Genomic DNA, 129,431 nt, shown 5'->3' with positions numbered 1-129,431 from the left:
TAAGCTCTGCTATACAGAGCTGCCCTTACTCTGCTTCTGAGTTCTGAGCCACTTCACTACTGCTTGCTTCTGAACTTTTTCCTTTCTCAATAAATATACTGCTGGAGCCCCAGACTGCTCCTCACTTTAGACTGCCACCCTTAGGTGCAGGTCCCTACCTCTATCCACCCTTGATCTGTAATCTGGGTAACAAGACTGCCAGGTGGCACATCTGTTCATCTCAGTGCCCCCCCCCCCCCCCCATAGTTCTGAAACTTCCTTTTGTCCACTGTGAATGTTAAAAATTCTCAGACCCTACTTCAGAACACTGGGTTAAGACCATTCCCCATTTTAAAACAATGAAGGGACTTAGTCAGGAACCTACTCCACCCATACTTAAGCATACTTTAGGGGAAGTTAAAGTTGTAAACTCTTTACTGACAATGAAAAAGTACTTAACTCATACTTATAGTGAAGTAAAAGCCTTAAGCTAAGTCTATTTTTAGATCTAATACAAAAAGGTGCTAAGTACCTATGAAGGTCAAATTAATCACTGAAAGGTCAAGCAACTTGCAAACTTGCAAGGGGCAAAGAGGTGTGAACTTACTCAGAAGTTTTAGTCTACTCAGGTGGGAATTAAGAATGGTCTGTCCTTTGGAAAACATCTACTGTGATTGGTAGATGTGAGAACTTAGGGGAGGTGACATAGGAGAAAATTCTCTTTAAAAGGAACTCTCTCTCTGAGAGAACTGGGGGGTGGCTGGCTGAAAATTCAGTTTGCCAAAGCTGAATTGGAGCTCGGATTAGTTGGAGCAGCTGGGTCTCTCTGAACACTAGAATCTTGCTTGGGACAAAGCTTGTGGTGAGTGGATTAAAGACTGACTGATCTCTCTCTCTTAGGGGTTGGGCCTAGGTTGGCCTAGGCTGGCCTGGGCTGGCCTAGCCCTTTTCTCATTGTTTCCTCTTTCTCTCTCTCTCTCATTAATTCCTTATTTGTATTAATTAAAATCTCCATAAAAACCCAGCTGACTTGGGTATATTTCATATTTGGGAATTTTTCCCTGGCGACCACCTTATATTTGACTTAACTCAAGACACTGTCTTGAAACCATATTTCTGGGGTGACAGTTTAAGGCAACCATTCTTTTATCTGTAACAGTAACAGCCAAACACTCTTTTAAAATGTTATACCACTTATTTTAGATTTTAAATCAAGACACTAAAAATTATCTTTACAATTTGGCCAAAACCTTTACAGCTTTGGCAATTCACAATCTTGGCAAACCACATTTTAACAGTTACAATGCTGGGCTAGAAAAAAATTACTAACTTTTACTTGGATTTCTCCATGATTTGGTCTGCTGCGTTTTCTAGATCTCTGGAGAGAATGTTTTGGGGGGTACCGAGCTTGGCTGTTCTACTTCCTACTACTCCATCAACTATGGGTATGATTGTTAAACACGGAGGCATCCTGTCCTTTTCTCTCTTTACTCCCCAGTTTGCCTGACACTTGTGATTTATAAATAGCCTGTTTCCTCTCTATTGTGGCTCTTCTCTTGCCCTTGCCTTGCCTCTGATCTCGTGTTTTTACTCTTTCAGTTTCTTTTAAATCCTTCTTTCATGTTCCTTTTTCCAACATTTGAATTTGTTTTGCTTATGACAATTCTCTTACCAATACTGCCCTACCCTTTAGACAGCTCTTCTAAGATCATGAAAAAGAATATACTAACCATAGATCCTCTGCCATTTTTGCCTTTTTCTATGCTCCCTAAATGTATTAGAGGGTTGTTGTTTTTTTTTTAAACCCTTACTTTCGGCCTTAGAATCAATACTGGGTATTGGTTCCAAGGCAGAAGAGTGGTAAGGGCTAGGCAATGGGGATCAAGTGACTTGCCCAGGATCACACAGTTGGGAAGTGTCTGAGGTCATATTTGAACTGAGGACCTCCCATCTCTGGGCCTGGCTCTTAATCCACTGAGCTACCCAGCTGCCCCAAAAGTTTTAGAGTTCTAATAAGACATTTGTTTTTTATTTCCCTATTAACACAGAAACAATTCATCCTTACCTATTCTCTTCCAATAAAAGAAATGTTTGTAACTTTCTCTTAGTTACTGTATTTTAATTTCAAAGCATCTATTCAGTTCTGGCCTTTTCATCAGGAATGCTTATTTCTTTTCTTGTGTTGTTTTTTTTAACCCTTACCTTCCTTCTTGGAATCAATATTGTGTTTTGGTTCCAAGGCAAAAGAGTAGTAAGGGCTAGGCAATGGGGGTTAAGTGACTTGCCCAGGGTCACACAGCTGGGCAGTGACTAAGGCCAGATTTGAACCTAGGACCTCCTGTCTCTAGGCCTGGCTCTCAATCCACTGAGCTACCCAGCTGCCCCCAGGAATGCTTATTTCATTAAAAAAATTTTTTCCTAAGATGGAGGAGTGAACTAGAGCTGCTCCATGTCATCATGAGAATCTTCTCTGACCAAGATTAAAATATCCCCATAAACCAAATACAGGAGTGAAAGAACCACTAAGGAGACAGAGTAAAACAACTTTCAAGAAAAGAAAAACACAAAAGGTAGGCAGAGATCATCTGGGTATCTGGGGTGAGAGGAAAGCAGAGCCAGCAAAAGGCTATAACAAGGAGGGAAGAGCAAACTAAGAGCAAGCCATGCTTCCAACTCCCCAATCTACTGTCCCAGTTTCAGAACCTGAGCCCAAAATACTATTCAGACTCTGAGGTCATGCCTGGGCAAATAGTGGTCCAAGACAACCCACACCCCTTGAAATTTCAAACCTATGGAGAAGTCTGGAGTCCCAGCCCAGTACAGTCTGGGCTGAAGTGGGCTGATCTGTGTGGGTCCAGAGCAAAGCCAGGATTTCTAGTCTGGGCTTGGGATAAGCACACAGTTTGGGTTGGCTCATAGTACTAAGTACTGACCTTTCTGCCTAAAGAGCTCCAAGATAGGGCAATTGAGGGTGTGCCTAATTGGATCAAGTACACCAAAACCTTGAGAAAGAACAAAAACTTGAGCCTAAGCCTGTGGCTAGAATTAGATCAGTCCCTGACCTGATCAAGGTCAGAATGAAATCAAAAGCTTATGCCCAAGGCCGAGGCAAGTCCTTAAGCCATCAACATCTCAAGGGTCAATTAAATCAGCACAGGGATGGGGCTCCCAGAGCTCTCAGCCCTCAGACCCATAAAATAAGCTGAGAATAACATCAAGCAAGGACTGAAGTTTTAGAGGATACCCCAACTTCCCAGAAAACAGAGCCTACCTATAATTAGATAGGAAAAATTAGCAAACAACAACAAAAAAGCATCTAAATAATTTTTATTGAGACAAAGAGCAAGGTACAGACACAGAAGGGGACAGTGAAAGCAAAGGAAACATATGCAAAGTCCAAAAGGAAAATATAGATTTGACACAAATTCTTGAAGAGTTAAAAAAAAAAGACTACAAAAACCAATTAAGAGAGGCAAAGGAAAAATGGGGATGAGAAAAGAAAGTGATGCAAGAAGAAAGGAAAATGATTCAAGTAGAAATGAAAGTGATGCAAGAACAAATGGACCAATTGAAAAAGAACCAAAAACTGACAGAGGAAAATCAGGCCTTAAAAATCAGAATTGACCATCTAGAACCTAATGATTTCATGAAAAATCAAGAAACAATAAAGCAGAATCAAAGGTAAAGCAGAATCAAAGGAATGAAAAAATAGAGGAAAACATGAAATATCTTTTTAAAAAATGGTAACAGTTAATTTAGTCTCTTGTAATAAAAGTATTATAATTTTATGAGGTTTATTATGAGGATTATTAGAAATCAAGGATAAAGAAATACAAAATAAGAAAAGCACGTGCCTAGGGCTGATTAGCCCATTCACATTCACTTACTACATCTTGAATGCCCAGAAGAGAGGCTCGTGTGTTTAGAAGCAGAAGAAGAGCACTTGGGAGGCAGAGAGTTCTTTAAATACTAAATTGTGTTCTTGCACCCCGGTGAGGACTCAGGTGAGAGTATAGGGAATTCTGGGAAGTACCAAGGACTTTTGGGGATTGAAGTCCAGGGTTCAAATCTCCATTTTACAAAACTGACCTAGAAAATAGATCTAGGAGAGACAATTTGAGAATTATTGAACTACCTGAAAATCATAATTAAAAAAAAAAAACCAAAAATCTTTGGACATCATATCACAAGAAATGATCAAAGATAGTTCATAGATCACCTCCAGAAAGAAACCCTCAAATGACAACTTTGAGGAATATAACAGCTACATTCAAGAGCCTTCAAGCTAAGGAGAAAATTCTTCAAACAGCCAGAAAGAAACCATTTAAATACCATGGAGCTACAATGAGGATCACACAGAATCTAGCAGCTTCTATATTAAAGGTTCAAAAGACAGGGAATATGATATTTAGGAAGGCAAAAGATTTTACAACCCAGAGTTGCATATCCAGCAAAACTGAGTATATTCTTTTAGGGGAAAAAATGGGCATTCAATAAGATAGAAGATTTCCAAGCTTTCCTGAGGAATAAGCCATACCGAAACAAAATTTGAAGTCCAAGTATGAGACACAAGAGAAGTCCAAAAAGGTAAATAAAGAGAAAAGTTAAGGGACTCATTAAGGTCAAAATGTTTATATGTCTACATGGAAAGAGGATTTTTGTAATTCTCAAAAATTACTATTAATAGTAGGGAAGTAGAAAGAATCTATTCAGAAAGAGGTAGAGAAGTAAGCTGATTATGATGATATGATATATGATGATATGTGTATGTAAATGTGATAATATGTAATGTTATGTACATATGATATATGTGTGCATGTGAATGACATGTAAAAATGTCATTGCTAATGGAGTTGCAAATCAATCCAATCATTCTGGAGGGCAATTTGGAATTATGGCCAAAGGGCTTTAAAAGACTGTCTGCCCTTTGATCCAGCCACACCACTGCTGGGTTTGTACCTCAAAGAGATAATAAGGAAAAAGATTTGAACAAAATTATAACTGTGCTCTTTGTGGTGGCAAAAAACTGGAAAATGAGAGTGTGTCTATTGATTGGGGAATTACTGAACAAATTGTGGTATTTATTATCCTTTCATCCAGAGATCTCACGATGAGGAATATACTCCATAAAGGTAAAAAATCAAAGGGTTCTAAAATATTTGTAGCTGCATATAGGTAGTAATAAAGAACTGGAAACAGTAGACATTAATTGGAGCATGGCTATAAATAGGTTAGCCATGAATGTGACTGAATATTATTGCAAGATATGATAAATGTAAAGAATACAGTAAAGCATTGGAAGATGTATGTGAACTAATATTAGCTAAAGCAAACAAAACCAAGAAAACAGTATTCATAATGATCACACTGTAAGTGGAAATAAGGACAATAAAAACTAAATACCATGTAATTTTAATGACCATGAGTGGATCCAAATAATCTCTCCTTTCTTTTGTAGAAATAAATGGTTATGGCTGTGGAATACTGCTTATACTATTGAACCTAAATGATGTATTACTGATTTTGCTAAGCTGTTTTTTTCCAGCTTTATTTTTTACTCTTTGTTATAAAGGATGGTTTTCTGTTGGGGGAATAGTGGAAAATGGTGCTGTAAAACCAAAAGAAATATATATAATTTAAAAATCACTTGCAACTTAAAGGAGAATATTAAGTTTGTTAATTCTTTGAAAAATGCTGCCATTTATCTGGTCCCCACCACACTTCCGGAAGGGGCACCTCTTTCATTAGTGGTCAGTGAGAGGAGCTCCTGGAGTACTGTACGTGGTGGCACCAAAAAGTGCAGCGTGGCTCACACACAGCACTACTTCCGGTGACATAATGCTTTGTGTGGCGCCTTGTTCTGAAAGTAACTGAATGAGAATGAGGGGCTGCACAAAGGATTATGTGGCTGCATAATGGAAGACATCAGCATGGTGAGCAGCGATCTGGGGGAGGGGATTCTGCACTGTGTATACTGCTTCCTGGTATAGTGGTGGTGGTGATGGGCCTGTGCAAGGTGTGACAGGCCCATCGCAGCCAGAGCTGCAGCCTCCCCTATCCCAGACAGCAGTATACAGATTTGTTCATAGTTTTTTTTGTTTTTGTTTTTTTTTATAGTCAGCCCTCCAACAGTCTGAGGGACAGTGAACTGGCCCCCTGTGTAAAAAGTTTGGGGATGCCTGGGCTAGGTTATGCTACTTCCTGCAATTGCTTTTAGCAGCAGTTAAGATAGTGGAAGTAATCCAGGACTAGGTTTTGGTTCGACAGGTGTTGTGCTTGGGAAAAGGGGACAGACTCAAGAGTGGGTTGGGTGAGTGAAAAGGCTGACTCCCTTCCTAGTTTCCTAAGAGACTAGCTTCCATCTTGGAGGTGATTACTGTAATAATTAAAATAGTGGAGGCCATAAACTATGGCAACTCATCTCTCCCCCCATCCCTCCTGCCCCTGCCCCAGCCCCTTTCAAACCCTAACCCTATTCCCCCCTGCTCCTCCTGCCCCAGCCCTGCCCCTACCTCTTACCTTTCTTTTTCTCCTGCCCCTGCCCAGGCCCCTTTCCCCCCTGCAAAATCTATTCCTACCCTACCCTTCCTGCCCCATCCATTCCCCACCCTGCCCCTACCTCTTATCCCTCTGTCCTTCCCTCCCTAGAAACTCTCCTTCTCAGTTAACCTACTCCTCCCCCTCCCCTTACATATCCCATTTAAAACCAAACATCAAACCTACAGACAGGAATACAAAATAATCCAGCTAAAACCCTATGTCCCCTGAAGTTCGTACCCACCTTTAATAAGAATGGGGACATAGTTTTCCTTAGGCACTATTCACAATTCACTCCCCACCTTCCCCTCCCCCCCCAGGATATTGAAAGATTCAAAGAAGACAGTCCGTCTTTTGAAGATGAACCAATGGTGGTAATCAAAAAACTAGAGGGTATCTTTTGCACATATGATCTTGGATGGGTGGATATTGAAAACCTACTACAAGCCTTTTTTACAGAGAGGGAAAAAAATAAGATTATCTCTCTCATTAATCAGGTCCAAGGAAGGAAAGCAATTAATTGGCCATGTGATGACCCAAAATGGAACCCCAATAATGGACAGGATTATATAAGATTATGCCAGTCTAGAAAGGCATTATTAACAGCAATGAGGGCTTGTTCTGATAGATCAGGCACATGGATGAAATTTGAAAATTTAAAACAAAAAAACAATGAAACTTCCTCCCAATTTATGGACAGACTTATTGAGCTGGGAGGTAGATATGTAGAACTGAACCTTTCCAGAGAAACGGATGTCAGACAGATTAGACAGCAGTTTGTGCAAAACTGCTGTAAAGTTCTAAGAGATTATTTTATATTCAACTGCCCAAATTGGTTCAGTATGGATCTTGAAAGAATTGAGTAGCTGTATATGTAGTTGAAGGCCACCAGAGAAAAAAATGAAGAAGACAGGGAGTAAGTGGAGGAATTAAAGAGAGAAAATAAAAATTTAAAATAAAAATTGGAAAGAAAAGATCATGGAGTAACCCTAGCACCTTTGCAAGAATCCACAGCATCAGAAGATCCAGCACAAACTTTGGAGTATAATCGATTGAACTTTGGGAGGTTGAACACAAGTATTTTCAATGTAAAACTGTATGCCACAGGGGATTGCCCCCCTAATTAGCTTATTGTCAATGCACCTAGCAAACATTGATTTGCTCTCTCTCTCTTATTTCCAACTATTAAATATTGTATGCACCTTTAGCTAGAAGATCTTTAGAGATACAAGATAGTTATGTAAAATGATTCACTGGAAAGATTAGTCCCCCAAAGAATCACAGGAGATTGTGAAAGGAAATTCTTGGTTCTTGGTTTATTCTGAGTTTTCACTTGTGAAAAGAGAATCCTTTGTTCTCTTTGCCTAGTTGGAGATAATACTGGAATAACAATAACTTCCATCTTGGAGGAGGCCAGTCCTGGCTGAGGACTAGTATAGGTATTTTCTCTAACTTCTGACATTTCTCTACTTTATTGTTTCCCCTATATTTTGGTAAATAATTTGTGTCCAACCATTACATTTAACCTTTACAATAGAATAGCTGAACCGGTTGACTAGAATTGAAGTTTGGAAGAAGGAAAGTCAAGCTAGAGCAAGGAATATTGAGAATATTGAGGATGAAAAGAGTGGAGTTGTGGTGAGGACAATAGATTAGGAAGAACAAGGCATACATAGATAAAGGTTAAATGAGTTAAATGTTCTAATTTCAGGGTTCTTGATCATGGCAGTGGAACATCTTCAAGTGAATAGTAAGATCAGGAGTATGTCCATTCCTTGTGTGGCTGAGATGAAATGTCGAGTGGAGAATTGAGAAGGGAAGAATTCTAGGGGATTGAGAAGGCTGAAGAAATGAGATTAGGGTATGGGAGGGACATGTCAGTACGTATTTCAAAGTCACCTTTAGTATGTCAAACACCTGCACTGTGTCTAAGCATATATCTAAAATGCTCTAAAAGTTTAATCAAATGAGTCAAATACAAATTGGAAATAAATATTTGCTTTTATTAAACACTCAAAGTGCCATTTATATTCATTCCATAGTCCAGAAGGTTACTTTTAGTAAGCCTTTGTACCATAACCTTTCAAGAAATGAATTACCTTGGAAGAAAAAGCAATGTTCATTGTGCTAATTCTTTCAGGTCCTCATGCATGATAAACCTAAACAAAGATGTGTACCATCAATATACAAATTTTCATATAAACAAAGTCATTGGTCACTAACAAAATAAACATGGTTTCTTTTACAATAGATACAAAAAAAAATAAAAAATAATAAAAGCCATTTACCAGAAAGAAAATAAAACAAATACATAGAAATAAAAAATCAGAAGCATTTTTATACATTTTTTACAAGCACCATTTTGAATGTGTTAAAATCAAAATGTGCATGAAATGTGGAACAAACCACACTGTACCAAACCTTTGGTAGGTACTTCACCTAATAAGAGTATACCGGCTCCTTTTAAAACTACAGATTTAGTGACATTCAACAGTGCACTTTATACCTAGGCATGAGCAATTTTACTTGGTACCGCATATTAAAAACATACAGGTTTTCTTTAATCACATAAATGTTATCAGGTTGGAAATTAAATTTCCTATTCTTATTCTGCCAGTTTCTTAAAACACATAGTACAGAATAAAGCCACATCAAAGCATGATAGGACATTTCTAAACCAATTTTTAGTAATTCAAATACAAAGGACCACGATATATCAATATATCACTTCATAGACCCATTCTGACCTTGCCCAATGTGAAGAAAAACTTGAAATGGGGATGTCCATTTTTGGCAGAAAAAAGGAAACATTCAAAAGCAACAATGGACAGGCTAGCAGATACAAACATCTTTTCAAGATGGATTTCATTTTCTAAATTTTTCATAGCTTTTGAGACTTCAAAGGCTGCTTTTAGTGGAGACAGTGTATTTTCTTTACTGAAGCATTTTGTTCATTTGAACTTCACAAAAACTTCAGAAGAGAATTCACTGTTTTTCCTTGCAAGAGTGTTTTAACAGAGTTCTAAGTATAATTTGTGTCTAATTTTGGAAATACAAATACATTTTGAATGGTTAAAAACAAAATTAAAAAAATATTTTCTGAACATCAGCCAGCTGAAAATATATTTATCTAGTAAATTATCTCTCAGAAAGCTTTTATATATTTATTCTAACTAAACATAGTACCCTTAAAAAACAATTTCATAAAAATGTATAAATGAAACTGAAATAAGAAATTACTGGGATATATATATACATTCACACACACGGATATTCATACATACACATTTACACACATCTCTGATGCACACAGTTACACATAAACCCTTAGAAATGGTTTTTAGAATATATCATGTAATTAGAAAGTAATGCTGAACTCCTGAGTTCTTCAACCAAGATAGGACCATACACAAATTATACTTTTTTTAAAAGCAAGAAATCCCACTGAAATCAGCAAGAGCAGAGCAGTCACTGATAGCTACACCTCAAAAAAATTTTAAACATACATACAGACAGTAGTACAATGCACTCATACATGATTCTCATACACTCTTATACAATTATTGGTCAGAGTAGTAAATCAGTGTACAAATTAAACATTTCCAAAATGTGCAAAAAAGTCAACATTGATAGAAAAAAACATCTTTGTACATACATTACAAACTGTGCCCAGCATTCAACTGAGAGTAGAAACATTTACAGAGAGAAATGGATAGATTAAATACATAGAAGTTAATGGCTACATTAAAAAATGTACATTAGATCAAAGGGTAAATTTACAAGTGTGTATTCATATTTTTGTGACAATTATAAGTCTTTCAAACGTATCTGAGTTTATTTTATTTACAATGACATCTGAACAAGAACCACATGAAAAATAAGAGATGTCAGACATTAGAAGTGTTTTTTGGTATTAACTGTTTTATAGATAAGAATACAGGATATCAGATTTTAAAACCAAGATGAATGGAAATGTAAACCTCTCACATACTTTTAAAACATTTTTATTAAAGATAACTATATGAAAATGAATAATCCCTATGTTTTTAGAAGCTGTACTTGTATTTGAACAAGATATTGCAAGGCTTTGGACCACTCTGTCTCATCCTTATACCGGATACCTTTCCCCTCAAAAGTTGATCCGCCCCCCCTTTTGCTTTCTTCTAATGGTGGGGAAGAGGGAGGGGAAGGGATGGGAATCTTTGGAAAAATAACATACCAAGATATAGGCAAAATAATCTTATAGAGCCCAATTTTCTAAGAGAGTTCTGTATATAATTTTGCTAACATACTTTTCTCCTACTTTCATATTATGAATGGCAGTACCATCAGTTGTTGTTTGCATTTTTAAAAAGAGAATATCCTATTATTATAAATAAAAGTGCTTTTGGTTACTACACTTATTGGCTAGAATTATATCTCTAAAATTATAGTATGGGGATGGATTCTGCACATGGACTCAAGGGCAGAATCATTTTTTCAGTTAATGTAAAAAAAAAAAGGAATTACTTCTCAATCAATTCCAAAATATATTTATTTATGGCACAAGATCAGTCCATGAACCATTTTTTTCTTCACAGCTTTGCCTGAAATGCTCCTTAAATGAAACACATGTTCACAATTTTAAGACAATAGAAAGAGTATTTCATGAAGTTGAGGCATAATATATTCAAATCATGCCAATGCAATTTTACCTTCTATAAGCTAATATTCATCCATATATATAAAGTTCTTTAAATGCTGGAGTGAATCTGCAGTCTAATGTGTAAAAACTGAATGTGAAACATCCTCTAAAAGGATGTGCTGGGAGAGGTTCTACTAGTACCTACCTGTTTTGTCCCACATACAAAAAACTTATTGGTTGGCCTTACAGGTGTGCTAATCATTTATGAAACAACTTGTATGGCTCTGTCTACAGAGGTTATAAAAGCTTTGGTTTAAAGTGATTTTGACAACGCATATCATGAATAAAAACCAAGTTACTAGCCATTAGGGACATTACTGGTTTTAATTAATACCTTTGTCTTTCCTAACAAAAATACCATATGGACTTAAATTTTAATGTGCAAACATGGAAAATGTGAACAGATTTGTAAGAAATTCTTACAAGGTTAGTAAATGAGATATATCCTTGAGCTCTAATGCAGATAGAACAGTTCCTTTAAATCTATTCAGTTAAAGCATGCCAATTTTGACTATCATTTGTAAGAATTTCTCATAGCTATCTTTACATGTCCTCAAAGATGAATTTAAAAAGGATTAGTTATTTCTCACCCCTATGTCTAGTACACCCTTGACAGAATGTGGGTAACCAAGCTAAAGAACATAAACTACCTGGGAAAAACTGTGAAACTATGCTATTTCCTTAACCTGCTAAAAACAGATAATGGAAATTTCCTTATGAATTGCTATGGATAAGCAATAAACTTTTTTTGGTTATTTGTTGGTGTTCTATTCCGAAGAGTCTGCTACAAATGTGTAACCTAATTTTCTAATTAAAAGCAGAAACTATTAAAGCTACAGGGGAGCTTAATCAAACACTGGTCCAAACCCATCATTTTTATTGATGGGAAAATTGAAGCCTAGACAAATGAACTGACTTACCAAGAAAACAGTGAGTTAGTGTCAGAGTTGAGGCAAGAACACAGTTCTTGAATTCCCTACTTGTGAGAATTCCACTATACCATAATGTTAGACATGCGATTTCACTGGTGGAAGGTATTTCCAGTGAAGAGATTTCCTCTACCAATGCTGATCAGCACCTGCTCAGTAACTTAGTCAGTTTTGGGACACTGAGAGGTTTAGTGACTTGCCCAGGATCACTCAAAAGTATATATGTATAAGTAGCTCTGGGTTGATGATGAAAATAGAGCCTCCCAGAATTAATCATCCACTTTCAACAACCTAGAGTTTGGCAATTTTCAATACCTTTATGGAGGTTGTTTTTTTTAAAACTAGAGCCTTTACAGTAATTTGTAGTAATCAGTTGACTTTCCTATATGAAGCCAATTTTACTCATAGTATATTCTTTTATCTATTTTTCTAATAGTGGCAATGTAGTGAGTAATTTAGTCTAAAAAGGCTTTTAACACGGAGTCTGACATTCAGTTCTCTGCCTCTTGACCCCAATTCCCTTTGCTTTACACACATGTGAGCTGTGTAATTAGTGGCACATGCACAGTTATCAAAGATTATGGAACATAAGCATCTTGAGAGTAGTAATTTTGTTATTCTTTGTACTTGTGTCTCTAGCACATAGAATAGTAAGTGCTTGGCCCATAATAGATGTTTAATACATGGTGACTAATTGCTAAGGATCCACTATTATCAATTTCTAGTCCTCTTCTTAATTCCCTAAGTCATACTGTTTAAACCATTAGCAGCAAATACTTTACTTCTTAGGTAAATGTATGGCTTAAGCACCACTATGGAAATAACAGTGACTCGTGATCTGAAGACCTGAAAGGTTCAAACATAATTTAAAATTAAGCAATAGGCCCGGAAAATTTTATTTTTCATCTCTCATTTCTTGATCTTTTGGGTTCCTTTTTTTAAGTTGACCTAGGAATTCAGATTGTGTCTGTTACAAAGACTCGTGTTTCTGGCCTAGCAATATAGTAAAAAAGGGAGGATAGAGAAATGTGGGAAGGGAAGCCTTAGGATGCACGAACAGAGGCCAATTCACATTTTGTGGCCAAATAATCTGCTATGGCCTTATAATTTTGGAAATTGCACATCTGATTTATGATTTGAATGGTAACTGCTAGAACATAAAAAAGTACTAACAAAAAGTTTCCAATAAAATTACTTTTCTTTAATGTTTGCCTGAAATCAAAGTTTCAGACTAAAATAAATATGAATCCAGAACTAAGGCATCTAAATTTTTAAGTTTTGTGATTCTATGTTGAAAAAAAGAGCCTCCCCCCGAATTCTACTGAGTTTTTAGTTCTTTCCAAATATTTCAGATTTTACTTAAAGCAAGTTAGATGAAATGAATTTTCAAAAGAATCTTTTTGAGAAAGTAATCTTATTTTCCCCAAAAGTAAATGTCCTTCATTACTGTTTATATTTAAGCAAGGGCTAGGTGAACAATTGTCTATCAGGTATTCTGTAGTCTAAGAGACTCTTCCATTCCATCAACATTTATTGTGATGGAAGGCCCTGTCCTAGGAGCTGAAGCGCATTACACAGATCACAAAGATATGGTTCCTGCCCTAAAGGAACTTATACTAAAAAGAAATATGGACTCTAGAATCTGACTGAGCTCTGCAATGCTATCACTTTAGTCATGACTAGTAATCTTGGTTTCCAGCAATTGTGCCCAGATTAATCATTAAGATTGGATAATTGCCCACAACTTAAAATGTGTTTCTTTGGGGAAAAAACCTAATTCTAATTCTAATATTAATAAATAATCACAACACAGATTAATTTTATGCTTTTAAAAGGTATGGTTAAAAGAATAACAATGATCTTTCCTACATCTAATAAAAATGGACAATTAAATATCCTTAATGCCAAATAATTTAATGAATTTATAGCAATAAGCTTCAAGGCCAAAATGAAGTCAATGAATTCTATTAGAACTCTAAGGAGTAATGTTTACCAATTGTCTAATGAATCCTGATTTTATCTACTTATAATTAGGATTTGGCTATTTAATTTGCATTGGCATTTATTATAAAAATTCCTTCAATGCCATCACTATGGTTCTATGAAAAACATTTGATAACATCAGCATAAGTGAATAGAATGAGAATTGCAAAGTTTAAGAATCAAGACTATGATGAGACATAACATGCAAGATTTTGAAGGTATTTTCAAAGTATTGGGAGAGGATTTGGCTACACATTAGATTGTTAAGAAAATTCCCCTGATTGCTTCAAAATTTGGTAGTAGAGAACCAGTACAGAGAAAAAAAATGAAAAAATGATCTTCCTTTATCTAGGATTTGTCATGAAGATGTATCTAAGTTGCCCAATTCAAGTTACTATGAAATGTCTAAGTTTTTGCTTTTCCCTCCAATTCTGCACTTGTATTAGCATTTAATAATTTAAGTTATCTATGAAAAGGTTTTTAAAATGCCTTATGTAGCAGTCTGTTTAAAATAAAAAAAAAATCAGTAATTGAAAGCTTTACTAAAATTTTTGTGAGAGGTCATAGTGAAATTATGAGATCTGCCTTTTAAATATGTTAAAAACATCATGGTATTTATAAGGTAATTGAGAGTAACTAATATAGCCCACATAGTTTTCCCTTATTTTGCAACATTCTTATTCAGCACATTATACCTGCAGTATAAAAGTCCTGAATTTAGCCCAGGGCAAAGTCATAAACATAAAAGTTCTCACAGCCCAATTTTATTTATATCATATGTGTGGGTGCATACACATGTATACACACACATACACACATATATACACAAACATATATGAAATATAAATAGGAAGAGCTAGATATTCTGGAAAGCATATATAAGACTGCAAGTGAACCTTCTCCAGCACCAAACATGTCTGCCATTGCCAAGACAGAATGAATTTTTAAAGGCACAAAAGCAGCAGTCTAAATAATTTTTGTTTTCCAGCTGCAGCAAAGAAATATTATAGTATAGAAAAAAGTTGTGCATTTAAAAACAGGCGAAAATCAGGGACAACTAGTTTCTGAAAAAAATCCAACCTTCAGATAGTGCAATTTAATTTGCCGCACCACATCATAATCTAACAAGAAGAAATAATATTAAATTTTGGAGTGCTGTAGATACACCTGATATAGGCTCTTCCTTCCAAATTCTTTTTTTGGTTCTCTCTCTCTTTTTTAATGTTCCAGCTATCACTAGGTAATTTTTTTTTAAACCAATGGCTCCATATTTGCTCATTTTCAGAATGGTTTTTGGTACCTTCAAACCTGTTTAAAATCAATAAATTCAGATACATGTTTTATAGGACACCTATGTAAATAAACTATGTCTATTTTTAAAACAATTTTTACATAAAGTATATTCCCTTCCCTCCCCCACCTATATCTAACTCTATTAAAAAAATTTTGCTTATAAAGCAAAGGTCCTCTGCAGCAGTAAGAAAGAAGGGCTTTCTCCATTCCCCACCCCCCTTTTTTTAGATGCTTAATTTTTTTAATAGCTTTTTAAGCCCAGGTCAAGGACACAGAGAACACAGGGAAAACTATTTTGCTTTTTTGTTATTATTGTTATACAGTCTCCCAGTATGACTATGTAAAAGCCATTTGTCCCATACTTTGCACTGCTGGTTACCCTGACAGACCAAAAATGAAACAAAGGGAAATCACAATAAAAGGAGACAAAAGAAAAGTTCACTGGTCCAGATGCTATGATAGTGCTTGAGTAGAATAGACTGTACTACCCACCAAAGATAAATAGATTATAATAGATCCACACACTTGGGGTTTATATTTCTGGCACATAATGTACTAAGCAAATACTCTCTCTTCCCTCTCCCCCTGATTATGAATTCTTAGAATAATTACCTACATGATCTGAATATTTTGCATTTTCTTTTAGCTTCTGCAGGCTGCTTCTCTGAACATGAAAGAAGCTTTGGCAATTTACCTGTGCTTTTTTTCTTCTTCTGAGAATTTCAACTTCAAATAGTCCTGCCTAGTATGCTATATAGGAGTCATTCATTCTACTTACATCTATTAAACTGGGTTCAGAAACAAATTGTTTTCAAAGGATTCTTAAAAACACATACCTCATTAGCAGAAATACTACTCAAATTAAAAACCTTCAGGTGGGAAATACTTTTTCCTTCCCATGCAGAGTAACAAAACATGAATAGCCATGTTATTGAAATCTTCCTTATTTTTCATTTGCAGTGCTGTATACCATGGGGTCTAAAAAGTTCATATTCCATTTAGTGTTTTTAGAGAGAAACTTCACATCTTTCATCATTATAAAGACATAAATAGCCTGGAATTTCTTGATTCTTCATGATAAATGGAAAACATCAAATTTTATTTTCTTCATATCTGAGGTTTGAAGACAGAATACAAGTTTCTACCAATTTCCACTTCATTTCTGTAACTGAATGATTGGTGATTCTGATGAAATGACAGTTGGGAAAAAAGAATTTCTTTTTTCTGGGATGTTTATCCCTTGTTCTGAAATTGTGGTAATTGCTATTAGACAATCCTGGTGCTGAATTTGTGAATAGTTTTTGAAGTTCAGGCATTATTTTTTTGAAGGTGATCTTTCTCAGTTGTTGTTTTGAGGTACATAATTGTATACATCTTAATATTTTACATATATATTTTTTTTTCCCGTCAAGAGCCTTTTTGCTCTTCTATGACCTTGAAGGCATGCTTTCATGTTCTGTCAAGATATATCCAACAACTTCAAAGCATGTACCCCCTAGATTGGATTGTATTTAATGCTATATACAAGGAAGTGGTAAATAAGAAAGGAAGAAGGTATGCGTGTTTTTGATTGTTTTCAGTTTGTCTTCTTTTTTCAATTAATTGAGGACCTTTTCCCCCCTCAGAATAAAATAGAAAATACTGAAGAGTTTTTTCTCTTTGCTATTCCTGTTGACTATTCAATGGATGTTTCTTACAAATTGGTCTGTTCACATCGAAACAATTTACTTTTACTTTTCACTTTTAACAGAATTTTTTGCTTGCTTCCATATCTGTTTAAAAATATAGTAGAGACTTCATTTTTCACTAGAGGACTATTCCTTAAACTTTTGTCTTTTCCAGAAATATGGATCTATTATATAGTGTATTTACCTTTAATTCTGGCTCTCTGAAAATTGTTAAGTATGATAAGTAAACACATCTCTTAGAAATTCATATTTTTCTTCAAGATGTCTTTTCAGCAAAAAGAGTGGCAGGCAGAAGCTTGGATATGGCAGGGCATAAACACTCATGATGAAGTCTATATTATTTAAGTCTATCAGTAATCTAATCTATTCTGGGGTTCAACCCCAGGCGTGCGGATCTATTTTAACTACTATCATTAAATAATGGAAATTAGAAGAATTCTATCCATCATTTTCCATCCCTCCCTCACCAAAAATGTGTCAGGAGTATGAGAAAAGGCTAATTCTTAAGAATTTTACAGTCTCTTTTCGTTGTTTGTTTTTTTTAAATAATGTGAATATGTACTAAAGTGCTTTATCTCTGAGAATCACATCAGTACATTATTAAAAAAAAAATTTCAAGTCCTGATAGGGGAAAAGTATTCTAAATATAAAAAATGTGAGATTACTTTTAGACAAATTCAATGAAACCAAGAATCAAGAGAAATACTTTCCCTTTTTTTCTTTCTCTCTCTTTATAAAAAGAAAAAGTGCAGTCAGAGAGAAGGTAAATGCAGTAGATCTCAGCTGGGTAGAGGCACTGACTAGCACTGACTGCTAGTGGTAATGTGCAAACATGTGCCTTAACAGTTCATCGGCTGATGGTCTCAATTTGGCCTCTACAAAAATCCGCTTGAGGAAATCTCGACTATGGTCCGAAGCATGAGGTGGCAGTTTTGGATTGGTTGGTTGAGTAGCAATTTTAAATATGGCAGCCATTGCTTCAAACTCAGCCCAAGGTGGTTTCTCAGTTAGCATTTCTACCACAGTACAGCCCACACTCCTAAAAAAAAAAAAAAGCAAAAATCGATGATTTAGTCAGACTGCATAGCCTGACAGAATTATAACATGTTAAAGTTAAAAACAACAATAAACCTGAATGTAACCAATTACAACTTGACTTGAATTCAAAATATTTTGCCTAACATAGTACTGTGTGAATGCTATTACACAAGGCTATAAAAATATGCTTTTATATAATAATTAACTGACAACTTAATCTAAATGATGTATCTATTTAATTCTTTAAAAACAATTAAAAAAAACCCCAAAACCTTTACCTTTCATTTCTGAATCAATACAGTGTATTGGTTCCAAGGTAGAAGAGCAGTAAGGGCTAGGCAATGGGGGTTAAGGGATATACCCAGGGTCACACAGCTAAGAAGTGTCCAAGGACAAATTTGAAAGCCAGAACCTCCTGTATCTGGGTTTGGTTCTTAATGAACTGAGCCACCCAGCTGTCCCTTAATAATGACCACTTCCCAATTGATACTAAATATCAGTTCTACAGCAGAAGGGCAGTAAGGGCTAAGCAATGGTGGGTTAATTAACTTGCCTAGGGTCACACAGCTAGATGTGTCTGAGGCCAGATTTAAACCGAGGTCCTCTTGACTACAGTTCTGGCTCTCTATCCACTGAACCATTTAGGTGCTCCTTAATTCATTGAAAATACACACACACACAAAACCCAGAACAAACAAAAAACACAACCCCAAACCCTTACCTTCTGTCTCAGTATCAATTCTAAGATAGAAGAATGGCAAGGGCTGGGCAATCCAGGTTAAGTGCCTTGCCCAGTTTCACATAACTAGGAAGTGTCTGAAGCTACATACGAACGTGGGTCTTTCTGACTTGAGGTCTGATGCTCTATCCACAGTCCTACTTAACTACTTCATACCTATTTAATTCAATAAATGTAAACCCTGTATACTGCTAAGGTTTCTGTTACCTTTCCTATTCAACAACTGACTCTCAGATCTACTAGCACAGCTCCAATCTCTTTCCTGATTTCCACTCTTAAATCTCCAACTAACTTTTAGACATCTTGAACTGAAAATCCCATATAGAAATCTTAAATGCAACAAGTCCAAAACTAAACTCGTTAGCTTTTCCTCAAACCCGGCTTTCTTCTTAATTTCCCTATTATTGTTTAGGACACTACCATCGGCTCACATCCTATTTATCCCACTTGACTCTTCACTCTATTACCAATCCCCTCAAGCCAATCAGTGGTCAAATCCTGTCATTTGCATCTTATTAATATCTCTTGTACATTGCCCCTTCATTCCGCTGTCAGCACTACCACCCTGGTACAGGCTCTCATTACTTCATGCCTGGACTATTGAAATGTTCTAATGATTTGTCTTCCTGCCTGAGGTCTTTCTCCATTCCAGTCTTCATTCAGTCAGCTATCAAAATTGGATCTGTTTGATTAAAATGATCTTCTTAAACTACAGGCTTCTCTCCTCAAGCACATCCCCACCAATTCAATAAATCCCACTGACTCCCTATGACTGCCAGGATCATTTATAAAACCCTCTGTATGGCTTTCAAAGCCCTTTAAAATGGAATTGTTTGCTACCTTTTCAATCTTTACTTTACTTCCATTAAATTCTATTTAACCCAGTGAGGCCAGTCTCCTTATTGTTCCTAACACAAGCAGCTTCATCTCTCAATTCTGAACATTGACTGGCTTTTTCCCATGCCTGGACTTCTCCCTCCTCACCTCTGCCTCCTAGGTTCTCTGGTTTCCTTTACATCTGAACTGTAGTCCCACATTTGACATGAAGCTTCTTCTAGTCCTCTTTAATCTTAATGTCTTCACTCTGACATTCTCAATTTATTATCTCTTTCTGACTGAGCTTCTTCTTCTTCTTCTTCTTTTTTTTAAACCCTTACCTTCCATTTTGGAGTCAAGACTGTGTATTGGTTCCAAGGCAGAAGAGTGGTCAGGGTTAGGCAATGGGGGTCAAGTGACTTGCCCAGGGTCACACAGCTGGGAAGTCTCTGAGGCCAGATCTGAACCCAGGACCTCCTGTCTCTAGGCCTGGCTCTCAATCCACTGAGCCACCCAGCTGCCCCCTTCTGACTGAGCTTCTTGAGAGTAAGGCCTGTTTTTTTGCTTGAACCCTAGTTCTTACCACAGTGCCTGGTACACAGCAGGTGCTTAATGCTAGCTTACTAAGAACTATATGCCCTTTCTTTGACTAGAAGCCCTTAAAAAATGAAAATCTTCTATAATCTTTTCTAAATATGAAGTAGAGGAAGGCAATTTTATGTCATAGCATAGCACTATGTGTTGGTCATGGAATTATTTTTTTTTTACCAGAAATTACAAAGGTAAATATTCCTTAAAAGCTAAGCTCCAGGAAAATAGGTCTATTTTTAAGAATAATTTAAAGGATATAAATATCATGTCTTTTAACTTTATGCGGTATATGATGGTGATGGAATACTATTGTGCAATAAGGAAAGATAAACTGCTTGATTTCCACACGAGCTAGAAAGGCCTCCACATACTGATGTGGAGTGAAATGAACAAAACCAGGAGAACATTGTACATAGAGACTGAAACATTGTGGGACAATCACATGTAATCAGCTTGGCTACTGATAACAATGCAATGATCCAGGACAATCCCAAGGGACTTATAAGAAGGAATACTATCCACATTAAGAGAAAGACTGTGGGAATAGAAATGCAGAAGGAAAACATCTGATTTTTCACTTGTTTATGAGTACTGGATATGGAGTTTTGATTTTTAAAAGATTATTTTAAATGAATAATATGGAAATAAGTAATGAGTGATAATACATGTGTAAAATGTAAAATTGATTGTTGGTTTTGGGAGTGGGGGAGAGGAAAAGGGGAGAGAAAACATGAATCATGTAACCTTGGAAAAATACGTAAATAAAGAAAAATAAATAAGTAAAATAAAATGGAGTGTTGGAATAGATGATCTCTTAAGTCCCTTCCAACTCTAGATCTCTCATCCTATGATAAGGAATGGAAGAACAATTAGAAATGGCATTTTAAGAGATTTAGGGGTGTGAAAAATGCCATACTCAGTAAGTCAAGAGGTAACTCCTACCACTAAAATGTAAAGAATTTGTTTTGTCTAATTATGCATGTTACAGGAGTATGCTTTTCCCTTTTTCTTTCTTTATAAGGATAGGGGAGGTGGAAGAGAGAGAAAATAAATGCTTAATTGAAAAAAATTCATTAAAAATAAGGTTGGTTTCCATCGGACTGCTGCTTTCCTTTAATAACTTTAAGCAAGCTAATTTCCTTATGTCAAGAGCAATTTTTATACATGAATTATAAGCAGGAGATTTTTCAAGTGTAGTAAAATAAGTACCTGTTCTCCCTTTATCTTCTAGGAATCTTATACCATGACACCTTAAATAAAAATATTTCCTTGATATATGAAATGAAAGGATGAGAAGGAAGAGGGAAAGAAATGTATGAGTAGATATATCACACTTCTAAAGCAAAAAACTTCAATTCCATAAGTGTATTCTTTGGACATATGATCATGTAACAGATTTATAAAACCATGACAGAGTTAAAAAGTAAATATTTCTAATAGTTACAGTACCCAGGAATAGCCTACTAAGGACAATAAAGTTTAAACCTGTTTTCATTAACTTTGGTTTTTAAGTTGAAAACTGGAAATAACGGGTAATGGATCATTAAAATATAGCTTATAAAAACCTACCAGATATCTGCTTTCCGGCCATAACCTTCCCCACTGATGACTTCTGGACTCATCCAGTATGGTGTGCCTGTGACAGACTTCATTCCTGTACCAGAAAGACAGATTGTCTGAAGTCGTTTACTGGCACCAAAATCTCCCAGCTTCACATTTCCTGCTGAATCTCGAAGAATATTTGCTCCTGTAAAGAACAAATTCTTTCAATTAATGTAAGCCTCTAGTTAAATTACAAGGAATAATCTCAATGAATCTTTTGATTCTCTTAAGTTTTATTGTTGCCTCTTATTTTTATACTTCAATCATCTCCTCTTAATTACTAAATCCTTCTTGGTTAGCTATAAAATGGTATCTATTTCTTTTTTCTTACTTCCTTAGAACAATCCACAACCTCTACAACTAAATTTATCTGTTGGTGTATCCCTAATTCTACATTGGTGGTCTCCACCTCTCTTCAGAGAAAAGGAAGGAAGGTGTGTTTCCTTATGATTTTTCTAGATCGTACATTTATAATGATGCTGCATTACTGAGACTGGGTCATGATGGACATACACTGGCCACTCATGGACACAATCCACTTCTGATGAGAGCTTTGCCTTGTTCTGTTTAGGATCAAGACTGGTATGTTTCCTCCTTGGGAAGCTTGGTGGTCCCTGGCTCCTGGTGGCTGGCTGGCCCAATTCTTCCTTCCTCTTTAACAGAAAGAGAATCCTACACCCCTGACAAATTTAGCTTACTACATCAGATATCATAGTCATATGCCACCAAGCCTGGCCCAAGACTGTTCATTATAATAAAAGTTCAATCACTCAAGTTTCTGGAGAAGGGTTAGATCTATGCTTTAGGAAAATCAATTTGGTATTAGAAGACTGAGAGGTTGTATGGTACAGAGCATAGAAAGACAGTGTTGGATTAAAGAAGTCCTAGGTTTATGTTCCACTTCTGACTCTTACTGGCAATGTGACCCAAGACAAGTCACTTTATCTCCCAGTGCCATAGAAAATTAGCTGCAGAAGACTTGACAATCCATATTGGTAGAGGGCATTTATTTGCCAAGAGTTCCCCATTGTATTGAGACTAAAAAAATAAACAACTCCCATCCCCCCAAAAGAAAAACCAAGAGGGTTAATCAAGAAAAGATGATGGTTCCCTGAACCAGGGATAAAGAAGGAACTTTGTAAATCTTCACAATCTGCTCCTCCCCCATCCCTCTAATATTGCCCACTACCCTCTTTAATACCAGTCAGACTGATTTTATAGGAGTCTGTTCCCACTGTTTTAAATGTCTGGATGTTTTTGTTGCCTTCTCATTACCAAGTTTTACTACAAGTCCAGTTCAAACCCCACCTCCTCTGGGAGTCCTACCTTCATTCATGATGTTATTTGTTCTGTGCTATTCTAATTTATGATCTTACCCTTCATGTCTAAATCATGTACCCAGGTGGAATTGTTGTGCTCTACCTAGTTTCACAGCCAGTCTATTTTCTGTTTTTTTCAAACAGTTTTTATTGAACACTGAACCCATACTCCAATATCTGGGAACATTGGGTTTATCAAACACTAGAATATTGGGCTCATTTACTTCTGTATTTGTGTACCTCATCTATTTCCCTATTTATTTCTTATACCAAATTGTTATGACAGTTTTGTAGTACAGTTTAAAATCCTCTCAATCTCATCCTAATTCTCTAGTCTGGCTTTTGATCTCATCATTCAATGGAAATTGCTCTATCCAATCACCACTGAACATTTTCTCAATCCTCAATCTTCCTGACGTTTATACAGCCTTTGAAATTGTTGGATCACCCTATCCTCTTTGATGCTTCTTCTTGCTAGATTTTTAGAACATTAGTCACAGTTAGTCAATAAAAATTTATTGTGCTTACTTTGTGCCAGGCACTGTTAAGTGCTAGGAATACAAAGAAAGGCATACAACAGTCCCTGCCCTCAAGAAAGTCACAATTTAATGGGGGGAGAAGACAAATAAAAAAGTTGGAAAGGAGGTGGAAGAGGTTCAGCACTCAGGACATGATGAAATCCTGCAGCCAGGGTGGGAAATCATCTTGGGAGATATGAGTTTCAGAATGATTTCATCTTGCAAACTGATGAGATTCTGGAGATGAAGAAGTTCAGGGAAGAAGGTAAGTGGGAAATGATAAGGAAAATGCTCCGAGTACTCTTTTCAAATGGTGGCAGATTTGGGAGGAGCTCTACAATATCGACCATCCATCTTCTCTGATCAGAGGGCAGAAGGGATCCCAAGGACAGGGCTGCTGAGGAGGTGTTGAGTTCTCTATCCTGGTTCTCCTCCTACCTGCCTGATCACTCCTTTTCACTCTTTTGTTGGATCTTCATCTAGGCTATAGCTACTAATCACAGGTGTCCCAGAGGGCTCTGCTCTGGATCTTTTTCTCTTCTCTCTATTATTTCACTTGATGTTGTCAGATGGCATGGATTCAATTATTATTCCTTTGCTGATGATTCTCAAATCTTCTTATCTAGCCTTACCTTTTCTACTGACCTCTGACATCTTGCATCCCTAACTGCCCAACAGACATTTAAATAGATAGATACATTGTTTTGTGCCCATCATCAGCTTCTGCCTCAGTCTTTGTCCAGAGTTTCTATAATAGCAAGCCATGCCTGCATCAGAGAAGTGCTTCTCTTTGCTTCCTTGATACTATTTAATCATTAATAATGGCCCTGAAGTATAAGAATAGTGATGCTGGTAGCTCTGTGAAGTGACTAGGTATGTTTGTATAAGAAATACTTACTAAACAATGGAGTTTGCTATTATGTGTGATTTTCAACTTATGCAAAGGATCTTGGAAAGTACTGTTTGCAAAAAATGAAGTCTTACTGTATTTCCAGCACATGGCAAATTGCCTAGTAAATGCTTAATAAATGGTTTTTGATGTATTTAACTGTTGGTTTTCTAATTATGTTTCATATTATATTAAAAAGCATTGGGGCACGGTGTCAGAAGACCTAACAAGTTATAATTATATCTCTGATACTTCATACTTTGTGACTTTAGGTGAGTTATTTTACAATGATTTAAGTCTAATCTGTCTTGTCTGAAATTTAAGTATGCTTGTATTATTTATTTGCCTGGGCTCTGGTGAGGAAAGCACATTATAAACCATAAAATGGCATGTATATTAGGAAGCTATTATTATTTCCTGAAATATGGAATCACTAGTATTATCTTTATACAGGTAGGTCAATATTTTAGGTTAGTAATTTCTTTCAATTATAACTGGCTTTTAATTCTACTTCTGAAATTCACTAGTAAAGCTATTTTTAATCTTTTAAAAAACCTTTTTACAAATTTATTTAAAAATAGGGTGTAATTATTTAAAAATGAAAATGCTTTAATACTAACCTTTAATATCTCTATGTACAATCATATTACTGTGCAAATAGTGAACTCCTTCCAGAATCTGTCGGGTGTATTTTCTGGTCACATTCTCAGTAAGAGCTCCATATGCTTTTAACTGGTCCTTAATTGAACCCTATGTTGAAAGGGGGGGGGGGGGGGGGAAAGAGAAGAAAAATAACATGACATCATTAAGAAGAATAGTACTGTTCTAAAATTGGAAATAAAAATCTTTTAAGATATCCTTTTAAAAAATATTCTCATTTGTAACTAAGAATCTCAACCTGGGAGGACAAGAATGAATTTAAAGGGTAAGAGTCAGATAATGGGACTATTCAACGTACACTACAATTTAGCTTAATAAATCCATTTCAAAACTTCCTGAATGTTCTATACCAAATAGTAAGAGTTGGTATAAACAACAGAAAAATAAATTTTTTCACTAGTGCCTTTATTTCCCCCCCCCCCCCACATTCCCCTCTGTCACCTCCTTTTCCTTATATTCCCATGTCTTTCTTATTCCTTTCATTGCATAGTTTCTCTCTTGCCTCTAAATCATATTCTGATTATGGCTCTACTTTCCTTCTCAAGACAGTTCATTCCATAATCCCATTGGTAATTTCACTTAATCTAAGGCTGTTTCCAAGTCTACAAAATCAACATGATAATATTTGTATCGCTATACTAGAAATACTATATAAAAGTAGTACTATATGTACTATATAAATGTAAACTGCTATTATAAGCTTATATAGATGAAATAAAATGACATTACTTAATTACTATAAATCAATGTCCATTTATGATATCAGTTTTAACTAAAGATTTGTCTTTTAACTGTGAATTATTTCTATCTAAGGTGTTAGATTAATTAACCAACTAAGAAAATATTAATAATGTCAATTCTTCTGCTCTAAAGGTCAAACTGTGAACCTATACCAGTATCAAGAAACTTGAATCAAAAACTTAACCTGTAAAGATATATAAATCAAGCCCTTTCATAAGATAGAAGCTATTTATTAAATGACAATATATTAAACAGAATCCTGAAAAGCATTACTATTACAATAGTATAAACTATGAAAAATATGCAGATAGATCAAAGTCTGAAAAATAAAATTTCTATCATCTGTCCTCTCATCCTGCATATTCTTTTATATTTTTTTCCAATTACATGTAAAAACATTTTTTAATATTCATTTAAAAAATTTGAGTTTCAAATTCTCTCTCTCCCTCCTCTCATTCTTTCCTGAGAAGGCAAGTAATTTGATATAGACAATACATGTGGAATCATGGACAACATTTCTTCATGTTGTGAAAGAGAACACAGACCAAACCAAACCAAACAAAAATAAAATATTCCAAACCAAGAAAAATAAAGATAAAAAACTATCCTTTGATCTGCAACCAAACTCTATTAGTTCTTTTTCTGGAGGCAGATAGCTTTTTCTATCATAAGTCATTTGGAATTGTCTTGGATCATTATATTGCTGTGAATATTGCTGTTACTGTATATAGTGTTCTGATTCTGCTCACTTCACTTTGTATCAGTTTACAGAAGTCTTTTCAGGTTTTCCTGAAAACCTCTTGCTCGTCATTTTTTTATAGCACAGTAGCATTCCATCACAATCATATGCCATAACTTATTCAGCCTTTCTCAAATTTACATGTATCCCTTCACTTTCCAATTCTTTGCTACTACAAAAAGAACCACTATAAATATTTTTGTACACATAAGTCCTTTCCCTTTTTCTTCCTCTTTGGGATACAGACATAGTACTGGTATTTCTGGGTCAAGGAGTATAGTTCCCATTTATTCTCCAGAATGGCTAGAGAAGTTGATAACTACAACAACAGTTGCCTCAATTTTTCTGCATTCCCTTCAATATTTCTCATTTCCCTCCTTTTATGTCATGTTAGCTAATAAGATAGCTGTGAAGTGGTACCTCAAAATTGTTTTAGTTTACATTTCTTTAAAAGTGATTTGGCATTTTTTTCATATTAATGTAGATAGGTTTGATTTTTTTCTTCTGAGAATTGCCTGTTCATATCCTTTGTTCATTTATCAAGTGGAGGATGACTTGTGTTCTTATAAATTTGATTCAGTTCTCTTTATATTTGAGAAATGAGACCTTTATCAGAGAGATTTGCTGCAAAATCCACCCCCCACTCCCAGTTTCCTGCTTTCCTTCCAGTCCTGGTTGCACTGAATTTGTTTGTTCAAAACCTTTTTTAACCTAATGGACTTGTATTGTTCTCTATTTCTTTTTTTGTATAAATTCTTCCCTTATCCATACATCTGACATGTAAGATATCTCATGCTTGCCTAATTTCCTCTTCATTAGTTCTTTTCATTTTTGAAAATGGTAATTTGGTTTCCCTCTTTCTTTTTTAAAAATCAAATTAATCAATGGTTTATTTATTTTATGTTTTCATAAAACCAGTTATGAGTTATTCTCTTTTTGTTAGTTAATGATTTTTTTACTTTCAATTTTATTCATCTCTCCTTTGATTTTTGGGATTTCTAATTTGGTATTTAATTTTAATTGGGGACTTCTCTTTGCCCCCTAATTTTTTTGTTAAATGTCCAATTCATTGATTTATTCTTTTCTTTATTTTATTGATTTAAGTGTTAAGAGATATAAATTTTCTTCTGAAGTACTGCTCTGGACGCATCCTATAAATTCTGATATGTTGTCTCATTGTTGTTATTTTCTTTAATGAAATTGCTGTTTCAGATTTGTTCTTTTACTCATTAATTCTTTAGGATTAGATTTAGTTTCCTTTAGTTACCTTAAAATCTATGTTTTCATGCTCCTTTAGTAATTTTTATTGCATTATGGTCCCAAAAGGGCATATTTAATATTTCTGTTTCCCTGTATTTGGTTGTGAGGTTTTTAATGTTCTAATACATGGTCAATTTTTATGCCATGTACTACAGAGAAAAAGGTGTATTTCTATTTTCATTCAGTTTTCTACAAAGATCTATCAAATATAAATTTTCTAAAATTCTATTCCTTTTCTTAACTTCTTTTTTTGGTTAGAGATATCTAATTCTGAGAGAGGAAAGTTGAAGTCTCTCACTAGTATAGTGTTTTGGTTTTTTTTAAACCCTTACCTTCCATCTTAGAATAAACACTTTCAAGGTTTCAAGGCAGAAGAGCAGTAAAGGCTAGGCAATGGGGGTCAAGTGATTTGCCCAGGGTCATACAGCTGGGAAATGTCTGAGGTCATATTTGAACCTGGGACCTCTGATCTCTAGACCTGGCTCCTCTAACTCATATAACTTTTCCTTTTAGCTTGTATACTTTCCTAAGTTTTCTTTAATTGTCACTATAGTATCCATTTATTTGCAAAAGCATTAGTTAGGTTCTAAAACATTTGTATGCTCTTTCTTTGAGAACATACCTTGAATAACAAATATTTTCTTAAAAAATTGATTAACTCACCCCTGGCATATATTCCATAAATATGGAAAGTGTTCTTTCCTGGGGATCCCGTAAGCAGCCATAATACTGAACAATTCTCTCATGCAGCAGGTTTTTCAACAACTGAATTTCACACTCAAGTGCATTTACTTCCTGAAGCACAGAATTTATAGTAAAGTTTACAAAATGCCTAGAACAATTATAGTTAAAAGATGTGGCATGACTCACCTTGATAAACCAAATAAAATAGTATGCTCTAAAATTATTTCACAAAATCCATTGGAAAATAGTATACTATAAAATACCAATAAACAATATGGATTTGAGAGCAGAAACTATATTAATAGTTAAAACTATGTTGGTTTAGATTTTTTACCTGTTTTACTAATATTTTGAAAAAGAAAATTTCCATCATAAAATTCTTAGAATGATCACTGAATACTATTTATTTATACCAAAACTATTCAACAAAGAATTAAAATAATTTATGTTAAGGAAAGTAGAAAATATGACTGCATATAATGTTTAATTCACTAAAAATGTGTCAATGTAATTATAGTTTATATGATGGTTCTTACCTTGCTAGTCTCTGGACTATCAGGGTCAAATTGAACTTGCTTAACTGCCAGCTCTCTTCCTGTATCAACATCATAGCATAAATATACTCTACCAAAAGCTCCCTGTCCAAGCAATTTGCCCAGTCTCCAGTTGGTTGGTGCTCTTGGTGCTAAAAAATAGATCATTTACTTAGTATGATAGGTAAAATCATAAACAATAAAAAAATCAAATGAGTGGGGACATTAAAATTAAATTAATATGTTAAACTATTTAAGAAAGACTTGAGAGGGCATATTTTGGTTACCAGCATTCAGAGAATTTGTGAAGACTTCTAAAAACAAGACACGTACTCTTTTATTTCTCCTTTAGGAAATGTTGATGTTAGGTTAGCTATCTGTTGGTATGTCCAGAAAATGGAGCTAAAAATTTTAGAGTTGACTTTAAGAAATTCTGCAAGACTATTAAACAAATTGAATTTTCTCATTAAAATAAAAGAGAGGGGGTAGCTGGGTAGCTAAGTAGAGTGAGAGCCATGCCCAAAGTAACTGAGAATGACACCATGCTGATGCTCCAGTCTTCCACTATAAGTGAGACTAAATTCTTTGCCTCAGGTCAGGAACATAGAGCTTTGAGGGCAGCAGTTTCATCAAAGTTATTGGTAAATTTTTTGGTGTATCAATTACTACTACTTACAGCGGCTAGGTGGGCTTATGTCCATTACAGTCAGAGTGGGATTCTCTATGTCACTTCCTCTTCTCATTCGGCTATCCTCATACTCTGGAGTAAAGATGCTGCTTCCACTACTGGTACTTAATGAACAATCAGTAGGACTGAAACTGACTGGAGAACGGAAGCTGTTTCCTTGAGTCCTTCTAGCCCTTGGAAAAGTCTTGCGACCTATAAAATAAATTGCAAAATTACATTAACATTTATTAAATGGTGCTAGATTCAAATCACTGAAAATTTGTTATCCAGGGAATAATACAAGTTTATTTTGTATCCAAATTAAATAATATTCATATTAACAGTCATATAATTGCATTCCATTAGGTTTATTATACTATTTTTAGTCAATGAATTAATTCAAAGTTATATATATATTTGTGGCTTAGAATACTATAAAACAAAAATAAGGAAACCAGGGAAGAGAATAGGTGGAAGTAGAAATAGATGAGATGAATGGACATGCAATAGAAACCAAAGACTACTGTGAGATAAGAATGGCTTTTGTTAAGAAGAGATTGCTTTGTAGATTTCATTTTCTTTTAAGCTGTTAGTTATTTTTTTTGTTTTGGGAGTATGTCATAAAACCAAATGCCCAGGAACTAATATTATTTGTAAAAAATAAATTTTTATGAAAAACAAGAAACTAGCAAGAGAGAACATCTGGGAGAATGTTATTCTATTTGAATAATTATAAGTAATGAATCTAGAAAAAATTTCAATATTAAAATGAAAGAAACATTTACTTAAATATTTTTAAGATTAGCTTTAATTTTGGGAAGAAGGAATTTCCAGTAGCATTAAAAATGAAATTTTATTATAGATTCTGAATCAAAAATACAAGAAACTTACCATCATTATAGTCTGAGTGGTGATATGATACATGATACCTTCTTGGATAAGTACCCCCTTTTCCAAATTTCTCAAAGATAGGGTTATCATAGTCTGAGAGAAAAAGAAAAATATTGGTATAATGCACCATAATCTTTAAAACAACAACCTAAAAACTCATATCTAACAGAGTATGTTCCTTTTACCTTACAAAACAATACAAAAATCTCTACAATTAAATCAATTTACCTTGGACATTTTCTAGTCATACACATAACACACACATACACAATCTAGATATTAAAAATTAGTACAATATATAACTCAAGAATTCTTTCTCTATAGATAAGGGTAGAAAAGTATCCTAATTTGTCAACGGTCCTTTTCCCCATAAATCTCATAGGTAGGCATTTATAAACTGTCTTCCATTGACAAAAAGCATGACTCTTTTCCATTTACATAAAAAGCCAGTCTAAATATAAAGTAAAATCAGTTTTAATATCTGGAATCTGTATAGTCTCACCTGTGAATTCCTGATGATTATCTGGATAGCTCTGAGCTCTTGGCATTCGAGTTTTGGGATAGCTGTCACTATAAATATAAAATGTTATGGTGAATATAAAAACAATGAAAAATTAGTAATGGTAAGCATAGATTTTAATAAGCAATATTATAATCTAAAATATTAAAATTATTGAAATTTCCCCTGAAATTCTACTCATAAACTTTCTGTGTATAGAAGCGAACGCACTGGGATGGGGAGCAGAGATGGAGTACCCTAATAGCCAAGGCTATGTCTATAAAATAACATAAGGTGAGAAAAAAATCAATTAATAAAGCTAGCTAGCATTACACAGAAAAACAAACGACTTGACTGTTTTGCTATGTACTTAACAAACCAGTTATATGTTAACAACTACAGATTTCATGTACTTAGATACCTGAAAATTAAGTATGTATCAGAATTTGACACCCATGGCCATGACATATCTATCTTAACGTGTTACTTTTATAAATTAACTTCAGAAGGTTCAAGGGGCTGTAGATCCCCCCCAATATTATTACTCTCCACTCTTATGAAGTATGTATGCAGTAGTATGTAGTAGAATGTATGCCATAAAAATTACTTCTATGAAACCAAGAGAGGGAGTACTTGTACTAAAAATCTCAGCAGCAACTGGTCTATCTGAGGTCAAAAAGAGATCAGCCATTTCATAAAGATAAATTCTATAGAAGGTAAATGTATTTAATGAAACTTTAAAACTTCAAAGTCCACACATCAAGCATCCTTTAAGCAGGGCTACAAATGATTTCTAAAATGGTACCAAAAGCAGATTCTGGATAATTAAACTCAAATAAAACATTTAGTAATGTAGTAATTTAGCTGTGTATAAGGCACTGTGCTAGGTGCTGAGATTAGAATAGAAAAAAAAATAGTCATTGCTCTCAAGGTACTTGTGTACATTATTTTGGGAAGATATATCTTATCCACAAATAAGTATAGTATGAAAAAAACTGAACAGGCAGAGAGTCAGTTGGTGATACCCAAGCAGAGCCTTGAAGATAAGAATTCAAAAAAGCAGTTATGAGAAGTACATCCAGGGGAGAGAAGTGGCCTGTGTCTGAGAAAAGGCTAATGGTCTAATTTGGCTGGAATATAGAGTTCCTGTAGGGGAATAGAATAAAATCAGGCTGCAAATGCAGATTAGAACCAAATGCTAGAAGGCCTTAAATGGTAGGCTAAAGAGTTTGTGTTTTGTCCCTTAGGCATAGATGAACTATTTAAGGTTTTTGAGGTTGGGAAAGAATATGGGCAAACATGCCTCAGAAAGATTATTCTAGAAGCTGTGGGAGGAGGATGGATGATAAAATCAAAAAGCTGAAAAGAAAATCAATTAGAAAGTTAATATAAATAGTACAGGAGAGAAGTAATTAAAGCTCAAGCTAGGGTAATAGCAAAACGTAGGGAGAGCAGGGGATAGATATATTAAATATCTACTGACTGACTGACTGTTGCAAGAAACTATATGAGAAACAGAATCCACAAGATTTGACAACTGGCGTGGAAACTGGGGCTAGGGAAAAGAGAAGGAAAAGGAAAGAGTCAAGAATGAAGACAAATCTAGGTGACTAGAAGGATTTAGACAAGTAAGTTTAGATGAGTTTGAGATGTCAGCAGAATATCCAGGTGGAGATGTATGTCCAATAGACAGCTAGTGATGTGGGATTAGAAGACAGGAAATTTATGCCTGGATATTGTTAAAAAAAAAAAAAAGGAGGCTTCCTTCTTTTAATAATGAAAGGAGATTGGTTGGTTTGTCTCACTGGTTAGGATGTTAAAATATATGCAACGTACATTCAAACATTCATACATGAATAATTAATAAATACAAGGTAATTTGAGGAAGAAGCCAATACTAACAATTGGGGAAGAGGAAAAGGATTGGGATAGGATAGGCTGAATGGAGAAGGTGGTACTTGAGTTGAGTCTTAGAAGACGAAAAAGATTCAGAAAGGTGGCAATGAGAAAGGAGTGCATTTCAAGCAAGTGGGATGGTTTCTGTAAATGCAGAGGTGGATGATGGAATGCTGAATTCCAACATTAACTGATATCAAATTTGGTTGGAATGTAAAGCATGTGAAAGAGTAATATGAAATAAGGATGAAAAGAAATGTCAAATTGTGGAGGGTTTACATGCTGGGTTGAGGAGATTGTAATTTATACTGCCAGTAAACACTGAGCTACTGGAGATTTTTAAGCTGGGGAGTAAGATGGGCAGGCTGGAATATTAGAAAGAATATTTTGGAAGCATGTAGAATATTAATTAGAAAGAGAAGATACTGGAACAAGGAAGATCAATTAGGATATTACCACAATAGTCTAAGACAGCTGTTCTCAACCTCTCAATTTGTAGCAATGAGAATACATAATGCATATCAGGTATTTACATTCCGAATCATAACTGTAGCAAAATTACAGTTTTGAAGTAGCCACCAAAATAATTTTTTGGTTTGGGGTCACCACAACATGAAGAACTGTACTGCGGGGTCACGGCATTAGAAAGGTTGAGATGCACTGCTCTAAGAGGTGATTAGAGCCTAAAGTCAGTGGTGGTAATGAGACATTTAAGAAATACTATGAACTGATAGAATTGAACAACTGGCTGGATGCTATAAGTGAAGGAGAAGGAAGCTAAGTGGACAACTCCAAGGCTACAAACTTGGGTGCCTGGGGGAGACGGTGGTGCCAACAAAATAAAGTAATATGGAAGAAGGGGGCATTTAGTTTTGGAATTTAGTTTGAGATACTTATGGAACATCGAAGTGTAGATATACAGAAGGCAACTGGTGACACATGGGACTAGACTGTTGACAAGAGATTATAGTTGTACAAACTGGTTTAAGAGTTATCTACCTGAGGATGACATCATAAAATTACTGTTCCCACCCTTTCCTCCTCTTTACTGCTAAGTAACTTAAAATCATTTCCTATATTTGATGCTTCTGTTTCACGTCCTCCTTGTATTTACTCCTTACAATCTGGCTTTTGCTCTCAATGCTCTGCTAATACTACTCTGACCTAATTACCAATCTAATGGCTTGCTTTGTTAAGTTCACAAAATGTGTGACACCATTCACCATTTCCCCTCCCTACTATATTATTTGTTCTCTCCCATCCTTTTTGTTTCCAGATAGTAGGTTTCCCCCAAGATTCTGTCCTTGGTTCTATTTACTTTATTTCCCTTAGAAATTAAATTCATTTCCATGGTTTTGATTACCATCTCTACGCATATAGTTACTAAATAGATATCTTTACTTTAGATATCTTATCAAGGTCCAAATATGCCCTTCAAAATCTCTATAAGATATGTCCTCTTGGACATATTTCCAGTTTCCATTTCTAAGAAGTGAGCATTAATAAAAATAAGTTCATCTTTTACTTGAACCTGATCTTCCCTTTGAACTCATCGTTTCTGACAGATTTAACCTCCCTATATTCTTCACCTTGATAGGATTTCTTAACTTTCCTCTCTCAAATACCAGCTACTGAATTGTGCCAATTGAACTGTGATGTCTGTTAACATCTCTCAAATCCACTTCTTTATACTACCACTCTAACTCTATTAAAGGCATATCATTATCACCTATGTAGACTACTATACCTTCCCATCAGGTGCTTATGGTCTTATTCACTCCCACTACCAAGTCATCCTTCATACTATTGCCACAATAACCTTTCTTATGATGCATAGTAGGACTGTTTATATTCAGTTCATATCACCAGTTGGAGCTTATATTGGTATATGGTATGAAGTATTGATCTAAACCTAAATTCTGCTTTTCAATCTCCCCAGAAGCAAAGAGGCTAAGAACAGTACTTACTCCACTAGTTAAAGGTCTATGGGTTTACTAAATACTAGACTAAGTCTTCTAAGACTAATTTTGTGTATTTCATTTATTTTATTGGTCAACCTCTCTATTTTTGAAACAGTACCAAATTGTTTTGATGATATTAAATAGTGCAATTTAAGATCTGGTATGGATAGGTCCCATTCCTTCCAACTTTTTTCATTCTTTCCCCTTTGAGATCCTTAATATCTTTTGTTCTTCCAGACGAACTGTTGTTATTTCCTGGTTCTATAAAGTAATACTTTTTTAGCTTAAGTGGTATGGCACTAAGAAAATTAATTAGGTAATATTGTAATTTCTATCATATTGGCTTGACATACCCATGAAAATAAATTATCTCTCCAATTAGTTTGGTCTTCTTTCTTATGCTTATGATTTGGTGTAACTACACTGAACTTACAGTCAAAAGACCTGAATTTGAATTCTACCACAAAAACTTCCAGTTATGTGACAAGTGGCAAGTCACTGTTAACCTCTTAGAATCAGTTACCTCAGCTGTAAAATATTTCATCTCTCCCTGACTTATTCTGAACACAGAAGATGCTTACTGTTTGTGGATTTGCATTTATTGATGAATTAAGATTTAAAATTATTCCTTTAATTTTTGTAGAAATAATTTAAGAGGGGGCAGCTGGGTAGCTCACTGAGTGAGAGCCAGGCCTAGAGATAGGAGGTCCTAGGTTCAAATTTGGCCTCAGACACTTCTCAGCTGTGTGACCGTGGGCAAGTCACTTAACACCCATTGCCTAGCCCTTACAACTCTTCTGCCTTAGAACCAATACACAATATTGATTCTAAGATGGAAGGTAAGGGTTTAAAAAAATAATTTAAGAAACACTCCTTTGTAAAACTATTGTGTCTTACAAAATAAATAATAACTGAGGATGTTATAAATTGTGCTTCTACCCAAAGCCCCTTACCTTTTAAAAATGCACTGTATAAATTTTTTCTTGAATTCAGTGCCAGTAAAAGGTCTGTCTCTTTAGATGAACTTTTGTGTTTTCCTCTTTGCCTAAACTTCCAGGAACCCAGCTAAATGGATATTAACTACTCACCTGTGTTGATCAGCAACACTGATTCTCTGCTCCTTTTAACTAATTTCTGTTCCATTTATTGGTAATTGTTCCATCTTAAAATGTTAATTTTATATGCAAAAGCTACAAAACTATATAATTTTAAAAGAGTATATAAAAAACTGAAACAAGAAAATAAATCTGCTTCAGTTCTCAGTTTAAGTTGCTTTAAACACGTTATCTGGGTACACAAGAAATAACAAGGTATTTGTTTAGGGTTGAAAGGAATATATGATGATATAGAGGTCAATAAAACCATAAAACAATAAAAACAAAACAAAACAAACCCCTTTACCTTCCATCTTAGAATCAATATTGTATATTGGTTCTGAGGCAGAAGAATGGTACAGGTTAGGCAAAGAGGGTTAAGAGTCCAGCCCAGGGTCACACAGCTAGGGCTGAGGCCATATTTGAACCCAGGACTTCCAGTCTCTATGCCTGGCTCTCAAAACATGAAGTCACCTAGCTGCCCCTTGTCCAACAATTTTTACAGAGGAAGACCCAAAGAACACAAGTGACTTGCTAAAGTTTAGCATAAGAATATATTATTCTCCTTTACTGTCACTGCCACCCATATCTCTCTGAATATCCATCACAAATAAACACTTAGGTGCCTTACCCATCCAGAGGGCTATCAAGGGATGGACAGCTTCCTGAGCCAGAATTTTCAGGACTGCTCAATGAGAGTGGATCCAACATCTAGAAATGGAATATCATGATAATGTTGAAGAAAAATTTCTAGAGGTTATATGTTTAAAACAAGTTTTTTGAGGTAAGTAAGCCACCACTTTTAAGCTTTCATAAAGGGAAGCATTCTACATTTATATTCCAAAATGGCAATATTTTAAAAATACTAATAAAAACATTTAAAGCAGCTGAAAACTAGAATTATCTTCTTTTTTTCTCTCTAATCACAAATAAAACTATTGATAAGCTTAGAATTAATAAAGAGATAGGTTTTTCAGGTGAAAAACAATGATAAACTACATTTTTCTATACAAAAACAAACACCTGTACATAATGCAAGTTTAAACAAGACACTAGTCCAACTTAATGAACAATAGGGGTTTCTCTGTATTTTTGTTATTCCATCTTCCAGAGCAGAAATGTACTATAGATTATATTGTACTGGTCAAAATAAGATATACTCCAAGTACCTGGCAAGCCTTTATTAATAAAGACTCAATGATTTTGACAGTCCCTCCCCCTCCAAATTACGTCATTAATTTACTTACTTGGTCCATGCTTTCTGGAATAAACTCTCCTTCACTGTTGATACTAGTAAATGACCCATTTCTGGCAACCTGATGTAGTTCATCTGGAATGTATCCAGGGGGAGGTGAACTTCTATCTCTGGTAATAGGACCTTTAAAAAAAATCATTAAAATACTGAAAATATATATGTATATAAAATATATATTATATATCAGTAAGTTTATATATTTTTTTCAAAATCTGAACATAGATTTTTGAAGCACAACTTGAACAGTTTAATTATCTTATACTACATAGATTCTTTATTCCTTAAATCCTTACATTTTAGAATCAAAACTAAATATTGGGGTTCCAAGGCAGAAGAGTGGTAAGAGTTAGGCAACTGGGATTAAGTGACTTGCCCAAGTGTCACACAGCTGGGAAATATTTGAGCCCAAATTTGAACCCAGGTCCTTCTGTCTCCAGACCACACTATCCAATGAGCTACCTACTTGCTTCCCCTGACCCTATACACACATATATGTATATAGTCATTTGATCCTTGTGACAATTCCTTGATGACTGAGAAAACTAAGGTATACACACATATTAAAAGATCTTTTCATGACCCATTTAAAGGTAAAGCTAGAAATCTGGTCACATTTCCTGAATTAAATTTCATTTGTTTGATTGAGGTCTGTTATTTCATCAGTGTATGGAACTCTCAGTGAGCAAATTCCCTCTACCAACACAGAGCAACAACTTTGTCCTTAAAAAGCTGCCTTGGACACTGGCAGTTAAGTGACTCTTTTGGAGTCACAAAGCCAATATATGTTTGAAGAAGAACTTGAAACTGGATCTTTTCCCTTGTGATTGCAATGCCTCAATATGAGATCAAGACATATTTGCACACAAACTATCATTAATGATTATAATTTTTTTCTGTTCCTTTTTCATTTAATACTCCTAACCCTTTCTAAACAAACAAAAATAACTGACATGTGCCCACAAATGCTACTCAGAATGGAGTTCTAATTGTTAATAAGCAGTAATGACAAGTGCTGTGTACTCACTACAATGGTATGCAATTGTTTTCTACTGTTACTAAAATTTTACTCCATAATTTTCCTTATCACTCTTTGGTGATTAATCTTCACCAGAACTGCCATTTTAACCCATCCCTAATGCTTCTTCCCTTTGTGCACACATTTTTTCTCTTATATGTCTTCTTTGTTCCTTTTCTCAAGTCCCATCATATCAGTTCTTTTATGTTATCTTTAGTAGCTATGGAATCTATAACTATTCATAATTTTACTTTTCTTTCTCTATTAAACCTCTTCTCGAAATTTACTAATTTAAGTCATGAGTTGAGACAATTTTTTAAATATAAGAGTTCACATGTTGATGTCCCATAAATAGTATTACTACTAATTAAAATATTTCTGGGATGTATTCCTTATCTCAACTCCATGTCAATCACCACCCAAAACTGAGATAAAAATAAGCACAATAAATTGAAAGAGCTTTGCAAATCTTTAAGTGATATATGAATGTGAACTATTAATATTGTATTCATCACCATCACTAACATTAATTAATCAATAAATTAGCACTAGACCCTTGAAATTATCTTTTCTTCTTATGATAATTATGCATGCATAAATTGTTTACTATCCATTTATAGGATTTAGTTACTTTAATAGTGGGTAGGAATCATGTTTCTGCTTACTGATATTTAGTTGGCATATATCAGAGCAAACAGGATGCAAATGTACCACATTCAAATAAACTAGAAAGAAACAATTACCTGTAAGTAGCAATTTTTATTTCGTTCTTAACACAAAATGAAAAAAATTAGGTAATTTGCAAATACAAAATTAAGTTCATTGATTAATTTCAATATCTTGAAGTTACTGCTATTTATTTCTTGTTTTAGAAGTAAAACCTCTTCATGCTCTTATACAATTAGAAGTTTTGTCAAATATGAAGATATTAAATTAGCAAAAAACTCCAACAACATTGATTTTTATTAATCTTGTAATACTTGAAATATATATGTATTATTTTTAATTACTTTTTTAAACTTTCCCTTAAGCAGCTAGGTGACAGAGTGGATAGAGTGTCAAGCTTGGAGTCAGAAAGACTTATCTTTTTGAGTTCAAATATGGCCTCAAATACATACTAGCTGGGAGACCCCCCCCTTCTCCCCCCCCCCCCCCCCCCCCCCCCCGGCAAATCACTTAATCCTATTTGCCTCAGTTTCCTTATCTACAAAATGAGCTGGGGAAGAAAATGGCAGACTATTCAAGTATCTTTGCCAAGAACACCCCAAATGGGGTCATGAAGAATCAGACATGGTTGAAAATGACTGAACCACAACAAAAACTTTTTTTTTCCTGTACATGTTCCTTATTCCCCCTACCTCTGGCAATTAAGTCTTGTAACAAAGAAAGAAAGAAGAAAAAAAATCATTCAGAAAACCTAATCAAAACAGTAAGTCTGACAAGTTATGCAATATATTATACACTTATAGTTGCAAAGAAGGGAGGGAGATACATTTTCTCATCACTTCTTTGCACCCAAGCTGGTTGGTTGTTATAATTACACAGAATTCAGGGTTGTTGTTGTTTTTGTTGTTGTTATGAAATATATTCCTAAAAAACTATTGCACACAGAAAGAGGGTTACTATGAAAGGCAATAGAAACAATTAGTAGATTCCTGTTTAGCAAAGCTGGTTTTAGATGATACCTATCTGAAAGTCTGGGGAAAATCCCCAGGAACTATTTTTATTTCTGTACTCGGTAAATCAAAGTTCTTACCTATTACAGGAAGTCGTTTTTTAATCTCTGTTACTTTAAATGGTGTATTGTCCAAATCTTCTAGTGATGGCAGAGGCTCCAAATTGGCAGCCTAATAGTTGAAAAAAAGAAAAATAAATGAAATTTCCCCATATTATTTCTTCAAAGGGAACCCTATTCCCCTCTAAGTATAATTCACTTTTTTGTTATTCTGGGAACTTTTTCATTTTTTGCTCTAATAATGGCAATCTATTCATGGTAAATTATTTGCCTTCTTATCCATGAAGGCTCAAAGAGTACAGTAACTTTCCCCCACATTGTCACTGAAATTATATCACACATGACTACTAAATTAATCTTACAAAAGTAAGTTTTATTAAAGTTATCCTTTGAGGATTACAAAAAAAGGGGTTTTGAAGCATCATCTCTATTTACAGAAATTCTATATGAAGTAGTTTTGTTTTTAATCTAATCCTATTACCTCCAGGATCTCAAATATAAAATCCTCTGTTTTGCTTTTAAAGCCCTTCATATCAATTGTTTCCTCCCCTCTTCCATAAAATCTTTATACACATTGCAGCCTTCTTCTTGTTCTGCAATCTAGTAACAGTGGTCTCCTTGTTGCTGTTTCGTTGCACAAGAAACTCCATTTCTTTACTTTGGGCATTTTTACTGGCTATCTCCCATGCCTGTAACGCTCTCCCAGTATCTCTGTCTCCCGGCTTCTTTGGTTTTCTTCAAATCCAACTAAAATCTCACCTTTTACAGGAAACCCTTCTAGAGCTCCCTTAATTCTAGCACCTTCCCTCTTTTGATTTTCTCCAATTTCTCTTGTCAAATTGCTTGTTTGTACATAGTTTTTTACATACTTTCTCCCTCTCAGACTGAGAGCTCCTTGAGAGCAGAGATTATTTTAAAATTTTGTATCTATTTAACACAGTGCCTGATACTGGTAGTTAATAAATTTTTACTGTCTAAAGTAGATTTTCCATTTACTCCTAGATAATGGTCCTCCTACATTTAATAGGATAATAATCATCACCAGGACTTCATTGACCAGGTAATATAAATTTTTGGCCATAGAAATCCACAATAACTATTAAGTAGATGTGGAAGTACCACTGACTGATCCTTCAATTATTTAAGTAAAAATGTTAACATGTGGATAGCTTACATTAATATAGCATTTGGTTTACAAAATGCTTTACATACCCTATCTTATTTCATGACACAGTACATCAGTGAAGTAATGAATACAACTGGTATTACCTCCATTTCATAGGTAAGGGAAGTGACTCCCTGAGAAATTATTTCAGTAAGTTCACAGAGCGAACAAGTAGCAGAGTTAGAACTTAAACTATACTCTTTTGACTCCAAATCTAGAAATCATATTTCTTCTCCAATATATTCACATAACAGCAATTTGGAACACCCTTCAACATCTATATATGCCTCATCAAATTTTTCAATCTTATTTCATTTTGTCTGTTTCTTAATTACTCTTAAGAAAAAAAAAAGACTCATGTTTAAAATATTTTACTCTTTAATTTTGGCTACATACATGCATTAGAAATTGGATATATATATAATTATAAAAGTTGAACTTACTACAACAAATTTATATTTTGTAAAGGATATTTTTACATAATTTTATATAATTCATATTATAAAGTTCACGTTATATTATAGATGTAATCATTAATTGTGTAGTACCTGTCTTAACTATATATCATGGGCAGCACTTCATTGAAACTGACTGTGAGGGGGCAGCTAGGTGACTCAGTGGATTGAGGGTCAGGTCTGGAGATGGGAGGTCCTGGGTTCAAACTGATCTCATACATTTCCTAGCTATATGACCCTGGGCAAGTTATTTAACCCCCATTGCCTAGTCCTTACGATTCTTCTGCCTTGGAAGCAATACACATTATTGACTCTAAGACAAAAGGTAATGATTAAAAAAAAATAAAATTGACTATGAAGTCATAAAATGAAATATGCAAATACACACCTGTATATGACCATGTGTTACAAGTAATATCTTGAGACTTTTCATGTGGATGCTGCGATCTAATAGTTCTACAGCTTTGTCCAAATCATCCTGTGTAGTTAATGGAATCACCAGCTAGACAAAGTTTAAATAAAAAATGTTTTGATTAGGAATAGAGAGGTTACCATGATGCTTCTACAGAGTGGCATGTGTGGCAGGTCAATCCATCTGACTGGTAGGTTGCCATACTGAGCCATAGTTCTAATTTTTTTATGCTTTCAATCCATTAACAAGAATTTATTAAACATCTAGTTGGTACTAGGCACTGAGGATACAAGGACAAAGAGTGAAATAATTCTTTTAAATTGAATTTTGCCAATACAGTGTATTTAGTATAAAAATAAAGTAGAAAATCTAGATACTTCTGATATTTTTAAACAACTTCCCAAATTTAATTATATGAGTCTGGAAAAATAGTTACCATGATAATCTGACTTACTACTCACTTTCAATTTTGGCAGAAAACATAGTCAAACTTAATTACCTGGAGATATATCTTTATGTGACCTTATTACATTTTTATTATTGATTATGCTTATAATTTTTCTCTACCTATAAGTTTTTATTTAAGAATGATAAACTGTTTAAACAGAACGAATATGACTTTTCTAAATGGAATATTTTCATGATTTCCCTCCCAAATTGTAGTATTTTAAGCAGACATTTTATTAGTTCTGTTGTTTCTTTTGATTTTTTTAAAAAAAATTAATACTTTGATGACATTTAAACAGAAAAAATGTCCAAAAAAAAAAGGCAAAGACTTTGTGCAGTCTTTTCTTCAATGTTTTCATTCAAGACTCACAGAACCATAGATTTAGAGGTGAAAGAGAACTCAGAGGCCATTTAGTCTAATTCTCATATTTTTCCAATGAAGAAACTGAAGCCCAGAGAGGTTAAATGATTTATTCAAGATCACAGAGTAGTAAGCCAGATGAGATTTGAAGCCAGGTCTTTTAAGTTAGTATTCTTTCTAAGATATCATACAGCCTTCAAGAAAGAAGAAATATGAATTATTGACTTCTTCCAAAAACTTATTTGCAATATGTTTATTTCTCTAAGATACTGTTGCTCTTAGAAAAAAAAAACCAAAAACACTAAAGTATAGAAATCAAATACTAATTTAAATGACTCTACTTTAGTTTGCTGACTTGAGTATCTGACAATTCTGGAGAGGTTCCTAGAGTAGTGGTTTGGATAAATGCCCATAATTCTGATGTGGTAGAGTTGGAGGTTTTTTGTTTTTTTTTAATACCTCCTGTATTCTAAGGTCTCCCAGACCTCAGACTATAAATAGAGAATAATCCCTAGCTTAGGAAAATTAATCTAAATAAATCAGAATATTTTTCTTTCTTGCTTGTTGAGAAAATTTCAGTTTCATTCATGAAAACAGGCTTTTCTCTATTATATTGGTATACAACCTGATTAAAAAATACAAGTTCTTTTTGGATAGGAGGCAAAGTGTATCAGCAAATGGAAGTAAGTCTTAAAATACAGAACCGTTTCCTGTTACTCCATAGATAAAAATGAGAGCAATTCACAAAAGAGGTTTTCTAGCCTATTGTCCATGAAAAACTTTCAATAAGGCTACTTACAAGGTCATTAAAAAAAACAATTTAAAAATGTTGAAATTTTCTCAATGTTTGCATGAATTTCTAATTTTAAAATAATATAATGAAATAAAATTAAAAGTAAAACTACTGAATTTAAGAAATAATTTCATGATTAATAATTTATTGATTCAGAAGATATCTCTGGATGTTGCCTTGCCTTATGGTTATCATTATGAATATCAATTAGTCTATACTAGTTCACAATACTAATAAAATGGCAATTTGAGATTAATGGCTGTTTGAATTTAGGATATATGGAAGTATATTTTAGCTTTGGCAGCTCCTAATAGGGAGCTAAGTTTTATTAATGAAAGAATCACATCCACAAACATTCACTCCACTCATTAGTATACTACTAACCTATGACATCAGGGCATGTGATTAATTTATTTTTCTAGTAGGAATGATGATTTTTCCACAATTATACATACATTTACCCAATTTCCCCTCTGGACAAATTACCGACTTTTGTAAAAATCATTAAATGAGCACTTATCAAGTGTTTATTATGGCCAGGCATTTTCTTTTATAATAGGGATACAAAGAAAACCAATGGATCAACTCTTTTCTCTCTTTACAATCTATTATGAGAAAAAAAAATATGTACAGAGTTAACACAAAATAGGTATTTAGTGAAGACATTAGAAGTTGGGGGAAATTAGGCTTAGGTGGTCCTGGTTACATTGGATTTCACCAGATGACACTGTTTTGAATTCTAGCTTTGACACTACCTACTTCTAAGCTATGGGGCCTTGGGCAGGTTACTTTACTCTTCAGTCTTATGTTTAATATTTATAAAATAAGGTTGTAATACTTCCCATTTCCCAAACTGAGGCATAAGGAAAGTGCTCTATAAACTTTAAAGTGTTACATCAATGTAAGGATACTATGGAAAGTCTCTTATACAATTATCCATTTATCCGATAGGAATAGGAGTCATCTGAATGTGACAGAAGGAAATGATCTTAACTCATTTTTTATATCAGATACAGAAATTTGTATATTATATCTCTAATACTTAAGATATACACAAAATATATTTGAATCGCATATTTATATCATAATGTCCCTGGTTAATAATACTGTCAATATTACTGCTTTTTGCTAAATGTAGTTAAATATGTGTTTCCTAGAAGGTTTTATTTATGGTGACATATAAACATTTTAGATTCTCAGGTCATCTTTGAATATGTAATCACTGTGTCTGAATCTAATAAAATAGAGTGGATATCTATGCTATACAATAATTTAAGGAAAGATTAAGTTTTAATATATCTCAAAAGACAATTCTCAAAGAATGGTGAAAAAAAGTCATATGACAAACTTGAGAGTTGTGAAAAATACCAGGTCCTATAGTATTTATTATTTATTGATTGCCAAAAAATGAATCTGAGTGATGGTAGAGCACAACTCAATCCCCGCCCCCCCAATTAACCAATAGGCATTTATTATGTACCTATTATGTGCCAGGCACTATGCTAAGTGTCAGGAATGCAAAGTCAAAAGAAAGTCCTTACTCTTGAGGAAGAGGGGAGACAACATGAAAATAATTATGTATAAACAATGTAGGAATGTATTTTGTTGGATTATTCATTGTTCTTTCTAATACATCCTTTTACTCAATGAAGTAGTTGGTTTCCAGGTCAGGGGTATAATTGCTTGTCCAACAGGGCCTCTTCACTCAAGGCCACAAAAAGATATTAAATATTTTTAGGGAGTTCCCAGTGAGGGAAATTCCTAATGCTTACACTCAAAGGAGATAGGCAATTGCTCTGTCAAAAGCCTTTTTTTCTTTTTTTCCCTCTAGCATCAAGTGACTTGCCTCATACCATCAGCATGTGTCAAAGGCAGGATTAAGCATAATTTAAAATTAAAACTACAACACCAGAGTATTTTCCATGCACATATTAAGATCCTATGCATATATTAAAATCATGAAAGATTCTATGGTAGATATGATAATAGGAATAACTCTGATCAGTTATGTTCTGTGTGCCAACATCAAAAAAGTCATATAAACAAGAAAGTGCAGGTTTGATGAAGATATTCTGCATCATGGAGAAATGTCTCATGCAAAGTCCAAATAGGATTTCTCTATAGATAGTGAGGTTCTTCAGATGGTCATTTATTTGAATGGCATTATGACTGTACCAAACCCCAAAATATTTCAAAGTTTCTTCAGATAGATCCATGACAACTCAAAAGATATTGGGACTTACTTTAGTAACCCACCGGAAAAAGCAACTGGATGAAAAGACAAATTGATGAGGGCATGAAATTGGATGGGAAAGCATTTCCTTACTTCAAGAATTTTCACTAGTTATTTCCTATGCCTGGAATTCTCTCCTTTCTCATGTCTGTTTCTTGGCTTTCTCCACTTAAAATCCCACCTTCAATAAGAAGTCTTTTATAATCCCCCTTAATTCTGATGGCTTCTCTTTGTTGATCATGTCCTATTCATCCTGTATACATATTTTATGTACAGAGTTGTTAGCATGTTTTCTTCTCTATTTGTGTGGGAGATACTTAAGAAGAGGGATTGTCTTTTGCTGTCCTTTGCATCACCAGTGCTTATCATAATGCTTTAGCAATATTAGGTACTTAAACATTTATTGATTGATTTCCTCTGATTATCTAAAGCCCAAATTGAGAAACTGGGCACAATAATAAACTAACATTCTGATCAATGCTATGAATAGAATCTGAAAGTTCCAGTTGTGAGATATATAGACAAATACATCTAGCTATATAAATTCCACTGAATATTGTATTATTATTACTGAAGCTGAATGAGAACTATATATGGAAGATTGTGGAGGTTTATGTAACATGAGAAAGGAAGGAAATAGATTCATAAAATAAATATATAAAATTAATTATCTTCTTGTAATGTTTGTTATTACATGATTTTCACTGCAGGCTTTGCCAAGCTTTTGACAAATCAGAAACATAAAATAAATAAAATATTAAGCAGAGAAAATGTACAAAATTTAACATTGGCTACTTATTCTTCTAACATATATTTTCTTTGAAAACTAACCAAAAAAAAGCAGTCTTGCCTGAAACATTCTGTCATCCAGATTAATAGAGTACAAAATTATTCAATTATTTATTCAACATTTATAAGCTGCCTATCATGGGTATTCAATATAGAAAATAGAAATTTATCGTTACCTCATTATTGGTATAATGTAGATCCATGGACTGTCCAAAAGCAATTTTGGCTTTAGAACTCAGCTCTTCTAATCTAAGTGGTCTAGGAAATTGAAGGATTCTGTAAAAATACAAATTGATAAGGTTTTTATTGGTTTCATAAGACCGATATCTAGTCTTGCAGAAATAGCTGTGTAGTTAAAAGAAAGGAAGTATTGCATAGAGCTGGTCTTGAAATCAGGAAGACCTGAGGTCAAGTTCTTCCTTTGATATATGTTAGTTGCATAGCCATAAGGGAATCACTAACTTTAACTTTAATACTTTCTTTACCTTTGAAATGTCAGATTTATGACCCAAAGGAAAACACTAGTAAAATTTAATTTACCTGCCTTGTTTTCTTAAAAAAAAAAAAAGTTAATTTCATCCAAATTGGTTTAATAATGCAATTTAAAGAATCTTTAAAACTAAGGAGATTTTTAATTTGGTTCTGATCTGATGGAAAACAATTAGCAGTTTATTAGCTATTTGGATATGTACTTCCATGTACCAATTTAGTCTTTAACTATCTCAAATTATTGAATGACTAATGGTCTTCAAATGCTACACTGGAAAGGTTCATTTTAGGATAGGACACCAAGTGTTTTTTATTGTTACCTAGGACAACAAAAAAGGAAACAGATGTACAAAAACCAGCTGGTTTTAGCTTTTCATCTCATTCAGTGAAGTCTACCTAACATTTTCTGACTATTCAAAAACACACAATATATTAATTAATTTAGAGGATGATTAATAAATGAACATTCACCTGTATACAGACATATCATTTGGAACTTAAATTTTAAGAGACTGGGTTTTAAATGTCTATTTTCTGTTTTATTCCACTTTCAGTTTATGCCATTAGACTAAATTAAAATCTGAATTGTACCATTAATGGCTTCAACGAAGTACTTAAATGATAAGTGTTTAAACCATTAATTAAAAAAAGAACTACATTAAAATGGTTTATCCTTTTCTACTTTACCTTTTTTCACCTCGATGTTCAAATTTGACTCGAACATCATTCTAGAATGAAAAGACAAATTATAGACATAAATGAAAACCACTAAGAGATAAATAGAAATCAGCTGTGATTTCTGATTAGAATTCTAATTTTTCTTGAATTGAATTATAAACTACTAAAATTATAATTATTAACAATAAACTCAAAATTTTGCTATAGCCTCATTCTTAGGGTCTGTGCATGAAACTTGTATTATTCAATAAAAATGAATGTCCATAAGTATAATACACCATTAGTTTTAGAACACTAAAATATTTTGTTATCTTTTTTCTTTTTGTATTATATACTGTACAATTAAATCACTCAGATTTATAAGGCTTCTCAGATGTTTGCGGAAGCAGTCATTTTTTTATGATAAAAAAAGAAAAAATACTGCTCACAGAGTGAATTTTAGGTTTAATAGAAATTTTCATATTAAATAAAACTCAAGATATTGGATGAAAAATAAAACACCAATTTTCTATTCTACTCTTCACTTAGGAAGTATTATGGGAAAAATTCCTAAACATTACTAACATTTTGACTAAAAACAGTGGATACTTAAGTCTAATTTACATGAACTAGAGTTAAATATTTGGTCACTATTTGAAATATGTCCTTTAAAACCAATGAAAGTACTATGTGTGGTGGTGTACACCTTGGGTGGTAAAGCTAAAGCTAATCAAGTATCCATACAGTCTGGAATCAACCATGATAAACCAGCCCAGGTAAGAAAAATGAAGCAGATTAAAAGATCAGTACTGGGATCAGGGCTGTGAGTGGCTGCTATATTTTCGGCCTGGGCAAGATAGGAGATTCAATCAGACAAACAAAAACTGAAACCATACACATGCTAATCAAAATAATGAACAAAATACCTCTCTCTCTCTCAAAAAAAAACAAAAAACAAACAAAAAACAAACCACAAACTACTTAAAGGGCAGTTAAGTGATTTATATAGCAGTCTTATTTGTGTTATAGTGTTATAAAAACAAATACCTGTTTTTTAGGTGATGAAGATTTTGGTTTCCTGGTTTCCTGTAAGGATAATGCTGGTCGACTGGCTTTATGGAGCACAACCAGATCTTGCATTATTGAATTCAAGGCTTGCTGATCATCTGTTTTTTAAAATATCACACAAAGAAAATATTATTTAAACATACATCAAGATTGAACAAAAAATAGAATAAGGATTAGAAAAAAATGTAGAACATGTGAATGAATTCGCCATTAATGAATTATAAACTACTAAAATTATAATTATTAACAATAAACTCAAAATTTTGCTATAGCCTCATTCTTAGGGTCTGTGCATGAAACTTGTATTATAGGTAAGACAAGATTAAAACAAAGTTATATGGAGGGCCTCAGGATAGGACCAGGGAAGAATAACAGCAGCTAATGTACTTAATAATTCAAAAGAGAAAACAATTAGGAAGAGATTAGGAATAACACATAGCCTCAGGTATGTCTTCAAGTAAAAAAAAATGAGCTTGATAGTAAAGACAAGTTATAGTAAATATAATCTAATTGATATCATCAAGACTGAGACAAGATCCAGACTGAAATACAGCAATAAGAAGGCATATTATGTTCAAAAGAATAAATGTAATAAGGTCAAACAAGTAGTACTGTCTATCAAGAAATCAATTAATAAGTATCTATTAAATGCCTACTATGTGTCAGGCACTGGCTAAGTCAGTTCTTATCAAGAATATATATATATATATATATATATATATACACATATATATATGCGCATAGAAATTCATGAGCCTAAAAGGAAAAAGTACAAAATGCTTTATATCTGGGTAAAGATAAAAGCAGCAATATATTGTGAATATGCTGCCTGCTTCCTGGTCAAATGCAATAGGAAACAGAAAATTCTTAACTAATATACACTACAATAATATGACTCAGTTGAAATAATTCTAGAATTCTGCGATATTCTGAAACGCAGTGCTTATATGTTTGTCAGGTTAATGGATAATGGTACTATAAAATTTTCCCTAATGAATAATTTTGGGTCTCCATGCAAAATTCTCATGAAGAACCACAAGAGGAGGCACCCTATATCTTGATTTCTCTTCCCTTCTAGTTCCCCTCTTTCCCTACTGCAATACAAAGACTTCTTGGTTAATATTTGGATCTGTAGTTTACATAAAATATTCTGAGCCCTTCAACATGAAGGTCTGACCACATGTAAAGAAGTAGTAATAGCTAAAACCATGGGTATTTGGACTTCTACTAGATGCAATGTTATTTGATGTGATCCTGTCACTGAAGCTAGATTTTATGGCTGATATCTACAGACCAAAAGGATGCATGTAGAACAACAGTGCCAGCTCAGTTTTTATAGGTCTTTCAAAAGTTTACAAAGCTGTGTTATCTCATCTGACTTTCACTACAACCCTGTGAAATAAATGCTATAGATATGGTTATTCACATTTTATAGATATTCAAACTGTTTGACATTAAACAGTTTGCCACATAACTTCACAAAAATGTTGCACATAACTTTTAAGTGCCTGTAGCAGAATTCAAAATTAGTTCTTTTTTAGGTTTATCACGTAATCTATTATACTAGTTTTATTTGTAGAAAAATAGCAAAGTGGGTGGCATACATTATTGTTCCTTCCACATCTTTCACCATACTCCAAGTGGCTAATAATTATTAAATAAAAACTATAGAGATATGAAGATACTGGGATTGGCTTAAAGGCCAGAGTTGGAACTTTTCTGTAAAAAGCATTGTAGCAGTACCCGGTGGCAATATTACATAGTATGCTACTTGCTGGCATCAAAGAGGGACATCAAATCCTAGGTTTGTAGTCGGAGAATTTGGATTCAAATCCTAGCTCTGCTGCTATGCTTGTGGAACTTGGGAAAGTCACTTGTCCTCAGTGGGCTTCAGTCTCTTCATTTGTAAAATGAAGGTGTTGGACAAGATATAGATGACTTTTGAGATTTCTTCTAGTTTTAAATCTATGGTCCTATCAACCAATAGGCAGCTACTAGAAATGCTTTTATACTAACAGAGCCTTTGATAACTTTTCAATGTTCCTGATGGCTGCGTGCATCTTCTCAATTTCTGAGAGATTAGACAACAAGAATTGCTACTCTAGACCTTCTAAACAAGTACAAGTGGGGCCTGGTTGGAGATCTATTAGTCATGGGAATCTTGAGCAAAACTCTAAAAATCTAAAGAGATGATATCAAGAATGGTCACAGGTTTGTTGCACATTTATTTTTTCAAAATCTTTACCTTCTGTCTTAGTATCAATTCAAAAACAGCAGAATGGCAAGAGCTGGGCAATTGGGAGTAAGTTACTAGCTCTGGATTACACAACTGGGAAGTGTCTCGGGTCAGATTTGAACCTAGGTCCTCCTGACTCCAGCATGGGCTTTCTATTCACTGTGCTACCTCGCTGCCCCTCATAGATTTTTAAGAAACAGAATTCAAGGCTATGATCCCATAACCAGGGCTTCTAAAATGAAATGTAGCTGAACAAGAATGGGAGACTCTTCAAAATGAACTAAAAAGGGGGCAGCTGGGTAGTTCAGTGAATTGAGAGCCAGGCCTAGAGATGGGAGGTCCTAGGTTCAAATGTGGCCTCAGACACTTCCCAGCTGTGTGACCCTGGGCAAGTCACTTAACCTCCATTGCCTAACCCATACCACTCTTCTGCCCCAATACACAGGACTCCAAGACAGAAGGTAAGGGTTTAAAAAAAATTTTTTTTTTAAATGAACTAACAAAACTGCAAATGATTTAAATGAGCAAGAAGAGATTAATGATAATTTCAAAAGGACTCCGGTAAACTCAGATTTTATGTGTTCTAAAATAGATGTTTTTATTGTTAATATATTTTTAAAAATTTATGTCCTTTGTTTTGACATAGAATCATAGGATTTCATTTCTGAATGCAACTCTCCCTATTCACCTACTCAAGCTAGTAGCCTCCCTTTACTACAAATTAAAAAAAAAAAAAGAAATACAGCAAACTTTTTAAAGGATATGTACAAAATGTGAAAGGTGAATACAAAAGAGTGGCACAGATCTAGAAGAATAACAATGAGCAAAGTTAACATCCAGAATAAGCTACGGTTTGAATGAAAAATAATTAGGAACATTTTTTTTAAAGTTATGTCAGAGAAAGGAAAAAGGAAGTAACAATAGTCCTGCTAATTGGTGAATTAATGTTCAGAGAAACTAGAAGAAGCAGAACTAGTTGATTTTTTTGTTTGTTTCTATCTTTTTCGATCAAGGAAGTTCTCTTCAGACTGGAAAGGGTACAAGTCTGACTAAAAGTAAACTGAAACTCAAGATAAGTGAAATGGTAATAATAAAGCACAATGTTCTCAACAAATTGCAATCACCTGGTCAAGATAAATTACATTTGACCTAAGTGAAAAAATTTCCAAGTATATTGCCGGATATCAGCAATCTTTGAAAAATCATAACCAACAACATATCTCTGGCAAGGCAAAGGCATTTTTCTGGTAAGGAATTTAAAAAATATATTTTGAAGATAGGTTTTTTTAATAATTATAATTATATAATATAATTACATGTAATTATATTATATAAAATATATAATAATAATTTATAATTATAATTACAAACTAGTGCAGTTGTCACTGGTTCCATGCACGATTCCAGAATAGGCCAATAAAAATGGTTTGTGGGAGTTTCTGGGTTCAAATTTGACCTTAGACACTTCCTAGTTGTGTGATCCTGGGCAAGTCTGTTGCCTAGCCCTATGCACTCTTTTTCTTTGGAACTGACAGTATTGATTCTCAGAAGGAAAGAGTTAAAAAAAAAAGTTTGTTAACAGTAATCATTAAAAATAAAAATATATTCATGAAAAATGACTAAATTAACCTTATTTCCTATTATGATAGCATTACTGTCCTGATAAATAATAATAAAGCTGAACATTTCTGTAAAGACAAGGTAGAAAAATGTAGAATGAATAACAGTGCAATTAGGTGAATCTGTGGTTGATTGAGTAACTGTACCCTAGGAATAGATAGTTATCAAACTGTCATTGGCCACAGTTTTTTAAAACATTTTTATCAACAACTCAGAGCCAGGCACAGATGATATGCATTTGCAGATGACAGGAAGTAGGTAGGGATAGTTGATAACACAGGATAACCACATTAGAATCCTAACAAGTCTCTGCAGGCAAATATAATAGACTGAACATGAAATTTAATAGGAACAAATGAAAAATTCTGCACCACTGGTAAAAAATATTACTTGCACTGCAATTCAATGAATCTTGATATTCTTTAGGAAATCTGTAAAAAAAACTGTAAACAGTAAAGTACTAATCAAATGTTTGCAGCTACTCAAAAGACAATCAACAACTGGAAAATAAAGATTCAAGACAGATTTATCAGGAGATCTCAAATTTGGAAGATGTATGTAGGTCAGGGCTTTCTGTTCCATATTTAAAAACTTTTTTTGATTGGTCAGAAATTTTCTGGAGTTATCTAATTAAACACATTCTATCCTCTATAAAGGAAATTGCTAATGGTCAAAGTTACTGACCTCAGAAGTGTATTTCAAATATGAAAACAGCTCTCTTCCCTATTAATTTAAGAGCATCATATTCTTTGTATTTGGTTCTATAAAGAAACATCACTGAGTTATCAAAATTAAATATTAATTGCTCTACACTTCTACTCCTAAGTTGGGCCACCAGATTCAGGGGTAACTTTTTATCAACAAAAATATCCACTGTAAAATGAAGTTTTGTTATACTGTTATCTGGTAATTGTTGCAGTTAACTATAATGTATTATCATGTAAAAAAAAGGCTAAAGATCCAAATCGAAATATATCTCTTATTATTCATAATATTTCCTTGATGGGTCAACCAACTAGCACTGTTCCAATTATGCAAAAGTTATTTAACATCATATTCTAAGAAAACAAGCTATCCACAGGAAAAGACAAGTTATGTTTAGGTATTTCTAGGTATTTCTTAATTTTTTAAAGAAACAGATTCTTGAGATCTTTGAGGCTTTTTTCGACTGATTATAGAGTTTATTCCTGGCCAGTTTTAAAATAACTGTACTTATTCTGAAATAAAAAAGTATTAATTTTTAACATTTTTAGATTAACTTAAAAAAATACAGCTAGTAAAGGTCTAAGGCCAGAATTAGAACAGTTAAGGAGGGTCAAGGAGGATGGTGACAAGACTTGAACCATTCCATGTGAAAAACTGATGAAAGAGTGAGGTATTTAATGTTTATGGTTCATATTGTTATTTATGTTTATTTATGCACATAATTGCTTATGTATAGTTTCATGTCTGGGGGTGATAGAACCTAAGATCACAAGGAGGCTCCACCTCAAAAAATACTTCATTTAATTAGCTTCCCAATTATTAATTTTTTGAGTTTATTAGAAACACACCTAGCTGAAGGTTTGGTTTAGAATTCCTAGAGTAGCAAGTTTTAACAAAGGTCTATGGTGAGAGGGGAATTTTGATGGATAGGTCTAAGTAAAGTGGAGCAGCAAGGAAGCATTAGATATCTTCTGTGCATAGAAAAAGAGATAGGAATTCATTATTTTTCCCACTCTAATCCTCCTTCTCCTTCTAAACCAATTATATATTTCTAGTCACTTAGGGCCAAGACCTCAAGAGTCATTTTCTGTTTTCATCTCTTGGAGACAAAAAGCTTATATTTGTCCAATTCTCTATATTTAATTAAAGTCCATATCACTTCTCCCTTGGTCTATCACAATAATCTGAATAGAATCCAAAATTCCAGACTCTCCCTTCTGCAAATCATCCTCAATAGTCTATAGAATATAATATAAACTCCTAAACTTGTTATTTAAAACCCTTAATAATCAGATTCCTACTTTTTCAGACTTATTGCAAAATATTCCTGGTCACACTCTTTACAAATTTCCCTACCAATCTTGGTGTTGCATCTCCAATGTCTATTCTTTTGTCCAGGCTGTCTGTAGATATTCAGCCTCCTTCCCCTTCTTATTTCCTCTTCACGTCTACCTCCAAGAACCCTTAGCTTTCTTTGGGGCTTTGCTCACATGCCAAGTCTGCTGAGAAAACATTACCGATTCTTCTCTTTGTTAGTGTTCTCTTGTTCCTCAAATTACCATGTATCTTCTTTTTACATGTTACATTACTCCAGTATAATGTAAGCTCTTTGTAAATAGGAAGTTTTGTTTTTTTAACCTTAGTGACTCAATCACATATATATGTACACACACACACACACACACACACACACACACACACACACACACACACACACACACACCACATCTAATAGGTACCTGTTGGACTGTATTGGAAATAAAGGTTATGAAACAGAGAATATAAGTTAGAAAGTAAGTGGGATAATCTTATTCAACTCTCACTTGAAACTTAAAAGTCCCTCTACATTTCCAAAAATTATCATTCAGGTTATGTTTAAAGACCTCAAGTGCCAGGGATTTCACTACCCCATAAGGTATAGCACATTCCATTTTTGAACAGGTTCTCCCCTTCAATTTATACTAGGCACTTACACCATTAGTCTCTTAGGCATGAATGTGATGGAATCACTAACTTAGGTTCAAATTACTTTCTGGTATTCAAGTTCCCCTACAATCTAGAGCCATGCCATAATTCTAGTCACATTTCAAAGTCTTTTCCTTCCAGGCACTTTACACTACAACCAAAACAGAAGCACTTGATTTCTCAAATATGCATTATACTCTTATATTGACAACCTTTCAAAAAGGCTTTTAAAGCACAACTCAAATGGCATTTCCCTTATGAAACTTTCCATCTCCTACTCACCCTCATCTGACAAAATCTCCCACTATTCATATTATTTAAAAATGCTTTCCTCACAATAAATATATCCATATTTTACAAATGAGGAAACAAAAATGCAGAAAGATTTAATGGCTTGAACATGATCACAGTTAGGAAGAATTTCACTGAGAACTTCAGTGTTTTTTAATACTTGAGTTCCAAACCATAAACTTAATTCTCATTTTCTGTCTCTTTCATCATACAGATAACTTTTTTTTTATAACTGAATGCATTTATTATGTATAAGAGCAACTTGTAATAATATCTTACATCATCATAGAATTTTCTTTGTAGTTTAAAAAATTTTAGTGATGTGTTTTGTTCTTATATAACAAAGATTTACAGATCACTCCTACTTCTTGGGAGATCTCATACAAAGAAAAGCAGATTAAGTAAAACTAATAATTCAATAGCAAACTCATCTGGAAGTGCAACATTACACATGTATAGTGACCTCCACCCAGTAATGTGTTAGTAAATGTTTACCAGATGCTCAAAAAAAATTGTACCCGGGCCACATTTTAAGTTTAATATGCATTATTACCAGTTTCTCCATCACTTTCTTAAGTCCATATGGGCAACAAAACAATAAATCAAGCCTTGATTAGTAATTTGTGTCAGTTTCTAAGATATAAATGCTCACACTGAAAATTTAACAACTGGCTCTCTCCCCACCTATTGCAAACTTGCCTTATAACATTCTTTTAAAATTTTTAATTTTTTCACTTGCATATATTAACAATTTTCCACATAAGTTTTTTTTTTTAAAACCCTTACCTTCTTAGAGTCAATATTGGCTCCAAGGCAGAAGAGTGGTAAGGGCTAGGCAACAGGGGTTAAGTGACTTGCCCAGGGTCACACAGATGGGAAGTGTCTGAGGTCAGATTTGAACCTAGGACCTCCCATCTCTAGGCCTGGCTCTCAATCCACTGAGCCACCCAGCTTGCCCCTCCACATAAGTTTTCAGATCTAAACTGTCTCCTTCCTTTCCTTCTCTCCCCCTTTCTAGAGCTGGTAAGCAATTCACTATAAAATTTTAGAGATGAAAATCAGGGTGTAATCATTTATTAAGTACCTACTACGTGCAAGGTATTGCATTAAGCACCAGGGATCATCAAAGGAAAACAAAAGACAGTCCTTGACCTCAAAAAGCTAACATTCTAATAAGGGAGACAACAAGCAAAAAATCGTGTATGAACAAGCCATATGTGAGATAAATGGGAAATAATCAACAGAAGAAAGGTACTAGAATTAAGAGCACTTAGGAAAAGGCTTCTGGAGAAGGGATTTTAACTGAGACTTAAAGGAAGTTAGAAAAGCAAGGAGGTAGAGATGAGGAAGGAAAGCATTCCATAAATGAGGGGCGGCTAGTGGAAATGCCCAGTAAGTAGATGAAGTATCTTATCTGAGGAATAGCAAGGAGCTCAGCATCACTGGATCAAAGAATACACTGGAGATTAAATTGGGGAGTGGTGTAGGTTGTAAAAAGCCCTGGAAGATGGAGGAAGGGGGCAGCTTATGTTGGGATCTCAATACTTAACAGAATTTCTTATTGAATACTCTAGAGATGATAGGGAACCACTAAACCTGTGTTGTTGAACCTATGGCATGCATGCTGGAACATGTAGGAGGGCTGCTCTCTTCCCCCCTCTCCATGTGTACGTAAGGACATTTCTCACATGACCCATTCCTCTGCCCAGCAGTCCAATGGAAGCGTTTCCTCTCATCCTTGTCTGTCTGGGCAGGGGGCTCACATGGGGCATGAGGTTTGTAGTTTGGGTACTTGGTCTCTAAAAGGTTTGCCATCACTGCACTAGAACTTATTGAGTGGGGGGGAGGGGATGATATAACTGAATCTATGCTTTAGGAAAATCACTTTGGCAATTGAAGGGAATCTGGACTGTAGTGGGAGGAGACGTGGTAGCATAAGAACCAGCAAGCTATTGTAATAGTCCAATGAGGTGATGAGGGCCTGCTGATTGATTGTACTTTGATTATACATCAAATATACACTTGGAAAATCTGTATAACCTCTGGTAATAACCTTGTAACCTAACCTCTGGCAAGTCATTTCACTCTCTCTGGGCCTCAGTTTATTCAATTCTAAAGTAAGAAAGTTGGACTAGATTGAGTTCCAAGGTCCTTTCTAAGCTGAAGTGCCCAGAACCAATTACAATATTCCATATGTAGCTTGACCAGGGTAAAGTAGAGTCTGAAATTTCATTGGATCTGGACCCTTAATATCTTTTAATGTAGCCTAAGAAAGTATTAACTTTTGGAACAGTCATATTTATGCTATTGACTCATCTAGAGCTTATCATCTACTAAAATCCCATATCTTTTTCAGAATAAGTGTTGCCTCATTACTTCCTACCCTCCCCTTCATTATTTGTGTAGCTGATTTTTTTTAAATTCAGGTATAAGAAGGACTTAAAAATTTATTAGGGATAAGTATAACATTGTTGGAATTAGCTAATAATCTAGTCCATCAAGATCTTTCTATGTCCTACTATCCACTGCTAGCTATATGCCCAACTTTATGATGTTTGTAAGTCTGATAAGCACACTCTCCATTTTCTTAACCCAGTCAACAATAATGTTATACAGTAAGGAACAAGCACAAATCCTTCAAGCGTACTGCTGGAGGCCTCCTCCCAAAATGATGTCCCAACCTTTAGTAGTTACTTTTTAGACTTGGCTACTCAATCAATTCTGAATTTACCAAACTGTACACAAATCTAGCTCACATTTCTCTACCTTGTCAATAGAAGAACAAAAATTTGTCAAATTTTTTGCTAAAATCTAGGCAAACTATATCTATATTGTCCCTTTGAGCTACCTATTTAATAATCTTGATTTAAAAAAAAAAGGAATAATCTTAATCTGGTATGATGTTTTCTTGATGAAATTAAATGGGCTCTGTGAACACTATTTCCTTTTCTACATGCTTATTAGCCACCTCTTTAATATTTTCCAGAATTTTGCTACGTATAAGAGTTAAGGTAACTGTCCTTCAGTTTGCAGGTTCCGTCCTCCTTTTTATTTTTTCAACTGAAACATTGCTTATCTTTCTCTAGTCTTGAAATACATCCTCTCTCTTCTTTCTAATATTTCCAATACTGTCAGTAGCTCAATCATATCCACTAATTACTTCAATACTTGTAGATTCTGTTCATCTGAGTCACTTGGTTTGAACTCATCATGGGTACTAGGAAGTTCTCTCTCTCTCTGTCTGTCTTAAGTCTCTCTGTCTTCCTCACTTTTTAATCTTAACTACCAATTTCCTATTTTGGCCATTTTTCATCTGTTCCTTCTAGTCAAAAGCCCATTGTCCTTAGAAGAGACAAAAGAAGCAAAATAAGAACTGAGTAGTTTTATCTTCCATTATTAGCTATCATCAACTCATCCAGACTATTGTTCTGGGTCTTTTCTTTTTCTTTTTCTCCATATAACAAACTCTATTACTTTTGTTTCTAACTTTCCTTGTCAAGATAGCTCATTCTGATCACTACCTACAGTAAATCTCCAGAATAATGCCATGTTTTTAGTAGGTCTCTCTTACTTACCCTCTTGCTTTCCTCTTCTGTATATCTTAGAATCTAAATTAGATAAGTTTCCTATGCATCCCAATGGTCTCTTCAGACAACTCCTCATATCCTTATGATAAGAACTGTTTCTATTTGTCTCTTGAGAATTTAGCTCTTAAGAGCTTCTCATCCTTCTTGGGTGGATTTTCCCAAGAAAAATTTAATCTATGATATCTTACCTATCTACACTTCTTTTGGAAACCTTGAAATCCATTTTTCAAAAATATAGGATACTATCGACAATTACCACTCAGGGACCTGTCATATATTACCCTCTATTGGTGAAAATCAGTTCTAGAATGGATATTCCTTTTGTTGACAGAAAAGCTTGAGGTAGCTAGGTAGTACATTAGATGAACATTGGGCCTGGAGTTAGGAAGACCTGAGTTCAAATCCAGCCTAAAACACTCACTAGCAATGTGACCCATGTCAAGTCACTTGACTCTGCCCCAGTTTCCTCATCTATAAAAATGAGCTAGAAAAGAAAAGGAAATGGTAAATCACTATAATATCATAGTAAAAAAAAATTCAAATGGGACCATAAAGAGTTGTACATGAATGAAGTGACCAAACAATAATTATCTGCTCTGCTTTTGGCGGAGATCCATGCAAATACTGACATCTCCTATCATGCCCCTGCATGTTCTTCATTTCCTCTTTCTGTCCAGGTGGCACCTATGGTATATTCCCATTACAAAATACTTACTGATTTTCTCCCAAAAGCTTTTTACTATCGCCCAATTCTGGTTGCTAGATTTCTGAAGTTCATGAATAGTTTTTAATATGGGATGAAAGGTCACGTGGCATAGAGGACAGTGTTGGACTTGGAGACAGGAAACTCTGGGTTCAAGTTCTATTTCAAACATTTACTGATTGTGTGATCCTAGGCAAATCATGTCAACTCTCTAAGTCTTGTTTCTTCATCTATAAAATGGTGATAATAACAACTAACCTCAGAGATTTATTCTGAATATCAGTAAGATAATGGTGCAAAGAAAATAAAATGCTACTGTCTGCTTCTCCCCACTTTTACTTATTTTGCTTCATTTAAGTATAGTATATACTCCAGCCATATGTCTCATCCTACCAAGTCTTAAGTAATACCTATGAAATAAGGTTAATTTGATTTTGGGTTCTTTAGCTCATTTCTTGCTGTGCTTTTATATATAGCCACTTGAAGCCATGTGTTTTATTATTAATGTTTCCTGCTTTAATTTTGTTCTCTCAATTTCTAGGTGCCTCAAATGCTAATTTTCCTATATTATAGCTATTTCTTATAGCATCTGACTTGTGGCTATAGAAAAGAAATTTTCTTTCTACCCCATAACCTTTAATTTAAAGCCTTTTGGATCAGATTTACAAAATTCCAGGAAAATATATTTTCATTCATTCTAAACTTATTAGGTATAGTCTTTTGTTGGTTAGAAGACTGCTATTTCTATATTTTAAGCTGTACAGCTCTTTAAAAAATTTTTCAATGTCTAGCTGATCATATCATCTAATTCATTTTACTTCTTGATTCTAGTATTTTCTCACAGTACATACGAATGTAGTCTTTATAGCTATGCTGTTTATGTCCCCCCCCAACCCCCTTTGGGGCCTTTCCATATTAGATTACAAGGGGAATTTCTTTTACTTTTAAGTAGATTTTTTTACTTTTTTACTTTTAAGAGATTTAAAAATCTCCCCTCAACATTAATAAAACAAGCATAATGACTGACATTAGTATTACCCAGTAAATATTTGCTGAGTAATCACAATATAATTTAGTATATTTTTCTAATACTTGATGTGAAGATTGGATTTGATTGTCTCCTGATTGTAACATGAAGGTACTTAGCTCTTCCCTGATAGTGAAGATAAAATTGTAATCCCGGGTCTATTTTTAGATTTTAATCCCCAAAAGTGTTAACTCAATATTTAAAGTAGATCTACCCATTTTAACTACAAAAAGGTGTTAACTAACCAAAAAGGTGCTAACTAACTATAAAAGGTGTGACACTCATTTCATACATTGATTGGGCAGTCCCAGAGAGGAACGTCTGCTGTGATTGGTAGAAGTAAAATTTAGGGGAGGTGACACAAGAGAAAAAGATCTTTAAATAGAGGAAAAAGAGCCACATGAATGAATCAAGAATGAGGATTCATTCACTCGGAGGAGAAACTGGAAGAATCATGAGTCACTTGAAGTTTGACTGGAAAAAAGACACTTGAGGAGAGACTGGAAGACAGACACTCAGACTTGGAGTGAAGACACTTGGCTATGGAACTGGGCTTGGCATTCTCTCTCTCTGTCTCTGTCTATCTCTCATCCTTAATATCTTCCCTCTATTGTAAAATAAACTACCATAATTCCATTTATTTAAGTAATTCATTTTGGGATTTAGAAATTAAATCCCTAGAGACCACCAATTAATCTAATCAGTCCAACCAATAAAAATTTAACATTGATAAAAGTATGTACAATAAGTTTTTAGAGTCACTTAATAACACCCCTCTCCCACTCAGGAAATTTATTCCCTTTAAAGTTAACTATGTTCTGATTTTGTTATAAACTTACCCATAGTGGCAACCAGCTTAGCAAATTGTTCTTTAAGAAAATGGGTGTCCCATCAGCATTCTTTAAATCCCTTTAAAAAAGAGGAAAAATATTTTAGTAATTATTGTACATTAAAAGAAATAACAACAGGCAACATTTATATAACATTTTAAGATCTGTAATGGAACAAATAAGTAATGGTAAAAAAAATTTATAGTAATCTTGTTACTTGACAAAAGCAAAGAGCAAAGCTTTTGGGATAAGAGTTCATTATTTGGTAAAAATTGCTGCAAAAATTGGAAAGCAATCTGGCAGAAACTAGGTGTAGACCAATATCTTACACCATTTACCAAGATTAAGATCAAAATGTATACATACCTAGACATAAAGATATTAACAGAACAGAAAAAATTACCTACCTATCAAATTTATGGATAAGAAAGGAATTTTATGAATAAATGAGATAGGGAGGATTGTGAGATATAAAGTGAATAATTTTGGTTACATTAAATAAAAATGTTTTATACATATAAAACTAATGTAGCCAAGATTAGAAGGAAACCGGAAAATTGGCGTAAAATTGTAAAGACAGCTATATATAAAGAACTTTATCAAATATGTAAGAATATGAACCATTCTCCAATTGATAAATGTTCCAAAGTTAAGCAGTTTTTGGATGAAGAAATCAAAGCCATATATAGTCATGTAAAAAAATGCTCTAAATCATTATTGATTAGAGAAATGCAAATCAAAACAACTTGAAGATATTTCACACCTATGAGACTGGCTAAAAGGCCAAAATGACAAATGTGGGTAGATGTGAAAAAATGGGGAAAATAATACACTGTTGATTGTATACTCAACCAATTCAACCATTCTGGAGAGCATCTGTGTATACCTTTTGACCCAGCAATATCACTTTTAGGTCTGTTTCCTAAAATGATTAGCGGAAAAGGAAAAGAATCCCTATGTTCTAAAATACTTATAGCAGCATTCTTTGTGTTGGCAAAGAACTGGGCATTGAAGGGATGGCCATCAATTGGGGAAATGCCAAACAAGTTGTAGTATATTATATGATTGTGATGGAATGCTACTATGCCCAAGCAATGAAGAACAGATTACTTGAAAAAAAAAACAACACCACCACAGAAAGACCTACATGAAATAAGAGAAGCAAGATGAGTAGACCCTAAAGAGCTATTGTTATAGAAATAATGTGAATGTTTACCTCTAGAGAAAGAACTACTAGGAACATGCAAGACAAAAAAAATCTGCAATATACTTTACACATCTCACTAATCCATGTTTAATTAGAATAATCTGTTACCCCAAAAACTAAAATTCCCAGCACCCCACTCTCCTCACATTATGTGCTGATGTAGGGAGGATATAAATTTGGTGTAGCCCTGCCTCTCACTCTCTTGTCTTCCTGTTGGGGTTTTGTTAGAGTGGGCTTTTTAAACAGGTAAGAAGAACTTAGTCACGTAGTCTTATTTTTGTTAAATAATTATTTTAAACATATTTAAAATATTATTATATTATAAATAAATAAAATGTTAAAAATAAAAATTTTAGTTCAATTTCCTTTTTATTTCTTCTACTTCAAGTGATTATTAATAAACTTTATAAAATTAATGCTTGGAATTGCTGGATGTTAATTTAAATCCTACACCTGTAAGTACTATTACATATTATCCCCATTTTAACATGAAAACACTGAATCTGATAATGTTTAAATGATTCGCCCAGAGTCATACAACCAGTGTCTGAATCAGGATTTGAAGTCATGACTTCCTGATTCCAAATCAGTACTTTTTTCACTATGTCACCTAGTTATGTAGAAGAGTATCTGATCTTATACTCTAGCTGAGTAACCTGGCAAAGTCTCACTTCACCTCTGGCTTTCTTATTTTCCTCAACTATGTTATGGGGTTCATAACTCTTATCGCACAGTGAGGATTAAATGAGATAATATCTGTAAAGTACGCAGTAGAGTATGTGGCATATAGTAAAAACTTAATAAATACTTGTTGTTTTGCCTTTCTTTCCTTCCCTTAAGCTGAAGAACAAAAAGAGACCATCCAGGGGAAAATATCTTTGTATCAATTAACATTTTATTTTTCTTTTTGCCTTATATTAACTAAACCTGTTCTTCCCTTCCTCTCACCAGAGCTTCCAATCTCTACTTCACTTAATATTTTTCCAGTAAGTCATTCCTCCATAGTCTTTACTTTCCCTCCATTCCCAATCTTGACCCTTTTGTTCAACTTTATAATATCCTCTACTACTAAATCTCTTTCCTTCTTATCACGATCCCTGTCTTGTCAGATACCAACTCTGGACTACTCCCATCTTCCATGTGACTTCTATCCTAATGACTTGCTGCTGAATTGAGTTGGAGGCAGTCAAATGGATTTCTTATAAATGTATATTATATAAACTCAACTGGTACCTTATTACGGTAAAACAATCTTTTTATTCTTTCATAATTAATGTTCTACCCTTCTCTTCACAATGGCTATTTCAAACATTTTTTCTCCTAAATTCTTCTTCTTTAAAAAAAAAATCCTTACCTTCTGTCTTGGAACCAATTGGTTCCAAGGCAGAAGAATGGTAAGGACTAGGCAATGGGGGTTAAGTCACTTGCTCAGGGTCACATGGGGCCAGATTTGAACCTAGGACCTCCCATTTCTAGGCGTGGCTCTCAATCCACTGAGTCACCCTGCTGCCTCCTCTCCTAACATTCTTCCCCTCCACCCCAATTTAAACATTCTTTTATTTGGTCATTTTCAAGCAATATTCCTTGGAAACAAAAATATTATTTTCTTTTCCTCCCCCCCTCCCACCACCCCTTCCCTAGCCAATGCACAATTCCACTGGGTATCACATGTGTCCTTGATTCAAACCCATTTCCATGTTGTTGGTATTTGCATTAGGGTGTTCTTTTAGTGTCTCTCCTCATTCATGTCCCCTCAATCCCTGTAGTCAAACAGTTGCTTTTCTTCGATGATTTTACTCCCACAATTTGTCCTTTGCTTGTGGATAGTGTTTTTTTCTCCTAGATCCCTGCAGGATGTTCATGGACATTGTATTGACACTAATGGAGAGGTCCATTACGTTCTATTGTACCATAGTGTTTCAGTCTCTGTGTACAATGTTTTCCTGGTTCTGCTCCTTTTGCGCTGCATGACTTCCTGGAGGTTGTTCCAGTCTCCATGGAATTCCTCCACTTTATTATTCCTTTGAGCACAATAGTATTCCATCACCAACATATACCACAACTTGTTCAGCCATTCCCCAAAGGAAAGGCATCCCCTCATTTAAAAAATTTTGGCCACTACAAAGAGCGCAGCTATGAATATTCTTGTACAAGTCTTTTTCCTTATTATCTCTTCGGGGTACAAACCCAGCAGTGCTATGGCTGGATCAAAGGGCAGACAGTCTTTTATCGCCCTTTGGGCATAGTTCCAAATTGCCCTCCAGAATGGTTGGATCAATTCACAACTCTACCAGCAATGAATTAATGTCCCTACTTTGCTGCATCCCCTCCAGCATTCATTACTTTCCATAGCTGTCATGTTAGCCAATCCGCTAGGTGTGAAGTGATAACTCAGAGTTGTTTTGATTTGCATCTCTCTGATTATAAGAGATTTAGAGCACTTTTTCATGTGCTTATTAATAGTTTTGATTTCTTTGGCTGAGAACTGCCTGTTCATGTCCCTTGCCCAATTATCAATTGGAGAATGGCTTGATTTTTTGTACAATTGATTTAGCTCCTTATAAATTTGAGTAATTAGACCTATGTCAGAGGATTTTGTTATGAAAATTGTTTCATAATTTGTTGCTTCCCTTCTCAATTTGGTTACATTGGTTTTGTTTGTACAAAAACCTTTTAATTTGATGTAATAAAAAATGTTTATTTTTACATTTTGTGACTCTTTCTTTGTCTTGCTTGGTTTTAAAGTCTTTCCCTTCCCAAAGGTCTGACATGTATACTATTCTGTATTCACCTAATTTACTTATAGTTTCCTTCTTTATGTTCAAGTCGTTCACCCATTCTGAGTTTATCTTGGTGTAGGGTGTGAGGTGTTTATCCAAACCTAATCTCTCCCACACTGTCTTCCAGTTTTCCCAGCAGTTTTTGTCAAATAGTGGGTTTTTGTCCCAGAAGCTGGGCTCTTTGGGTTTGTCATATACTGTCTTTCTGGGGTCACTTACCCCAAGTCTATTCCACTGATCCTCCTTTCTGTCTTTTTGCCAGTGCCAAATTGTTTTGATGACCACTGCTTTATAATAGAGTTTAAGATCTGGGCCTGCAAGGCCCCCTTCCTTTGTATTTTTTTTCATTATTTCCTTGGATAACCTTGACCCTTTGTTCTTCCAAATGAACTTTGTTATGGTTTTTTCTAAGTCAGTAAAAATTTTTTTGAGGAATTCGATGGGAATAGCACTAAATAGATAAAAAAGTTTGGGTAAGATGGTCATTTTTATTATATTGGCTCGTCCTACCCATGGGCAGTTAATGTTTCTCCAATTGCTCAAGTCTAGTTTTAGTTGTTTGGAGACTGTTTTGTAGTTGTGTTCATATAATTCCTGTTTTTGTCTCGGGAGATAAGATTCCTAAGTGTTTTATTTTGCCTAAGGTGATTTTGAATGGGATTTCTCTTTCTAATTCTTGCCGCTGAGCTGTGTTGGAAATATATAAGTAGACCATCATATCATCTGCAAAGAGCGATAACTTGGTCTCCTCCTTGCCTATTTTAATGCCTTCAATTTCTTTTTCTTCTCTAATTGCTACAGCTAGTGTTTCTACTACAATGTTAAATAATAGAGGTGATAATGGGCATCCTTGTTTCACTCCTGATCTTATTGGGAATGCATCTAGTTTATAACCATTGCAGATGATGTTAGTTGATGGTTTTAGATATATACTGTTTATAATTTTTAGGAACGACCCTTCTATTCCTATGCTTTCTAGTGTTTTTAATAGGAGTGGGTGTTGTTTTTATCAAAGGCTTTTTCTGCATCTATTGAGATAATAATGTGATTTTTTTGACTGTTTGTTTGTTGATATGGTCAATTATGTGGGTGGTTTTCCTAATATTGAACCAGCCCTGCATTCCTGGTATAAATCCTACTTGATCATAGTGAATGATCCTCCTGATCACTTGCTGGAGTCTTTTTGCTAGTATCCTATTTAAGATTTTTGCATCTATATTCATTAGGGAGATTAGTCTATAGTTTTCTTTCTCTGTTTTTGACCTGCCTGGCTTTGGAAGCAGTACCATGTTTGTGTCATAAAAGGAATTTGGTAGAACTCCCTCTTTGCTTATTATGTCAAATAGTTTGTATAGTATTGGGATTAGCTGTTCTGTGAATGTTTGATAGAATTCACTTGTGAATCCATCAGGCCCTGGGGATTTTTTCTTAGGGAGTTCTTTGATGGCCTGTTGGATTTCTTTTTTTCTGATATTGGATTATTTAGGAATTCTATTTCTTCTTCTGTTAGTCTAGGCAATTTATATTTTTGTAAATATTCATCCATATCACCTAGGTTGATATATTTATTGCCATATAGTTGGGCAAAGTAGTTTTTAATGATTGCCTTAATTTCCTTTTCATTGGAGGTGAGGTCTCCCTTTTCATCTTTGATGCTGTTAATTTGCCTTTCTTCTTTCCTTTTTTTAATTAGATTGACCAGTACTTTGTCTATTTTGTCTGTTTTTTCAAAGTACCAGCTTCTAGTCTTGTTTGTTAGTTTAATAGTTCTATCAGTTTCGATTTTATTAATTTCTCCCTTAATTTTTAGGATCTCTAGTTTGGTTTTCTTCTGGGGGGGGGTTAATTTGTTCTCTTTCAAATTTTTTGATTTGCATTTCCAATTCATTGATCTCTGCCCTCCCTAATTTGTTAATATATGCTCTCAAGGATATGAATTTTCCTATGAGTACTGCTTTGGCTGCATCCCATAAGGTTTGAAAGGATGTCTCATCATTGTCATTTTCCTCAATGAAATTATTGTTTCTATGACTTCTCTAACCAATTTTGGAGTATCATATTATTTAATTTCCAATTAATTTTTGATTTTGCTCTCCATGTACCCTTACTGATCATTATTTTTATTGCCTTATGATCTGAAAAGGTTGCATTTATTATTTCTGCTTTTCTGCATTTGAATGCCATGTTTCTGTGACCTAGTGTATGATCTATCTTTGTGAATGTGCCATGTGGTGCTGAGAAGAAGGTGTATTCCTTTTTGTCCCTCTTTATTTTTCTCCATATGTCTATTAACTCTAATTTTTCTAAGATTTCATTCACATCTTTTACCTCTTTCTTATTTATTTTTTGATTTGATTTATCTAAATTTAATAGTGGTTGGTTCAAGTCTCCCACTAATATGGTTTTACTGTCATTTCCTCCTTCAATTCTCCTAGTTTCTCCATTAGAAATTTGGATGCTATACTATTTGGTGCATATATGTTGATTAGTGATATTTCCTCATTGTCTATACTCCCTTTTAACAGAATATATTTACCTTCCTTATCCCTTTTAATCTGGTCTATTTTTGCTTTGGCTTTGTCAGATATCATGATTGCAACTCCTGCCTTCTATCAGTTGAGGCCCCAAAGGTCTTACTCCATCCTTTAATTCTAACCTTGTGAGTATCAACCCGCCTCATATGTGTTTCTTGAAGACAACCATTAGGTAAGGTTTTGGGTTCTAATCCAATCTGCTATTTGTCTGCATTTTATGGGTGAGTTCATCCCATTCACTTTCAAAGTTATGATTGTCACTTGTGGATTCCCTGGCATTTTGATATCCTCCCCCAATTCTGACCTTTCTTCTTTAGCTATAACCTTTTGAACCGCAATTTACTTTAGATCAGTCCCCCTTGTCCCCTCCTTTGTTTGCTTCTCTTTCTAGCCCCTCCCTTTTTGTTCCCTTCCCCTCCCCCTCTCCTTCCCTTTTTTATAATCCCTCCCCCTTCCCCCTCCTTAGTTTCCCCTTCTCTCTTACCCTGTTGGATAAGACAGAATTCAAAATCCCAATGGATCTAGATGTTCTTCCCTCTCAGAGTTGATTTCACTGAGAGTAAGGTTTAAGTAATACCACTTCGCGTTCTTCCTCTCCTTCTCATATGAGAATTCTTCCCCTCCCCTTCCCCTGTGTATCTTTGTGTGGGAAAGATTATTCTATTTTTATATTTCCCCCCCTCTATTTCTTGAAGTAAATTTTAGTATCATCAGCGACTCCCCTTTTTCTTTCTTTCCCTCCCTTTCACCAAATCGTCTTGATGCCCCAATCTTTCCCTATGCGTGATTCTTCTAACTACTCTTATGATGCATACAATTTTTGAGAGTTACACATTACCTTTTCCCCACATATTTATATATGTAATTTGATATAAATGTAGTCCTTATAGAAGAGAGTTTGAATAAAAGATAAGATTTTTCTGCTTTTCCCTTTCTTTCATATTTACCTTTTCATGTTTCTCTTGTTCTCTGTGTTTGGATGTCAAATTTTCCACTGAGTTCTGGTCTTTTCTTAGCAAATACTTGGAAATCTTCCATTTTGTTGAATGCCCATACTTTCCCCTGGAAGTGTATAGTCAGTTTTGATGGGTAGTTGATTCTTCGTTGAAGACCCAGCTCTCTTGCCTTTCTAAATATCGTGTTCCATGCTTTGCGGTCTCTTAGTGTGTTAGCTGCTAAGTCATGTGTGATCCTTATGGGGGCTCCTCTATATCTGAAGCTCCTCTTCTTGGCTTCTTATAAGATTTTCTCCTTAGCTTGGAAGCTCTTGAATTTGGCAATTACATTCCTAGGGGTTGTCTTTTGGGGATTTAGTATAGAGGGTGTTCTATGAACCCTTTCTATTTCTATTTTGCCCTCTTGCTCAAGAACATTGGGGCAATTCTCTTCTATAATTTCCTGTAGTATGGCATCGAGGTTTTTGTTTATCTCTGTTTTCCTGGTCTGTCACCTTGTCAGTGAGATATTTTATGTTTTCATCTAATCCATTAATTTTTTTACTTTGCTTTATTAATTCTTGCTGTTTTGCAAGATCACTGTCTTCCAGTTGCTTAATTCTGGTCTTTAGGGACTGGTTTTACTTTTCAGCTTGGTCTGCCCTTCTGTTAGAGGCTTCCAGTTCTTTATCCAATTGTGAGGTCTTGTCTGTCAGGCTGCTGACCTCTTTCTGAATTTTTTCCCCATTTTTCTTGCCAGAAGGTTTCCATCTTTTGGATAAGCTCCAATTTGAGTTCTTCCTGAGCTTGTGGATAATTTCCATTTTGGGGGGCATATTTTGATTTTGTTTGAATTTCATCTTCTTTCTCTTCTTTCCCTTGGGTATCCCCCCCCCCCCCAAGTTTTCAATAGTCACTTTTTCCCCTTTCTTCTTGGAGGCTTGATTTTGGGCACTGTGAGCCATCCCTTTGGTGGTTATTTTCCCCTTTCCTTTTTGGTTTGAAGTCTGGGTGATATGGGTAGGTTTTCTGGGGATTTAAGTTGCCTCAGACTAGTTCTTCCCAGCCTCCGCGGTTTGTTAGCATACCTGCCCCCATGCTCTGTGGTCTCTTTTCACTGGTGCACAGGAATCTCCTATAAAACTGCTCTGAGGGGTGGATCTCTGGTAGCCCGTCAGTTTCCAGGGAGCCGGCATGCCCTCCTTCCCCCACTCACTACAGGGAGGAGTGGCGCTTCGGCTTTAGGCAGTTTCTAGAGATTCTTGAGACTCCACACTGTTCGCAGTTTGCAGGGGCCCCGCGGTCTGTGCACTCTCCAGTGCACAGGGTTCTCCCGTGAAACCGCTCTGAGAGGTTGTTCCCTAGCAGTCTTTAGATCCCAAGGACCATGGTGTGCCCCCCCCCCCCCCCAACAGAGATGTTTCTCACTCACTCGCTGTCCTGGTGAGCGCTCTGAGCCCCTACTCTGGTTCTGTGGGGGAGGAGCTCAGTTCACGTTTTTGTGCAAGCTTTTTCCTCCTTCTTATAGTGTGGCAATGTTCAAACCCCATCACGTACCTTCGTTTCTGTGGGGTACTGGAGAGTCCCTCCGTTCTTCCAAAGATGATTTTTATGCTCTTTTGAGGTAGTCTATTTTGTTTGGTGCCGGGGAGAGGAGGTAATTCACGCCTAGATTGTAGCCATGTTTACCCGGAAGTCTCTCCAAACATTGTTAATACCACACTTCTCCCATTCTCTCAGGTTAGGATCCAGCCCGATACTATTAACAGAAAATGGAAACCATCTGCTATGAACCCCTCTTTTCTCCTACTGGAGGTCCTATATGACAGATACAGCATTCCCTGGTCCACATAGATTCACTTTGGTATTGAGAAAAAGAGTTTGAGCCTTCCTTTGTGTGTAGGACATACAAGACAAAATAAAAAGTTCCTTACCTGCAAAACAAAAATCCCACCAAATCATTCTTTTTTTGTCTTTTCTACTATAATTTTTGATAATGAGGCTTCACCATGATCAATACCCTACATATGCCTTAATCCCATTTCTTTTTTTTTAAAAAGTCTTTATTGATATTTTCTCTCTTACATTACCCTAGCATACCATGTATCCTCTCCTGTCTCCTTTCGGGCTATCCCATATAAAAAATAAGAATTTGGGGGGAGCAAAAAAAAAAAGCACAACTAACATTGAAAAAAAAATTAAAAAACATGTGCAATGTGTAACACCTATGGATCTCTCCCCTCCACAAAGGGGCTGGTTGGGAACGTCTTTTAATATCTCTTTACTCAAGTCCCAATTGATCTATATATTTTTGACATGTTTACTTATGAAGTTTTTGATGTTTCATTCTTTCAATTAATTGTTGTTGTGGTTACTATGTGTATTGTTTTCTTGGTTCTGATTACTTTACCCTGCATCAGTTTATATAGAGCTTTTTTTTAGACTTTACCATATTCATCACATGGATAATTTCTTATCATACAAAAATGTTCCATAACACTCATATAGCACAATTTGCTTAACCATTCCCCAATTTGTTTCTAATTAGCTATTTTGAAAATTTTTATTATACATACTAAGGAGTAAATGGGGACTTTTTTCTTATTGATGGTTTCTTTGTGACTTAAGCCCAATAATAGAATCCCTGGTTCAAAGGGTAGACATATTTTAGTCATTTTATCTGTCTAATTCCTAATGACTTTCCGAAATAGTTATATCATTTCACAACTCTACCAAAAATGTATGAATATGTCTTTTTCCCCATGGCCCTTCCAGCACTAACTACTGCCTTTTTTCCAATTTGGAGAATGTGAAATAAAATTTTAGGGTTGGTTTGATTTGCAACTCTTATTAAAGATGACTTCTAATGATCATTAATGAATCTCTTAAAATTAAATCTCAATAATAATATTATATTTTAAGAGATTCATTAATGATCATTAGAAATCAAGGAATAAAGAAGATACAAAATAAAGACCATGTGCCCATGGCTGGTTAGCCATTTTTTAGTCATCCCCACTCACCACTATCAATGCTGATTCTACATTAGAGAGAGGGAGCCTCTAAAGCCAAAACCCTTTATCCTCTGTCTCCAGGAAGTATGTAATGACAGGAAGTCAGTGGGCTCTTGGGATATATAGTTCTTTTTTAGGGTAACAGATTTTCAATCATACATGATTTAGTTGTATTTTGCAGTTCTTTTGAGAAATGTTTGTTCATATCTTTTGGCCATGTATTTATCTACTGGGTAGTGGCTATTAGTTTTAATTGTTTTTATGTCTTTGATATCAAACTTTTACCAGAGAAATCTGATAGAAAGATTTTTTTCTCCCCATTCAACCACTTTTCTCCCCATTCAACCACCTCCCTTCTTGTCCTAAATATCTTAATGTTATCTTTATAGAAAATTTTCAGTTTGAAGGAATCAAAGTTACACATTTCCTTTCGTAATTACTTCTGTTGTTTCAGAATACATTTTTCCTTTTACTATACTTGTGAGATGTTTTTCTTCTAATTTTTAAAATAGTATAAATTTTAATATTAAAATTATGCACTTATTTAGAATGTATTGATATGTGGTACAAGGTGTTGGTCTATTTTCTGTTGGAATGCTTTCCAGTTTTCCCATCAATTTTCATCAAATAAAGAGTTTCTATTGTAACTTAAATTTTCTACTATCAAACCCTAGGTTATTTAGTTCTATTGTTTCTGAATCTCCTTTATTTGGTCTGTTCCATCGATCTATCTCTTTATTCTTTCAATACAAAATGCTTTTGACAATTGCAGTTTTACAACATAGCTTGAGGTTCTGGAGTGCTATGTCTCTCTCCCCTTCATCTTTAGATCTTTTCATCATCTTTCTTGATAAAAAAGTGGCTAGATTTTTTGTTTTCCAAGAGAATTTTGGTATAGCATTAAAAGTGTAAATTAATTTTGGTAGCAATATTTTTTTATTTTGTTGGCATGACCAACGCATGAGCACTAAATATCTCTTAGGTATTTAGGTTGTTATTTATTAAAGGAGCTTTAAATTTTTAAGTTTATTTAATTAATTAATTTAGAATATTTTCCCATGGTTATATGATTTATGTTCTTTCCCTCCTTAAGAAGCTCTTTGTAATTGAATATACACAAGTCTTTTTGTGTGCTTTGGGAGATTTGTCCTCAGATAGTTTATGCATTTTGTAGTTTTTTAAAAGGTATTCTTCAATTTCTTTTGTGTTTTTAGTTAGTTTGCAGATAACTAATCACAATATGTTCTGATTATTCTTTTTTTATATCTCCTGGTTTTGTTTCAATTTTATTGGTCTTTTCAAAGAATTACCTTTTAGTTGATTTATCATTTTTATAAGTTTGTGATTTCCAATATATCTATTTCTCCTCTAATTTTTAAACATCTCTTTTGTGTATATCTTAGGTTTATTTGTTGATTTTCTAATTTTTTTAAAAATAAAAGTTGAATTCATTAATCTTCTTTGTTTCTGTCTTGTTGGGCAGTTAGGTGGTAGAATGGATAGAATGTCTAGAGTCAGGAAGACCTGAGTTCAAATCCATCTTCAGATATTTATGAATTGTGTGACCCTGGGCAAGTTACTTAACTTAATTTTTCTTAATTTCTTCATCTATAAAATGAGCTACAGAAGAAAATGGCAAAGAACTCTATTATTTTTGCAAAACAACAACAACAACAACAACAAACTCCACAGATATGGTCATGAAAAATCAGACTGAACTAATTTATTTGATAGGGAGACTATATTTCCTTCAGTTACCAGTTTTTCCCTTTATCTGTTTATATTCAAGTTCCTCAAGATATATTCTTTAAATCTTTAGTACTTTTAGTCTCGCCAGCCTTATTTTCCTTATCATTCACTTCCTGGCTCCCTTCTTTTGATTGTGGTTTCCCTATGGACTGAATCTCAATTGTCTAAGCCTCTTCCCACACAGGGTAAAATTCACAAAACTCCAATTTAGGTGTCTGCTCCCTCCAACCAACTTTTTGATGGTTAGAAATGGACTTAGCTGAATGCTATGTTCTCTCAAGCTGGATGGAATGCTGCACAGCTCCCCACATGTGTCCAGCACCTAATGCTTTTGGTCACTCACTTATCAATATTCTTTAGGTTCTTATGACACTAGATTATATTGTTTCTCCTCTTGTCTATCTGATTAGTCTCTTTTGATGGTTCATCATCCAAATCATGCCCCCTCATTGCATGTATTCTGTCCCTGGCTATCTTCTTTTCTCTCTATACTCTCTCACTTGGTGACCTCATCAGCTCCCATGTGGTCAATTATCTTCTCTACAGAAATAACACCCAGACCTATATATCTAGTTCTAAGTCTCTTACCTGAGACTCATTCTCACATCAGCACAAGTCTAGTCACCACTTCAAAATGAGGTCAAGCAGGCATCTCAAATACAATATGTCTAAAACAGAACTCTATCTCTTCCTCTAAACCGACTCCATTTTGAACTTCCCTTTTGCCATGGAAAACATTAAGATTTAAAACCTTGGTGTCATCTTCAACTTCTCACTCTCCAATCAGCTATCTTATTTTGCCATTTCTACTTCCATAACCTCTCTTCTGTCTCATTACTAATGTAGTCATCATTTGTGTTTAGATCCCCATCACTCTTCACCTGGAATACTGCCAATAACCTCCTAATTGTTCTTCCTGCATCTAGCCTCTCCGCACTCCTATCCAATCTTCATGCAAGTGCCAAGGGGATTTTCCTTAAGAGGTGTTACTATGTTATGCCTCTACTAAATTCAGTACCTCTCTACTGCCTCTAGAAAAATACATAAACTTTTCTGTTTGGAATTTAAAGCTCTTTAAAACCTGATCCAAAAACTATTTTTCCAGCCTATATCATATCACTCTTTATCATTTATCATTCCCTCTAGCCCAATCAAACTGGTATTCTTATAAGTTCCTCATACATGAGATGCCAATTATTTATTTTGTTCAAAGGGATGGTTCAAATGGGGATGGACTGCTTTGTCAATCTAGTAAGACTTATGGACATAAATCAATATTTTAAAACATAGACAAAAATGTTTTAAAATACACTGAAGAAAATACACAAGATTGCAAATTGTATGATATTGAACTGTTACCACAATATTAAAAAAATGAATGGACCTCAGGTTATGGATCTCTGATCCAAAGGAGGGAAGAGTGAATTCATACCATGATGAAATGATGGATTTTAGCCTGTAGCAAAGATGCTTCAAAGAGACAAAATAGCTGTCTTTCAGTATTTACAGGGTTGGCTATCATGTGGAAATGTGACCAGGTTTGTTCTCTTAACCCTAGAAGACAGAAATAGGAACTAGAAATACAAAATGCAATGAAAAGTTTGCTAGATTTGCAATCACCGCAACTTGGTTTAAATCTTGGCTTTGTCACTAACCACTTATGTGACCTTTGGGAAATTTCCCTCTTTAGACCAGAGTTCCTCATCTCTAAAATGAAGGGATGGTACTAGATTAATATCCAAGGTCTATTCCAATACTAAATCTCTAAACCTATGATCCCAAGTTTCGGAGACAAATCTTGACTTCATGTAAAAAAGAAAGACATCCTAACAATTAGTGCTATCCACAACTGGCATAATTTGCCTTAGGATGTAGTTATTTCTGCCTCACTGGAGGTCAAAGCAAAGGATAGATGACATTGAGGTTTGTTCCATCCCCCACCTCCCACCCTTGTCAATGAATGATTTGTGTGTTTTTTTTTTAAACCTTTTTTTTTCGATTCTGGTTGTCCTACACCAGTGATAGTGAACTTTTAAGAGATGGAGTATGGTGGCTGCCCACCCCTCCATCCCCCACAGATCAGGTGTCATACCCCTTCCTCCTTCCCCCACAAGGGGAAGGGAGGAAGCACTCCAATTGGGCTGCTGGGTAGGTGAAGTGAGGAATATCCTCAGCAAGTGTAGAAAGGGGGAAGGGTATGGCCCAAGTAATCCCCTCCCTTCCAGCTCTGTCTCCTGGGAGCCTACCCACCCCCTGTGAGCTCCCATTGGGCAGAGGGGCTGGTGATATAAAAAAATGTTGTCAGGCCCAGTGGAGAGGGGGAGAAGAGCTCTGTCCAAGTCCCTGTGCCTTTCTAGTAACAGAAGTGGAGGGAGGGGGTCAAGGAGGGTGGCCATGTGCCCACAGGGAGTGCTCTGCATGCCATTTTTGGCACCATGCCATAGGTTCACCATCACTGTCCTATACCATGGAAAAAGCTGAAATTGCTTTCTCTTTGGCACATAATTTCTGTTTTGGCGAGATCTCAGAGGTGGTAGGGATTGGAGAAAATGTTTAGTTTGTCAACTTGTTCACGTGACCCAAAAGTCCCCCTATCTTATTTCTTATAGATGACCTCTAAATTCTATCTCACTGAAATTTGCTTATTTATTCTTCAAAATATGGTATCAAGAAGGGATAATGTAAGGAATTGCTAAAGGAATTAGGTTCAGAAGACGTTAACTGACAAATTCATTTGTGAAAGCCACAATCTAAGATTACATCTCACTTTGCAAAGGACAGATCACTGATGTAGCTAACTAGAGTATCAGTTGCTCCCTTGTGTATTTAGCTTTTTCAAAACACCTTCTTTCCCAGCAGATCATTGTAAAGAGTTAAGACATGTAACTATTTTGTTTTTTAATCTTTGTTACAAGGGAAGGCTAACTGGGTGGGAGCTAAGGGGCAAATCTATTTGGAGATTAATATAATGTAGAAACAAAATGTAACCTCAGAGAGTTGGGTTTTTTTTTAAGTGTTAAGGTATTATTACTGTAAGATTCAACCATCTATTCCATGTTTAGTATTATGCTTCCTGTATCTAAGTCTTTATTTATATTGTTTTCTATGTCTTTTCTTTCCCATTTTCCTTCTTATTACTCTGTTGAGTTCCAACTCTTCCTTTAATCTCATATGAAATGTCACCTCCTCCACGAAGTCTTAGCACTCTGCACCTCTTTTACACATTTATTACATATTAGAATTATTTGTACCTGTATTTATTCCTATACCATGCTAAGTTCCTTGGAGGCAGGTACCATGTCTTATCTAAATTTTGCATTATCTCTTGTACTTCTTAGGTATATAAGAGATAACTGATAGATGTTACTTGAAATGAAATTTAACCTTTTATCATTTTAGGAAAGACAAAATACTGAAAAGTTTAAGGATGCTGTCATGCTTCAAATATTTTAGACCAAATTTTGCTTAGACCTTTTAAAAAAGATTTAAAACAAAATTCTCCCCTTTTAGCTATTTTCCAATAGAAAAATAATTGAAGGTCATTCTGGCTCATGGAAACCAAAGCATACCTAAACTTTTCAGCAATGCTAGCCACTTCTACTCATCCATTCATTTTTGCCTAAAAAATAAATATCTGTTTCAACAAGCCATCAGTGCTAGTTTAGTCCTAAGTTCTAGCTTAGAAATTGAGTGACCCTGAAAAGAAGAACAAACCTTAATAACTGGCCAAGAAATAAACTTTAGGCCAATGGTTACTGAATCCCTAGCAGTTTATGCTAACACTTCTTTAATGGTGGCTTAAGTAGCAAATGATTGCCCAATTATGTTACAAATACATTTATTCACTCTGACAACATAAATATGAAAATTTGAAGCATGATAGGTTAGTTTTTGTGGCAATTCAAAACCATCACTATCCTGAGCATGATGATTTTGGTGTTTGTGTAGTGATTACATTAAACCGATTGCTTCTAAGCACATTATGTTCTTGAAGTTTCTAACCTATCATTGAATTATTTCCAAACCACCAAAGGGGTTCAATGTTTGAGCACAAATTAATTTTCAATAGATGGACAAATGCATGCATGAACCCTCAATTATGTTCTGCATACTACACCAAAAAGCTCTCTCATTCCTCTCTATTACCAGGTAATCATATTTCATCAGCTGGTTAATCATATGGCCACAATGTTACAAACATTTGTCATCTTATAGTCCAAATGTCAGGCTATTTAAAAACCATACTTGCAGGGCATATGTATTACAAGCCACCCTGAAACCATCATGGACCATCACAAATGTTCTGTAAAAAATAAACCCTATATTGCCTCTCACTGGAGTATTAAAGTTGTTTTCTGATTTAAACTTACCCTTCACTTATGTTACTATCATTTTATATGGTAAATTTTCAAACAAACTGATTAGTAATATTTATCAGTTGCTCAGTAGAGTTTCTGTGAGAGTGTAGCCAGTATGCTAGTGTTAGAAGACAAGCAAGTCAAGTCTGAAAGCAATGTTGATAATTAACCTGATTTTTTTAAGTGGAAAGAACAAGATATGAAAACACACAATAATGACTCATTTATTTTTGTGAATACATAGGAAGGCAGAAAAGTGAATAAAGCTTCATATCTATTGTTATGAAACTGCAAAAAATGGGAAAGTTCACATTGTTGGAGAAAAATTAATTTTGTCATGTGCCAATGTAACTGTCAAGTCTAGGTTTGGAGATGATTTTATTAAGGGGACAGAGATGACAACATTTGTGCTATGTAAGAGCTGATATAATGTAGGCATTGTAAGATATTTTCATGATGGCAATGGGAGAGAATATTCCACTCTGTTATAGGTAACAGAATATGTGTTTGAGGAAGCCGCTTTTAATCTAATAAATTAATACTCCCTATAGTGGAATTGGCAAAGATGGGGCAAAAATCAATGTTAGGGAAATCTGAGGATGTTGTACATATTTTAAAAATTAATGAGGAGGAACATACAAACAAGTTTGGTTATCAAAGAGAATGAGACAATTACTCATAAGCATGATCCTGTCAAAAATTTTATTATACCAAAAACCCAATAACTTAATTATTTACTATTTTATGCAGAGAAGTAGGGAGTAAGGATGTTACATTTATAATACACAGATATAAGGCAACTTTCCCATGGAAATATTACTGAATGTAAAGGTGAAATCAACATGGCGATTAATATTAGCATATTAAACATATCTTTTCAAAAATTAACAAACTTGATACATCTTTTAGTGTACAAATATAACATTCATGACAAAGTAAAAAATATGAGTAAGAAACCAAAATTTTGGACCACACAATTGAAAATAGTACTGAATGTTTTGTGATATTACATTATTTCTTATTAGAGAATGAACTATCTTTGGATCAGGTTGTCAAGAAAAGACACTGTTGATCATCTGATATTTTCAAAAGTACCTTTCTACAAATATTTTCTTGGAGTTTCCAATCAATTAAAATTAAATTGGATTTGCAACCCATTTGATATGTCTTTTGAATCTCTGATGAACTGACAATAGATGAAAAATAACATTTAACTGATTTATAAACATTTTGGACTACAAATATTTAAAACTTATAGCCATATGCATTTTTATTAAAAATTAAAGAATGAGTTTTCATCATTCAGGAAAGAGCTTGAAAATTCACCTTTCAAAATGTTCTATCATGTATCTGCATGAACATTTTCTTTTTATTCCTGTTCTAAATCAAAATATAGAAATTAAACTCAATGCAAAACCAAATTCAAGCCAGTTTTAAATTGTACAAATTTTTACTATTACATTTGAAATCTGATAAATTACATGGTATTGAATTAAATGCCAATTTTTGTTTAAATAAAAAAAATCAATATCAAAATTAAGGTTATATGTTTATTACATTATATTAAATTTATTTTATTAAAATGTTATCATCAAAAATATGTAAATTAACCAACATGTATTAAGTGCTTAGTATGTGTCAGGCCTATACTAAGTCTAGGATACAAAATGAAGCACAAGACTGACTGCTCTTGCCCCCAAGGAGCTTACAATCTAATTAGCAAGACAGCATACAAATAAATATGTAAAAAACAAGCTTTATATAGGATTAAGAGGAGATAATAGAGGGAAGGCACTGGAAGAAGACCTGGGGAAGGTTTCCTGTAGAAGGTGGGATTTTAGTTGTGACATAAGGTCAGGTCAGCAGTAAGAGCATTCCAGGAAATAGTCAGAGAAGCCATCTGGATCTGAGATGAAGTATCTTGTTAATAGAACAGCCAAGAGACCAGTGTCACTGAAAACATGTCTGGTATTAAGACTGGAAAAGTAGGAAGATTAGATTATGGAGGGTTTTGAGTGCCAAACAGCATTTTATATTTGTATTTGATCTTGGAAGCATTAGGAAGCCACTGGAGTTTACTGAATGCCAGGATTGGACCTGCACTTTAGGAAAATCACATTAGTGGCGATGGATTGGAGTAGGGAGAGACTTGTGGCAGAAAGAACCATCAGCAGGCTACTGCAATAATCTAGGCAGGGACTCAGTAAAGAGTAAAGACTTTTTTGAAAATGGCTAATGCAGATATTTGTTTTGATTGATGAAACATGTTTTTAGTGTGTTTTTCTTTCATTCTCAATAGAGAGGGGCAGGTTGAGCTGAATGAGAAAGCAAACTTTTCTTGATTGAAAAAAATACAATTTTTTCTTTTAGCTATTTTTAACTTTGTAAAGTAAAAGAGGAAATACTTTTAATGCACACAATATCTTTCAAATAATGGAAAATATAAGATGTTTAGCTAACTATGATTTAGGTCAATAGAAAGTAAAAGTAGTACAGAAAATTCTGAAGAGTGGATAAGATGTATTCGTATATTTAAAAAATACTTTAGTTAAATGACAATTGACTAAGGCCTTTTTTGAAGATTAAAAGGATTCAAAAATTTCCAACCCAGGAAGATCTGAAGTTTATAGTTTAAAAAGTAATCTGTTTAGAGCATTCAGAGAAAAGAGAATGCTTCTGATGTTAGCTAGAAAGGCTTTCTTTGTTACCCAGAAAGGCTTTCTTTATTGTTAATTAAAGTTAGAGGGATGTTAATAAATTGCATGCTTCTCAGACAAAGGATGTAGCCTGTATAGTGGGGAAAGTGCAATTTTAGGAGTTAGAGAACCTAGATTCACATCTATTACCATCCAGCAACAGGGAAGTGATAGTTTCATTGTATGTCATCCTCATCAGACTTCATCTAGAACAGGAGTCAGCAAATGCTAGCCAAGGGACCAATTCCTTCCTCTCAGCCCATTTTTATATGGCCTGTGAGCTATGAATGGCTGTCAGATTTTTAAGAAAAATAAAACTTTAAGAATACAAAGACCAGGGGGCAGTTAGGTGGCTCAGTGGATTGTGTCAGGCCCAAAGATGGGAAGTACTGGGTTAAAATCTGTCCTCAGTCACTTCCTAGCTCTGTGACCCTGGGCAAGTCACTTAACAACCATTGCCTAGCCCTTACCTCTTTTCTGCCTTGGAACCAATACACAGTATTGAGTCCAAGATGGAAGGTAAGGGTTAAAAAAAAAGAGAGAGAATATAAAAACCATTCTCAGCTTAAGGGCCATACAAAAATAGATGGCTTGCCATCTCTTGAAAGCCCCTTATTCAGTTCTATGTGACACATTATAAGGAGATTATTGATAGGCTAAAATATCTGAAAAACAGTGACAAGAATGATAAAGAGGGTTGAATCTATTTCATATAATGTTGAGTTGAAGGCACGGAGATAGATAGCCTGGATAAGAGAAGACTTGAAGGAAACATGACAAATGTCTTCATTTCCCCCCCTTTTCTCTTTCTTTCTTATTTACCTTTTCATGTTTCTCTTGATCTTTGTGTTTGGATATTAAACTTTCCACTTAGTTCTGGTCTTTTCTTTACAAATACTTGGAACTCTTCTATTTTGTTGAATGTCCATACTTTCCCCTGGAAGTATATAGTCAGTTTTGATGGGTAGGTGATCATTGGTTGAAGACCCAATTCTCTTGCCTTTCTGAATATCATATTCCAAGCCTTGTGATCCTTTAGTGTGGAAGCTGCCAGGTCTTGTGTGATCCTGATTGGTGCTCCTTGGTATCTGAATTGTCTCTTTTTGGCTCCTTGTAAAATTTTCTCCTTAGCTTGGAAGCTCTTGAATTTGGCAATTACATTCCTAGGAGTTGTCTTTTGAGGATTTAGTGTAGAGGGTGTTCTATGAACTCTTTCAATGTCTATTTTTGCCCCCCTTGTTTAAGAACATCAGGGCAGTTTTCTTGGATAATTTCTTGTAGTATGATGTCAAGATTTCTGTTTTACTTCTGGCTTTTCAGGTAGACCAATGATTCTCAAATTGTCTCTCCTTGCTCTGTTTTCCTGATCTGTCATCTTGTCAGTGAGATATTTTATGTTTTCTTCTATTTTGTCAGTCTTTTGACTTTGCTTTATTAATTCTTGCTGTTTTGCAGGATCATTGACTTCCAATTTCCTAATTCTGGTCTTTAAAGACTGGTTTTCCTTTTCGGTTTGGTCTATCCTTTTTGTGGCTTCCAGATGTTTCTCTAATTGGGAGTTCTTGTCCTTTAAACTGTTATTTTCTTTTTGAACTATTTTCCATTTTTCTTGCCAGAAGGCTTCCATCTTTTTGATAAGCTCCAATTTAAATTCTTCAAGAGCTTGTGGACAATTTCCATTTTTGGGGGGAAGGTTTTGGTGCATTTATTTATATTTCATTTTCTATTTTTCTCTGTAGCCTGGGTTTTTCCTCCATAAAAATTATTCAGGGTCAACCCCTTCTTGTTTTTCTTGGTGTTGGGAAGTTGTTCCTGGGCACTGTTTGCCATCACTATGGTGGTTTTTCCTTCCCTTTCCAGTCAGAAATTTGAGTGAGATGGGCAGGCTCTCTGTGTATGGAGTTAAGGAGCAAGGATTGTGCTTGAGGCCAGCTCTCGAATCTCTGCAACTTCTACTGTTTGCTGCCCTTCTCTGTGCTATCTCTCCATGGGCGCCCACAGTCTGTGCTCTTTAGCCTGCTGGGGTTTCAGGTCTAGTTGCTCTCAGGGGTAGGTCTTTGGTGGTCTTAGTCAGCTGCCTAGGACCTAGAGGTGCCCCTCACTCACTCTAGGGGTGTCCCTCACTCACTCACTGATTCTTGTGTGCACTGGCTCTGTAGAGGTGGGGGAGGGTAGATCAGCTTGCATTTTAGTGGAAGCTTTTTCATTCCCTTATAGTGTGAAAATGCCCAAATCCTACGTACCTTCAATTCTGCCCCCTACTGGAGAGTCCCTTTGTTCATATGAATTTGGTTTTTTTTTTTTGTTTTTTTGAGGTAGTCTATATTGGTAGGTGCTGAGTAAAGGAAGAGTCCTGTGTCTAGACTGCCACCATGTTTACCTGGAAGTCCCATGATAAATGTCTTCAACTATAAGAAGAGCTGTCTTTGGAAGAAGGGTTAGTTTTTATGTTTGGCTTCAGAGAACAAAATAAAGAGCATTTAATAAAAGTTGCAAAGAGACAAATTTAGGTTTAATGTTATGAAAACTTTTGTATTGATTAAAGCAATCCAAAAATGGAACTAGATGCCTTGAAAGATGGGAGGATTTCTGGTCCTTGGAAGTCAGACTGCAAGTAGAAATTTAAAAAATCATTTGCTGGGTATGTCATAGAAGGATTTCTTTTGTGTATGGATTGATACAGATTAGTATTTCTGGGTGGGAATTCCTTCTTGACATTTTTCTAAGAAAATCATGTTTTTCGAAGTCCTGAATCCCAACTGCAAGGTTAATATAACCCTCAGAATATCACCAAAAGATCATACTTACAGAATTAAACCTAAAGATTCCTATGTACCCACTTAGGTGGAAAACCCTCCTTTTCCTAGGTTAAACTTCTAACAAAGCTGCAGTTAGATTCTCTACCCCCACTACAAGCCAGGGACAACAGATAGCTTAATTACCTCTCAGGCACAGACTGGTACGATATACTTCACTGATTTGTTGTGCTAACTGAAGCTTAGATACCTTAGTGAAACATTAGAAAAATGATAGTCTGATATTAAAAAATACCTAAAATTGGGTTATGTTTTTCTTACCCTTTGACCTATCAACTTGGCAAGTGTTTTTATTGATTATCTCCTAATAAATCCTGATTATCTATTTGATTAAAAGTGACGAATGATTTTTCTTAGCTTGTCCACAAGTCTGAGCACCTCACAGGTTAATGAGAACTGACTGCTGTCTCTCCTGCCTGTGACGAGAAAACATTTATCTTTTGTAAAAGCTTTGCATTTGTTGTCAGAGTCTATAGCAACATAGTATGTAGGATAATCATAGAATACTAATTAAATGATTCGTTAAAAGTTTACCTAGTTATCTGTAAGAAAACATGTATGTTGAAAAATGAAGCTGTGTGCCAAGGAGATATGTAACCACTGGGGGCATAAAAATAAAGACAACCCTGAGCCAAGCAGAGCAGTTCCTTGTGACACCTGTGCTGCAGGTTGAAACTTTTAACTGTCTACCCATCATTCATTATCCGCTGATGCTGTCCCACCTCCACGACCCCTGTCCCCTGTGGAAGGCTGGCCTGACTGCAGCAGAAAAATCAAGAAAATATTATGATTATTCTGCAAAACCTAAAGGTTAGTAATTAACACAGACATATTACTGGTGTGAAGGAATATACTGACATCAAGTCAGAACCAAAAGCAGAAAACTGTGATTTCCAGAGTTGAAGGTCAAGTTCAGTAGTTCTAGGAACCAAGGCAGGAACACATAGGAGAGAAGTATTTAGAATCTAATGTCAGTGTTGTTTGTAATTATTGTCATGTCTTTGTGGACCTGTCTGCTGCTAACAGTGAGTCATACTTGCACATAAAATAAGTATTAGTAAATTTTCATACATAGTATACTTTACACAAATACTGTGAATGGTATTTGAACAAATAAGTTACTTAAGCAAAATAAGTCCTAGAATTGGTAATTTCAAAATGTGATTCTCCATAATACTATTAACCTTGTTAGAAGATCTGAATATTATGTTATTTGAATGATACTCAATAATATTCAATAGCATTTTCCAGTATTTGAATATTCACTATTAGCTATAGTTCTTAGTAAATACTACTAACCTTAACACTCCTAATTTATTAAAATAAAAACTTTAAGAAATCCATAATAATAAGTAAAATAGAAAGAATATTTGAAGTATTTTAATAAATAAAAGAAAATTAGCTTGTTGCCATGCTTTAAATCATGGTTAAAATAACCATATTTTTAATAGAAAACTTAAACATTTTTAGTATAACTATTACAGAAAAATATTATTTTTATTAATATAGATGATCTATTATAAAATTCATACATAAAATATTTTTTAAAATACAGAATAATTTATTATATATATATATTATATATTAATCCAAAGATTAATATATCAGTAATTTGGAAACACTAGTTTAGGTGGCCACTTAAGTCCCTTTCTAATCTCAATTTAGGTGATTCTGTGTGACCTCTGACAAGTTACTTAACCCCAATTTCCTCAAGTAAGGTATATGTAATACCTCTAATTTCCATCTTATTAAACATTAAAAAGCAAGAAATTAAAGTGCGGCAAGCCAACCAAAAAAGTCCATACCCTTTAGAGTCAGCTAAGTGCAACAATGGGTCAAGATGCTGTGCCTAGAATCAAGGAGACTTGAGATTAAATCCAGTCAGCACTTATCAGTGGTGTTACCTTGATCAAGTCATTTCAATTCTGTCTACCTCCATTTTCTCAATTGTAAAATGGGGGCAATAATAGTGTTTATCTCCCAGAGTTCCTCTGAGTATCAAGAGAGAGAATATTTGTTAAGTGTTTAACACAGTGTCTGCTATATAGTAGGTGTTTAAAAATGGTATTTCATTTCTTTCCCACAGGCTGGTCTGCAAAGTAATGTATTTAATTTATTTAATTTAAATATTTAAATTTAGAGTTTATTTAAATAGACTAAAAAACAGCGTCATTCAACTAAATGCAAACAAAATTAACCACTCTGAAAAGTTGTTTGCAAAATCCTTATCAAGTACAAACCTAATGTGCTTATTGGTCCCGCTATTTTTTCCCTTAAAGTACAACTTTCTGGATTAAAAATGTTTAAGCAGTGCCAGAATGCCATATGATAGATTTTATTTCCTACTATAATGCTGATTTTAATAATCTTTTTTTCCAGTACACCATTTGACACCCACTCACCCACCCAATGAAAAGGTACACTCTCAGTTTCCATAGAATAGGCATCCCTTCCACATGGGAGTGGGGGTGTTGTTAGTGGCTGTGATCCAGAAAATCTATTTTAAATTTTTTGGCCCTCCCTTAATACCAGAAAAGAAGTCTGAATTTTTTTCTTTTTTGTTTATAGTACCTAATATGCATTTATGAGTTAATAAACTTTTAAAGTTATATCTAGTGTATTATCTGCTAGCTTGTGTTCTTTTCATAAACTAACTTATTACTTAAACTTTAAAAAAAGAAATTGTACACACATTTATGGTATTAAAAGATAAAATATGTTGACACTATACAATACTACACATATATTTTGTGCATTTTTGAGTTTCTAAACTTTTTCCTTTGTTATTTGTTGGCTTTCATGTGTCATCTGCAGCTTCTGCAACACTCAAACAATTCCCACTTAATTTCTTATGCTGATCTGAGCTATATCTAAACCATGATGGGAAAAGTGGCAATGTGGAAGGGATACCTATTATTGTGTTTTCCCTGGTTCCTTCCTCATTCATAGTTTTTGTGTGTGTGTGTTTTTTTTTTTGCCTCCTTTGCTAGCTTATTTTTCTCCTGTCTCTAAATAGCTGTCCTTTGCTCTGTTATCCTCTCTAGCCCTCGTTTGCTCTGTAAGCTCATCTACTCTGTGACTTTAAGCAATATTTTATGCCAATTCCCAAATCTATTACTTTAACTCCAACTGCTCCTCTGAATTCCAGTCCTGTAAGCCACCACTATTTCAAAGTCTTACTACTATCTCGGAAGCAACATATTAAAAAAAAAAAAGATCATTTCTCCTACCTTCTATCTGAGAAATTCTCCTGCTCAATTATACCATTTCTTCTAAGGGTATCCATATTTCTCCTAGGATCCTAGACTACAAACTTCAGAAGCATCATTACAATTCTTTAGTTTTCCCCAACCTTTTAACCAATATGTAACCAAGTCCTATTGGAAATGTTTCTTGGATTTCCTCTTTCCTTTCCATTTCCAATGCCATCATGATAATAAACATTCCTTCTTGATAGTTTCTCTGATGCTAGTCTCATACCTCTTTAACTCATTAGACTCATCTTGGTAAACTATGCCTATTATTATTTGAACACTAGAGTAATTATTGCTGTTATTACAATTTTAAAAATTAAAATTCTGCTCCTTTAATTTCAAATTTTATATTATGACTACATTATACATTTACCATTAAAAAGACAGTATGGCACACTTGATATAGGTGAAATTCTGAATCTGGTCCATAACTGGCCATGAGACCACAAGCAATTTTTCAATGCCCCCAAACAACTTTAAAGAAAGTCTTTATTGATGTCTTCTGTGTAATACATCATCGCAAACATCTGCAGTATTCCTACCCTGTCTCCTCCTACAGTCATCACATAACAAACAGCATTTTCAAAGGTACATTAAAAAAAAGAAGAAAAAAAATCCCAGAACAACCAAATCAGTACATTGAAAAAGTCCTAAAACATGTGTAATGTGCAACACCTCTCACCTCAGTGAAGGGGTGGCTGGGGGATGTGTTCTTTCATATCTCTTCAATTCATGCTCAGTCTTTATGATTTTGTTATATTCAGAGTGTGTGTGTGGGGGTTAGCTTTCTTTTCATTTACATCATGTAACTGTGTATACTGTTTTCTTGGATCTGCTTACTTCACTTGGCATCAATCCCTGTAGATCTTTCCATATTTCTCTGTCTGTGCGCACGCGCACACACACACACACACACACACACACACACACACACACACACACACACATAAATTGCTTACAGCACAGTATTATTCCACATATTACAATCTGTTTAGTTATCTACTTTGTTGTTTAGGACACTTTTATTTTTTCCCACCTCTTCAATATCATAAAAAGTAATGCTATAAATATTCTGAGTTTTGGGATTTTATTCTTATCATCAATGGCTTCCTTAGGATATAAGCTCACTAACAAGAGTCTCTGGTTGAAAGAGTATAAACATTTTGGTCTCTTTATTTGCATAATTCTAAATACCTTTCTTAAGTGTTTGTACTATTTCACAGCTCTACCAACGATGTATTAGAGTATCTATCATTCCACAACCCCTCACCATTAACTATTGCCATTTTTTGTCATCTTTTTCAATGTATATATGTAGGTATTTATGTATCGGATACAAAACCCTGATCAGAGAAATTTGATACAAAAATATTTTACTCCACTTGACTGTTTTCCTTCTTATTTTGCCTGTGCAAAAGTTTTTCAGTTTTATATAATTCAAATGAAATATTTTACCTTTTATAATTGCCTCTATATCTTATTTGATTAAGAATATAACTCTTAGAATTATGTTGAAAAATGCCACCTGCCTTCCCCAAAGAAAGGGATTAAGTCTGAATGCAGACTGAGATATACTATTTTTCACTCTTTTATTTTGTTTGAGATCTCTTCCACAAAATGACTAGTATGGAAAGATGCTTTACATGATTGTACATGGAAAATCTATATCAGATTGCTTACTCTTTTAGGAAGGGGCAGTAGGGAATGAGGTAGGAAAGATGGAAGGCAGAGAGAAAATTTAGAACTAATTTATGTTTTCTATTTTATAAAAATATAATAAAAATATAAAAATAAGTTGAGTTCCATTGTTTCTGAATCTTCTTTCTCTAATTTTTTTCTACTGATTTTTTAAATAAACCAATTCCAGAAGGTTTTGATATCTACTGATTTATTATTCAGTTTGAAATCTTGAAGTGAGATCTCTCCAACTCTCCTTTTCATTATTTCCCTTAATATTCTAGATATTTTTCCAAATGAATTTTGTTATTATTTTATTAAGTTCTCTAATGTTCTCCCTGAGTAATCTGATTGGTATAGCATCAAAAATGTAAATTAACTAGCAAAACTATCATTTTTTTAAATTATAGTGGTACAGTCTAGACAAGAGCACATTCCTGTAGCTATTGAAGTTTTCTTTAAGGAGGACTTTGTAATTCAATCAGTCTTTTGTGTGCTTTGGTAGGTTGATCTCCAGGTATTTTATGAATTTTCTAGTTATTTGGAATGGGATTTCCCTTTTTTATTATTTCTTGGATTCTGTTATTATTACTATAAAGAAATGGAGTTGATTTTTGAGTATTTATTTTCTAGCCTGCAACTATGTGGAAGTTATTGTCTCGATCAGTACCTTTGTTGATTTCCTAGAGGATAGTCCTTAACATAACACTGTATCATCAGCAAATAATAGTTTTACCTCCTCTTTAGCTATATTTCCTTCTGCTGTTAATGTTTATCCTTTTGATTTATCTGCTCATGTTCAAGGTCTTTGAGTTTTCTACCTCCTTGAGATCATTGGTAATTTCAGGTTTTTCCCTTAGTATCCTCTATTGCTCACTGTCTGACTTCTCCCCTTTTGGTGGTGGTTTTTCTGGGGGTTGGATCTCAAATCTCCTCAGCCTCCTCCCATGATAGTTAATTCATGGCTAACCAGACTAGGTCTCTGCTCCCAGTGACATTTGTAGGGACATTACTTGCTCAAGCTTAGAAGAAAAAAAAAAAAGAACTTGCTCAAGTTGATTGCTGTCTTTTAGGCTTAGTGGAATCCTAAACAATTCCCTACACATGGTGGCAAAACCCATTCCCTTTGTTCCTCCATTCTATGGCCCACAAATACAGGTCACTGTCACACTGATGTTACTAAAGCCAGAGAAGATTTCTGTCATTTGAAGTTTGGATCTCTGAGGCTTTCAGAAGAGCAAGAATGTGGTATTGAGGTCTACTTCAAGCCCAGACATATGTCCTACCTTTTTCCTCCACTCTCCTGTTGAGATCTTCTGCTGTCCAGACTGTTATATGGGAGCTGTGTGTGGGGGGTGGGGGTGGGTAGGGGGGTGGGATGTGAAGTTGTGTCTTTTTTTTTGCAAGTCTGTTGGTCAGATTAGCTAGCTTGCTGCTGATAATGTGGTGGGGATAGGGGGAAAAGGAGGTAAGGACATGAATGAAGCTGAGAAGGAAGCCAGAGAATCCAGGAGGGAGAGCATTCCAGAAATGGGGGCTAACTAATAAAGAACAGTTAGAAGATGGAATAGGAGAAGCAGCAGAAGCAGCAGCAGCAGCAATAGTAGTAAAAGAAGTAGACAGAGTAGTAGAGGTATTGGAGGAACAACAAGAAAGCCAGAGTCACTGAATTGCAGACTATGTGGGGGAGAAAGGGGGTTAGGGTTTAAGAAGATAAGAGAGGTAAGGAAAGTCCAGGTTATAAAGATATTTGAACACTATATGTAGACAATAGAAAGTCCCTGAATTTATTAATATGGTTAGACCTGTGTTTTAGAAAGTTAGAACTGTCATTACTGAGAAAAGGATGAATTGGATTGGGGAGATACTTGAGCTACTGTAATAGGTAATGAGTTCTTGAACTAGGATGGTGATAAGGTCATAAGTGAGAGAGGGGCTTATACTAAAAATGAAATTAAGGACTTGACAACTGATTGGATATGAGAGGTAAAAGAGTGAGAAGTTGAGAATGCCACTTAGGTTGGGAGTGGTACCCTTGACCCTAATAGGAAATTGAAGATTAGGATAGTTTGCAGGAAGGGGGATGAAGGAGTAAAATTGGCTTATTTTGGGGGACATCTGAATTTAAGTTAATTCCAAGTCATCCAGTTTAAGACATCTAATAAGCAATTGAAGATGTAAATCTAGAGATCAAGAGAGGAACTAGAGCAGGACAAATAGATCTGAGAGTTATTTACATAAAAATAACAGAAATAATGGGAGTTGATGATCACCAAGTGAAGTACATCCAGCAAATGAAACAGAGATGAAGCGGTCAGATATGTAGGAGAAGAAGCAGGAAAGTAATGTCATGAAAAGGGAAAGGCAAGGAGAAGAGGGCAACTGACAGTGTCAAAGGCTGAAGAGAGGTCAAGAAGTGTAGGATTGAGAAAGACCTATTAGATTTGGCAAGGGCAGTATCAGTTGAATGATAAAGTCAGAAGGCATACTATAGAAATTTAAGAAGAGAGTGAGAAGAAATGAAGCAGAGATAGCTTTCTCAGGAAGTTTGGCAACAAAAGGGACAAGAGATATAGGATGATAGCTAGTTGGAACTGACAGTTAAAATTAGAGTTTTTGAGGATGGGTATATTTGTTGGGAGTAAGAAAGTGGCCAGGAAACAGGGAGTTATTGAAGATTATTGGGAGAAGTTGCTTCCTCCCTAGGAGTTCTTTCTTTCTTTCTTTTTTAACATTTTCTTTTTTAAAATTTAAATTAATTTATTTAGTCAATTTATATTATTCCTTGGTTACAAGAATCATATTATTTTCCTCCCTCCCCTCCCCCCATCCTTCCCATAGCTGATGTGCAATTTTACTGGGTATTACATGTGTCCTTGATCAAAACCTATTTCCATGTTGTTGGTGTTTGCATTAGGATGTTCATTTAGAGTCTACATCCTCAACCATATCCCCTCAACCCATGTATTCAAGCAGTTGTTTTTCTTCTGTGTTTATACTCCCACAGTTTTTCCTCTGAATGTGGATAGTGTTTTTTTCTCGTAGATACCTCCAAGTTGTTCAGGATCACTGCATTGTCACTAATATAGAAGTCCATTACATTCGATTGTACCACAGTGTATCAGTCTCTGTGTACAATGTTCTCCTGGTTCTGCTTCTTTCACTCAACATCAATTCCTGGAGGTTGTTCCAGTCTCCATGGAATTCCTCCAGTTTATTATTCCTTTGAGCACAATAGTATTCCATCACTAACATATACCACAATTTGTTCAGCCATTCCCCAATTGGAAGGCATCCCCTCATTTTCCAATTTTTTGCCACCACAAATGAATATGAATATTCTTGTACAAGTCTTTTTCCTTATTATCTCTTTGGGGTACAAACCCAGCAGTGCTATAGCTGGATCAAACGGCAGACAGTCTTTTAGCACCCTTTGGGCATAGTTCCAGATTGCCCTCCAGAATGGTTGGATTAATTCACAACTCCACCAGCAATGAATTAATGTCCTGACTTTGCCACATCCCCTCCAGCATCCTAGTTCTTTCTATTCATGAAATGACAGGTAAGATCTAAAAAAACCCAAACCCAATAATATCAAATAAAGAGTAGTCAGAGAACAGAGATAATAGAGGGGGCAATTAGCTGGAGATAGAATACAGAAAAGAATGGAATCACTTGTTCTTTTGGAGGGATTTGCCTAGGCAAGGAGGCGAGCTATCTCTTCACATGAAATAAGGTGAAATATGAGAGACAAAAGGGACCTGAGGGATGTGAGATAAAAAACATGGGGAAAGAGAGATCTCTCCAAATGGCCTCAAAATAAGAACATGTTCTTATGCTGTGTAATTGTTGTCCATGTTCTTTCATTGCCCACATGAGTTATCCATGATAAAAGCCTTCCCCTAGGAAGTCTAACAATACTTACAATGCAAAACAGACTATCCACTACCCCTTGACCTGTCTATATGAGATCATTTCATTTTCTGGTCATCTTTCTTTTTAATGATGTTTCATAGCACTGTTTGTGTTTTGATTTTTATTTCCCTAATAATATGAAAGTGAATAATATATTGCAGACTACGACACTTCTTACCACTCCTCCATCAGAAACTTAAAATATTGATTCTAAAGAATTAAAATTATACATCCAATACAACTAACTGAATTTTTCTTAACGATTATTCACATTTAAATACATAAATTTAATTACATAAATGCCATAATTTTCTGCTATTTTATCTCTATCAGAGTTCTTTGTTGATACCAGTTTTCCTCCTTTTATATAGTCAAAATTCTTAGCAGAGTGACTAGAATCACACAATTTTTGGACCCTCTAAATATTAGTATAACTTTTGACAGTCTGAGATCTTTTCTAATGAATAACAAGTAGAAACACAACTTGGGAAAGTAAATCATATTGATCTTGGCATTCTTGTTATAAATGAAAACAGACAAAACAAAGTTGCAACTCCATAGAAAGGTTCTCTCCTGAGAGGCGAATAAAAGAGTTGGCAAAGCTGGTTTGACAATGTTCTCAAAGGCAAGAAGAAATATTTTATGGGGCATTTGCAGAGTCCCATGAACAATGAAATACTCAGTATGAGCACAAGCAAAAGACCACCTTGAAGATATTTGCAATTTAACCACTAATATCAGTTTCAAAGAAGGGAATGAAATTTTATGCAGTGATGAAACTAAAACAACAAACTGATGAAAAATGCAAGGATATTAAGATATCTATTTTTTGAAATTTTTAGTTGATAAATAAAATCATACTTTGTAACAAAGAATGCAAAACTTAACCACCTGTAAAGATTTCTACAACAAATTATGCTCACATTAGTGACAAAAGAGTCATCATATTTAGACTCTAACAACAATCTCCCTGTGCTTCTCTGAGTTAATAGAAATAACACTAAAGAAAATAAAGATGAGGAATATGGTTGCTGGAAGTGAAATAATTTTTTAATTAATGAGAGATCAATTTCTTTACACCATCTCTAAGGATGGAGGATGCTGAATATTTGGAGAAAAGAGTAATAGGCTCTATTACTATCCCCCTCAAGAGAAACTGAGAAAATACTAATAATTACTGATTTATATACATGTCAGTAATAACTATGGATTCATACTTTTAACATCTACATAAAATTTGCATGAGAATAATCTAATCACACCAAAGTTTTAACAGATGAAAGTATGAAAAGGGTATGCATTCTTTTATAAGCCTTTTGGGCATAATTTCAAATTACCCTCCAGAATGGTTGAATCATTTCACAACACTACCAGCAATGCATTAGTGTCCCAATTTTGCCACATCCCTTCAACATTAATCATTTTCTTTACTGTCATATTGGTCAGTCTTATAGGTGTGAGGTGGTATTGAGGTTTTGTTTTAGAGAGAAACTTGATATGGATTATGCATGTATGCAAACTTATCTATATGGATGGATACATACACATATTTCTATAGAAAATGTACCAGTTTTATAGATTGCCCTTCCATATCATACTCTGGATAGTAGATAATATTCATTCACTTAATTTTTCCACTATGTATAGTTAGGCTGAATTCTTCTTTGTAGTGGTTATAGATCCTATTTAAGAATCTCTAAAATGTTTTGGGGCTTCCTACAATCAGCACACAATTTTATGCACAAAAAATAGCATGTAGAAGATTTCTCCAACTATAGGATAGCCCTCTTCAACCTGCACATTGTTTTGGAAATCTTCACAATGTCTACAAACACCTTTGGTGACATGCATTTCCTTTGCAGCTCTTGCTTGAAAGTAATAGCTAGAGGATCATCAAAGTTATCACTGGTATTACATCTTTCACATAGGAATGGAAGACTCCTTTTTGGAAGACAGTCTTTAATGATGTATTTTGCTCTGTTGAATCAAATACTTTTTTGTAGTCAATATACAATAAGCAAAAAAGGTATCTTCATCTTTACACCTGTCATTTAATGACTGATAGACATGGTTTGCTATAGAATATCATTTGCAAAAGCTTGCTTGTTCCTTACATACTACTGTCCTATAAGGAATGATGAACAGGATGATTTCAGAAAGAGCTGGAAAGACTTATGAACTGATGCACAATGAAATAAGCAGAACCAGGAGGTCATTGTACACAGTAACTGCAACATTGTGGAATGATCAAATGTGACAGACTTTGCTAGTAACAGCAATACAATGATCCAGGACAATTCTGAGGGTTTATGAAAAAGAATACTATCTACCTCTAGAGAAAGAACTAGTGGAATAGAAATGCAGGTGAAAACATATGATTTATTATTTGTTTATTTGGGTATATGTTTCAGGGTTTTGGTTCTATAAGATTATTCACTTACCCAAATGAATAATATGAAAATGTTTTGTGTGATAATGCCTGTATACCCAGATTGAATTGCTTGTCAGCTCCAGGAGAGGAGAAGGAAGAGGGGAGAGAGACAATATGGATATGACTTTGGAAAACTTATGTGGAAATTTGTTCTTTAAATAAAAAAATACAAAGAAAATAAAGCCTCAAATTTTAAGCATTCCAATACTGCTGCTACATGACTGAATCCTGGACTCCTATAGTCTTTCACAAGCTAAAATTACAAGTCACCCAAAGGATAATGGAGACTAGTGGGCTTGAGTAATTTGCAACCCATGGCCAATATATAATTGTGCAGTAGAAATGGTATAATAGATATTATCAGCTATATGACCAGAAAAGGAGAAGGGCAAATCATATAATTAATCAAATAATCATTAACTTATAGCTAGGACAAAGTAAGGATAGTCCTAAGTGTTCCATTGGTATGCATGTAATGTCAAAACAATAAATTCAGTTTTGGATATATTGAGTTTGAAAAGCCTATAAGGCATCCAGTTTGAAATTACCAATAGGCATTCTTTCTCTATAACATCTATTATATATGTATCCATATTCCTGGTTCAGGGCCTCTTACCTATTACAATAGCCTTTTAATTGGTGTCAAGTCAATTGAACAACATTTATTAAGTGCCTACTATATGTCAGATACTAGGTTAAGTATAGTGGATACAAAGAAAGTCAATAATAGTCCCTGGACATTAAGGAGTTTACAATCTAATGGGAGAGACAACATAAGTGATAAATATGCACAAGATAAATAGGAAATAATTCCAGAGGGAAGGCATTAGCATTCATTTTCTTCTATTAAAAAAGGATATTAAGAATGAAAATCCTAGAACAGTGATGACAAACCTATGGCACAGGTGCCAAAGATGGTATGCTGAGTGCTCTCTGAAGGCATTTGGCTGCTCCCTACCCCCATCCTGAGTTCATTACTAGAAAGGCAGAGGGACTCTGGCAGAGCTGCTCCCTTCCCCTTCTCCATTGTGCTTAATGACATTTTTTCATGTCCCCCACCCCTTTGTCCAGCAGCCTAATAGGAGCAGAAGGGGATAAGGTAGGCAGCTCACGGGTCGCAGAGCTGGTGCGGAGCAGAGCACTTAGGCAACTCCCTCTCCCTCTCTACTCTACCCTGGCTGGCAGCCCAATAGGAGTGCTTCCTCCCTTCCCTGTGGGGGGTAAGGCACAACCAACACGCAATGGGGGGAGGGGCAGGGCATGCCATCTTGGGGGGGGGCAGCACAGCACTCTGTCTGAGGGATGGGTAGAGGCAGGGCCTGGCACTCCATCTCTAAAAGGTTTGCCATCATTGTCCTAGAATGATAACTAGCTTTAAATTCCACTACCCATACTATTTCATTGAAATCAGAGTTTAAAAAGACACAAAACCATCAAATCCTATTGGCATGCTCTTTCCCCCATCATACTCTTTTTGCACATTTGTGTCTTACTGACATTCAGCTCTATCCTGCCATTTATATCAGAAATATGAAGCTTAATACTTTTAATATAATCCATTAGTACTTAAATCTAGAGATAGACAGCAAGTCCAATGCACCTGTTTCAATTCTCTCCCCAATGCTCTTTTACCTAAAACATAGTTCTGAACCATGTTATTCTGTTTACTCTATAAACTCCAATGGTACTCTATTGCCTCTAGGTTCAAGCACAGCATACATTTTTTAAAAATTTTATTTAATTAGATGATTTAGAATAATTTTTCATGGTTACAAGATTCATGTTCCTTCTCTCCCCCCCCCAACCCCCTCCATATATGACATACAACTCCACTGGGTTTAACATGTGCCATCGATCAAGACCCATTTCCTTATTATTAGTATTTGCACTAGGGTGATCTTTTAGAGTCCACTTTCCCAGTCAGAGCCCCACCAACCCATGTGATCAAATGGTTGTTTTTCTTCTGTGTTTCTTTTCCCACAGTTCTTCTTCTGGATATGGATAGTGCTCTTTCTCATAAGTCCCTGCAAATAATAGTTCTGGATCACTGCATTGCCACTAATGGAGAAGTCCATTACATTTGAATTTACCACAATGTATCAGTCTCTGTGTACAATGTTCTCCTGGTTCTGCTCCTTTCACTCAACATCAATTCCTATAGGTCATTCTAGTTCACATGGAATTCCTCCACTTTATTATTCCTTTGAGCACAATAGTATTTCATCACTAACAAATACCACAATTTGTTCAGCCATTCCCCAATTGGAGGGCATCCCCTCATTTTCCAATTTTTTTTTGCCACCACAAACTGCGCGACTATGAATATTCTTGTATGTCTTTTTTCTTATTATCGCTTTGGGGTACAAACCCAGCAGTGCTATGGCTGGATCAAAGGGCAGACAGTCTTTTAGTGTCCTTTGGGCATAGTTCCAAATTGCCTTTCAGAATGGTTGGATCAGTTCACAGCTCCACCAGCAATGCATTAATGTCCCAATTTTGCCACATCCCCTCCAACATTCATTACTTTCCTTTGCTGTCATGTTGGCCAATCTGCTAGGTGTGAGGTGATACCTCAGAGTTGTTTTGATTTGCATTTCTCTGATTATAAGAGATTTAGAACATTTTTTCATATGCTTATTTTTTTTTAAACCCTTACCTTCCATCTTGGAGTCAATACTGTGTATTGGCTCCAAGGCAGAAGAGCGGTAAGGGCTTGGCAATGGGGGTTAAGTGACTTGCCCGGGGTCACACAGCTAGGAAGTGTCTGAGGCCAGATTTGAACCTAGGACCTCCAGTCTCTAGGTCTGGCTCTCAATCCACTGAAGCACCCAGCTGCCCCCTTTTCATATGCTTATTAATAGTTTTGATTTCTTTATCTGAAAATTGCCTATTCATGTCCCTTGCCCATTTATCAAGTGGGGAATGGTTTGATTTTTTGTATGATTGATTTAGTTCCTTAAAATTTGAGTGATTAGACCTTTGTCAAAGGTTTTTGTTATAAAGATCATTTCCCAATTTGTTGCTTCCCTTCTAATTTTGACTGCATTGGATTTGTTTGTACAAAATCTTTTTAATTTAATGTAATCAAAATTACCTATTTTGCATTTTGTAATTTTTTTCTAACTCTTGCTTGGTCTTAAAATCTTTCCTTTCCCAAAGATATGACAAGTATACTATTCTGTGTTCACATAATTTACTTATTGTTTCCTTCTTTATATACAAGTCATTCACCCATTCTGAGTTTATCTTGGTATAGGGTGTGAGATGTTGATCTAAACCTAATCTCTCCTATACCATTTTCCAATTTCCCTGGAAGTTTTTGTCGAATACTGGATTTTTGTCCCAAAAGCTGGGATCTTTGGGTTTATCATAGACTATCTTACTGAGGTCACTTACCCCAAGTCTATTCCATTGATGATGTCTCTTAGCCAGTACCATATGGTTTTGATGATCACTGCTTTCTAGTACAGTTTAAGATCTGGTACTGCTAGGCCACTTTCCTTTGCATTTTTCCCCCCATGATTTCCTTTGATACTCTTGATCTTTTGTTCTTCCAAATAAACTTTGTTATTGTTTTTTCTAATTCAGTAAAAAAGTTTTTTGGTAGTTCAAAGGGTATGACACTAAATAAGTAAATTAGTTTGGGTAGGATTGTCATTTTAATTATGTTAGCTTGTCCTACCCATGAGCAATCGATGTTTTTCCAATTGTTTAGATCTAGTTTTAATTGTGTAGAGAATGTTTTGTAGTTTTGTTCATATAGTTTCTGCGTTTGTCTTGGCAGATAGATTCCTAAGTATTTTATACTGTCTATGGTAATTTTAAAGGGAATTACTTTTTCTAACTCATGCTGCTGGGATGAGTTGGAAGTATATAGAATTGCTGACAATTTATGTGGGTTTATTTTGTATCCTGCAACTTTGCTAAAGTTGTTGATCATTTCGACTAGCTTTTTAGTTGATTCCCTAGGATTCCTTAAGTAGACCATCATATCATCTGCAAAGAGTGATAGCTTGGTCTCCTCATTGCCCATTTTAATACCTTCAATTTCTTTTTCTTCCCTAATTGCTACTGCTAGTGTTTCTAGTACAATGTTAAATAATAAAGGTGATAATGGGCATCCTTGTTTCACTCCTGATCTTATTGGGAAGGCTTCTAATTTATCCCCATTGCAGATGATGTTTGCTGATGGTTTTAGATATATACTGTTTATTATTTTTAGAGAAGTCCCATCTATTCCTATGCTTTCTAGTGTTTTCAATAGGAATGGGTGTTATATTTTGTTGAAGGTTTTTTCTGCATCTATTGAGATAATCATGTGATTTTTGTTGGTTTCCTTGTTGATACGGTCAATTATGTGAATGGTTTTCCTAATATTGAACCATCCTTGCATTCCTAGTATGAATCCTACCTGATCATAATGAATAACCCTCATGATGACTTGCTGGAGTCTTTTGGCTAGTATTTTATTTAAGATTTTTGCATCTATGTTCATTAAGGAGATTGGTCTATAGTTTTCTTTCTCTGTTTTTGATCTACCTGGCTTTGGAATCAGTACCATATTTGTGTCATAAAAGGAGTTTGGTAGAACTCCTTCTTTGCTTATTATGTCAAATAGTTTGTATAGTATTGGAATTAGTTGTTCTTTGAATGTTTGATAGAATTCACTTGTGAATCCATCTGGACCTGGGGATTTTTTCTTAGGGAGTTCTTTGATGGCTTGTTCAATTTCTTTTTCTGATATGGGGTTATTTAAGTATTCTATTTCTTCTTCTGCTAATCTAGGCAATTTATATTTTTGTAAATATTCATCCATATCACCTAGATTGGCATATTTATTGCCATGTAATTGGGCAAAATAGTTTTTAATGATTGCCTTAATTTCCTCTTCATTGGAGGTGAGGTCTCCCTTTTCATTTTGGATACTGTCAATTTGGTTTTCTTCTTTCCTTTTTTTTATTAGATTGACCAGTACTTTGTCTATTTTATTTGTTTTTTCAAAGTACCAGCTTCTAGTCTTGTTTATTAATTCAATTCCTGCTGCTAGGTATTTTGATCTCTCTTCTTCCTATCAATAATAAAAACAATGGTTACTTTATAAATCACAGAGTATACCTCATTATTTTATTGGAGAGGAAGATGAGCCTCAGAAAGGTTAGGTTTCTTGCTCAGTGTCCCTCAGTTAATGTCAGTTAGGTCTCTTCATTACTAGTCCTGTTTTCTTTCTTTCTCAAGAATTCCTTCATCATATGTTCTCCAATTAACTTCACTCCCACTCTAAACACTCCTTTATTAAGCATCTCCAGTACTTATATGTTTTCATTTAATAACATTGCCCTTACGGATATGTTGCTGTGTGCTGACTCAACAATTACTTCTTTTGTGTTTTGTCCCTGAATGAAATTATAAACTACTAAGCTTTTTTTTGGTCTCTTCCAACAGTTTTTTTTTTTTGGTAACACTGTTCTCAATACAGTAGGTGTTCAATAAATTACAAGCAAATTTTAAAATCGAATAGAATTTCATATATACAGTTTTGTCCACAAGACTATTAAACACGTTTCATCAATACAAAATAAATAATAACATGTTAACATCCACAAAAACAGTTCCAGTAGTCTCCAAAATAAAATGTCTCTATAGGAATCTCTGGCAAAACAGTGAATTTCTGAAATTGAAGGATACAACAGATTTAAAAACTGGGAAAAATATAGAGATATGAATATCATAATAAGTCAATTTATACCATTCTTCTCTGAATTTATAATTGCTTAAGGGGACTAAAGTAATAGGATCCCCTAACAATGAAAACTTGAAAATGAAAATTCCATTCTGACTTTAAAATTTAAGCAATCTTAAAAATGTATTTTCTCCTCAGATATTTTCTTAATTACACTTTTAACCATAAAACTTCTTGTCATAGTAATAATGATGTCAGCAAAATACAACTTAAATACCTTCAAACAAATAACTTTGATGGCAGTTCTAGACTTTTTTTTCAAAGTCATCTGTATTTCATACAAAAGCATCATTTTTAAAGCAAAAGAAGTATTTTTCTATTTCTGGATTTTGTTCCTGGAATTTTCAAGATACCACTTTCCTTCGCTTTTCTTTCTTTCCTATCTGACCACTTCATTTTTTTTGCTAGATTTTCTTTAATGTGTAGCCCTCTAACCATGAGTGTCACCTAAGGCTCTATCATAAAGCTGTTTCTTTCTGTCTCTATATATTCTCTCTCTCAATGATTTCACTATCTCTCATGGTTTCAACTTAAGTTTCTATGAAGATGATTTTCAGATATGTGTGTATACACACACACACAAACACACACACACACACACACACACACACACACACACACACACACAGCCCCAAATGCTTTCCTGAGCTCCAATCCTACAATACTAACAGTTTGAACATTTTCACCAAAATGACTCAAAGGCATCTCAAACTTTTGAGTATTACAGAGTAACATCATATCTAATGGCCTGGTGTCCCCTGGCAACTCCAGACATCCCTGTGAGCATCAACATGCAACCGTCCCTATGGAAGGAGGAGCTAGTGGAGTTTACAATTTGAGTGAGGGAAGGAGAGGGGCTCTTTTACTTCAGCTCTTGAACAGACTGACTCCCTGGGTCACTAGCTAGCACTTGGCAAGCAACAATGCAACATGTAGGGACCACATTGGGCTGAAATCTGGGACATGATCTTACCTTAAATTAGTAAGGCTGAAATCTATCTCCCTCTCTTCTCTTCTTCTTGTTATTAATAAATGCTTTTAACTGTTGTTAAGTCTCCAGACCACCTTTTATATGTTACAAACTCAATAAAACTTCCCCTCTGCTAAAATGCCTAATTCTTCTGTAGGCACCACTATCCAAGTCACCCAGGCTCACTTTTTCAGAGTTATCCCAAAATCTCTCTCCCTTACCCTAATAAATCCATTCAGGTGCCAAATCTTATTGTTTCTTCCTTCACAACATTGCTAGCATCTCACTTCCTCTATACTCAAATGGCCATGACCATAGTTTAATTCCTTATCATCTCTAGCTTACACTATTACAATAGCATCCAAATTGGTTTCTTTGCCTTGAGACGAAACCAATCCTTTCCTATAGCCTTTAAAGTGACTTTCCTAAAATTAAGGAATGATTGTATCACTCCTCTATTTATAAAAATCCAAGGAAGAAAGAATACACAGAAATATATACTTAGCTTGTATCCTCAATGCACATAAATGCTTATTGATTGATGAATTCCAATCTTTTCTATTTCTGTAAAATGTACCAGTCCTTTCAATCAATTCATGCTTCCAAACCATAGTTACTTTCTTCTTACATTCCCAATAATTCATTCTTACCTTCATGACATTTTTCACATACATCTTCATCTGTCCAGCTGCATGCCAGGCAATGAATATTCATTAAGCAGTTAGTATGTGCTATGTATGCAAAGAAAGGGAAAAACAGTCCTGGCCATCAAGGAGCTCAAAATCTAATGGAGAGAGACAACAGGCAAACCACTATGTACAAACAAGCTATATCCAAGATAAATAGGAAATAATCAATAGAGGAAAGACATTAGAATTAGGAGGGACTGGGAAAGGCTCTTGGTGGAAGGTGGAATTTTAAATGGAATTTGAAGAAAGCCAGGGAAACTAGTAGGTATAGATAAAGATAAAGATAAAGGGAATTCTAGGCATGGAAGACAGAGAAAATGTCTGGAGGCAAGAGATGGAATGTGTCTTGTTGGTGGAAGGTTTGTCCTTGGATCAAGGAATATGTGTATGTTAGTGGTCAATATTCTTTATTACATCTCACTTGAACTATTCCAACAAAACAATCTGCTTCCAGGGACCCCCCTTATGTCCTCCAAACAGATACCAAAAGAAACTTCCTAAACCACAAGTCTTGGCATGTAACTCTGATGATAAGAACTTTCAGTGCATCCCTACTCTTCTAAGATAAAATGTAAACTCCTCAAATTGACATTTAATCTTCTCACAATCTGGCTCCTGTCTACTTTTCCAAGCTTACTGAATAACATATGTTAACATATCCTCTTTTTTCAGTCAAACTGGCATACCTACGATTCCCTGAATTCAACATTCCATGCCTTTTCTGATCCTCCTGGTTGTGAATGCTCTTTTCTCTCTTTTTCAAAGGATCAATTATATAGTTTCAGAAGATAGCTGCGGAAAGGAGACAGACACCTCAGCTGCTCTACACCTATTCTAGCAAAAATTAAAAATCACATCAAGTCAAATATGATTGAGAAATCAATAAGTAGCTTACTGCTCTCACCCCAGAACTGATCAAAAAGTCAATCGGAAGTCCATTAGCAATAGGAAAGGAGGCTCCCAGAAAAACAACAACAACAACAACAACACAGTTCCTTACACAGGCCAAAGAAGCAGCCTCCCATTGTGAGCCTGCAGAGCTATGTTTAAAGGGGCAACAGGAGCACAAACCTTCCAGAGAAAAGCCCAAAGGGGTTTCAAAACCTACTATGGGGACCTCAGAAGTGACCTGGAATATAGTGTAGTGAACATTGTGCTGATAATATGGGATATTCTAAACTTCTGGGCTCCCAGGTGTCCAGTACTCAGTACTGAAAAATCAAAAGGATCCTGAAGATTCAGCACTCTGATTCTCAAAGACCTAAGGGACCCTAACCCCTAGAAGCAGAAATCAATAGAGAAACCCAGGGTACCTTGGGTAAAAACCAAGCCCTGCAGACCACCCCCACCCAAAAGGAGAAGGAAAGGGAATAAGCATTTATGTAGTGCCTACAATCTGCCAGGCACTGTGCTATGGATCTTTTACAAAAATTTCTCCACAACAATTCTGTGATATATTATCCTATTATTATTTACATTTTACAGTAGAAGAAACTTGAGGCAAATGTAGATGAAGTAATTTGCCCATAGTCACACAACTTGTGTCTGAGGCTTAGATCTTTCTGACTCCAGGCCCAGCATTCTATTCATTATGCCACCATAGCAGGAAGCAGAAGATTAGTCTTAGCATAAGGGCTCAGTTCAGGAACTAAACCTAGAGAAATAAAACAACATCAAAACAAAACAAAACAAACAAACAAAAAAAACAGGCAAAAAAACTCCAGGCAACACTAAATTTAAAGCCAGGATCTGGATTATAATTCCAATTCTGCCATTTACGACCTGTCTAGCCTTGGACAAAGTACTTAGTTTCTTTTGGGTTAAGTTTCCTCATCTGTAAAATGAGGAAACCAAAGTCTGCTCTAGTTCTAAATTCTGTTAAGCAAAAGGAGTTAAATACATGTCTTTTTTATATCTTCTGTTTCCTCTACAGTGCCCCTGGCTATAACATAGGCCTTTACTTAATATTGGTTGACTTAACAAGAACTTCTAATGACCCGAGCCTGGTATATTATTATTGAATTAGTTTTCATTCTATTTTCCCTTGTAAATTCATATCCTTGCTTAAGAGTCAAAATGGCTCAAGCTTAATAAATGAAATATTAGAATCAGACACTAAGACACAGGGGCTACAGCTGATGATGAAGGGAAGGTAATTGGGGATCAGGTATAGTATGCATCCCTCTGAAATCAAGGAACCAAGTAAACTCAAAAGACTACAAAGGTTGAGTGGCCTCCATGCCTATAAAAAAGGTAGAGTTTTGAAAATAATTTAAAAAGTTCTGGGGTCAATGGCCAAGCTCCCTTGGATTGATCTGAGAGAGACTCTTGCCTTGAGAAGCTAATTGTACATCAAAAGATATAAGACTCAGGGATAACTTTTTCTATAGGCACCGATTCCTTAATGCTAAGATATAGACTGATACAGATTCCCATGGTCACAAAATACCAACAAGCTAGCAATTTCCCAAGGCAATCTGGTAGATGCCAAGGTAATTGGAAAAAAGGAAAAGGATTCACAACAATATTACTTATAATCTATAACACACAATCTAATACTTGATTGATTACAAAGGCATTGTTAATAGAATCTTTAGAGTTGAAAGGAGCATATTAATGCACTATGGGTAGAGCTTTGAACTGATTCAACTTTTCTGGAAAATAATATGGAGTTATATTAAAAAGTCATTCAACTGTACATATGCTATCACCTAGAAATATAATTACTAGACTGATATGCCAGAGAAGGTTAATATATAGAATCTGTGGATTTTAGAGTACTTCTTGTAAGAGCAATGAGCAAGAAGCAAAGTAAGGGCCAATTAACTGGGAAATGGTGGAAATAATTGTGGTATATGAATGATAATTATTATATAGCAAAAAATGACAAAAAAATTCTGAGAAAATCAGAAGACTTACATGAACTGATGCAAGTAAACCAGGAGAACAATTTACCTAATAATTTAAAGGAAAACAACACTGAAACTTTTTTTTTAATCCTTACCTTCTGTCTTAGAATCAATTCCAAGGCAGAAGAGTGGTAAGGGATAGGCAATTGGAGTAAAGTGACTTGCCCAGAGTCACACAGCTAGTGTCTGAGCACATTCCTGTGTAGCACACAGGAAGTGTCTGAGGCCAGATTAAAATCTAGGACTTTCTATCAATAGGCCTGGCTCTCAAATCCATCCAGCTGCCCCTGAAACTTTGAAGAATACAGTTATCAATCACAACTTCAGAGGGCCTATTAGTACACAAATGTTAAGGTAGCAGACTATAGGTGAAAAATGGGGAAACTTTTAGAAATATCTAAAGTATTGTTTTGTTTTGCTTAATTGTACTTTTTAAAATTTTTTTTTAAATTTATTTAATTAGATGTTTTAGAATAATTTTCCATGGTTACAAGACTCATGTTCCTTCCCTCTCCTCCCTCCCATATATGATGCAAAATTCCGCTGGCTTTAACATGTGCCATCGATCAAGACCCATTTCCTTATTAGTTGTACTTTTTTAAAAAAGAATTTTCTGAGGAAGGAGAGTCACTGGAAAGTGGCAATGATGTGAAACTCTCCCATCTTTAAAAAAAAAAAAAAGAGTTGGAAAGGGTCATGGACTCCAAAGTCCTAACATCATGTAAGAATTCTCTATTAACTCCCTTTCTAGTAATGTCTTGTCCTTCCTTTTGTTTCCCATATGCCAATCTAAACCTGCAGTACCTCTGTGTACATCAAATATTCGCTATCTTAAAAAGCACTATGACCATGATGAAAACCATTACAGTTAAACCATCTCAACTTTATGGAAAAACTATAGATTCTTATTTCCAAATGATATTTTTAACATGCTATCAGCAAAGAAAAACACTCAGTATCTCATTAGGTCAGTAATAGTGGCAGCTATGTTTACTCTGGATAGAGACCTAGATTTAGAGTTGGGAAGAACTGAATTCAAATCCTGCCTATGACACTTGCTAGTTGAGTGATCCTGGGCAAGTCATTTAACCTCTCTTAGTTCCAGTTTCCTCATTTCTAAAATGGAAATGATAATAGTACCAATCTCATAGGGATGCTGTGAGAATCAAACAGATAAGATATGTAAAGAACTCTGCAAACTTTTAAAGCATTATATAAATGGTAGATTATCAATCAGTTTATCAGTCAACAAGTATTAAGTGTTTATTATATTGCTTAGCATCAGGGAAACAAAGAAAGCCAAAAACAGTCCCTATCCTCAAGGAATTTGCATTCTAATAGGGGGAGATAATATGCAAGTAATTAGGTACATGCAAGATATATACAAAGTATATGGGAAATGATCTCAGAGAGGTCTAGGAAAAGCCTAATGCAATGATAGGCAACCTTTTGAAGTTGGTGTGTCAAAATTTGCCAAAAAGCCGAGCATAACTCGGGTGGTATGTCACCTTGAGAAAAAACACCATAATTTCACGATATTTATAGTTTAAATAACAAAAATGTATAATTGTAATATATAACTGTATTTAATAAACCAAAAACTAATTATTTAAGTTACCTGCTTAGTGACTTCTTTGTTCATCTGTCAGTTGGTTGCTTTTATTGGTCTTGATATTATTTAACTGCCTGCGCATGCTCCTTCCCCACAGGCGCTCTGTTGCCCAAAGCTTGCCCCACCCCCCATGCCCATGGCTGTGGGGCCCAAGGCGGAGTGTCATTAAAAAGGGCTACCTGTGTCAGTACTGACACGTGTGTCATAGGTTTGCCATCATGGGCCTAATGTATAAAGTAAGATGAACCAAGTTATGAAAGAAGCCAGGGAAACTGATAGAAATAGGGGGCAAAGCATTTTACTTAATAAGAGGGGACAGTAAGTGCCAAGACATCACAGATAGGGTGTTGTGTTTGAGGGGCAAGATCATAAAGTGTTTGGAAGAAAGTGAAAAAAGGGTCTGGTCCAAAAAGACTAGAAGAGGCCAGGTTATAAAGCACTGTAAGTGCCAAACAGAAATTTATATTTTATTCTTAAGTTACTAGGGAGCCACCAGAGCTTACTCAGCCAGGTGCTGATATGGTCAGACTTAAACTTTAGAAAAATCACTTAAGCAGCTGAATGGAGGATAAATTAGAATGAAGAGAGATTTAGGGGAGGTAGATCAATCAGAAAGAAAGCTTTGGAATAGTCCAGATGAGAGCTGATGAGGGTCTGAGCTGAGTGGGTGGCTGTGTAAGTGAAAGGAAGGGAATGCATACAAGTGATGTGTTGAAGGTAGAAACAAGATGATTTGACAAGACACTGGATATATGAGGTGAATGCAAATGAATCATTAAAGATGACACTGACATTTGCAAACTTTGGTGAATGGTAAGATGCTGGCAACAATGACAGGAATGGGAAAATTGGCAAGAGAAGGGTTTGGTGGGAAATATTTCGTTCCATTTTGAACATGTTGAGTTTGAGATACCTACTAGACATCCAGTTAGAGACGTCCAAGAGGTAGTTAATGGTACTCGACTGCAACTGATGGGAGAGACTAGAGCTGAATATAAAGATCTAGAAATCATATGCATCTAGAATATCATAAAACACACAAGAGCTGATGAGGTGGAGCTGATGAGGTTAACAAGTAACACAAGAACAGATAAGGGGGCTCAAGATAGAGCTTAAAGGACATTTACAATTAGTGGACTCACATGGATGAAGAACAAGCAAAGGAGACTGAGAAGGAGCAGTGGGGCAGATAGGAGGAGAACCCAGAGGAAACAGTATCAAGAAAACCTAGAAAAAGGAGAAAAAAGCAATTAACAATGTCAACAGCCATGGAGATGTCAAGAAGGATGAGAACCCATAAAAAGACACCAGTTCTAGCAATTAAGAGATCACTGGCAAGTTGAAAAGTGAGAAAAGCCAGATTGTGCAGTTTAGTAGATAAGAGGAAGTGGAAGTACTAAATACTTTCTCAAGGAGCTTAGCCCTGAAGAGGAGAGCTACAGATAATAGCTAGTGAGCATAGAAAGCCAGAGGGAGTGGTTTTTTACAAAAGGAAGAGACATGGGCATGTCTGTGAACAGAAGGGAAGGAATAAATTGATAGGGAGAAATTGTAGATGAGAGAATGGATATGATTGTGGGAACATTCTGCTAGAGAAGAGAGAATGCATTTAGAGGGGCTAACTTTGACAAAAAGGCCCATCTCTTCATTTAGAATAGAAGTGAAAGAAGTGATAATGGGGGGAAATGTCTGAATGGTACTCAATGGTTTTGTGATTTCTTCCAGCTCTCTTTAACATTACATAAATAAGAGGGAAAGAAATGATGTTGGGAGTAATTATGAAACAGATGCTGAAATAATATTAAAATATACTCAATGTAGAAATAGAAGTAAAATTTAATAAAGAGTCATAAAGTATTTTAAGATATAAAGATGAATTTTTAAAGCACAAACCTAAAATAAGAATAATGAACCCTGTAGTATTTGATATAAAATCATTAACCAAGTAGATCATTACAAAGTAACAATTCTCTTTACACATTATGAGTAACAGTCTGAATAAAATGATTACTGACATACTAAATCATATTTTCCCATTGATTTATATGAATTAGTCTGAAAGTTACTTCCACAGAAAAATTTTAGTCCTCATAACTAATAAACCACATGAAGGATCAAAGATTTAGTGCTGGAAGAGATCTTAGAGGTCATTAAAGAATGACCGATGATTTCCTAACATTCACATGTAGAAGCATCTGTCAAGGGAATACACACACACACACACACACACACACACACACACACACACACACACAAATATAAGATGATAAAGGAAAAATGAACCTACCACTCATCTAAAAGTATACACACATAAAATACTAATCATTCCCATTTAATTAGAAAAACCCATTGATTCCATGGGATTTGAATATTCAACAACAAAGTTTTTAAAACCTTTAAGATCTAGGTTCCAAGGGAGTAATCTAGTAAAAACAAACATTTATATAGAACTATATGCAAAGAATTCTATGTGGATTATCTCACTTAACCTTATAACAACTTGGGCAAGTTTGATGCTATTGGTACTGTCATCTCTATTCTACAGAATTTCCTTTTTATACACAAAACTAGAGATAAGATACTTAAACAGTTAACTCAAATACCAATTTAAAAAAGAAAGGAATATTGCAAGAGCTCCTTTCTTGCTGCCTACCCCCCCCAAAAGCCCAAACACATCCCCTATCCTAAAAACAAAAAACAAACAAAAAAACAACCTTCACTTGACCACTTGACCATGCCACACCTTTTTGCTATGGTCTTAAATTTCTCTCTCTTTTTTCTTTCTCATAGTTAAGCTCCTAGGGGAAAAAACTATTTACATGGATTGTCAATAATAATAATAATGATAAATATCCAGCATTTAATGCTTTACGAACATTATTTCATTTGATTCTCACAATAATCCTGGAAGGTATATTGTCCCTTTTTTATAGATGAGGAAACTGAGGAAAAACAGAGGTTAAGTGATTTGTCAAAGGTTACATAGCTAAAGGGTCTGAGGCAAGTATTTAAACAGAGTTCTTCCTGACTCTAGGCCCAGCCCTCTATCACTGGGCCTTGAGCTACACCATATATGACTCTCTTTCAACCACTTGCAAACTAGCTTCTGATTCCATCATTCTAATCAAACTGCAGCTCTCTACAAGATTACTAGTGACTTATTCCGTGTTAAATAAAATATCCTTTTCTTAGTCCTAAAATTTATCTTGGCCTCCCCTTCTATACCCTCTCTCTCGATGATCTTCTCATCTCTCATTGATTCAATTTGTCCTCATGAAATTACTTTAATATTTACATATGGGGGGTAGTTGGGTGGCTCAGTGGATTGTGAATCAGGCCTAGAGATGGGAGGTCCTAGGTTCAAATCTGGTCTCAGACCCTTCCTGGCTGAGTGACCCTGGGCAAGTCACTTAACTCCCACTGCCTAGCCCTTACCACTCTTCTGCCTTGGAACTAATACACAGTATTGATGCTAAGACAGATGGTAAGAGTTAAAAAAAAAAAAGATTGACATATCTATCCCTAGTAGCTCCTGTGCTCCAACCCTATATTATCTAATGTGTGCAAACATATCCACCTAACTCTTAAGGGCATTTCAAATTCATGAAATCCAAAAGAGAACTCATTATTTTCCCACTAAAACCAAACTTTTTATGAACTTCCTTATTTCTGTTGAGGACACCACCAACCTTCCAGTTACCTGGTTTCCTAACTTGTGAGTTATCCTCAACTCTTCCCTCTGCCATCATTTGTCATGTCGCATGATTCTGCCTTCATATCTCTCATATCCACACACTTTTCTCTACTCAGATGGCCATAACCATGAGTCAGGTCCTTACAACACTAGCTAAGTTCCTTCATCCTCTACCCTCTCCAATCTATTCTCCTCACAATTGCCAATTGATATTCTCAAAATGCAGGTCTAGCAGGTTCATTTACAGACCAGTTATTTGCTTAACTTTGTGACCCTGGATAGGTCTATTAACCTTTAAGGCATATCTGTAAAATGTGCAAAATGATGAGTTTAAAACATGCCTTTCAAGGCTGTTGTAAGGAAAGAGCTTTGAAAACCAGAAAGCATAATGCAAATGTCAGTTATTATTATGAAGTTAATATTTTCTGACATCTTTATGTCATATCCTTTTATGAGTATCAGCCTTTTATGATTATCAGTGAGATGTTTTGCTAAAAGAGATTGTTTTGCAATCTTTTATACTTGGAGACAAAAACTGTATATATAGACAAACATGTATGTATATAGAGCCAATTAGATTGCCAACATGAAGCAGGTTCCAGTCCTGAAAGTCAATCTTGAATGAGGTCCATCATTTTGAGTAGTGTCTGTCTTAACTGATACTGACTGATTAGATTGTAAACTCCTTGAGGGCAGGTATCTTTGTAATTTTCTTTTTATCTCCAGAGTTTAGTACACTGACTAGCACATAGTAGGTGCTTAATAAATGCTTATTTTTAAAATAAACTCGTTATTAAAGTAAAAAAAATTGCAGGTCTAATAACATTCCCCTACTCAAAATGTTTCAGGGTCTCTAGGTTAAAATATAGTTTTTGTTTGGCATTTAAAACCCTTCACAATCTGCCTCCAACCTTTCTTTCCAGAATTTCACTTTACTCCTATTTATGAACTCTATACTGTATCCAAGAAACTAGTCTGCTATTTCCCAACACAATAGTCCACCCATGTCTTTGTCATAAGCAATCTGTCTAGAATGCTTTAAGTCCCCTTTTAAAATCCCTCACTTCTTTTGAAGCATAGCTCAGGTGTCCCCTCCTACATAAGGTCTCTCCTATTTATTAGTGCCCACCAATATTACTTTTTCTATTTGGTATTTATTTATCTAGAAACATAATTCGCACCCCCCCCCAAATATTAGTTTCTAGAGAATAGTAACTACTTTGCATTTCAAAGTACTTAATAAATTGTTAAAATGAACTTTATGGGGGTAGGGCACAGTTTTAGTCATGAATAACTTCTTGGAGAAGGTAGAATCTTAAAAGTTAAATAGGATCTCAACAGAAAGAAAAGGGTAGTTGTGTTGTTCCTTTTGGGAGAAAGAGCATTCTTGGCAATATGGCTTATATCATTGCCTCAGATATTAAGCTGAGCACACACACTGCAAAAAGTCTTGGAAGTTGTTGTTTCAGACATCTAGTTCCTCAATTTGAATCTCAATACAGACCACTGATTTATCAATTTTTATTGTTTCTAATATTTTAGTTAAATAACTGACAGAGGTCCTAATACTCCCTACTCAAGAAGAGTCCATTAATTAATAAATAAATGAGAATAATGAAAATAATAAATAATAAAATAGGAAATATGCCAGCAGTTTCTAAGGTCATTAAAAGTGATCCTTATATAAAACCCTGTTATAATCAATTGCCTAAGAATAACATAAGAAGTGATCCTGAAAGTCCACTTGATTTCCTTCTTTTTCAGCTTGATGGAGTTTATTTTAGATGAAAAGTTCTGCTAAGTAACAATTGCTCCAATCATTCAATTCGGAAAATTACTAATGCCTAGCAAAGATCTCTACCTAACCTTACATTTTTATCTATCTCTGGCTAATCTCTATCTTTATGGTAGAAGCAAAATTCAGTTTTCAGGATACATTTGGGTAACAAAACAACAGATATAGATATATATATATATATATATATATATATATATATATATTATCTGTGGGTAGGCATCTGGAAGGGTGATTGGTGAAAAAGCTGGTCTTGTCTTGGATCTTTCCTCAGATTGGGTCCTTCTCTCTGAATTGTCTATAAAGTCAAAGGCTGTCTTAGATATCTCATTTCTGTGACACTACTCAGTGCTCCCCTTTGCTTCATGCATGCTCTAACCTCTCAAATCCAGAGCTCAGAATCTTTTTGCTCCTTATTCTGAGACAGTTTCTCCCTTTCATACAAATTATTTAGGGCATGTTCCAGTGTTTACACAGTAGCTTTGAATGATGAAAGATAGCGTACAGGTCATGTTCACTCAGTTCTGATTATATAATTCAACCAAAAACTATTCTAATCTAATCAAGACACCAGAACTAAATGGGATGATTTCAACACTATTCTTACAAACTTGCTTCAAGGAACACATAACAAGTGTATTGCTAATCATCATACTGATAATTTTTTCCATTAGAAGACATCTCTAATTTTATAATTATAATTTACTTATTTAAAAAAACAAAACAAAACCCTTACCTTCCATCTTGGAATCAATACTGTGTATTGGTTCCAAGGCAGAAGAGTGGTAAGGACTAGGCAATGGGGGTCAAGTGACTTGCCTAAGGTCACACAGCTGGGAAGTATCTGAAGCCACATTTGAACCTAGGACCTCCCATCTCTAGGCCTGGCTCTCAATCCACTAAGCTACCCAGCTGCCCCCTTATAATTATAATTTAAAAGGAAATAAGATTTGCTTTATTGAAAATTATTAACAAATTCTGAGAGCTTACTAAAAACTGTGTGGGATCCAAAAAAGTATAAGATCTTCTGCTCTTTCTAGCTAGGGAGATAAGTTATATACACAAGTACTAAACAATTTAAGAGTTAACAAGGCAATACATGATTAATTGCTATGAACAGCAGAGGCAATATATATTCTAAATGAGTTCAGAGGACATCCAAGATCAAATGATACATTTCATAGTAAATATTTAACATCTTCTTAGACAATAAAAGAAAAGGCTACATTTTTTGTTTGTTTTTTTTTGTTTTGATAAATTCAAATCACACAACTATTTTGTTCTACATTAAAGATATGTTCTTTAAAAACTGCATGTAGAGTGATTTTTTCAAAATCATATATTTTAAATGCATTAAGAAAAGTTGCTTAATAATTACTCTTTTTGTAAAGCAAATTATCACATCTGGATTAAATTTGTGTAAATTGACTTTAAAAACATTTATTAGGCATGTACATAAGCATGCTTGTATCTAACATGATAGTTATCTTGAAAAATGAGGCAAATAAAATGTGATGATGAATAAATACAAAGAATTCCTCAAGAAATATTTTCAAAAGTTTATAAAGTTTCCTCCAAAGCTAAGTTAGATCTATTAATAAATGTCTATTTCAGGAAAAATTTCTATTGATATCATAACTATATAATCATTCCACCAATGTCTACATGATTCAACTAAATAAATGCATACTTTTATAAGGAATAAATCAATCTGTGGATCTTTTCAAAATCCCTTTAATTCTATAATCTTTTCCCTTAATTTGTCAGATGTCATGCTAAAGTTCCTTGCATAGCTGTAGGCACTTCCTAAACGTTAAAGAATATCACAGGCATGAAAAACTAATTTCACGAATATTTTTTGTATTTTTCTTAAGCAAGTGGAAAGAAGTGAGTACACTAAATCTGTTATAAGAGTTTGAAAAATCTTTTATTTTGTTAAAGTATGTAAGGTCTCATACTTTAAAAACTTTCTGAACAAAACAATGAAATGAATCTTTACAGTCAGTATACATGTGTATATGTAAGTGTATCCCTCCTACACACACACCTACATATAGATTCCTCACTGCAGAGGAATGAACATTCAGTTACACAAAATTGATAGGAAGCAGCTTTCTATAATTTCCCAAATTGTGCTCAAATAATTTAGAAACATTGCAAGAAATAGAAATCTTTAAAATTACTGACATATTTAACAACAGATTTAGTAAGAAGGTAATTTCAAGTAATACATTCAACTTTCTAAGTCTCTTGAATGCATCAAAAGCAAACTGCATAATGAATACAATAGCATTTTATATCTCTTCATTTTATAAAAGTAAATTGACATTTCTCCTCTAAACCTCCAACAACGAAAAGGCAATTGGGGAAAAAAACGCCTTTAAAAATTATGAAAGAAAAAAAAATTTCCCAGGCTAAGCTGAGAAGAAACTCATGGAAAAACCTGGAATCCAGGAGAGCACAGTAATTATTTGTATTTAGTACCCAGCCCAAAGAGGGAACTGCTTAGCTCACACCTTCCTCAACACATGCATCACTTGCAAAATCTGGATACAACTGTAAAATGCCAGTAAATGTTTCCTTAAGAACACAATGGAAGTAAACTTTAAATTGGAGGGTACCAAGAAAACGTGATACTTTTTAGACAAGCGCTTTGGGGGCTAAGAAATGCTTCTAACTCTCTCAGACACCGTTCCTAACCACAATCTTCTAAAACTGTTGCAGATTCCTCATTTCCATATCTACACCTCATTAATCCACTACTCAAAACTGTGGGCCCTCAATACAAAATTAAGAAGGTCCACTCTGCATTCTTAAAGCGTGTTTTCTTTAAAAAAAAAAAAAAAGGACCGAATCTGTGTAAAACCGAAGACTAGTTAGTGATTCACAGGCCCATCAGGAGCTTTCTCTTATCCCAACCGGTGACAGCCCCGACAGTTGACAAGGCCCTCATCTACACCCAACATCGCGTTTGCGGGCAAAGTCCCGACACCCGACAGGTCTCAAAGATGCCGAGGCCTTCCAGGAGCTCCATCCTTGCTCTCCAGTGACCCCAATACCCCGATTTCCTTCAGGCAGTGGCCCAGCTGCCACATGTATGCCCCCCCCCTTCAAATCTAGCCTTTCACCCCAGCACTGGAATCAACACACACACACACACACACACGCACACGCACTTACCTGGTTCCAAGGGTTGTAGGGGGCGGGGGACCGTCACCAGCCAGACCGGGACGTCCGTGTCCAGTTTGGTTGATCCCGGGACAGGCTTTCTTGGTGCTCCACGGGCCCAAAGGGGGCCTCCGCGATTCTCCAAGGGGGCTGGGCTGGGGAGCGCCCCCGCTTTCGGCCCAACCCACCCCCCCTCCCCCTGCACGGCCTGTCACCGCTCCCCCCCGGGGGCTGGGGGGGAGGGATGCAAACTCGGACCCGGGTGCGGGGGGACGGTGAAGAGACCTCCGAGAGAGGAGGAGAGGAGACGAGGCGGCTGGTCGGGGGCCGGAAAAACGAGTCAGTCACGCAGCTGGCGGCCGGCAAAGGCCAGGCCCGTCTCTCACATGAAGCCCCTCGCGGTGGCGGCAGCAAGGAGAGGGCAGCCCGCGTCCCCTTTTGGCGGAGGCCAGCTACGGTCGGCGGGCCTGGCCCGCAGCTGAGGAAGAAAAAAAAAAGGGAAAGCTCCGGGGCCTGGTGCTCTCCGAGGCCCCAGCAGGGACCTAGAGGATCCGGCTGGAGGCGGCGGCGGCCAAAGCTCCTCACCGGTCCGGATCAAGGGAGGAGGCGAGGGCAGAGGAGGAGTCGGAGTCGTCTTCTCCGTCCTCGTCTACTCACTCGGCTGCCAAACCAAGCCAAGCCACCCCACCCCCGCCAGTCCGAGCAGCCAAGCTGCTTGCCTAAGCTGCCGTCCGCGACGGCAGCTCTGCCGCCACTACACACGCATCCATGACGTCGAACACCGTGCGCTGGAGGCGTCACCAACCCCGGTTCCCTCAGCCCCTTCCCCGCGCGCGCGCCAGGCCGCCTTGGGCTCGCTCGCGTGCACGCGCTCAAACTTCGTGCGGGGGGAATGGAGGCGGAACGCAGGAGGGTGGGGGGAAAGGAAGCGCCGGGCGCGCACTCGCTCGCTAGTTTGCTCGTTCGGAATGTCCTAGTGGCTGCGCAAGCCTAGTAGGGGGTATGGGAAGAAGGCCATTCGCGCCTGCGCAGTGAAAGTACAAGCTTAAGGATCTCCAGCGATCCTGGGTTCTCGCAGTTTTTACGCTCCCGGCCCCGAAAGTCTGGTTCTGAGCTAGGTCTCTGGTGGGTGTCGATCTGAACCAGCCCCGCCCAGCTTGGCCTTCCTGCCTAAGAGAGACTGAAACCCTTCGGTTAATAATTACCCCTAGTCCTTTCCCACTTCTCCCCCTAAGAGACTGGAATCATTGACCGCTCTGAAGAACGTCAAATCAGAAGTGTTTTGTTTTGTTTTACAAGATAGGGCCCCTCTCTACATCTGGGTGAAATGAGAGAATAGGAAACCCAGAATGTAATTCTGTGAGGGACTTTAACATATCAAAGTCAAGCCACTCGTTTTAAGATGAGGAAACTGAGGCCAGAAGAAGGGGAGGGACCTATATAACCGGGTTCACATATCCAGTGAGCCCCAGAAACAGAACTCAAGCAGTTCAGGGTCTTTCTACCGTTTAGGAAGCTTAGATAGTTCACCAGTGATAGGCAAAAAGAAATTTTAATTCAGTCTATCTTTGAGTCTCTTCAGCGCTAATATTAAAGGTATTTTGGAAATGACGGGAAGTCGATAATGGATAATAACCTACATTTGTATAAGCACTTGCACGCACATTATTAACTCATGTTTTCTCCCTTTAGAATGTAAGATCCTCGAGATCTTTGTATCTTGGTTATCTTTGTATCTCCAGCGCCTAGCATTGTCTGACACACGGGTGAGAGTGGGGGAGTGAGGGCTAGCTAGGTTGCACAGTGGACAGAGCGCCAGTTCAGGAGTCTGGAGGACTTGCATTCAAATTTGACTTCAGACCCTTTTTAGCTGTGTGACCCTAGAGAAGTCACTGAACCCTAATCGCCTAGCCCTTACCTCTTCTGCCTTAAACGGAAAGTAAGGATTTAAAAAAGAGAGAGAAGAAAAAAATTACTTGAGTAAATTCCCTCTGTGGATGTAGAGCTACACCTGCTCTGGAACTTTATAGTCTTAGAGAGTTGCTGGGCATTGATAACTTAAATGCATTGATCAGAGTCATTCCTCCAGTAATGATCACAGGCAGAACTGGAACCCAGATTTTTCTGACTTCAAAGTTATTATAGAGCACTGTGTCTCAGTCTACTTATAACAAACTTATAACGCATTGTTGGTATGTGAGGCATAATATTAGAAAAACTCCCAATCCTAAACCCCCTAGAACTCTTGTGGAAACATCTACTAGTCTAAGTGGGAGTTGACCAGAGCTATATGAACACACACACTCACAAAGTGAGTCAAAAGTCTAAATGCAGCATTAAGTTTTAATGACTTTAGTAGTATAACTGCAATAAACTTAGAAAAACAATGAATGGAAATTTAAATTCTAAAGATATTGATGTTTCTTATTAAAATTTATCATATCTGATTTGAACTATACATCATTATAGTTGATTATTGAACTTTGGAAAGACTTTCATCAGCTGCCACTCAGTTTCTGAAAGGATCGCATTTGTAAACTTAGCCTTAGTATCCAAAGAATGAGTCATACACAGTAGTTCTGATGTGATCCTACAAGAAAAAGTCTAATGGAGAGATAGATAAGAAAACAGAGGTGATGTAGCAACTTTTTAATAAAACTCCTTTTCTCATCTACCAGTCTGAGAAAATGCCATTCAAAAAGTTTTCACAGTTTAAATATTACATCAAACACTTTCTAGTGCAATTCATAATATTGGGGTTCCTCATCTTGTTAAAATTAAGAATTCATTAATCAAAATTCACAAAATGAAATGTAAAATAAATTTAAATGATTAAAGTTTCTTTTTTTGTAAGTTTGTAGCATTCATACATACTTCTGAAGTCAGTTTCAAACTAAGACTTTGGAGGCACCTTATATAGTATCAAGAGAATAAATACAAAGTAGTCAAATAAATAACCTTTGATTTATGATTCTCCATTCTATCCAGTCTTCTAGTCTCTTGTCACAGAAGCTTCAGTCATAGGCCAGGTTCAGCTCCACTCTTTAGAATTCTCTCCAGAATTCTTGGTTTACAACCTCCTTTTATCCTGCTGTCAGGGTCCCTTAGTGTCCAGAATCAGAATAATATTCTTTCCCTTGCATCTTATATGTAGATTATCCTTAGAAATATCCTGCAGCCTACTTAGGCTCACCATGAGTCTTTCCATCTCATTTTCAGTTTCTTAGAGATGGAGTATTCTAAGATTCATGGCCATATGAAATTATTGAAAAATTCTTGTGTTGAAGAAAACAGTATAGTATTGCCAAAAGTATTGTGCAGTTTACCAAATGCAGTTCTACCCAAGGTCTTCCTCCTATTTAGATCTAGGTCCAACTAATCATTTTTCCTCTGTGATTTCAGATACTTGTATGGATATAGCACAGCCAGGTCCTAATTTGTGCAAATAATGAATCTTGTAAAATGACTACATTATTTGAATTTGCACTGACTGGGATAAAATAGAAATGCCTATTTCTATTGTCCTGGAACCAATGAAGATATTTTACATAATTATAATTTAGAGTAGTATGAATTGGAGTACACATACAGTGATTTCATAGCTGACACTATTTGCATTAATCTGGACTTAGCCATAATTCAGAAATGAAGCCAGCCTTGGAGTCAGAAAAATCTGAGTTTTAGGCTTTTTTGACACATTTTAGCTATGTAACAATAGGCAAATCACTTAACCTCTTAATACCTCCAGGTAATTCTCATTAGTGAAGGAAACTACTCTTCACAATTGAAACTGACCATTCAATTGCAAGTAATAATATGGACAATAAGGACTATTAAATCATTTCTTCCTATATGGAAATCTCCAACCAATGGCCAATCTCTTCTAATCCCACCAGGTGTTAGTACTCCACTCCGTCAGACTCAAATAGAGGCTGATCTCTGATGGCTTGCACATACTGATTTAGAAAAACACAAATTAACATTTTCTATTTGTATTGTTGGAGAAGCAAATGACAAAGCACTCCAGTGTCTTTGCCAAGAAAACCCACAATGGTGTCATGACAGATAGGATTGTAATTACAGAACAACAAAATGTTGTTTTTTAATTTATTTTGTTAAACTTTTTCCAGTTATGTTTTAATCTTGTTGGGACTGCACTCTAGACTTTTGTGTGCTGTGAGTTTGACACCTTTGTTTTACTCCACTCTTCCCTTTCCCTTTAATATATTCTTATATATATACATATATATAGGTGTGTGGGTATATGTATATATATATAATTAATATTCATATGTAGTATTCTCTCTATGTCTATTGTTTCTCTTGAATAGGATATAAACTTTTAGGACAAGGACATCTATTTTGTCTTCATATTCCCATTCCTAGTAGGTGCTTAATAAGCACTTTTAATTGAATTGAGTTAATAGTGGATTGAATTGAGGATGCCCTGTGATGTTACAGGATTAATATAGTCAGTACAATGTCTAATGCAAACAGGAATATCTGTCTTTTGGACCTTATCATGTATAGGAAGTTCCTCTTCCATTCAGATTCTACACAAGATACCTTCCATGTATAAACCCAATCCTAAAGCTCATTGGTATGGAACTCTCTTCTTATTGGTGAAGATCATGCCCTGTGCCTGTATCAGGTGTGGGAAGGAAATGAGGAAAACAAGAGAAAAGAGTACTCTAGAATCTCTTCAGGACTCTTCTAGACTTGTGTTTCTTCCAATCTCCTCTACCTCTGCCAGGTTCTTCAGTTTCTGGCTTCCAGCTTTGAGAGAGATCAAAGATGCCAATCTCACTGCAGATTGCTGAAGGAAAAGACTAATTAGTAGCCTTCATGAGGAAAATTGGTAGTCCCATCATGTTCCTAAACCCAGCTTTATAGTCTAGTGACTTTGGAGAATTTTCTCTTAGGACTCTCTCTCTCTCTCTCTCTCTCTCTCTCTCTCTCTCTCTCTCTCTCTCTCTCTCTCTCTCTCTCTCTCTCTCTCTCTCTCTCTCTCTCTCTCTCTCTCTCTCTCTCTCTCTCTCTCTCTCTCTCTCTCTCTCTCTCTCTCTCTCTCTCTCTCTCTCTCTCTCTCTCTCTCTCTCTCTCTCTCTCTCTCTCTCTCTCTCATTGTGTTACCTCACTTCCAGAGGGACTGCTTCTTCATCCTGTATTTGTCTGATATATATTCTTCAATGTGCACTTTTTCTTATTCTCTTTCACTGTTGTCTTGAATAAACGAGTTTCTTTATTATTTGCTATTTATGTTCATTGAGGAACTAAAATTTTGTAGGAAAGAGGTCAAATTTTGGATATGAAGGTACCTAGGTTGTGTAGTGTTGGGCCTGGAGTCATCTTCCTGAGTTCAAATCTGGCCTCAGACACTAGCTGTGTGATCCTGGGCAAGTCACAACTATTTTCTCAGTTTCCTCATCTGTGAAATGAGCTGGAGGAGGAAATAGCACCACTCCAGTATCTTTGCTAAGAAAATTCCAAATGAAGGCACAAAGAGTCAGTTACTACTGAAATGACAGAACCACAACAATTTGGACATAAAGTTTAGGGTCTTGCTTCCCCCATTAATGAAAAAGTGATAAGAAGTTGGATTGAATCTGAAAACCTTAAATTAATAATATTTAAAGGAACAGATAGATATGATTCTGTCCAGGTTTCTGTGAATGCCAGAAGATGGAAAACACATAAGAACAAGAAGCCCAGGATAAAGAGAAGTATGTTCATTATGTAACATAATGGTCAGAAGGGACAATGGAAGGATCTAGGGGACCTGGAAGTTGGACATAAAGAGTAGTGTTGAGGAAGATAAAGGAAAAGATAGGTGAATGATTGGGAGCTTTGATTCTAGTGGCTATTTGGGCTTTAACTTGGGAGATAGGGTTGTTACTAAAGAAACAGCAAAGGATACTAAATAAGTCATCAAAAGACCTAAAGTAGAGTAGCCAAGACTTTGGGCAGAAGCAATAATTGCTCACAGGCATATTATGTGATTTGGGGATCATTTGGGACTATTTAAAAAATACTATTTATGCTTATCATAGCTCTACCTAGGACATATTTAGACACACTTTCACCTAGCTCATTTTGTTTAATGAATGCAAACTAAAATTTAGTATTAGCTGAAATAATTTATAATTAAGGATTAAATTTTATTTTTGCAAAATGTTCCATATACAATTATTGATCACTGTCTACATGAAAAACATCATAGAGAATTTAAAAAAAAAACAATCTCCCATATGGAATCTGGAACCTAATGGGGGAGGGCAGGAAGTGGACACAGTTAAATGAGACCTTGATCAGCCACTTATATAGATTGTGGCACAAATTTTCCTGAAATGGGGAATGGAATTATAACCCTAACAGAATTCATTGACATTGGTTATTTATGTCAATGACATCTGTATTAGTATGAACAATAATTGTCTGATAACATGTACATTTTTGTTTTTAAAATATATTTTGTTTCAATTATTTAAAACCTGGCTTCTTACCTCCCCTCAGATCTCCCCTTTCCCCTACAGTTTAGAGCACAAGAAAAATAAAACCCATTATAAACATGGATAGTCAATTAAAACAATTTTCTAAACTGGCCATGTCACAAAAATTCTTTTGTTTCCTTCTGCACTCTGAATTCTTCACCTCTCTATTAGGAGGTAGGTAGCAGGCTTTGTCATCAGGCCTCTGGAATCCTAGTTGGTAATTATAATAATATTCCATTACATTTATAACTTGTTCATCAATTCCCTAGTATATAAGCACTTCCTCAGATTCCCATTCTTTGCCCCCTCACCAAAAGATAAAAATATTTTTATTATTTATTATTTTTATAAAAATATAAAATTTTGCATATAAAGTTTGTTTTGCTTGGAACTAATCCCTCCCTTTAGCTGCTTTTTCTTTAATTCTCCTTACTCTCTTCTCCCTTTCCCCTCCATTTCTTGCTGAGTGAAATGTATTTCATGCTTGCATGGGTAAGTTGTGTGTGTGTGTGTGTGTGTGTGTGTGTGTGTGTATTCTTTCCTTTGAGCAGTTTGGATGAGAGTGAGATTCAAGTGTCAGTGGTTCCCTCTCACCCCTTCAGCTTTTCCTCATTTGTATAGATCTCTATCTTGGCCATATGAGATAATTTCTCCTAACCGTTTTTCTTTAGTTCCAGTGTATTCCTCTTCCCTTCTCTTTCCATTCTTAAGATTATTAAGACAAAACAGACCCACTTCTGGGTCTTGCCTAATTTGACTCCTTCTATGATGCTTATTGATGTTGGGTCCAGAAGAAACACATGTATCATTTCCTCAAAATTTAATATTAGCTGTTTATACATGTTTTTCTTTTTATGTTCCTTTTCATTCCTGTATTTGAACTTCAACATTTCTATGCATCTCTGGTCTTTATTTTTTTTTTATCAACAATGCTTGGAAATCCTGTATTTCATTAAAGATCCATTTTTTTTCTAGGATCTTAATACTCAAATTTTGCTGTGTAAGTTATTCTTGAATGTAAGCCCAATTCTTTACCTTCTTGGATATGGTATTTCAAGTTCTCTAGTCCTTCCTCATGGTGGTTGCTAAATTATGTATGATACTGATAGTGGCTTCTCAGTACTTGAATTCTTTCTTTTAGCTGCTTGTAGCATTTTTTCTCTGACCCAGAAATTCTGGATTTTGGTAATAATGTTCCTAGGACTTTTTTGTGTTGGGGTTTCTTTCAGGAGGTGGTCAGTGGATTAATTTTATATCTACTTTACCCTCTGGTTCTAAGAGATCTGAGCAGTTTTTTTAAAAGAATTATTTTTTTCCAGATTACATGTTGATACAATTTTCAATAATCATTTTCTGACATTTTGCAATACATGTTTTCTCCTGCCCTCCCATCCCCCAATAATATGGTATAGGTTGTAAATATGTTTTATATCATAAATGTCTCCATTTTCATCATGTGAAAAAAGGGAAAAATTCATGAAGAAAATAAAGTAAAGAGCATACTTCAATCTACATTTGGACTCTATTGTTTCCTTCTATAGTAGCTAATAACCTTTTCCATCATGAGTCCCTTGTAGTTGTCATGAATCTTTGCATTTCTAATAATAAAATCATTCACAATTGATCGTTATACTTTATTGGTTTTACAGTGCACAAAGTTCTCTTGTTTCTGCTCACTTCATCTTGTATCACTTCATATATATCTTACCAGGGTTTTTTTGTGTGTGTGATCATCTTGTTTGTCATAGTATTCCATAACAATCATATGCTAAAACTTTCTCAGCTATTTTCCAATTGATGGACATCCCTTCAGTTTCTAGTTCTTTGCCATCACAAAAATTGCTGCTATAAATATTTTTGTACAAACAGGTCCTTTTACCCTATCTTTAATCTCTTTGGGATTAAAGCTGCTAGTGATAATGCTTAGTCAAAGGGTATTCACAGTTTGATGTCTCTTTGGGGTTAGTTCCAAATTGTTTTCCAGAATGGTTGTATTAGATCACAGCTCTACCGACAATGTATTAGTGTCCCATTTTTCCCACATCCCCTTCAACATTGATCATTTTCTGTTTTTGTCACATTAGCCAGTCTGATAGGTGTGAAGTGGTACATCAGAGTTGTTTTAATTTGTATTTCTCTAATTAATAGTGATTTGGAGCATTCTTTTCATATGACTAAACATAGTTTTAATTTCGTCACCTGAGAATTGCTTGTTCATATCCTTTAACCATTTGTCAATTAGGAAATGTTCGGTATTCTTATACATTTGACTCAGTTCTCTATATATTTGAAATATAAGGCTTTTATCAGAGAAGGTTGCTATCAAATTTTTTCCCAGTTGTTTCTCTTCAAATCTTGTTTGCATTGGTTTTGTTTGTGTGAAATATTTTTAATTTAATATAGCTGTTTATCTATTTTACATCTCAAAATGTTTTCTGAGTCTCGTTTGGATATAAATTGTTTTCTTTTCCTTAGATCTGACAGATAAACTATTCTTTGCTCTTCTAATTTGTTTATGGTCTCACTCTTTATTTCTAAATCATGTATCCATTTTGACTTTACCTTGGTATGTGGCATGAGGAGCTGGTCTGTTTCTCATTTCTGCCATTCTTTTTTCTAATTTTCCCTGCAGTTCTTTGTTCATGAGTGAGTTCTTCTGGGGGCAGCTTGATAGCACAGTGAATGGAGAGCCAGGCCTAGAGATGGGAGGTTCTAGGTTCAAATCTGACTGCAGATACTTCCTGGCTGTATGACCCTGGGCAAGTCACTTAGCCCTTGTGCCTAGCCCTTACTGCTCTTCTGCTTTGGAACCAAAACATAGTATTGATTCTAAGGTGGAAGGTAAGGGTTTAAAAAAAAAAGTGAGTTCTTCCAAATAGTGAGTTCTTAGGGTTTGTCAAACACTAAGTTATTATAGTCATTTACTACTGTGCATTGAGTACTTAATCTATTCTTCTGAAACACTACTCTGTTTCTTAGCTAAAACTAGATTATTTTGATGATTATCACTTTATAACATAGTTTGAGATCTTACAGCTAAGGCACATTCCTTCCTATGTTTTTCATAAATTCTCTTGACTTTCTGTTCTTCCAGATAAATTTTTTTATTATTTTTTCTAGCTCTATGAAATAATTTTAGGTAGTTTGATTGGTATGGCATTTAATAGGCAAATTAATTTAGGTAGAATTGTCATTTTTTTATATTGACTCAGTGTGCCCATGAGCACTAATTTTTTTTCAGTTGTTTAGACATGACTTAATTGGTGCAAAAAGTGTTTTGTAGGTATGATCATATAGTTCCTGGATTTATCTTGGCAGGTAGACTCCCAGCTAGAGATCTGAGCAGTTTTAAGATTTCTTAAAAAGAGCATGCCAAGGGTCTTTTAAAGTTATTATTATTATTATTTTTAATCATGGTGTTCAAGTAGTGCAATGATTAAAAAAAGAAACAACCAAACCCTTACCTTCTGTCTTAGAATCAATATTGTGTACTAGTTCCAAGGCAGAAGACCAGTAAGGGCTAGGCAGTGAGGTTAAATGACTTGCCCAGGGTCATACAACTAGGAAATATCTGAGGTCAGATTTGAACCTAAGACATCCCATCTCTAGACTTGTATCCCAATGATTCTTAAATTTTTTTTTCTCTTTAGTCTGGTTCCAAGGTCAGTTATTTTTGCTATGAGATATACCTTACATTTTCTGGCTAATTCTTAAGCCTTTTGACTTTAATTTGTCTTGATTCCTCATGGAGGCATTGACTTATGTTTGGTTCATTCCAATTTTCAAGGAGTTTGTTGTTTGAGTAGGGTTTTGTACTTCTTGTGGCAAACAATGAATTCCTCTTCCAATTCCTTCTTCCTTAGCTCTCATTTCTTTTCCAATTTTTCCTCAAGTATTCTCATTCCAATTAAACAAATATTTTAAACACTTGCTTCATCTCTTCCAGGCCAGAGCTATGTTTTTCTCTGAGGCTTTGCTTATAGATGATTTGTGGTCTCCTGGGCTTGTGTCTTGAACTTCTTTGCTACTATAATAGCTTTTTATGGTGAGAGACTTTATTTTTGTTTGCTCATTTTTCCACCCAACTTCCTTACTGCAGACTTGATGTTTGGGCTGGGCTTTGCACACATCTGGAGGCAAGGTCTGGGCTGATCTTGTTGCTGCTTTCTTGGGGTATTGAGTGTTGTGTTATTCTAGAATCTCAGAGCTAGACTGAGGACCTGCAAGTTTTCAGTGCTCTTAAAGTGATCTGCTTCAGGGCAAAGTATGATAGCTGCTATCCCTGTTCTGAACTCTGCTGGTTCCTGCCCCAGTTTTGAATTTGAGCAAGAGCAAACTGCTGTTGGACTCAGCCTCTCTCAGCCAGCTGAAAACTCTGGTTACTTCAGAATGCAGAATTGTTGGTTCCCCTTTGGTGTGGGATTCCTGTGCTGGTTATTTCTCTGCAGTGGTGAGGCTAGATGCTAGAAGTGAGACCCTGCTCTGTTTCTGGGATCTGAGCCATACAGCTACTGCTTGCTTCTGAAATTCCTTCTTTCTTAGGCCTCCTTAACACATACCATCCATCTGCACAGGTCCTCTTCTCAGTTCTTTCTAGATCTGTGACACAGAACTGAGTAATGGGCAGCAAAGTTGCCAGTTCACAACTGTCCACATTGTAGTGCCCCAGTATGAATTTGGGGGTGCCCCTGGGTCTGGAACTTCCTTTTCCCTTGCTGGCAAAGACTCTCTCTCTGAGATCTGGAGTGTTTGTCTTTTGGCCTGTCCCCAGACTTCTTTGTCTGTCTCGTGTTGAATTGGGCTGGACAACTTATGACTTTTTCTGGATTTCCCCTACAGGATTTGGTCTGATGCCTTTTCTAGATTTTTAAAAGATGGATTTTGTAGAAGGGAGTTTGTGATACTTTTCTACCACTCTGCCATCTTGGCTTTGATTTTTCCCCCTTTCAGGTATACTATTTAAGAGTATAGTATTTAGAGCTGGAATCAGAGCTTATTTGGTCCAAAGCCCTTATTCCTTAGATTGCCATATCTGATCATCTTTTTCTTCCTCATCTTTCTTGACCTCTCTCTCTGCAGTTGATACCTTTGTCATCTAGATTGTCTCTCCTCTTTGGGTTTTCTGAATACTGCTCTTTTGCTGTTTTCTTCCTCCTGACAATATAATTATTCCTTCTTATTCTTCTCTGATGGCTCGGTGTCTTATAATGTAACCTAACTGTGTTTATATCCTCAAAGTTTTTTTTTTCCTCTTCCAACACTTTCACTTGATAATCTCATCAACTCCTTTGGATCTGATTATTTCTACACAGTTGAATCATGATCTAGGTATCTATGGTTAGTCTCTCTCTCTCTCTGTCTCTGTCTCTGTCTCTGTCTCTGTCTCTGTCTGTCTCTCTGTCTCTGTCTCTCTCTGTCTCTCTGTCTCTGTCTCTCTCTCCAGTCTTGTACCAGGCAGGAGTTGCCAATTGGACACTTCAGACTGGATATCCCATTTACATCTCAAACTCAATATCCTTAAAATACAACTTATTATCTTTCCCTTCTAACTACTCTTCTCCCAAACTTTCTTGTTTTTATCAAGGGTATCATCATTCTTCCAGATTTTCAGTTCTATCTCAATCTTATTTATCCTCACTCTCACCTCATATCTATATCCAATCAATTGACAAATCTTGCTGTTTATACCTACAAAATATTTCTTATGTTTGTTTGAATCTTGCTCTCTACTCACACAGCCATCACTCTTAGTTTAGGCCTTTATCATTTCTTGCCTAACCTATTGCAGTGAATGAGACCTAATTTGTCTCTGCTTCAAGCCTCCCACCATTCCAATATATTCTCCACACAGTTGTTTTTCTTAAGCAAATATCTCATTCTGTCACTCTTCTACTCAAACTCTAGTGGTTCCCTTTTGCATCTAAGATCAAGTGCAAACTCCTTTATTTGACTTTCAAAGCCCTTCACAACCTGGCCCCAACCTTTCTGTCATTATGTATTACTTCCCTTCACACAATTTGTGGTTCACCCAAACTGGTCTTCTCATTGTTCCTCAAACATGACATTCCATCTTTTGCCTTTGGATCTTGCATTGTCTATTCCTCATGCCAGAAATATACTCCTTCCTCATCTTCACCATGTAGAATCCTTCCTTTAAGATCTTCAAGAACCATTCCTTTTGCATGATATTTTTTCTGATCCTCCCACCCCTGAACTGCTACGACCTTGTCTCCAGATCTTATATTTAACTGCCTTCTGTTCCTTCTGTAACTATTCCTATGTTGTCTCCTCCAATGGGTTGTAGGCTCCTTGATAGCAGGGATTGTTATTGTTACTGTTTTGTTTTGGAGTGGATTTTTTTTGTCATTTACTCCTACATCTTTGCACAGAAACTGACACATACTAAGTGCTTAATAAATTATTACTGATTGACTGATGAAGAATTCAGAGAGGCGAAGTTACTTATCTGAGATCATAATAGTCTATATAACCTGTTGTTGGCATTTGGCTGTTTAGCATAGATGTCAGAGAAAAGACCTAGACATAGAAATTTGAACCCAAATCCTCTGACCTCCAATCCAGCGCCCTTTCCACCATATCAAACGTTTCTACCATTTTATTGTAATTTCTTTTTGGGGAAATGGAAAAAAAAAGTCAGTCATATAGATAATGGTAATTCCTATATGCCTGTAAATGCAATTGAGGAAGGAATCTTTCTACCATTATTGATTGAGGCCAATTGGAGTCATCTGGGATGCTGTTGCTACTAGCTGTTCAATCTTAAGTTTGAAGACTTGGAGTAAATTAATTTCCCATGAAATGAAGTCTTTTTCTTTAAATTCCCTTAGCCACTATTTCAACACAGCCTATATTTTCTGACTTACTTTCAGGGTATAAAAGAAGTCAGTTCTTTAGTTTTGCCTATCTCT

The 129,431-nt window shown here is 35.3% G+C and overlaps 1 protein-coding gene across 1 annotated transcript; it reads right to left on the bottom strand.

The window, feature by feature from the left end:
- Window positions 1–8,498: 8,498 nt before the first annotated feature.
- MAP3K2 (mitogen-activated protein kinase kinase kinase 2) lies at window positions 8,499–116,165 on the bottom strand. Its single transcript, XM_007493997.3, has 17 exons — window positions 116,024–116,165; window positions 62,078–62,147; window positions 49,084–49,202; window positions 48,067–48,107; window positions 47,067–47,166; window positions 42,244–42,357; window positions 40,257–40,347; window positions 37,478–37,608; window positions 36,862–36,941; window positions 31,283–31,350; window positions 30,781–30,873; window positions 29,899–30,102; window positions 29,226–29,374; window positions 28,669–28,800; window positions 25,226–25,355; window positions 21,847–22,024; window positions 8,499–18,132 (listed from the first exon to the last, which is right to left on the bottom strand). The coding sequence occupies exons 2-17, from the start codon at window positions 62,079–62,081 to the stop codon at window positions 17,907–17,909; spliced, it is 1,860 nt and encodes a 619-aa protein (XP_007494059.1). The 5' UTR covers window positions 62,082–62,147; window positions 116,024–116,165; the 3' UTR covers window positions 8,499–17,906.
- Window positions 116,166–129,431: the final 13,266 nt, after the last annotated feature.

The sequence above is a fragment of the Monodelphis domestica genome, chromosome 4 (genome assembly GCF_027887165.1).
Source record: "Monodelphis domestica isolate mMonDom1 chromosome 4, mMonDom1.pri, whole genome shotgun sequence".
Classification (NCBI taxonomy): domain Eukaryota; kingdom Metazoa; phylum Chordata; class Mammalia; order Didelphimorphia; family Didelphidae; genus Monodelphis; species Monodelphis domestica.
The sequence above is the reverse complement of the archived record's forward strand: the minus strand, read 5'-3'. Positions and strand labels throughout refer to the sequence as shown.

Bases quoted from the DNA above. Each gene is read 5' to 3' on its own strand.
- MAP3K2 (XM_007493997.3), bottom strand. The intron at 48,108-49,083 runs GTATTTGTTTTT...TTTTCATTCTAG, and splicing joins CTTCATCACCTAAAAAACAG to AATGATGTTCGAGTCAAATT. The intron at 37,609-40,256 runs GTAAGAACTTTG...TTTTTTTTAAAG, and splicing joins AAAACGACTTCCTGTAATAG to GTCCTATTACCAGAGATAGA.